The sequence below is a fragment of the Astatotilapia calliptera genome, chromosome 9, assembly GCF_964374335.1.
Source record: "Astatotilapia calliptera chromosome 9, fAstCal68.1, whole genome shotgun sequence".
Taxonomy (NCBI): Eukaryota; Metazoa; Chordata; class Actinopteri; order Cichliformes; family Cichlidae; genus Astatotilapia; species Astatotilapia calliptera.
In genome coordinates, this window is record NC_137430.1 from 10,340,884 (window position 1) to 10,479,055 (window position 138,172).

General features: G+C 41.3%; 13 protein-coding genes, 1 long non-coding RNA gene, 2 other non-coding genes and 1 pseudogene across 30 annotated transcripts; 11 read left to right on the forward strand and 6 right to left on the reverse strand.

The window, feature by feature from the left end:
* Positions 1–7,350: 7,350 nt before the first annotated feature.
* LOC145431068 (kinesin-like protein KIF1B) lies at positions 7,351–20,109 on the reverse strand. The gene is made up of 12 exons (XM_080306397.1): positions 19,578–20,109; positions 18,705–18,817; positions 17,197–17,258; positions 16,957–17,102; positions 16,597–16,778; positions 16,211–16,504; positions 15,964–16,117; positions 15,545–15,737; positions 15,269–15,387; positions 8,410–11,427; positions 8,202–8,327; positions 7,351–8,071 (listed from the first exon to the last, which is right to left on the reverse strand). The coding sequence occupies exons 2-6, from the start codon at positions 18,770–18,772 to the stop codon at positions 16,489–16,491; spliced, it is 474 nt and encodes a 157-aa protein (XP_080162523.1). The 5' UTR covers positions 18,773–18,817; positions 19,578–20,109; the 3' UTR covers positions 7,351–8,071; positions 8,202–8,327; positions 8,410–11,427; positions 15,269–15,387; positions 15,545–15,737; positions 15,964–16,117; positions 16,211–16,488.
* Positions 17,099–20,519, forward strand: LOC145431070 (protein CIP2A-like). Its single transcript, XM_080306401.1, has 4 exons — positions 17,099–18,042; positions 19,440–19,585; positions 19,661–19,736; positions 20,095–20,519. Exons 1-4 carry the CDS (start codon positions 17,950–17,952, stop codon positions 20,140–20,142), a joined length of 363 nt encoding a protein of 120 aa, XP_080162527.1. The 5' UTR covers positions 17,099–17,949; the 3' UTR covers positions 20,143–20,519.
* Positions 18,087–22,057, reverse strand: LOC145431067 (leucine-rich repeat-containing protein 31-like). Of its 5 annotated transcripts, none has more exons than XM_080306393.1 (5): positions 21,917–22,057; positions 21,429–21,531; positions 20,939–21,103; positions 20,615–20,770; positions 18,087–20,341 (listed from the first exon to the last, which is right to left on the reverse strand). In XM_080306393.1, the coding sequence occupies exons 2-5, from the start codon at positions 21,481–21,483 to the stop codon at positions 19,884–19,886; spliced, it is 834 nt and encodes a 277-aa protein (XP_080162519.1). In that variant the 5' UTR covers positions 21,484–21,531; positions 21,917–22,057; the 3' UTR covers positions 18,087–19,883. The 5 variants fall into 5 exon arrangements, with proteins under 5 accessions (XP_080162519.1, XP_080162520.1, XP_080162522.1 ...); XM_080306394.1 differs by having other exon boundaries at positions 18,087–19,725; positions 19,864–20,341; positions 21,429–21,946; XM_080306396.1 differs by having other exon boundaries at positions 20,939–21,047; positions 21,429–21,946.
* Positions 22,058–22,219: 162 nt separating this feature from the next.
* LOC145431065 (uncharacterized) lies at positions 22,220–30,603 on the forward strand. 3 transcript variants are annotated; one of them, XM_080306386.1, is made up of 18 exons: positions 22,220–22,417; positions 22,626–22,923; positions 23,145–23,297; positions 24,286–24,362; positions 24,571–24,901; positions 25,125–25,364; positions 25,762–25,867; positions 25,967–26,205; positions 26,301–26,456; positions 26,554–26,781; positions 26,990–27,320; positions 27,544–27,783; positions 27,941–28,064; positions 28,181–28,283; positions 28,383–28,621; positions 28,717–28,872; positions 28,970–29,132; positions 29,222–30,603. In XM_080306386.1, the coding sequence occupies exons 1-7, from the start codon at positions 22,343–22,345 to the stop codon at positions 25,824–25,826; spliced, it is 1,239 nt and encodes a 412-aa protein (XP_080162512.1). In that variant the 5' UTR covers positions 22,220–22,342; the 3' UTR covers positions 25,827–25,867; positions 25,967–26,205; positions 26,301–26,456; positions 26,554–26,781; positions 26,990–27,320; positions 27,544–27,783; positions 27,941–28,064; positions 28,181–28,283; positions 28,383–28,621; positions 28,717–28,872; positions 28,970–29,132; positions 29,222–30,603. The 3 variants fall into 3 exon arrangements, with proteins under 3 accessions (XP_080162512.1, XP_080162513.1, XP_080162514.1); XM_080306387.1 differs by having other exon boundaries at positions 26,990–27,308; XM_080306388.1 differs by lacking the exon at positions 27,941–28,064.
* A 3,547-nt stretch (positions 30,604–34,150) lies between these two features.
* Positions 34,151–44,921, forward strand: LOC145431064 (DIS3-like exonuclease 1). Its single transcript, XM_080306383.1, has 9 exons — positions 34,151–34,584; positions 36,604–36,696; positions 36,779–37,067; positions 39,500–39,735; positions 40,920–41,074; positions 41,250–41,428; positions 41,519–41,664; positions 42,328–42,499; positions 44,069–44,921. The coding sequence occupies exons 1-9, from the start codon at positions 34,346–34,348 to the stop codon at positions 44,384–44,386; spliced, it is 1,827 nt and encodes a 608-aa protein (XP_080162509.1). The 5' UTR covers positions 34,151–34,345; the 3' UTR covers positions 44,387–44,921.
* Positions 44,922–45,677: 756 nt separating this feature from the next.
* Positions 45,678–57,990, reverse strand: LOC145431066 (TIMELESS-interacting protein-like). Of its 3 annotated transcripts, XM_080306389.1 has the most exons (9): positions 57,922–57,990; positions 56,388–56,491; positions 53,339–53,486; positions 52,790–52,880; positions 51,529–51,604; positions 51,098–51,220; positions 50,948–51,011; positions 49,953–50,165; positions 45,678–46,133 (listed from the first exon to the last, which is right to left on the reverse strand). In XM_080306389.1, the coding sequence occupies exons 1-9, from the start codon at positions 57,968–57,970 to the stop codon at positions 45,889–45,891; spliced, it is 1,113 nt and encodes a 370-aa protein (XP_080162515.1). In that variant the 5' UTR covers positions 57,971–57,990; the 3' UTR covers positions 45,678–45,888. The 3 variants fall into 3 exon arrangements, with proteins under 3 accessions (XP_080162515.1, XP_080162516.1, XP_080162517.1); XM_080306390.1 differs by lacking the exons at positions 56,388–56,491; positions 57,922–57,990 and adding an exon at positions 54,652–54,899; XM_080306391.1 differs by lacking the exons at positions 56,388–56,491; positions 57,922–57,990 and adding an exon at positions 54,591–54,849.
* Positions 57,991–67,771: 9,781 nt separating this feature from the next.
* trnag-ucc (transfer RNA glycine (anticodon UCC)) lies at positions 67,772–67,843 on the forward strand. Its single transcript has one exon. It is a non-coding gene; the product is annotated as a tRNA-Gly (tRNA).
* A 575-nt stretch (positions 67,844–68,418) lies between these two features.
* trnas-uga (transfer RNA serine (anticodon UGA)) lies at positions 68,419–68,500 on the forward strand. The gene has a single exon. It is a non-coding gene; the product is annotated as a tRNA-Ser (tRNA).
* Positions 68,501–75,619: 7,119 nt separating this feature from the next.
* On the forward strand, positions 75,620–80,085 carry LOC113028749 (uncharacterized). Its single transcript, XM_080306384.1, has 4 exons — positions 75,620–75,728; positions 77,165–77,268; positions 78,247–78,843; positions 79,195–80,085. The coding sequence occupies exons 2-4, from the start codon at positions 77,251–77,253 to the stop codon at positions 79,870–79,872; spliced, it is 1,293 nt and encodes a 430-aa protein (XP_080162510.1). The 5' UTR covers positions 75,620–75,728; positions 77,165–77,250; the 3' UTR covers positions 79,873–80,085.
* Positions 80,086–81,878: 1,793 nt separating this feature from the next.
* LOC113028760 (glutathione synthetase-like) lies at positions 81,879–92,235 on the reverse strand. 2 transcript variants are annotated; one of them, XM_080306400.1, is made up of 12 exons: positions 91,869–92,235; positions 88,676–88,836; positions 87,955–88,078; positions 87,314–87,508; positions 87,089–87,170; positions 85,918–86,137; positions 85,313–85,409; positions 84,961–85,192; positions 84,729–84,862; positions 84,567–84,628; positions 83,581–84,472; positions 81,879–83,487 (listed from the first exon to the last, which is right to left on the reverse strand). In XM_080306400.1, the coding sequence occupies exons 3-6, from the start codon at positions 88,057–88,059 to the stop codon at positions 86,118–86,120; spliced, it is 402 nt and encodes a 133-aa protein (XP_080162526.1). In that variant the 5' UTR covers positions 88,060–88,078; positions 88,676–88,836; positions 91,869–92,235; the 3' UTR covers positions 81,879–83,487; positions 83,581–84,472; positions 84,567–84,628; positions 84,729–84,862; positions 84,961–85,192; positions 85,313–85,409; positions 85,918–86,117. The 2 variants fall into 2 exon arrangements, with proteins under 2 accessions (XP_080162526.1, XP_080162525.1); XM_080306399.1 differs by lacking the exons at positions 88,676–88,836; positions 91,869–92,235 and having other exon boundaries at positions 87,955–88,279.
* Positions 92,236–92,244: 9 nt separating this feature from the next.
* Positions 92,245–93,850, forward strand: LOC145431071 (uncharacterized). The gene is made up of 3 exons (XR_013911426.1): positions 92,245–92,566; positions 93,594–93,702; positions 93,821–93,850. It is a non-coding gene; the product is annotated as an uncharacterized LOC145431071 (long non-coding RNA).
* Positions 93,851–94,961: 1,111 nt separating this feature from the next.
* Positions 94,962–99,764, forward strand: LOC145431115 (leucine-rich repeat-containing protein 31-like). Its single transcript, XM_080306476.1, has 7 exons — positions 94,962–94,966; positions 95,061–95,244; positions 96,373–96,475; positions 96,618–96,722; positions 96,801–96,965; positions 97,082–97,237; positions 97,511–99,764. Exons 1-7 carry the CDS (start codon positions 94,962–94,964, stop codon positions 97,966–97,968), a joined length of 1,176 nt encoding a protein of 391 aa, XP_080162602.1. The 3' UTR covers positions 97,969–99,764.
* Positions 99,765–100,524: 760 nt separating this feature from the next.
* Positions 100,525–101,866, forward strand: LOC145431116 (kinesin-like protein KIF1B; annotated as a pseudogene). Its single transcript, XR_013911468.1, has 6 exons — positions 100,525–100,654; positions 100,749–100,894; positions 101,073–101,254; positions 101,347–101,418; positions 101,519–101,640; positions 101,734–101,866. The product of XR_013911468.1 is annotated as a kinesin-like protein KIF1B (transcript).
* On the forward strand, positions 101,753–107,778 carry LOC145431069 (leukocyte elastase inhibitor-like). The gene is made up of 7 exons (XM_080306398.1): positions 101,753–101,887; positions 104,227–104,344; positions 106,225–106,367; positions 106,748–106,825; positions 106,971–107,060; positions 107,132–107,312; positions 107,440–107,778. Exons 4-7 carry the CDS (start codon positions 106,769–106,771, stop codon positions 107,664–107,666), a joined length of 555 nt encoding a protein of 184 aa, XP_080162524.1. The 5' UTR covers positions 101,753–101,887; positions 104,227–104,344; positions 106,225–106,367; positions 106,748–106,768; the 3' UTR covers positions 107,667–107,778.
* Positions 107,779–108,396: 618 nt separating this feature from the next.
* Positions 108,397–111,788, reverse strand: LOC145431073 (transcription factor 7-like 1-B). Of its 4 annotated transcripts, none has more exons than XR_013911429.1 (4): positions 111,649–111,785; positions 109,082–109,725; positions 108,756–108,912; positions 108,397–108,620 (listed from the first exon to the last, which is right to left on the reverse strand). XR_013911429.1 is itself a non-coding variant. In XM_080306403.1 (4 exons), the coding sequence occupies exons 1-4, from the start codon at positions 111,671–111,673 to the stop codon at positions 108,486–108,488; spliced, it is 414 nt and encodes a 137-aa protein (XP_080162529.1). In that variant the 5' UTR covers positions 111,674–111,788; the 3' UTR covers positions 108,397–108,485. The 4 variants fall into 4 exon arrangements, 1 of the variants encoding a protein (XP_080162529.1); XM_080306403.1 differs by having other exon boundaries at positions 109,082–109,178; positions 111,649–111,788; XR_013911428.1 differs by lacking the exon at positions 109,082–109,725 and having other exon boundaries at positions 111,649–111,787.
* LOC145431072 (serine/threonine-protein kinase pim-1-like) lies at positions 110,095–113,596 on the forward strand. Its single transcript, XM_080306402.1, has 9 exons — positions 110,095–110,253; positions 110,662–110,904; positions 111,039–111,191; positions 111,313–111,407; positions 111,545–111,592; positions 111,696–111,914; positions 112,930–113,110; positions 113,197–113,367; positions 113,457–113,596. Exons 1-9 carry the CDS (start codon positions 110,193–110,195, stop codon positions 113,546–113,548), a joined length of 1,263 nt encoding a protein of 420 aa, XP_080162528.1. The 5' UTR covers positions 110,095–110,192; the 3' UTR covers positions 113,549–113,596.
* Positions 113,597–121,527: 7,931 nt separating this feature from the next.
* Positions 121,528–133,372, reverse strand: LOC113014914 (uncharacterized). 2 transcript variants are annotated; one of them, XM_080305933.1, is made up of 8 exons: positions 132,539–133,372; positions 127,338–129,297; positions 126,498–126,581; positions 125,469–125,519; positions 124,882–124,971; positions 124,753–124,785; positions 124,564–124,629; positions 121,528–122,413 (listed from the first exon to the last, which is right to left on the reverse strand). In XM_080305933.1, exons 1-8 carry the CDS (start codon positions 132,557–132,559, stop codon positions 122,181–122,183), a joined length of 2,538 nt encoding a protein of 845 aa, XP_080162059.1. In that variant the 5' UTR covers positions 132,560–133,372; the 3' UTR covers positions 121,528–122,180. The 2 variants fall into 2 exon arrangements, with proteins under 2 accessions (XP_080162059.1, XP_080162058.1); XM_080305932.1 differs by having other exon boundaries at positions 124,753–124,971; positions 132,539–133,370.
* Positions 133,373–138,172: the final 4,800 nt, after the last annotated feature.

Here is a 138,172-nt window from a genome sequence, read left to right on the forward strand (position 1 = left end):
ATAGATTGTGCTGAGAAACGGCAACGTTCGCACAGACAATCATCAGGAAATGATAAAATGTCCAAACGCGCTCTAATCACTCTCTCCCGGCGGAGAGCTCTGCGGAGAATTTGGGCTTCATGATCTACTGGCTCTTCAAGGAAGGAGCACGCCATGTCCGACACTTCCTACTGTCAGGTTTCCGACAAAGGGGCGGAGACAGTCAGGGTTAGTTGTAGTAAACCTGCTAGGGGGCAGGTTAGCTTCACGGCGTGTGTCGTCATAGTGACTCACTCAGGCTTCAGCTGAACTCGCTTTGTGAAACCGAAAACCCAGAGTTTTCGTTAACTCAGGGTATACTTACTCAGTTTTTCCACTAAACCGGCTTCCTGAAACAGGGCCCAGGAGATCATCTGCATAGAGCGAGACCTTATGTTCTGTATTGTTTCTCCAAATGCCGTGTACCTCTTTGCAACTGCGGAACGCAATGGCAAGGGGTTCTATGGCCAGATCAAAAAGCAGGGGCCTGAGAGGACATCCCTGGCGTGTGCCTCTGTGAAGTTTGAAGGGTTTTGACAATTGGAGGTTAGTTCATATTGTAGCAGATGGTTGAGAATAGAGTAATTTGATCCATGAAGTAAATTTCGCTCCAAAGCCAAATCTATCAAGGACTGCAAAGAGATAATCAAACTCAACTCGATCAAAGGCCTTTTCAGCGTCAAGCGAGACCACACATTCATCAGAGTCTGTAGAGCTGGAGTAGACTATGTTAAATAGCCTCCTTATGTTAAAATATGAATGACGACCTTTAATGAAGCCTGTCTGGTCTTTCGAAATAATTTTTGGAAGAACTATTTCTAGTCTACGGGCAAGTATCTTGGCTAATATTTTAGCGTCTGTGTTCAGTAGAGAAATGGGTCTATAGGAGGCACATTCCAACGGATCTTTTCCTTTCTTTTTAATAAGTGTAATACAGGCTTCATAGAATGATTGAGGAAGAGATCCTTGTTCCTTGCAGTCCGTGAGGGTTGCACTAAGCTGCGTGGACAGTAATGAAGAGAAGTGTTTGAAAAATTCTGACGGAAAGCCATCCGGACCTGGACACTTACCAGAATGCATCGAAGCTATAGCCAAGGAAACTTCTAACTGGGAGATGGGTTCATCCAGCCTTGTTTTAAGTTCTGTTGGAATTTCAGGAATGTTAAGTTTAGCTAAAAACTCATTAATTGCATTACAGTCAGTTTGGGACTCTGAGGTGTAAAGCTGTGAGTAAAAATCCCTGAACACTTCATTGATTTTTTCATGATCTGTGACTATGTTGCCATCTTGTGCTCAAGAACTTCTACTCCTGCACCATCGAGAGCGTCCTGACGTCAAACATCTGCACCTGGTTTGGGAACAGCACCAAGCAGGACAGACGAGATCTGCAAAGGGTGGTGCGCTCGGCAGAACGCATCATTCAATCAGAGCTCCCTGACCTGCTGTCCATCTACACCAAGCGGTGCAAGTCCAAAGCTAGGAAGATTATGATGGACCTCTCCCATCCCAACAATGGACTCTTCTCACTGTTGAGGTCTGGGAAGCGCTTCCGCTCCCTTAAGGCCAAAACAGAGAGAATGAGGAGGAGCTTCTTCCCCCAGGCTATTCGGGCCCTGAACCAGGTGTAGGACTGGACTCTCCCAAACACGTCACTATAAGACTGGACTCTCACACACGTCACCACACGCACCACCACACATTTCCTATAATCCTATAATTCCTATAATTTACAATCCTTATCTTTATAATCTCTTCTGCTATTTGCACATTTTTACTGTAAATTCCTAAGTTAATTTGTAAATTTTTGTAGTAAATTGTAAATATTGTAAAACTTTTCTTCTGTCATTTAATGGTCGGGCATTGTACAGCTACAAGCATTTCACCCCCATGTCATACTGTGTATGGTTGTGTGTGTGTGACAAATAAAATTTGAATTTGAATTTGTTGTCGAATTTTAAGAATACTTTGCCTTGCCCGAGAACCTTTTAGAAGGCTCGCCAGTAATTTATCAGGTTTGTCACCATGCATATAAAATTTGGATTTGTCATGTAAGAGTAAACGTTCAGTCGAGTACGTTGTGAGTAGGTCAAGTCTTGTTTTAAGTTCTACACGCTTTTTAAATATTTCATGACTCTGTTTGAGAGCATACTGTTCATCAGTCTCCTTAATCTGTTGCATTAACTTGTTCCTTTCATGGGTGGACTGTTTTTTAATTCTTGCCGAATAAGCAATAATCTGGCCTCTGATATACGCCTTAAAGGCATCCCATACGACAAGGCTGGAAGTCTCTGGGGAAGAGTTGGTGGCAAAGTAAAAGCGTATCTCATCCTGGATAAACTTTACAAAATTTTCATCCGACAGGAGGGTCGAGTTGAAACGCCATTGTGCAGCTTTAACAGGAGGATGTGGAAGAGACAGAGACAAAGTAAGAGGGGCGTGATCTGAAATAACTATGCTATGGTAGGCACAGGAGTGGACCTGCTGCAGACAATTAGTGTCAATGATAAAGTAATCAATTCTTGAATATGTATGGTGCACATGTGAAAAATAGGAGTAATCTCTTTTATGAGGATTTAGAGTACGCCAAACATCACACATTCCATATTCTGATAGAAAGGCATGAATGACAGATGCAGATTTGCTTAAAACATTGCTCTTAGTGGATGAGCGATCCAGGGCTGGGTCTAACCAGCAGTTAAAATCACCCCCCAGAAAAAGAGAGTAGACATTTAAGTCGGGCAAAGAGGAGAATAGTTGTTTAAAGAAATTCTCGTCATCTGTATTAGGAGCATACACATTTACTAGAGCAACAAGACTGTTATACAGTTTCCCACTGACAAGATAAGATAAGATAAGATAGAACTTTATTAATCCCTCGGGTGGGTTCCTCTGGGAAATTCGACTTCCAAAAAAAGCACAGCAACGACCGAAGTTACAGTTACAGAATTGTTATATATATATATATACACACACACACACACACACACACACACACACACACACACACACACACACACACACACACACACACATATATAAATACAGAGACAAATATAAATAAAATATACAAAGGGGATAAATAGAATAAATAGGAGTAAAAAATAAAAATACAAGTGAATTGCACATTTCAAGTATTGAGTCTATTGCACTGTTGACTATTTACAAAAAGTATTGCACAAGGTATTGTACAGTGAGGTGAAGAGGCACTACAGCTTAGTTGTTCCCCCCTCCTTTGTCCTCCTGTTTCCCCTCCCTCTCCCCTCCAGAGAGGAGTTAAACAGTCTGATGGCGTGTGGGACAAAGGAGTTTTTAAGTCTGTTAGTTCTTGTCTTGGGGAGAAGCAACCTGTCACTGAACAGACTCTTCTGATTGTTTATGGCCGTGTGCAGAGGATGCCCAGCATTGTTCATAATGTCCATCAGTTTCTTTAATGTCCTTTTCTCTGCCACTGTCACCAGAGTGTCCAGCTTCATGCCGACCACAGAGCTAGCCTTCCTGATCAGTTTCTCCAGCCTGGATGAGTCCCTCTTTGCTGTGTTGCTCCCCCAGCACACCACAGCATAGAAAAGTACTCCAGAAACCACCGACTGGTAAAACATCCTCAGGAGCTTCCTGCAGATGTTAAAAGACCTCAGCCTCCTGAGGAAGTACAGTCGGCTTTGGGCTTTTTTATACAGGTGCTCTGTGTTGCATGACCAGTCCAGTTTATTGTCCACCCACAGCCCGAGGTACTTGTACTTGTTGACCACCTCCACCTCCTCCCCCTCTATCTGAACTGGCAGTGGACCTTCTCTGGACCTCCCGAAGTCCACAACCAGTTCCTTAGTCTTTGAGGTGTTGAGTTGCAGGTGGTTTGTGTGACTCCATGCGACAAAGTTCCTCACCAGACTTCTGTACTCCTCTTCCTGATCATCCCAGATACACCCCATGATGGCTGTGTCGTCTGCAAACTTCTGAATGTGGCATAATTCAGAGTTGTAGCAGAAGTCAGAGGTGTACAGGGTGAAGAGAAGAGGGGACAGCACAGTTCCCTGTGGTGCTCCTGTGCTGCTGACCACAGTGTCAGACGTGATGTCCTTCAGCCTGACGTACTGTGGTCTGTCGGTGAGGTAGTCGGAGATCCAAGCCACCAGGCAGGGGTCCACCTCCATCCTGTTCAGTTTTTCCTGAAGCATACAGGGCCGGATGGTATTAAAGGCACTGGAAAAGTCAAGAAACAGGATCCTGACCATGCCTTTTCCCCCATCCAGGTGTGAGTGGGCTCTGTGTAGGAGGTACAGGATGGCATCCTCCACTCCGACACCCGCCTTGTATGCAAACTGTAGTGGGTCCTGGGCATGTTGTACCTGTGGTCGGAGGAGGTTGAGGAAGAGCCGCTCTAGAGTCTTCATAAGATGTGACGTCAGTGCCACCGGTCGGAAGTCATTCAGCTCATTGGGCTGGTTCTTTTTGGGGACCGGGACGATGCAGGATGTCTTCCATGAAGGCGTGACCATTTCAACAGCCACGTTGAAATGGTCACGCCTGAGGCCCGCTCTTTACTCAAACAGCACGGTAAAGAAGTGGTCCTTGACCACTTGGTTTTTAATGGGTTCCCGAAGTCCCGTGGGCGCCACTCGGGCTAACTGGACGCCGCCAGGCCTGACCACGCATCTGTGATCAGGAGTCGATGCCACACGCTGAGCAACCGCGCTCCTAGGGATTACCGTCCCCGTCCTAAATAATTTAAATAAATTTAAAAGCACCACTGTCGATTCCACAGTTAAATTATCTGGTGCCCGAGTCCAACCCTGCTAATCAATGTGGGAATAAAATCCCCTATCCAAATGTCCTAATCTAATCTCGTTTCTTGGCTGATGTAACACATTCACACACATAACACACCAACTTCAAACAGACGTCACATCAACTTTGAAATTCACCCCAGCATTAATCACAATAAGCTTTCATCAAATATTCCCCAGACTCTACTTTTATTTATCACAAATTATTACAATAGGGTTTTACCATGGGTGTTTGTGTAACTATTGTCACTGAATAAAAGCCTGCTTGGGGACGCTGGATTTTTGGAGTTGTCTGGGATCATGTGAGGAGCTTGTAGCTCCAAGATCCTGATCCGACACTTCCCTTGCAAGTTTAAAACCGATCGAGCTCTGATCGTCTTGATTCGTTCATGGTGATAAATCTCTGAACTAGTGGCGCCTGCGAGTGCAGACCTAACAGTAGCGATAGTGTCTGTCTCCTGAATCCAAACTGGAAGCTGATTCCACAGAAGAGGGGCCTGAAAACTGGATTCTACCTGGTGCGCTGTGCTGATCATGCGTGTTCATATACGTGGCAACAGCAGACGTGCGTAGATCAACAATGGGTAATATGGAGTGCAGGAGAGAGTACGACCATGCAGCGTTAAAAGCGTGGAAGTACTTATATTACTTCAAGTGTTATTCTGTAAAAAGTGGCAAAAACATTAGCGTCCGTTGTACACTCTGCGAAAAATTACACTTCAAATCTGAACAAGCACCTAGCACGCTACCATGGGAACGGAAATTCACAGAGAAACCACCAGATCCCCCACTGATATGACCACCGGCCCCACTCCTGCTAAACAGGTGAAAATAGATTTTTTCACATAGTTTTTTTTTAAAAACTGTTGTATAGAATTACATTTTTGCTTGATGCGATTTCCCTAAAATTAAGAGATTAAAAATAATAAAACAATTTTTAAAAAGAGACTTTTCCATTTGACTGAATTTTTATATGATGGATTATGCATAAAAATCGAACTGGGCTGAAAGGTCTATTGCTTTATTAAGTATTCAGGTGTGTACCAAAAAGTAACTAAGTAATAAGTAAATAATTACTTTTGAAATTAAGTAATCAGTAATGTAACGATATAACATTTTTTGAGAAGTAATCAGTAATAAGTAACTAATTACTTTTTTCCAAGTAACTTGAACAACACTGATCCACACACAAACACTAGAGAACAATCAGCCACCGCTTCTATTCTTACAAACGTCACAATTTGCAATAATAACAGTTTGAATGTTTTTATTCACATGAAAGTGTTTCTACATATGAATCATTAACAACTGTCAGATTTAATGTGATTTCTAAACAGAGAAAATCTCAGCTTTGTGTTTTGTGTTCGCATTAGACCTGATATAACAAAGAAAAGAAAGAAAGAAAGAAAAGATTTTTTTCTCATCAAAGTTTATAAATCAAGTGTACAGTTAGCTTTGATTTAGAAGCAGCGCAGTATGAAAGAGATGTTTCACAGAACATTTACCAGAGACAGACGCTGACTAATATGCTACAGTTCATCTTTATTCTTTTCTAGTTGTGTTAGTGTTGCCATAACTCTGCGTAGGTTCTCTTCATTGTGATTGATTTCTGCAGCTGTTGTCTCAAAGTACTTATTCATGTACTCCTTGCCGGCTCCCACGAAAGTCTGTAGGTCATCCATTAAATCCAGCACTGGTGTAAGCAGTGATGTAAAACGTTTCACTGACTTCAAAAGTTCGTACAAAGGATCCATGAGACGTTTAACATCATCAAGGACAGCAGGAACATAGGCTTTGTCTAAATTATTTTCAGCCTGGAGGACAAAAATAAACCAAATTAATGTAACAAAATATACAAAAGTATGTAGTGTAAAGAGTGCAAACAGACTTTTGTATGATGGGAAATTGTTTTTTGTTTTAGTTGTCATAGCAAAGCATGTTTTTCTGTTTGGAGTCTGTCAACATCCATGTCATTGACAGACTCACCTTCCTTCTTGCTGTTTCCTTTTGTAATTTTTCAACGTTTCCTTTCAGCTCCTCCTGCAAAACCAGAAAGAACGTCAACAAACATGCGTGCGAAACATGTAACTGGGACAAAATGAGCATTTTAAAAGTAAGGAGAAAAGCTTAACCAGTGATCGGACGGTCATGATTTAATGGTAAAGGTGGTTAATTAAAAGTTACATTCTTTATTAAAACAACAACAACAAAAAGAAAGTTAACAGTCAGTTTACCAGTTCGCCCTTGTTTATCAGTGAACTTGAAAGATGGAGCAGACACAGCAAAATCCTAACTAAGCCTTCGGTAGTTGTGACACCACTCATGGTCAACTGTGCCGCTGCCATCAAAGTTTCTGAAACACATGAGAAAGTATCAATAAGGATTTAAGGAAATAAAGATTTGTAAAGAAATGTACAAAGAGAACTTTCTAAGTTTAAGAGATGTTGCATGAAAATCTGCCTGCAATATGTTTTGAGTCAAAGCACCTCTTTCATTTGAATTCCAAAAAGTCACGTTCTGCTTACATGAAAATATCAGCTTCTTTTACATGAACTACTGTGACCTTGAAAGACCTTCCACAGTGAACAAAACGAAACAGAGACTATATTCAGAATATGCATGTGCGTGCATGGATTTATACTAGCTGTCTGTGTATCCTAAATGCACAGACACTGTGGGTACATCAGGGAGTGCATCTGAGATCAGATATAAGATAAGATAAGATAAGAATAACTCGTTATTGTCATTGCACATTCATATTTGGTACAATAGTACAATGGAATTGGAAACTGTCCCACATCGGCACTAAACACAACTAAACACAACACAACATGTAGTGGATTTTTAAAAAGTGAAAATAAAAAAAGGATGAATTAATAAATGACACAATGAATGTTTATTGCGCATAAAACTAAAACTAAAACCTCTGGAAAAGGCTGCTGCTGCTGCCATCGCTTGTAAAAGTGGACCAAGTGCTCAGCTTGAGAAAAAGTTGAGAAAACAGAGAAATTTGGAACAATAGATTTTTAAAAATGCTGCAAATGCTTTATATACAAAGTGACTCAACCCACAGGGAACACAGTCAGATGTGAGTCGCCCTTTCACTTTTGTTTTCAACAAAGTGTTTCTGTCCAGGGTGTACCCCGCCTCTCACCCTATGATAGCTGGGATAGGCTCCAGCGCCCCCGCGACTCTGAACAGGATAAGCTGAAGCGAATGGATGGATGGATGGTGTCATGGCTACTGAACGGACCCACGCGCAGACAGTTCTTTCAACGAAACAAAAAGGGGATTTATTTACAATAGGGATCACCTTAGTGCAAAATATATGTACAGTGAGTTGGGAGGGGGTCCAGGGCTCCAGGGAGAGAAGGGGGGGGGGGGGGGGAATCCACACACACGCTTCCTCTTCCACTCAGTCACCGCCACCGTTCCTCCGCACACACGCACTCCTCTTCAGCCGCACTCGCTCCAACACTCCACACACTGCCCCACTTGGACAGGTCCGGTAATTCGGTCCAGAATCTACAGACAGAAGGTCAAGGTTAGTTCCACAACATAAAACACGTGTAAGCGATCCTTCTTTGAATATGCCGCGAGCACGAACTCAGGTGGTTCGACGTTCCAGCGGTGAGCTGCTCTGTGCCACTGCCTTAAATAGCAGCTGGGGAAATCAGCCGGATCAGCCGCAGGTGGACACCATCCACAGGGGTGCGTGGGCCAAGAGTGAGAGCCCGTAATGAGCTCCACCCAGGCAGAGAGGAGGAGGAGAGACAAAAAAACCAAAACTAACAACAACAAAACCTGTAGCGAGCGTGGGCCAACCAGAGAGACACGGGGACCGTGACAGATGGTTTCTGTTTGTCTAGTCTGCTTTATAGGAATAGAAGCCCATCAGCTATTGTTATGACATACCATGACAAAACACGCTTTTCTTTCAGTTTGACACTTCATAAAACGTGTCATAAGTGGATTGTGAATTATGTTATATATTTTTATTAGTGTTTAAGAAGTGTCCTGATTTCGTATTTGAGGTAAGAGACAAATGACTGGAGGTCCATTGTGCGTCAAAACAATGATTTTATTAAAGCACACACGTGTGTGGGAAAGATGAGCTCTGCAAAACATCAGCCTCGATCTCCCCAGAACAGTAAACGAGCAGTCATATATATAACATAGTCGATGACAAGCATCATGCGTCAAAGCAGATAAGAAACATGCATCAGTTCCAGTAATTCCGACCTTGGACATATTCTAAAAAAGAACAGTTCCTTCCTCTGTTCCTCCGCCACCGCCAGATGCTTCCTGTTATTTCACTTACTGCACTTCACTTATTTGTGGAACTAAACTGTCACGTATGCAGGTAAAACAACTTTGCAGTTTCGAGCAAAACAAGTCTATATACTGTGTATGTGTGTTCAGGCAGACTATGTGTCTTGACCTCAGTGCATGACCTCACTCGACAAACAAAGACATCTTAGAAGTATACTTCCTGACTCCGTTCGAGTCATCTGTTACTAGGCAAACTCCAATGCAGCAGGCTGCTGAACACACACAGGCCTCTATTCTGTTTACAGGTTATATGTAGTGTATTGTATTGTAAGCATGTATGCAATTCTTTCATGGCTCCAGGTCACCTTAACTTCCTATTGATCGGCCAGACGTCGCGCTGACCGAAGCTTCAGACCATTAATTAACTTGACCGAGCTTCAACTCTTTAATTAGCACAAAATGCAATATGGATAACATGGTTACAGTTGCACCTGCAATGAAAGATTATTATGTAATTATGCTCACACCTGAAATACAAACTTTAATGTAACATCAACAGTTTCAATAAATGCTCTAATGAAATGATAATGATAAATGATACGTAATGCAACAGTAATGATAATGTTATGAATAGTAACAGTAAAATAATATTCTAATCTCTACACTCCTCCTCTTTGGCAGAAGAGGTTTGTTTTCTTTTGGTACAGTATGACTCTCAACTTGCTATACTAGTTACATACTTGTAATTCTTTCAGTTTAAGGGAAGAAAGAAAATAATATATACTAGGCTTTTATAAAGCATGTCTGCTATATTCAAATGATAGAAGATTCTTTTAAAAAGTACACACAGAGCAGTTAGTGTGATATGATTTATTTTAACTTTATTTATTTAGGGCCAGCCCTCATTGTTGTTGTTGAGAATTCAAGTTAAATAGAATGTGTCCTTATAGTATGTCCAATAAATCTCTACTGAATTAATCCTAGAATAAAATCTAGAATCAAGCACACAAACAGATGATTCTCTGAGCGTTCAAGACAATCTTTCACACATTCTTCTTCATCTAGTTGCTCTGATGTGTGACTTTGTGAAAAAAAGACTTGCTGGACTGTTTGTGTGGCTCGTTGGTCTAGGGGTATGATTCTCACTTTGGGTGTGAGAGGTCCCGGGTTCAAATCCTGGACAAGCCCACGTGTTGTCTATAGAGCCTCTCAGCTGCCACATGCTGTTTAGGCTCCATTTGAAAGAATCTCTGCAGCTGCACACATGTTCCCATAGTCCCTCATACAGGGACAGCTAACAGATCTGATATGAAGGATGTTGTTGGCCTTGTTCTTATTGTTTACCATTTAAATTCTCCAAAAAGTTTTTCTAAGGTAATTATTTGTTATTCAAGATAACACAGAGTTTTATTTTAGATTAAATAAGAGAATTCAATTCAAACTTGTACACAGAACTACTACAATACACAGTTATGTATCATATATTATAAATGTGTAACTCTCTCACACGACTTTAACAATATGCATGTGGAAGAACGCACATCAGTTTTACTGATACACAAAAGGGCCAAAAATAAACATCAGTAAACATTAGTACTTCAGTACCACGAAGGAATCTCTTTCAGTGCATTATGCACACATGTAACTTATGTACCAAGTGAAATAAAATATTACAGATGAAAATTATGTGATGATTTTAACTGCAAAATTCAGATTTTAGGGTCAAAATGTGACTTAATTTGTGGTGTAAGGTTTCTGGTTATGAAGCTTGACGCTGTCATGCTCATCTGTATGACTATATGCTCATGCCACTGTGTTGATTGCAGGTGGGTGCATGCTCCATGTTGCAGGGTTTTTCTTCAGGTACTCTTTTTTTGTCCGCCATGATCTAAACACATGCACCTCATTGGAAGCTCTAAATAACCCACCTAAATTGGTTCTTAATTTAAAATTAAAAGTGATCATCTGAAAATTAAACGAAAGCTTATTTGTGACAATCTAAGAAACATGTAATTGAAGCTGCTCCTCTTTGCTGTGGGCAGGTTTGAGAGCAGCCACCTGGGCTTCGCTGGAGGGCAGCAGGAGCAGCCTCAGCACCTCACTCCTCCTCCGCCTGCAAGCACACCTCTGCTGTGACCTGGAAAATGCCTAAGGAAGCTTTTCCCTTTTCACTTTGGGTGTAAGCGGTCCTGGGTTCAAATCCCTGATGAGCCTGTTTGGTTTTTGGGGCTTTGCTGTTGAACTGTTCATGCAAGTCCTGGGAAACTGTAATTTGCTATTTTCAGATGTCATAAAAACTCCCTCAAAAGCCTTCAGCTGATCCAAAATGCTGGAGCGAGAGTACTGGCAGGGCCTAGAAAGAGAGAGCATAACGTTCAAGACTGAAGATTTTTTATTTGTCACATGCATAGTCATTAAATTACAAAACAAACAGTGAAATGTCTCCTGAACTGCTCCTTTGACTGTACAAAAAAAGACATTACATACAATAAGTAAATAGATTTTAAAAGTCTGGAAATTTTAAATCAAAAATCTGAAAATGTACTTTGTGCAAATGGAGTGTTAAAGTGTCTTGTGCCATATTAGCACAGCAACGTATTGACAGAGCTGTGCAAGTAAACAAGTGACCAGAGTAATATAAACAGAGTAATTCAACTGAGTGACCAGAGAAGTGTAAACAGTAATGCGACCAGGGTAGTGTGAACAGATTGATATAAGGTCCTGTTTCAGTCACTTATTGATGCTATGAGGGGAGTGGGGGCGTGTTCTGGTTTAGGACTCGTACGGCCTGAGGAGAGAAGCTCCTCCTCGAGTGTCTGTTTTGGCCCCGATGGTGTGGAACCTTCTGCCTGATTGCAGAAGTCGAAACATTTTGTTACTGGGATGGGACCAGTCCTTTAATATCTGAGATGCTCTGGACCAACATCTCCTGGTGTAAATGTCCTGTAGGGAAGTTATATTTGTGGATCATACTGTATTTGCATTTGTAACGCAGCAGCGTTCTGACGCACGGATCACTCTGCTTCTCAATCCTGGACACAGTTATTCCCACACCAGGAAGTGATGTTCTGTGTGAGGATGCTCTCCACAGCGCCTGAATAGAAAGTTCTGAGGACCACTGGAAAAACCTGCTAACTTCCTGAGTTGTCGGAGACGGTACAGGCGCTTGCCTAGCCTTTTTGGACTGGACGTGAATGTGAGCAGACCATTTCAGGAATGAGGAGATGTGAACACCGAGAAAGACAATGAAGCAGAAACTGCTAAGAGTGGGATTCAAACCCACACCTCCAGGGGAGAGTGAGCACTAAACACAGCACCTTAGACCACTCAGCCATCCTGAAACAGATCGAGCTGAACTGATTTTCTGATAAATCCAGAATCCAGTTTAAAATCCTTCCCTTCACATAAAAAGTCTTGAATGAACCTTTGGTCTAACTGCTCTTCACACCTGACTGGTAACAAGATGGCGCTGCTGTGTGTGGTTGCTCGTCTGTCACTCTGAAGTTTGTTTCTATTATTTCTGACCTGTTTCATTCACCAAACAAAGTCTCTGCTGAGGTATAATCGCCAGACATGATGATCACCTTTTATTGAAAAGGTCGGCACCACCAGGCCTCTTATCACAGCTCCTGACTCTGACCCCTCTGTCTCTGTGTTACTGTCTTGATTAAGGAATACACCTGTTTACTCGGGGATGTGCCAACTTGCACCACGGTGCTAGAGCATGATATTGATGTCCAGGGAGCTAAACCTATTAAGCAGCATCCTTATCGAGCCAGCCCCCATAAGCGCTTGCTCATGAAACAGGAGGCTGACTATCTGCTGCAACATGGCTTAGCGAAGCCCAGTCAAAGCCCCTGGAGCTCGCCTTGTATAGTGGAATCTAAGCCAGATGGCTCGCCCCGTTTTATTACAGACTTCCGGAAGGTGAACTCTGTGACTGTGGCTGACTCACATCCTCTCCCAAGAGTTGAGGATTGTGTGGACAGTATTGGACTGCTCAGTATGTCACTAAATTAGATCTTCTTAATGGTTACTGGCAGGTCCCTTTAACTGAACGTGCCTCTAACATCTCTGCCTTTGTTACACCTGATGATTTTCTACAATACGCAGTCATGGCTTTCAGCATGTGTAACGCTCCTGCCACCTTCCAGAGGCTGGTAAATAAAGTCCTCCGTGGCCTGTCCAACTGCAGTGCCTACGTAGATGATCTAGTAATTTATACTGAAACATGGCAAGATCATTTGGAAACGTTACAGCAGGTATTTCACCGTTTGGCTCAAGCTACTCTGACTCTCAACTTAGCTAAGTGTGAGTTTGCCAAAGCTATAGTGATGTACTTAGGCAGGGAGGTGGGACGTGGACAGGTCCGGCCCATAGATGCCAAAGTGGCAGTGATTAAAGAGTTTCCCACACCTACCACCAGGCGTGAGTTGAGTAGGTTTCTAGGGATGGTGGGCTACTACAGAAACCTTTGTAAAAATTTCTCCTCAGTAGTCAAGCCATTGACTGACCTACTCAGCCCAAAAGTTGAGTTTATATGGTCAAGTGAGTGTCAAGATGCTTTTGAGAGTGCGAAAGCCCTCCTCTGCCACACTCCTGTGTTAGCTGCACCTGATTTGACACGACCATTCAAACTGGAGGTTGATGCCAGTGCTGTCGGGGCTGGGGCAGTGCTGTTGCAAGAAGACTTGCAGGGTTTGAACCACCCCGTTTGTTACTTTTCCCGCAAGTTCAATAAAAATCAGTTAAACTACTCCACCATTGAAAAGGAGACCCTGGCTTTGTTGTTGGCTCTTCAGCACTTTCACGTATACCTGGGGTCCAGCATGTTACCTCTTGTTGTGTACACCGACCACAACCCACTTGTGTTCCTTACTCGCATGTTTAATCATAACCAGCGCCTTATGCGCTGGGCTCTGTTGTTGCAGGAATACAACTTAAGTATTCACCATAAGAAGGGGTCTGAAAATGTTTTAGCTGATGGTCTGTCCCGCTTGTAAACATGTTTTGCTGTGTTTGTTCTTTGTTTTTGTTCACACTCTTTAATGTCTGCTTCTGCCCAACATAGGTGGTACTTTAAGGGGAGGGGTGGCCCCGCCTTCCTCTATGGAAATCAAAGTGTTCCAGGACTCACGGGGGATTGGCTGGCCCGGACCTATGCCCGCCCCACCTTCATTCAGGTCAGAGCGTGCCAGACCACTCACACCATTGGCTGCTGAGGGAGCCTTGAGTACGACAGACCAATGACACAGCTGCCTGCAATCACCTGAGAAGATAAAAGGCTGAGGATTCTTCATTCGTGGAGGGACTTGTTGATTTGAACAGACTGTGGAGACGGTCCCTCCTGCCTTTGCACTGCTGCCATTTGAGCCTTTGTTTTGAGTTGCCTCCTGTGAGATGTTTAGATGAGTAGTGTTCTACTGGTGTTATTGGTGTTACTGGAGTTGTTATGTTTGTTTAAAATCACTCTATTGCCTAGTGAGTTGTTTCACTAACGGTTTTCAGTTGTGTTAATAAACCTTATGTTTTTCTTTTTATCTAACCCCCTAGTCTCTGGGCTCGTTTATGTTACGTCCGCTGAGCCGGGTCGTAACACAGAGCATAAACTAACACGTCACTTGGAGATAACTGTAGATTTTTCCTTCATGGTTTCAAATGTAAGCTGGCTGATTTGGTTCATTTTTGTTTTTTTGTTTTAAACTGAGCAAACCTGGTCTTCTCCTGAGGACTGCTGCAGGTATCATGCGAGCATGTTAATTTATTAAAAAACCAACAGCAAAAACCCCCAAAATAGAATGAAACTCATTTCAGGAGACAAATAGCACTGATAGAGACATTTTTTTTGTACAGATGACGGGCAAACGGAAAGTTTCTAAAGAGTCGTGCACACACAAGCAGACTACTACAACATGCTACTTAGTTAGGAGAGTTTGGGAATGACAACTAAGCGGAACAAGATTAGACCCAAACATTGTCATCGAAACAAAAACACAAAAAGCTGAGGGGAGGGAATAGAGAGGAGGAAAGCTGAGCTGGCAGCGGGGTTGCTGGAGGAAGGCTGCGCCGCCTCGCCAGCTTAGATCTGCAGGGAGATTTTTACGTTGTGAGAAGAAGGGAATGTTTTTGAAGGGTGCAGAAGCTGCACGTTTGACTGTGGTGTGAGAGGAGCGTGTGTGTCTGTGTGTGTGTACCTTATCGTTCCTGCTAGCAGAGGATTAAAAGCGTACAGCCAGTCGTTCATGTCGTTCTCGTTGGTGGCCTGCAGGAGGATGCCTCCATGTTTTGTGCACACTGCAAATGTGTTGGGCGTCTGAAAAGAAAACATCACATTATATTCATGTTCATTCAAATGATAAATCCCAGTCCATTTGCCATTTCATCAATCAACGTGCACCAAAACAATTTGAATGAATTCTCATTAAAAGACAAACGTGTTACATCCAGCCTTTCTCTATCCTGCCTCAAACCTTAAGCATGGCCTGCTGGTCTTCGCTGTATTCCACCTGTGCTGTGGAGAGGTTGAGGACGCCTCGCTCCACGGGGTCCTGGTCGCTGTTGTAGATGAAGTCGTAGGGCCGGCGAACAACCACAAAATGCTTCCCCCATGAGTTAGAGCGAGGCTCCACGAAGCTTAGAAAACCCTTCTTGGACACAACAGATCTGAAAAGAAGAGATTTTATTCATTTATTTATTTTTTAAGAGAGCGCTTGTTTTTCTGAGGAAGAAGCAGAGTTGGTTTGTTTCCAGCTGAAATCATCCAGGCTCAGGAATTTGAATCGATCCACATCATTTCTGCTTGAACTAGAGAACATGAGTGTCGACTTACATTTGGTCTGTGAGACACATGTCATAGTGACAGTATTTGGGTTAATATGGCATTACTCACCCTGGTCGCATTTCTTCAATATCAGGCACCAAGTTCAGGAACTCGTTCTTTTGCAGCCCGCGCAAGGTAGGAGGTCTCCAGAGTGGGAACCATCGGGAAGTTTTCACAGTCTGAGCAGGAGGGACTGGAGGCACGTGATCTGTTCTCAGGGGTCCTTTAACACAAATCACACCAAGTTAGAATCAAATAGATAACCTGTCAATAACCGTTTGCAGATCGAGGTCAATGTTCCTAAAAATATGTTTACTTCTGGCCCATGGAGCCACAGCGGGAGTCCGACAGAGAGGGGGAGGTAGAGGAAGGGGTGAGGGTGGCACTGCTGAAGCTCGTCACGGATGGATCACGTCCGATCGGTGAGATGAGAGAAAGCTGAAGTGAAACAACAGCAGGATGAGGTAGACGTCAATATAGGAACTCCCTGATGTGACACAGAAAGGCTATTTTTTTATTTCTTTGTATTATTTCTCACCTTGCAGTCACTGATGCTGTTCACCAGCTGCTTGTATTCAGTATTGAAGGTGTGTGTCAGAAGGCGCAGGCACTACAACACAACAGGAACAAGACCGATCAGCTCCGAGCAGAGAAGGAAGAAGGCAGCAACAAGAACGCCCACTAAGCCCACGTTTTTCTCACCTTGGTGGCCAGCTCCTTCTCACGCTTTCAAAGGTGGTGCTGGAGATCTGCGAGGAGACGGAGGTGGATGTGGACAGAGTGCCGGAGCTCACGCTGGGGGACAGAGACTCACTCAGGGACTTGGTGGTGGGAGCTGTTCCCACGGGAGCCGCCTCTCCCAGAAGGTGACGGGTCTTTTCCACCTGGACGAAAGATGGGGGCGAATGTGAGGTGGGGAGAAGAGGGGAGGTTAGTCATGTAACGTCTGTACTCTAAGAAAAAACTTTTTAGAATAGCACTTTGGTCTTTGAGTTGAAAAGTCATTTTTCCCTCTACGATATTAAACAGATTTATTTCTTTATGAATCTTTTAAGGCCCCACCTCCTGCAGCTGCTCCATCTTCTCCAGCTCCCACTGGTGCTCTAGGATGAGGCTATCTCCTCTGGGCCTCCAGCCGGCCAGGTTCTCCTCTCCACGCACATAAGCCACTGATGTGTCCAGGACCTTCCTCCTCCTCCTCTGCATCCCTGCTCAGGACATGAGCCCTCATTAGGATGAAGCTCTCCACAGAATTATGATAAAACAGCTGCCGTTCTTTAAACATGTTTCATGGCCGCTCACCTGGGCTTCCAGTGTCAGACATCTTACACAAGCTCAGCTCGTAGATCCCAGTCACTCGGTTGCTATAATGAAGCAGAAGTTTTGAACAAGGAAACTTTGTAACGAAATGCCAACGACCGCCTGTCTGTTTTCAGGGCTGTATTTGAAGCCATGCTCCAATCAGGCAAAGTTTTAAGTGTTGCACATTTCGATGGGTTTCTTTCAGCTGACATAGTTTCCATTTGGGTCATGTGGTGTTAGATACCCCAGCGTGTGGTCATAGGGTGAAGAGCCCGGACGATTAGTGGGATTTTAGGTGTGGTGTAAAAATGACGCTGCAACTTTAAAAACGTTGTTGCTTTAAGGATTAACGTACAACCATACTTGGGCTGAGTTTGACACTGGTTCTCTTCAGTAATTAAAATAGCTTTAACACATGATAAGATCAAATGTCAGCTACACTGTGACAGTCGAGGGGCCACACTCAGATATATTTATTCGCTTGTTCTCTTTGTGTGATAAGAGTTTCCATCTGAATTTAACCCCTGTGTGGGGCTGATCTTTCATTTCATTTTATTTCAAGCTCAGATTCTTTGCCTTTGGCACATTTTCTGTGACGAGACTTCAAACCATTCCCACCGTCCTTATTAATCAACATGGTGAAGTGATTCTTCGCAAGGTGATGGGATAGGAAGAGTTTCAGAAAATGAGGCCTTTTGTCTTTATTGGAGAGGTCAGTGCAGACAGGACGGATGGGGGGAAGGCGAGGGGGGAATGACACACAGGAAACGGTGTTGGTCAGACCCAAAGACAGGCGTGGGCAGTGAGGACTCTCACCTTCAGACTCACTGTCTAATCAGTCTGACAGTGAGTCTGAAGACAGAGCAACCCAACACACGTTACTATGTTCATCATCATCATCATTGTTTATTTATATAGCACTTTAAAAACACACAAGGCTGACCAAACTGCTGAACAATAGAAACATAATAGATACCATAAGAATAATAAATACGATACAATAATAAACATAGCGAAAAACAATAAAATACAAGTCAGTCAACCACTGAGTCAAAAGCCAGTGAATAAAAATGCTTTTTCAATCTGGATTTAAAAACCAGCACTGATGTCGATTGCCTAATGTGAAGAGGAAGATTATTCCAAAGCTTAGGAGCCACGATAGAGAACGCTCGGTCTCCTCTCAGTTTCAGCCGTGATTTGGGGACTGAGAGCAACAGCTGCTCAGCTGACCGGAGCGAACGAGTGGGGACATAGGGCTTCAGCAGGTGCCAGACCATTTAAAGATTTAAAAACCAATAAAAGAACTTGAAAATGAATCCTAAATTCAATTGGAAGCCAGTGCAGGGAGGCCAAGAGTGATGTTATCACTAAGCAGGACATTAAATCAAATTAATGAGACACCAAAACAAGAGCTGGAGCCCAAGACAGCCATGAAGTCACAGTGTACACAAATACACAAGAAACACAGAAACCAGCTGGGTGGATGTGGCTCGGGAACCTTCTGTTACCTTGAACGTCGGTGTTTTGAACGCTGGCTGCTCCAGTCTGCTTGTATTTGTCCAAGATTTCCCCTCATATCTTGGTTATGGTTATTTTTTCTTTTATTAAACTGATCACACTCCTGTTCATGAATAGAAAAAAACCCCATCAGTGTATTTTCACTTAAACAAGCAGCTGTTTTTTTTTGCATTAAAGTTATATAAAAATGTAACAGTGCAAATTCCTCGCTGACAGTTTAACCAAAAGGCATTTCCAGTGGAAAGTAGCCGACATATTCTCAGCATAACCATGTATAATATCCACAAAACCTGAGAAGGTTGGAGAGAAGGTAGGTGAACTCTGCTGGGATCTGCGTTTAACAAAGTGTCTAAAGACGAAACAAAGAAATCTTTCTGTAAATGTTCAGATGCACAGACTGGACTGAAAAAGAGTGAAAAAGCAGCTAACGTCCAAAAATAAGAAAACTTTGAAAGAACTCCAAAAAAACCTGGAGAACTTTTGCTCAAAAAACAGTTTTGTTTTTTTTAAATTACAAGGCAATCTGACAAAATGTCATCAAATGAGACTCAAGACTTCTGCAGGTCTCTGCCATGACTCAATTTTTTTTTCTTAACGGCAGAAACAATTGTTCCTTTTTTACTTTGTTTCTATTTTCTCTTCTTGTTTTTATCTGTTGAACAACAAACAACATTCATGCTGATTCACATAATATCCTGTCTCTACTCTCTGGGATTTCCTCGTAGCTCTTTGATGCAAAGAACATCCATCAAACGCTCCAGCTTGTGCTCAACATCATCGTGAACGGTGAAGGTACTCTGACGAGAAAATACTCAGTCGACCTTTTGGTTGATTTGTTAAAGAACCCCAAAATAGCTGATTACCTAACAAGGTATGCAGATAATTCACAGCTCTTTTCCTGAATAGCTGCTTTAAAACTCTGCTGAAAGCCTTTGTCCATTTCCAGGTATCCCCACTTCTCGGCATGTGTGTCTCAAGTGTTAGGACTGCTGCATTGGAAAGACCCAGACCCTGCAGCCAAGGTGAGAGACGACAAATATGATAACCCACACCAGCTGTGCTTAACTCTGTAAGTTCCCAGTATTCCCTGAAACCATCACGTGTGACACAGTTTACATCAGACGTGATGCAGCTGACCTCAACACTGACCTTCTTGTGGTAACAGAGACTTAAAAAAATAATAATAAAGCAACAAAGTGGGTCGCTCTTTGACAGTAAATTCCAGTGCGGTCCGCTCCAATCTCCTCAGGCTGACTCTCTTCTAGGCTCTCCTGACTGTTCCCTTTACATGCTGATGATGTGTCTTGTAAATCTGGATCCCTTTCCAGCAGGACGCTCCTCTTTTTCAGACAGTACCTCAGCTGCTCTCTCTCCTGACAGTCAGCTGTCCACCTCTGCATGGCCAGTCGAGCCAGCGCCGAAATTTGAGGCAGAGCTCGGAGCAGAGCGGGCAGCCAGGCTGAGCACGGAGCAGAGGTTGAAGGTCGCAAACTGACATCCACGTCTTCCAGAGAGCCCAGACCTCCTGCTGCAAACAGACTGCACCAACCGTTGTCTCCCACCAAGCTGTTGTAGGACAGATCCAGTGCACGGAGTGAGGAGAGACAGCCCCGTCTGCACACGGCAGCTGCACAGAGGAAGAGGACCCATTGATAACTGATCACTTTATGCCTGTTCACTTTACTGTTTTGTTCACAATGTTTCTGATGGAGACAAAAATAACACCGAATAGTTTCATTGTTTTGTTTTATACGACAGCTACAGATGCTGGCAGCATGAAATAAATGAAAGAAATATCAATTTCCTTCAGGCTTTACTTGTCTTAATATACATTTATGCAGCCTAATGATCCACTACAGACCAAAAAAGAAAAAGTATAATGTCATTGTGTGTTAGTTACCCAGATGTTGCATGTCATCAGTGGTGAGCTCGCAGCTGCAAAGACGGAGCTCGCTGACGACTGATGGCTGCAGAGCATCCAGCAGGAGCGCCAAGTGACCGCCAACCACTTTACACCAGGAAATATCCACCGTGCGCAGATAGGACACCGCCAGGGCTGATGCATAAACACAAAGTTTTCACCATTTCAGGCTAGAGGGTGGAAGAGGTATTCAGGGAGAATGACTTGAAGGAAAACTTCTATAAATAAACAAGTGTGTGTGTGTGTGTGTGTGTGTGTGTGTGTGTGTGTGTGTGTGTGTGTGTGTGTGTGTGTGTGTGTTACCCAGAGCAGTGAAGGACTCGTTGCTCATGTAGCAGCTGTTGAATGGCAGCCTCCTCATTTGTGTCGCAGGGAGGGCGGAGACCAGCAGGTGGACCACACCTCCCACTTCCTTATTGGATGACACATCAAGCTCGGTCAGTGCAGTGAGAGAGGGCAGCACCTGGACTGAAAAACAACGAGTCACATGACTGCTGCAGCGAGCATGCGATTAGTGTCCGGCGTGTGAGATTGGTAGCAACTGACTCAGAGCCTCTAGATCATCTCGCGTGAGGCAACACAGGTGGAGGTCGAGTCTCTCCAGGTGTGTGACGTGAGCCAGGTGAAAGGTGAGGCGGCTCAGTCCACCAGCTAGAAGCAGCTTTACAGTATATTAATCAGAACAATGCTGCTCTCTAATGTATCTTGGTAAAGCGCAGAAAAATCTAATGTTTTATATGATACAGTGTGATTTCAGTAACATATCATAATGGAGGCTTCAGCAAGTACTTACGAAGGAAATCTTTCCTCTGCTCTTCAGTTAGTTCATCAAATACCTCCCAAAACATCTGTATGGTGGGGTGGCGGTCATGATATCTCCAACCATAACTTGTGTTCTGAAAACAGTGAAAATGACTGTTATAATCATAGAGTTTGTAAGGTCAGGCATACACTATGTTGCCAAAAGTATTCCCTAACCCATCCAAATCATTCAATTAATGTGTTCCAATCACTTCCATGGACACAGGTGTATTAAATCAAGCACCTAGGCATGCAGACTACTTCTACAAACATGTGTGAAAGGACGAGTCGCTCTCAGGAACTGAATGAATTCCAGCATGGTAATGTGATAGGATGCACCAGTGCAACAAGTCCAGTCATGAAATTTCCTCGCTATTAAATATTCCATAGTCAGCTGTTAGTGATATTATAACAAAGTGGAAGTAATTGGAAATGACAGCTAGTCAGCTGATGCTAAGGCTCATAGTGCACTTAAGTCACCAATATCTGCAGTCTGCTGTTGTTACAGATGTCCAAACTTCATTGGTTTCCATGGCTGAGCAGCTGCATCCCAGCCTTACACTGACAAACACAATGCAAAGCGTCAGATGGAGTGATTTAAGCATCTCAACACTGGACTCTAAAGCAGTGGAGATGTGTTTACTGGAGTGACGAATCACACTTCTCTGACTGGCAATCCAATAAATTTATCTCGCTGTCATGTGTTATTTTGCCGGGTTGTTTCCTCCCGTTGCCATGTAAACACAAAATAGTGTATATATATGAATATTTTCAAAAAATGCTCTGTGAGTTCCACATCATAACAGTTATTTACTGAGCAGCTCAGTTAGAACTTGCCACTCACACACTGAGCAGCACTCACTAACTTTCTATTTCTAAACAATTTGTTCACTTTTTATCTCAGGCATGTCTGAAAAGACATCAGATAACTTTTTCCATCGCTTTGAAGATTTGATTCAGAGAAAGCGCACAGGTGGAGATGTAAGTAACTAAACATACTCATTCTTGACTTCTCTGCTGATCAAATGTAAATGTTTCTGAGAGATGTGTTATATTTTGCTGCTTTGCACAGTGTGATTTTTGTGTAAGTCACTGTAGACAGAGCAACTGTCAGCGCTTCACCACAGAGTCCAGGATCCTGGACTTTCACAAAGCTCAGAGCAGTAAGACAAATGTGTTCTTTCAACAGGCAGACACATTGCATATCGCACAGAGACCCAGAGATTATGCTGTGCAACTCCCACCTTTACCTGAGCAATGCGCAGGCTCTCCACAGAGAGTCCAGAGAAGCTGGAACTGTTTGGATGACCCCTTTTGGAATCAGGAGGACCCTGAAAGAAGTCTGAGTAGCCTCAGCTCTGCAGACACACACACACCAAGTGATCTGAGGGCCATTCCTTTCATTGTTAGTCCTGTTGAGATGACACCGCTCACTCCAGTTCCTCCACCTCCTCGAGCAGCTTGTCCATCGCAATTGCGGTTCAAAGGTGATGCTTTTCTTTAGTGGTTACACCTGCTGTTAATCAGTTAGTTTAGATTTTAAAATTTGACACTGTAGATTATCTATTTTAATGCTAAATTACACATTCTTGCTGTCCATTCATTTTATATGCTTTTTTGAAGAAAAAAAAATCAGGAAGAAAAATGTTTATTGTTGTTTTTGTAAGATGTCAATTTGTAGTTATTTAGTTATTTTTTGTCTAAACAGACACGAAGGTCATTCGTGGAATAAGAGTCTTGACAGCAAAAGACAAATTTGGGCCTATTTTGACTCCAAAACCTCCAACAGTTCCCATACCGCAAAAACGAGGACCTCGGCCTGGGACGCTGCTGCCCCGTGCAAAAGTCGTCCCTATAGACAGTAAGTGGTTTTCCTCAGTAACTGTAGAAGATGCTGAATAATCAAACTTTAAATTAAGAGATTTTTTAAAAAGATTTTAATGAACAATTAATCACTGCATCATGCTTCGAATTAGAAGAAATGACAGTTTCTTTTTACTAACCTCGTTGATTATCAGACAAGAAAGCAGACAGTCAGTGCAGTCAGAATAATCCAAGAGAGAGCAGGGTCAAACTCCCGCCTGTAGCTACACCTGTAGAGAGCCTGTCCCACAGCTTTAGTCTGCTGTCTTCATTAGAACTTTAAAATGAATACTAGATCTACTTCTACTGAATGGAGAAAAGGTTCCTGAGAAGAGATTTAATTTTCAGTATCTAAGAAATTTGAGGCGTTTCTGAAGGTACTGTACCATGTTAGAGCATCTTAACATAGAGTCCTTGAATACTAGGCAGTTGTAGAGGATGAGTTACTCTACTTTAAATGACTCCCACCCCTTATTGGAGGATTTCAGCTTCTTCCTGTGGGACAGAGGTTTGCAGACCCTAAATGCAGGCGAAGCTTGAAGAAACAGCTTTGTCCAAGCTGCTATTTTGTTGTCGTTGTAACAAATGACACATGTTTTTTTTCTATATTTTTTAAAAACTGTATTTATTTATTTACTGTACTTATTTCTCTATTTATGACAGTGCTTTTATCTCCTTTTTGCTGTTTTATATGAATTTATCAGTATAGTGTTGTCTAGTTTTAGAAGCTGTGATTAGGACGTCTATTTAAATTTGTTGATTAAAGATCATAATTAGAGATCATAACCTGCCTTTGATTTAGACATGTCTGATATTTTTGTAAACACAAAATAGTGTATATATATGAATATTTTCAAAAAATGCTCTGTGAGTTCCACATCATAACAGTTATTTACTGAGCAGCTCAGTTAGAACTTGCCACTCACACACTGAGCAGCACTCACTAACTTTCTATTTCTAAACAATTTGTTCACTTTTTATCTCAGGCATGTCTGAAAAGACATCAGATAACTTTTTCCATCGCTTTGAAGATTTGATTCAGAGAAAGCGCACAGGTGGAGATGTAAGTAACTAAACATACTCATTCTTGACTTCTCTGCTGATCAAATGTAAATGTTTCTGAGAGATGTGTTATATTTTGCTGCTTTGCACAGTGTAATTTTTGTGTAAGTCACTGTAGACAGAGCAACTGTCAGCGCTTCACCACAGAGTCCAGGATCCTGGACTTTCACAAAGCTCAGAGCAGTAAGACAAATGTGTTCTTTCAACAGGCAGACACATTGCATATCGCACAGAGACCCAGAGATTATGCTGTGCAACTCCCACCTTTACCTGAGCAATGCGCAGGCTCTCCAGAGATAGTCCAGGGAAGCTGGAACTGTTTGGATGACCCCTTTTGGAATCAGGAGGACCCTGAAAGAAGTCTGAGTAGCCTCAGCTCTGCAGACACACACACACCAAGTGATCTGAGGGCCATTCCTTTCATTGTTAGTCCTGTTGAGATGACACCGCTCACTCCAGTTCCTCCACCTCCTCGAGCAGCTTGTCCATCGCAATTGCCTGTTTTCTCTGCTAAACATTCAGGAGCAGGTCGGTTCAAAGGTGATGCTTTTCTTTAGTGGTTACACCTGCTGTTAATCAGTTCGTTTAGATTTTAAAATTTGACACTGTAGATTATCTATTTTAATGCTAAATTACACATTCTTGCTGTCCATTCATTTTATATGCTTTTTTGAAGAAAAAAAAAATCAGGAAGAAAAATGTTTATTGTTGTTTTTGTAAGATGTCAATTTGTAGTTATTTAGTTATTTTTTTGTCTAAACAGACACGAAGGTCATTCGTGGAATAAGAGTCTTGACAGCAAAAGACAAATTTGGGCCTATTTTGGAAAAACTGCAGCATTTCCAGGATGGGATTGTAACCTCACCTGGACACACAGTACCAACCAAAACATTTACTGCAGTAAAGCCTTTGACTCCAAAACCTCCAACAGTTCCCATACCGCAAAAACGAGGACCTCGGCCTGGGACGCTGCTGCGCCGTGCAAAAGTCGTCCCTATAGACGGTAAGTGGTTTTCCTCAGTAACTGTAGAAGATGCTGAATAATCAAACTTTAAATTAAGAGATTTTTTAAAAAGATTTTAATGAACAATTAATCACTGCATCATGCTTCGAATTAGAAGAAATGAAAGTTTCTTTTTACTAACCTCGTTGATTATCAGACAAGAAAGCAGACAGTCAGTGCAGTCAGAATAATCCAAGAGAGAGCAGGGTCAAACTCCCGCCTGTAGCTACACCTGTAGAGAGCCTGTCCCACAGCTTTAGTCTACTGTCTTCAGACGACTGGTAAGAAACGTAGTAAGGAGACATTAAATACTGCACAGAAACAGTGCTGCATAATGTGGCTGTGTTATTTGTGGTGTTCCTGAAGTCGTGTTCAATGTTGTGTTGTGTAAATACAGGATTAAGAAAAGACACGGCTTGCAAACTATTCAGTCTCTGGCAAAGCACCACTCGGACATCCTGAAGACTAAACTACATGAAGTGTGTCTGGTCCTCATTGAGGAGGTATTGCACACTTTATGTTTCTTATATGCGTTTCATGCAGCTAGTTTCCCTTCAAGTGCATACTACAGCCTCAACTGATGATTTTCACTCACATTTTAGGTGAAAAACCAACGCTCAGCAATAGCCTTTGAGGCCATACATGCCATCAATGAGCTCTACATTCAGCTCCAGAGAACAATGGACCCAGAAGTTGAAACAACAGGCCGAGCTCTATTGCTGAAGCTTGCAATGACCAACAACAACTTTCTACATCAGGAGGTCAATCTGGCGCTTGATGCCATGGTGGAAAATTGCAGCCATGGACGGATTCTGAGCGCTCTGTTTAACACAGGACTGACGTAAGAGGAGAGAAGAAGCTGTAGTGATTTTATTAGAAGACATGAAAGAGAGATCATGTTCACTGAGTTGTGTGTCTAATATTGTCCTTGCTCAGCCATCGCTGTGTTGCAGTGAGGAATAGCACGGCTCAACACCTGCACCAGCTGGCTGACAAACTTGGAGCAGCCGTCACCCTGAAAACAGGAACCTTCACTGAAAGATTTCTAATTGCTGCCTCTAGAATGGCAGGGGATGCTGCACCTGAAGCCAGGTGGGTACTTTTAAATGGGTTTGAAGTGCATCAATGTTTTATTTTCTGTGAGTTTACACAATTAATGAAAATTAATGACAACTGTAATCTTCCACAGGTACCATGGGCGAACAATCATTGAGAAACTGACCCTTCACAAGGACTTTATGAATTTGTGGGTGAAGATTGTCCCTGAAAAAGACAGGCGTCCTGTGGAGAAGAGCCTGAAAAAGACAGGCGTCCTGTGGAGAAGAGCCTGAAAAAGACAGGCGTCCTGCGAAGAAGAAAGAGCTTAGGGAGTTCCTGTGTGTCCAGTTGACGGACAAGGGGACGCACAGGTGGAGATGTAAGTAACTAAACATACTCATTCTTGACTTCTCTGCTGATCAAATGTAAATGTTTCTGAGAGATGTGTTATATTTTGCTGCTTTGCACAGTGTAATTTTTGTGTAAGTCACTGTAGACAGAGCAACTGTCAGCGCTTCACCACAGAGTCCAGGATCCTGGACTTTCACAAAGCTCAGAGCAGTAAGACAAATGTGTTCTTTCAACAGGCAGACACATTGCATATCGCACAGAGACCCAGAGATTATGCTGTGCAACTCCCACCTTTACCTGAGCAATGTGCAGGCTCTCCAGAGATAGTCCAGGGAAGCTGGAACTGTTTGGATGACCCCTTTTGGAATCAGGAGGACCCTGAAAGAAGTCTGAGTAGCCTCAGCTCTGCAGACACACACACACCAAGTGATCTGAGGGCCATTCCTTTCATTGTTAGTCCTGTTGAGATGACACCGCTCACTCCAGTTCCTCCACCTCCTCGAGCAGCTTGTCCATCGCAATTGCCTGTTTTCTCTGCTAAACATTCAGGAGCAGGTCGGTTCAAAGGTGATGCTTTTCTTTAGTGGTTACACCTGCTGTTAATCAGTTAGTTTAGATTTTAAAATTTGACACTGTAGATTATCTATTTTAATGCTAAATTACACATTCTTGCTGTCCATTCATTTTATATGCTTTTTTGAAGAAAAAAAAAATCAGGAAGAAAAATGTTTATTGTTGTTTTTGTAAGATGTCAATTTGTAGTTATTTAGTTATTTTTTTGTCTAAACAGACACGAAGGTCATTCGTGGAATAAGAGTCTTGACAGCAAAAGACAAATTTGGGCCTATTTTGGAAAAACTGCAGCATTTCCAGGATGGGATTGTAACCTCACCTGGACACACAGTACCAACCAAAACATTTACTGCAGTAAAGCCTTTGACTCCAAAACCTCCAACAGTTCCCATACCGCAAAAACGAGGACCTCGGCCTGGGACGCTGCTGCGCCGTGCAAAAGTCGTCCCTATAGACAGTAAGTGGTTTTCCTCAGTAACTGTAGAAGATGCTGAATAATCAAACTTTAAATTAAGAGATTTTTTAAAAAGATTTTAATGAACAATTAATCACTGCATCATGCTTCGAATTAGAAGAAATGACAGTTTCTTTTTACTAACCTCGTTGATTATCAGACAAGAAAGCAGACAGTCAGTGCAGTCAGAATAATCCAAGAGAGAGCAGGGTCAAACTCCCGCCTGTAGCTACACCTGTAGAGAGCCTGTCCCACAGCTTTAGTCTGCTGTCTTCAGACGACTGGTAAGAAACGTAGTAAGGAGACATTAAATACTGCACAGAAACAGTGCTGCATAATGTGGCTGTGTTATTTGTGGTGTTCCTGAAGTCGTGTTCAATGTTGTGTTGTGTAAATACAGGATTAAGAAAAGACAGTAGAAAACTATTCAGTCTCTGGCAAAGCACCACTCGGACATCCTGAAGACTAAACTACATGAAGTGTGTCTGGTCCTCATTGAGGAGGTATTGCACACTTTATGTTTCTTATATGCGTTTCATGCAGCTAGTTTCCCTTCAAGTGCATACTACAGCCTCAACTGATGATTTTCACTCACATTTTAGGTGAAAAACCAACGCTCAGCAATAGCCTTTGAGGCCATACATGCCATCAATGAGCTCTACATTCAGCTCCAGAGAACAATGGACCCAGAAGTTGAAACAACAGGCCGAGCTCTATTGCTGAAGCTTGCAATGACCAACAACAACTTTCTACATCAGGAGGTCAATCTGGCGCTTGATGCCATGGTGGAAAATTGCAGCCATGGACGGATTCTGAGCGCTCTGTTTAACACAGGACTGACGTAAGAGGAGAGAAGAAGCTGTAGTGATTTTATTAGAAGACATGAAAGAGAGATCATGTTCACTGAGTTGTGTGTCTAATATTGTCCTTGCTCAGCCATCGCTGTGTTGCAGTGAGGAATAGCACGGCTCAACACCTGCACCAGCTGGCTGACAAACTTGGAGCAGCCGTCACCCTGAAAACAGGAACCTTCACTGAAAGATTTCTAATTGCTGCCTCTAGAATGGCAGGGGATGCTGCACCTGAAGCCAGGTGGGTACTTTTAAATGGGTTTGAAGTGCATCAATGTTTTATTTTCTGTGAGTTTACACAATTAATGAAAATTAATGACAACTGTAATCTTCCACAGGTACCATGGGCGAACAATCATTGAGAAACTGACCCTTCACAAGGACTTTATGAATTTGTGGGTGAAGATTGTCCCTGAAAAAGACAGGCGTCCTGTGGAGAAGAGCCTGAAAAAGACAGGCGTCCTGTGGAGCGCCTGAAATTCAAAAGACATCTGTCCAAAAGTAAGAAAACGTCACACTTCAAGACTGACTGATGGCTTGGACCACTGGAACTATCATCTTCATGTTTTTTCTCTTTCCTTTCTTTCCAGACTGCCGGGATTTCTTGGACGCGTGTTTAACCAAAGTCCCGGAGACGCGGCCGACGCTGGAGGACCTACAGCATCACACTTGGCTGAGATAAGCCTATCACACACACACACAAACACACACAATTCAGACGTTATCATTTATGTGTGATGTATGAATTACCTTTCTTTTTTTCAGGAAATAATTTTTTTTAATTGGCCCACTTTAAATTTCAGTGTTTTGGAATTCCTGTAACCCCCCCCCAGCCATCCCAGGAAAGGGGATCTCTCTTTGAATGGGCTTTCCCGAGGTTTCTTCCCGTCAGTCTGGCCCCCCCAGGGGAGTTTTTCCTCGTCTTCATAGAGAGCTTGGGCTGGCTCAGGAGCTCCATCAAAACTGTCTTTATTTAATTACTCTAATGTAATCATATACTTTAAAGTAATCAAATAAAAGACAGTAAAAATCTGAAGACTTGAAGTAAACTTCCATTAAAATAAAACTTGTTTAATTCATCTTTGCTGAGGATACTGTGTTATTACTATTTCAAGGATTATGTCAGAACACCGGATACTGGTACCCATCCCTACCCATCACTAGGGAACAGAACAAACCAGACATCAATTACAACAAAAATGACACTGACCCAGCCAGCATGACTCGTCTGCCTTAAGAAATGTTTAGCAATATTACAAATTGGGTGATATGCCTTAAAGTAGCTTCTCATGTGTTCAGCATTGACCTGTATGCATTTTCCCCTTCTCAACCTCATACCAGTGATACTGAGTGGGGTGAGGGAGGAGTAGCTGTCTCTCATTTTTATAGATCCCATACTGGCCCATCAGGCCATTGATGGCAGAACTAGCTTTTCTGTTCCACTACTGGCCATGACCATTGCCTTTGAACATTGACTTGGCGTGATTTTTTTCTTCCACATCCCAAATGGTCAGCACTCTGGGCGTGGCACACGAGTGGCTGATTTAAAATGAAGCAGGTCTCTCTCTGAGAGTCATTGTGAACATTCAGAATGCTAGATCACTTTCTACATGCTCATTTTATGAAGTATTTGAGAGATTCCTTATCTATACTCTGTTTAGGGATGGGTATCGTTTAGGTTTTATCCGATACCGGTACTTTTGAAACTGTGCGGGTGCTTAAATGGTGCTCTAACCGTTGCTTCCTTCTCTCACCCCAACCGGTCGCAGCAGATGGCCCCGCCCCTCCCTGAGCCTGGTTCTGCTGGAGGTTTCTTCCTGTTAAACAGGAGTTTTTCCTTCCCACTGTTGCCAAAGTGCTGCTCATAGGGGGTCATATGATTGTTGGGTTTTTCTCTGTATCTATGAAGCGCCTTGAGGCGACTTTTGTTGTGATTTGGTGCTATATAAATAAAATTGAATTGAATTGAATTGCTTAAAGAATGGAGAACACAAACTTTGTCCAAAAACCTCTTATGTTTTTATTTTTAGCAGTCTCTTTTTTCTGCAAAATGATAACCAAGTTAGCCTTTTCTTTTGATACAACATACCTACTTTGTTTGGAACCGGTGAATAATGGAAAACATGTTTAGCTGTTTGTTTTTTTTGTAAAAAGATAACGGTGTTAGCTTTTTCTGCAGCCCTATCAAACAAGAAGACTTGTTTGATAGGGCATGTAACTACGACGGTGTTTGCTAGTTCACCTTACATGCATTAATGTAATAACGTGGTTAGCCTACTCAACGTAAATTACACACGAACAACATTAAGCTCCTCACGCAGAGAAGAACGGTTGCTGCTGCATCATCATCCGTCTGCTACACTGGCAGGGCTAGGGGCCAGGACTCTCCTCTTCGGGTTTTTGGGGGATGTTGCTAACTCCAGGTCCAATAACAGGCAACCCACCCGCAGCAGATGTGCTCGGTGTGAAGTCTCGCAGCAAGCTATCAAATACGGCGCATTTCTCTGCTTTTAAAAAAACGCTATTGCGTTGCCAGGTGTTTCATTGGATTCGAGGTGTTACTTCCTTTGCACAGTATCACAGTATCACCTTAAAGCACTTGTTGCTGCTGAGTTTGCATATTTTCCTGTGAAGTACAGCCAGACTTTTGACCGCTTTGCCTTGGACATTTAATCTGTAGCTCTGCTCTCAAAGAACATACGTACCTGGACCCGCCTACTATCCTCGGAAACGTAAAATGATTGGCTAGAATCCAAAGTGTATGACATCTCAAGAAAAAAAAAAGCCACCCGTATCCGGTATACCCGCACCCAATGTTCCCTCTAATTTTTCATGTGTCTGAGCGAACACAGAAACTCCCTGAGCGATCCCTTGGACCACTGTGAGCAACAGCAGACGTGTGCACTGTGGTGACGCCAGCATTGAATCCATGCAAGTTACATGGTTTATTAAAATAATAAAATTACAGCATTTACATTTATGTTAGACTACTTTTAATTAACTATTTTAGCCCACTTACAATGAAAATTTAAAAAAACAAAACAAAAAAATCTTGTTCATGACCTGTGTAGCATGTTAACACTATTGGAAGTAAAAATAACTTGAACTCCAATTTTGAAAACACAAGTTTCTTTTGTTTTTTTTTCATAAAGCTCTGACTTGTATTATGAGTCTGTGGTCTGGGAGAGAGTCTGTAACTCTGTCTGCAAAATACAGTAAATAATGACCAATGTTGGGTAATTAATTATATAGTTACTTCTTCAAAAAAGTAACTGAGTTATGCAAACAACAAAGTTTTTTGCAGCTGTTTACCTAAAAATGCAGCCAAGGCGTTTTTTTAAATAAACATTTTAAATTATTTAGAGAACAATCATCAAATTGCATCAAATCTGATGCCACACAAATTATTTGTGCCACTCCAAAAATAATTTCTGTCAACTATGAGATGAAGGAGAACAACAGCCTGATACCTGCAGGCCTGACAGCAGCAGATGTGTCACTGCTGTAACACCTGTAACACTCAGCAGTCGCCTCATTGTTCTGACACACACTAAACGTCGCCACGCCGCTTTGCTCGCTAAAACACCGGTGTCGGCACATAAGGACGCTGTCAGAGCCTGTCAACGACATTGATTAGCTGCGTATATACGAATGTGAATCGCATTACTGGCTGGATCCCATACGGGAGCAGCCAGTCACTGACTAACACTGCAAAACAGACTTGTTAAAGTATTGATTTTAATTTCAATTCAGGTTAGATTTTTTTTTTTGTGCGCAACGCAGATTTTCTGTGCGCAGAGACCGTGCCAGCAGTGCGCAATTGTGCACACACACAGCTTCGAGGGAACATTGCCGGTACCCATTCCTAACTCTGTTCCACATGTGTTATGTTTCCTTCAGGATTAGCTAAATAAGAGAGGATTATTTTCCATTTATTAAACTGCATTTAGCTACTCTTTCGTATCACATTTACTTTGGGAATGCACCAATTGGTCCACATCCTGTTTATGCAGGGCCCACTTTTAAACGGTAAATTGCTGAAAATGTAGCCATATATAGCTCTTTTCTGTGTCTTGCACTCCTTTGCATAGATTGAAGCATCTGTGTGTTCCTGTTTTGTTGAGTGTATCTGTCTGTGTGGCTGTTGAAGGCTACTGAGAGTGTGACCTTCACAGTTCACCAGAGGACCATCTATTACATTTGTTAGGTTATGCGTTTTTGATATTATTGCATCCTCACTGGCACACTCAGTCCTTAGTGTGGGCTTACCCTGCTCCATACCTTGTTAAGGATAAAGAACTTACAACCTGGAAGTAGATTATATCTCCCATAGTGAGATACAGAGAATGGTTGCTTACCAGGGTAACTCTGGTTTTCTGAAACCCAGGTGATGTTTGGTTTTCACCTCCAAACAATCGCAGTCAGAGATCAGGTGAAAGAGGAAAGAGCAGAGAGCGTCAAAATAAAAGGGAAATTATGGGAGCAAACACCAGAGTTTAACAATTGTTCATCACTAAATACAGTACAGATATTTTAATAAGGAGAGGTTATTTGAAAGAATGAAATTGATTTACTGATGAACAGAATTTAAACAGGTGATTTGCCGTTAGACTCAGATGGCCTATCTCAGCGGAACAGAACCCCGTCTGTGAAAAGGATTAGAGCAGGAGCCCCGAGAGCCTGGAAGCTGGTGGTGGAATGGTTGAATGGAGCATGAGTGATGAGATGAGGCGTGTACAAGGAAGAATAACCGAGGACACAGCATGAATGCTGATTGGCCTGGAGAAGGTGATTGGACTAGACCACTTCAGGAACGCCTTTAGCCACACCTCACCAGGTGTAGACAATCGGCAGTTAAACCTAGGCAACACCTGAAGACAACTGCATTTCCACTGTAAGGAGTGTAAGGGTTGCAATGGGCTGTAACAAAGGACAAGCACAGATGAGTCCACTATCATAGACTGGAACATCATTCATAACTTTTTATGTTATAAAGGGGGTGGCAGTAGAGCTTCTGTGATTGGTCACATCAGAGAGTGCTTGGTTATCAGAGAGTTACCATAGTAACCAAAGGTTTTAAAGATTGCAATATAGCTATTGTTGTCCAGAGGGGCCGATGGTGCGATATGGCAGCCTCGCTTCTGTCAGTCTGCCCCAGGGCAGCTGTGGCTACAACTGTAGCTGCCTCCACCAGTGTGTGAATGTGAGAGTGAATGAATAGTGGCATTGTAAAGCGCTTTGGGTGCCTTGGAAAGCGCTATATAAATCCAATCCATTATTATTATTATTATTATTATCAAATCAACAAAATATTAAAGAATCATTAAATATGTGGAATAGTTCATTCTTTCCTTTTTTCATCAGTGGTTTACACACTGGCTTGCAGGCAAAATGTCACTGGTTCGATTGCAACCAGAGATACAAATCAGGGTTGTGCCTGGAAGGGCATCTGGTATAAAACTCTGCCGTATCAAAAGATGCTGAGCTATCAGGTGTGGTGACCCCTTGTGACAAGGGAGCAACTGAAAGTGAAACACTGTTTTGCTTTGTCTTTGTGTAAAGTGTCCTTGAGTGTTTTGAAAGGCGCTTAATAAAATGTATTATTATTATTATTATTATTAATGTTTTGTATAGAATCATAACAAAATGTGAAAAGTTCAAAAGACTATGCGGCTGTTTAGCTGTGCCTGTCCGTCTGCCATCAGCTGAGAGAGATGCCGGTCAACTCTCTGGAGAAGCCGTGGACGGTAGACCCCTCTGAGGTGGCAGAGCGGCGGGATCTTAGGGACAGTCGCCTGGTGTTCAGCATCGATCCACGCGGCTGTGAAGATGTAGACGACACGCTGTCTGTACACAAGCTCCCCAACAGAAGGCTGGAGCTGGGAGTTCACATTGCTGATGTCACTCACTTTGTCAAAGAGGGTTCGCTCACAGACTTGGAGGCACGTTCAAGGTGAGGAACTGGTTGGAGTGGTTGGGTAGAGTAGGTGGGATATAAAAGGATAAAAGAAAATTACAGCATCTTGCATAAGTGTTCAGAGGAACTTTCAGAAGTACAAAGAGGCAAGAAAGTTGTTGCCTGAATTAATGTTGCATCAGCAGCATGCCTTGTAGCGCAATTATAAATAACACAGAGGGCCACCTTAAATAAGGCTCGTGTCTGATGTGAAGCATTAAGCCTTAAATGTCTATCATTTAATCACATGTAGAAGGACTTCACAGGGTCCATGATGGCTTTGAAAGTATCACTGGCACCAGGAATTGAACCAATGGTCAGCACATTGTTGGTTCAATCCCTGATGCCTTCGGGCTTCATGTTAAAGTCACCTTGCACAAAATACTTAACCCCCAAATTTCCCTGGATGCATCCGTTAGTGTGAGTGTGCATGTGAGAGAAAATGCTTAAAGGTATAGACTAACGCGCTGTATGAATATGTGTGCGAATGGACGAATGCTGGTCGTGCTAAAAGGTGGTTGGGGTTCTCACAGTAGAGAACTGCTACACACAGAACACAGTGGTCCATGTTGTTACGAAGAACTTGTGCTCATTTTGAGTACGATGCCATTAACAGGACAGGGGAATGTTTCCGCTGTGGGAAAGCCTGAGTGATTTTCACTGTGGCCTTCATAAACATATATTACTACGGGACATGGCAGCCATACTTGTACACAACATTCAACCAGAAGGTCATGCAGCAAAAAAAGGAAAAATGAGTCCGCTTCCAACTAAATTAGTTTTATTCTACTGAGTGGTAGAAGTAAAGAACAGTGTGTCACACATCATTTGTTTTCAGATCCCCTTTGTACAGTTACGGGTGTCAGGAAAACACCGGAGGTCACATGATGGCATGTGACCTTGAGTACCTGATGTTAATGGTTTGTCTATAATTGGCTTTCAGTGCATCTTATTAATAAAGAGGATGATGATACAAGACAGTTGAACCACAGTAATAGAACAAGAAGATATTCATCTGTGTTTATGTCCAGATATATGCACATGTTCTGATTTATTTATTTATTTTGTGCTGTATTGTACAAATGAATAAAACTGAGTTTAAAATATCTGCAGTAAATGAAGTGAAGGTCGGGGCTGCAAAAGTAATGCTTGCACTTGATCTCCACAAATTTTCCTTCCTGGGAACATGCAGCGATGACACCATGTGACAGGGAAGCAGCCCAAAAAAATTTGTGTCACAGCTGAACGGCCGACAAATCTGCAGCAAATGCATTCTGCTGTCATCTCGGTGTAATCTCGCTATAATCCAAAATCTCTACGGAATTCTTTCAGCACCTTGTTGAGTCTTGGAAGTGAAGAAAGGAGTGTTCAGAAGGCAGAAGTGTCTAACCCAGTGCTAATAAAATGTATCTGATAAAGTGTAGTCTGCAGATAAATTAGTAAGAAGGTCCATGAAGTGCATGTCGTTTTTTAAAGGCAGCAGCAGCAGCAGCAGCAGCATGTACAGAAGATGATTGAGAGCCGAGTGAGGAGAGAAACTCCGTGTAGACTGTTAACAACGTGCACTTATAAAATAATACTGAAATCTTACTATATATTTTTTATGTTGTGATTTTTAATGTAGTTTTGGTCCTCTGCTTTCTCTCTGACTTACTCTAAAATTCCATTTTACATTTCATAGCTGTCCACAAAGCAGCGTGCAGATCACCCACCTGTCCAGCTCGCCTCCACACTTTAAAGAAGTAAATTAAAATCTCATGATTGTGGTTTGAAGCCTTAAATTCTATTTCAGAAAATGGGGAATATTTATTAAATCATAAGAAAAACATTTTGCTTATTTATTTCATCCTTCCTGACTTATTAATAAACAGAAGGATGAAAATGACAAAGGTGGAACAAACTCTGAATATTTAGTACTTATTTTCAAATTATGTCTCACTTTTGATTAGAAAGAAGATGATAAAGCTGCTGCTTTGATCTCATTGCCTTTTTATATTTATTATGTCACTTCTTAAGGGCTACAACCTACTACCTGGCAGACCGCAGGTACGACATGCTGCCTGCTATTCTCAGCGCAGACCTTTGCTCACTGCTGGGAGGTGCTGACAGGTTAGTAGACTTCCCATCACACGTTTCATTTTCATATGCTTAAAATGCATGCTAGTTGTGTAACTGACACTTTCAAATTCAGGTATGCAATGAGCGTGCTTTGGGAGCTTGACGCAGAATCCCTTGAAGTCCAAGAGGTCTGGTATGGTCGTACACTCATCCGCTCCTCCTATCAGCTCCACTACGAGCTGGCTCAGGCGCTCCTCAACGGAGAACAGGTTGAGGTAGCGGAACTGGCCAACCTGGGTCCTCAGGAAAAGGGTTCTAAGCTAGCTCAACTCACTGAGGCACTTGAGATGCTCACACATGTAGCCAGACATCTTCGGGCAAAGAGGGACAGAGGAGGAGCGCTGGAGCTGGAAGGAGTGGAGGTATGATTGGTTTCTTGTATCTTCATAGAGTATTTTGTGTGTTTTGGTAATGTGTGTACTTAACAGTAAGACTATATAAATAAAGACTGCAAACATTTAAGGTTCATGTTCTTAATTGAAAGCGTAAGCATGTTATAGCTGAGTGTCTAACCCTAACACATCGTCATTACTGACGTCTAACATACGACACAAAATGATTCAATGAATCTGAAGTGAATCAAACAAAGTAAACCGTGCACATAGCTTCAGTGGAGAGAAATCCATTCTGCACATTAAAAACTGGAACCACTATCTTTCTCGCACATTTCAGCTGCAGAAGATTCTCCCTTCTAAGCTTCTGTCTAAGTGAAAGTTTGACTTAACCTCTGTGTTTGGTCATTTTGTCAGATGACATCATGGTTAGAAAATTCAGTATCAGTCACCCCGAAACACTTCATACAGCCGAGGGGAGGAAATCAGGTCAAAAGACACCTGTGGAAAAGGGCCAGGGATTAATGATAACTAATGATTAAATGGAGATTGGTCTATAAACATGTAGTCAGTGATAATGATGACAAAGAGGTGATGATGATGTTCGGCGTCATCATGAGAATCCCCCAGCTGCCACGGTCTATTGCAGCATAACTAAGGGAGGATTCAGGGTCACCTGGTCCAGCCCTAACTATATGCTTTAGCAAAAAGGAAAGTTTGAAGCCTAATCTTAAAAGTAGAGATAGTGTCTGTCTCCTGAATCCAAACTGGAAGCTGGTTCCACAGAAGAGGGGCCTGAAAACTGAAGGCTCTGCCTCCCATTCTACTTTTAAATACTCTAGGAACAACAAGTAGGCCTGCAGAGCGAGAGCGAAGTGCTCTAATAGGGTGATATGGTACTACAAGGTCATTAAGATAAGATGGGGCCTGATTATTTAAGACCTTGTATGTGAGGAGCAGGATTTTGAATTCTGGATTTAACAGGAAGCCAATGAAGGGAATCTGCTCTCTCTTTCTAGTCCCTGTCAGGACTCTTGCTGCAGCATTTTGGATCAGCTGAAGGCTTTTCAGCGAGTTTTTTGGACATCCTGATAATAATGAATTACAGTCGTCCAGCCTGGAAGTAATAAATGCATGAACTAGTTTTTCAGCGTCACTCTGAGACAGGATATTTCTAACTTTAGAGATGTTGCACAAATGGAAGAACGCAGTCTTACATATTTGTTTAATATGTGCATTGAAGGACATGTCCTGGTCAAACATGACTCCAAGGTTCCTCACAGCGTTACTGGAGGCCAAGGTAATGCCATCCAGAGTAAGAATCTGCTTAGATACCATATTTCTAACATGTTCAGGACTCAGTACAATAACTGAATGAATTTAGACGCAGGAGTCTTCCAGGTCTTTATGTTTAGTTTGGTTTTTTGCTGTGTTATTTACAGAATTACAGATGGATACCATATATTTCTTTTCATCGATAATAAATTATAGTACGGTCTAATAGAGACGTTATTTTTAAAATCAGGCGTCTAAGCAGAACACGTTCCTCAGCAGAAAACATTTTATCAGAAAGTCATTTCAGTGAGAATATTGGAATAAAGAAACCAAGCACTCCACTGTGAAACCACTGACAGTTTTCACATTAGATCACAGCCATTTATCTACAGCGGCTGGTCGGCCATCTGTTAAAACCTCATATGGACAATTCCTGTTGTTCTATAAGATGCTCTCTAATAGGATGTCTTGGATTTATTTATTATTCAGTTATTGCATTCCTGTTATGGCTGTACGCACACAGAATATTGATATGAAGTAAAAATGATTCTCTCGGGTTGCTTCTGGGATAGTGGAAAAACCAATATATTTCTAAAAGTGTGTTTAATGATTGAGCTGCCACCCAAAAATCAAGTTCTTATCTTGACAAAGCTGGATTATTGACCGCTGGTGAAACATCTGTTGTCCTGAAGGATAAGGACAACAGATGTTTCATCTTGATCTATTATATAAAACGGCCAAAACTGTGTTCAAATCCAAACTTTCTGGCTTCTTTTGGTTCCTGCTGAAGTGCTTTGGGTCCCCTCAGTTCATCCTTAGTCTGAGAAAAGTTTTGTTCTCTCTTTAAGGCACATTTCCTTTGAGCTAACTTAAACTCTGATTGGCTGTCCACTATAAACAAAAAGCATGAACAGCAGATCGGTGGAGTTTCTGTGCCCATGAGCAGAGCTGTGTGCCTGTTAGGGATATGTGTTCTTACTGGTATGATAGAGAGCTGAACGTAGGAAAGACAGTAGACTGTTTTCAGGTTGAGATTCATTCACATTTGGTTCTCCGTGCAGCATTTGTTCCGGTGGAATGGTGCATGTTCAACTGAGTTAAAGTAAACTGTAGTAAAATGTGGCCCACTGATGCATTTTCATATTCTTTTTCATTGAAGTCACGTTAGAAGCATTTTCCCTTTTCAGGTGGGTGCCCAGCTGGATGAGGAGAGGAACATTACGGCCCTGGTCCCTCGTCAGCCCCTGGAGGTCCATGAGACCGTGGCAGAGTGCATGATTTACGCCAACCACTGGGTGGCCCGCAAGATCCAGGAAGCTTTCCCCAACCAGGCCCTTCTAAGGTGTCACCCACCACCACAACAGGAGCTATTCAACCAGCTGGTGGACACTGCAAAGGCCAAAGGTTTCACCATTGACACCAGGTAATGTTTTTGACTGTTCAGTATAGAAACTGAGGAAATGCATATTGTAGTCCAACGCACATCATGTTCAGACACACAAGTGTGTGAACCTGAAATGTTTGATAACACGGGGACACACTCAGGTGTCACATGAGCAGTCAGACAAGAAGAAGACATGTTCCTTCAGCTCAGGTTGAGGTTGAAGCCAAATATGCTTCCAAACCAAAGACTAGAACATATGATGAAGCATATCTTGCCTTTGGCTTCAGCTTCACAACAGCTGTCGTGGCAAGGTCGGTCTCCCCGACAGAATTAGTTTCCCCTGCGTCGGGAGCACACGCTGGGCTGTCCAAATCACGGACAAACAGGATCCCACATTCTTGATTTTCAGTTCACAAACACTTCTTATAACGACTAACTACTCCTGAAACTTTGGAGGTTTTAGCTCTTTACACAGTAAAGTTACAGGATAAATATAATTATCAGGCAAAATGTCCTTCGTTTGTTAAAATAATCCCGTCTGATACCACGAGAGGACAATAAATATTTCATTTTCTGTTGTAACCCTTAAACTGAATGGTAATGTAACGACACTCAGGTTTCACTTTTTTACAAAACTAAAACATCACTACTTCCACGTCTGACTGTTTGTAATGGAGGCGGCGTAACCTGGATCCACACTCCGTGCCCAGCGAACGCTCGCCACGCAGGGGGAACACATGCTGTCGGCGATGCCGACCTCGGCACAACGCTGATCCTGCCGCAGTTTGTTCCCCGGTTCAAATCCCGGACAAACAGGATCCCACAGCTGTTTATGCTTTTAAACCCGTTTTGCACAGAGAGCAGTGTTGAATATTCTCACACGGGAACAAAACAAACAACTCAAATAATTAAAGATGGTTTGTTTTTCTGTTTTTTAAAAGAGGCAGTGATTTATTTAATTACAACCTGTAATCTATTACAGTTAACTTTTATTTGTTTAACTGTTTACAAAAGGTCTGAGGATCTGAGGCGTGGAATGAACTGCAATGGAGTTTGAAAACAAAATATGAATGTGCGGTTGGAGGATTGTGGGGGGGGGGGGGTTAAACCAACAGCAGAACCGGTCCCAGGACAAGAGACATGGTGATGCAAGTAGCTTTGTGTCACTGACTGCTGAGATGAGAGGCCTCACTCATCCCTGGTTTCTGGCTCTGTTCCTTCAGGTCCAACAAGGCTTTAGCTGCCTCACTGGACCGAGCTGTGGACCCACAGGACCCCTTGGTGAACAGGTTGTTCAGAATGATGGCCACCACTGCTATGTCACAGGCTCTGTACTTCTCCACTGGTGCTCATCCTCAAGACCAATACTACCATTATGGTACGATACCGCTGCACAGCTTTTATTGGCTGCACTAGAGTTTCAGTGTGACTGTGGGTCAGTCCATCCATCACACGTCTGCACACACTTGTCCAACGTCTGTTGTTTGTGAAGAATTATTCGACTGAGAACTAGAAAGAAGGCTAACGTGCTGATATTTGCTTCGTTGTCGTAGGTCTGGCTCTGGATCGCTACACACACTTTACCTCACCCATCCGTCGGTACGCAGACATTGTCGTGCACCGCCTTCTTACCGCAGCCCTGCACATGCAGAGGGGCGTTGTATCTGGTAAAGCACCAGCCAGTAACAAAGAAGTGGAGGAAATGGCTCACCATGTCAACAGCAAGAACAGGGTCAGGGGTGTTTTATTGTTTGTGTTTTTCAATGATTCACCTCTTACTCTATTAACAGAAGCTGTGCTGACGTCTGTGTTTCATTTGCAGGCAGCACAGGCAGCCCAAATGCGATCCACAGCACTGTTTCAGTGTCTGTTTTTCAGAGAACGAGACCCTCAGACAGACCCGTGCTGTGTGGCTGACGCTGTTGTCTACTCCATTCGAGACAACGGTGTCTTGGTGTTTATCCCAGAGTAAGAACCTTCAGTCCTGTGTTTTGTTCTGCAGTCTTCTTCTTTTCCTTTGTTTAATGGAGCTGTACAGCAGCTCACAGACGGCCAACCACTCGTGTATTTTTAATAGACGAATTCAAAGTTTATGACAATGAATGAATTTGTTGGAAGATGTAATTGCACGCTAATCAATGTATATTTAACAGTATACACGCTAGTTTTATTTTCTCTTAAAAAACCTCAAAATGAGTTTTAAATTGTATAAATTTACTAAACTAATTCCTTAAACATTTATTGTGAGCAGGGAAAATCGGCTAAAACCCCGAATCTTTTCTCTACCAGGCTTTAAATAAGTTAATTGCATTGCTGAAGTTGAGTCTGTGGGGAGGGACGGTGCTTTGGAGCCAGCCTTGTGTTTGTGGCACTTCTACGTTAGCTTAGCTAACCTCTGGAGGTTGCTGCTTGTTTATTGCAAGGAAAGTGTAATTTAATAACATCAGTGTTCTCCATGCTTGTGGTGTTACAGGGATATGCAATATTAACAGTTTATTAAAATGTAACCTGTGGTCATTTTGAGAAGGCTGTAGAATCCATGTAATGATTAAAATCACAGGGCGCAAAGCAGGTTGAGTAATATCACTGAGTAAGTAAGGCTGCCTCTGACCACAGCCATGTTGTTCACAGGTATGGTGTGAGGGGGCCTGTGTATCTGAAGAACAAAGAGGGCCTGGTGGTGGTAGCGGGACAGGACGGCAGCTGTGATTGGCAGGGTGGCACTGTGCGAAAATACCCGGACCGCATTACCACCACCTCCAGCTGTGGCACCTCCACCTTCAAACTGTTTGACCACATCACCGTAAGTCACAGAAAACGCTAATCAATCATTTTAGAAGGTTTCCAGCAATGCAGCGCCTAAAGGCGACGATTCCAAATATATATGCATGAGTGTATATGAATCACAGGTTCATACGACTACTGGATCTTTTGTGGTCCAACATTAAGAGACGTTTTATGATCTTGTTGTGATAAAGTGTTGTGTGGTTGCTGCTTTGTTAGCTAATCTCAAGGTAACAAAACGTCAGTAAGATGAATGAGACGAAAATGATTCCTGAAAATAAATCATTTAAAGTTATTCAGTTTATTGTTTTTAAATATTATATGAAAACAAAAACATAAGTGTGGGGGGGGGGGAGGCTCTCCTCCAAGACAAGAAATGTAATGCTTCCAGTTTGTGGCGTTTCTACACAAACCTTTTTGTAAAGGGAGATAAAAAATGACAGTGGGCGGTAATTGTTTTCACATAAACGCCTTTAAACGCTGCACGGTCGCACTCTCTCTCTCGCACTCGATAAATGATCCATTGTTGCTCTGCACACGTTTGTTACCACAAACGTCGCATGCACTTATGTCATTGTCATGAGACACTCTTGCAAACAAACTCACGGTTTAGTAACACAGTAGAGCAGCGTGTTTACGGGACAGTAACAGTAATCTAATTACCTTTTTTGCAACAGTAATCCCTTACTTTACTCGTTACTTGAAAAAAGTAATCTAATTATGCGTTGCTGCCCATCACTGGCGTCAAGTTATATTAAGTTCAGGCATGTTACACACGATGATTGTGAGGAATAAGTGCATGTGATTTAAGCAAAAAGAGCAGGAAACATTACCCTAAGGTTAGCTAACAAAAAGAAACTGAAGTAACGGTGTGTTATTCTCACATCTTTGGCTTTAAGACATGAAAAAGTGACAGAGTACTGCTGCTTCCACTGTTATCAACATCTTTTCTTTCTTTCATGGACTTATCCTGGGGTCATAAATGTCAAAGGGCAAAGGCAATGCTAACAACATAGCTTACTGATGGATGATGATGGATGACACATGTGGCCAAAACAAGATAGAAAGAAACATTAGCCCAAACACAAGTTGTCCACCACAGCATTGACTGCTGTCAAGCTATGATCATATCAAACAAAGAGATGATGATGATATTCAACAAACAAATCAACAAAACAACAACCTCACTGTGACACTTGACCGAGGTCACAGTGTTAATGAATGTTTTTCTCCCCCTCTGCTCCAGTCTCCACGTCGTGTGAATGTTAGAAAGCACAGTAAAGAAAGTTCGTGTACGGATGGATGAACGTTTGTTACATTGGATACGTGTGTGTAACATACGTATCCAATTTATCCTATTTATGAACAAAATTGTGGCACAGTCGGAAACTTCTCCACTCTACACCACTGTCTACTTAGCTGTGACGCTGCGCACAGTGCTGAGAGGACTGCTGTTATATATTACGTCACAAACCTTAAGTGGGCCTGTCTTTGCATAGCATTCCATTAGACTATTTTCAGTAGGTGCCATTACTGTGTAGTGATCGAACTGAGGAATACTGTGACTTACGTTCTCTGCTCTCTTCAGGTTCGTATTTCTGTCCACTCTTCAACTTGCCACGCTGACCGTCTAAACCTCGAGGTCATCAGCAACAAGCCTCACCACAGTGCCAAGTCCCAGCAGCCCAGCCCTCAGGGCCGCAGTCAGCTGGTCAAAGAGGTGGTGCGTCAGAATGAAGAGGCGCTGGCTCAGGAGAAGACAGCCCGGCGCCCCAAACTCTCCAAAGAGGAAAGAGAGTTTCGTCAGAGCAAAACTCCCAGTCTGTACTCTATTCTGGAAGAAATCAGAGAGTTGGCTCTGATGGATCTGGAAAGGGCTTCACGCCTCCCGGCAACAACAGCATAGAAACGCTGTAGCCCAGCTTTACCTCCAAGCAGACACTTGTGAGAACTGCACGCTGTGCGCTAACAGAACGGTGATCATTGAAGATCACTCGTGCTGAGTCATCCAGGTCATTCTTGTAGCTCCAGATTGTGTGTGGACAAACCACACGAGTGTGTGAAGTCACAGGAAAGCAAACACAATATTAAGTAAAAACATGTCCCGCCATCTTTTTAGAAACCAGAGTCAAACCGAATCAGTGGATACGTTTTGTAAAAGTTAGTTTTTAAAATCACATCAAGTTAAACTTAGTTGTAAGGAGGATAGGGAACGTGTTAATGCCAGTGAAGTGTCAGCAGTTACTTTGACAAGACCTAGTACTCACTGCAAATGTGGTTCAATCCTGCAGGAAACTAGTCAACTGCAGCAGGTTAAAGAAGTCTGGTAACAAAAGGCTTTTCTCTCAGCACCAGTGATCTCAATATCTCACTGGTGGGATCAATGTCTTGTGTAAATTAAATGTCTTGTGTTATAGAACCATTTTTGGTGAGTTCACACATATTGTACTACCTGTGACCACTTCATACAAAACCCAGCACGAGTATTGTTCTGGAGATGATAAAACGTCCACTCGTCCATTTTCTTCTGCACGTCCTGGAATCTGTCCCAGCTGTCATAGGGTGAGAGGCAGGATACGCCCTGGACAGGTCACCGGACTGATAAAACTTCATGTCACTCATTAGCAGACTTTAAAATAAACCCGTAGAGTAATGAACACACCTGAGGTTGGTTGTGTTGGAAGTGATGTATAAAACTAGGATGTATTTATCTTATAGTTTGTATATCAAGAGCCTGTATAGAAGACACCAACACCAAGGACATTTTTATTGTTTGAACTGGTAAATAATCAGAAGCGTTTTTTGGTTTGTGGATTTTAAGATCGTTTTCTAGAACTACCAACAGAAATATGAACTGTACATAACTATTTCAATATGTGTGCAGTGGCCTGTAATTAAAAATGGTGTTTTCATTAGCGCAGATGGAGCCACTTCATCGTGTTGCGTTTCATGTCCCTGCAGTAGCTTAAGAAAGAACTGTTCATAATTGAACGAGCACTTAATGCTTGGAAGAGGGTGATGGTCAGTTGACAGCTCACATACTACACACACACAGAGGCCTTTTATAGAAACATGTTTGCAACCAAAATTCTGCCAATAGTGAAACTGGAGAAAGAAGATGCATCAGAGCAGGAACTGTGGATCAGTTCAAATATTTTTCTGTAACAGATACCAACACATGGTAAATACGTTTAGGATTTGGACTTTTAAAAATAAGAAAAACATTTATTTCCATTGATTATAAATGTCTTTGCTAACCCAAAGCTGACGTCACAGTAGGAACATGTGCTCAAGATATAAACCACCAGAAATGCACAACATTACTCGAATGAGCAGGCACGAACATTGGGAAACCTTTAAATCTGCTCACTGCCAAAGCTTTTCAGCAGAAACTGCTGCACGTGAACTTTAATCCCCCTCTACACAGTCGTTGCTGAGCTGTTGCTCAGGGCTGAGGCCGGTCTCAGCCTCAGCGGGCTCAGAGTCTTTGGGGGGAAGCGGGCTGGTTTGTTGCGTGGAGGTGTTGTTGGAAGGCTCGAGGTCAGGATCTTCTACAGTTTCATCTCCATCAGTAGAACCTTTGATGACATTTGGTGAGGATGCAGCTGGAGGTTTGTCTCCTAACATGTCAGCAGTCTGAGAGGCTGAAGGGCCTGAAAGGGTTGAGAATTAGAAACAGTGATGGTTTCAGTCAACACAGACACACTCAGTCTACTACGATTTATAAAAGACAGGCAAAGCTGAGATAATGAAAAATGAAACTGTAAACTGCAGGGTTCAAACTCATTGTTCAGGGTCAAATTTAAGCACTTTAAGCACTTTCAAGGTCCATTATCAAGCTTTTCCAGCACATTACCAAAAAAACAGTTTGCATGTTCCACTTTGCATCACCTCAGTAAGACCATGTAAAAATTAAAACAAATCGTCTTAGGTTGACTTAAATGTTCTTTGTTCCTCTTTTGTTAAAACAGAGAAAAATGCACCACACAAAAATACTGAAAAAGGAAATGGTTGTCTTATATGCATATAGTGCACAAACTCAAAAAACTCATTTCTCTCAAAAATGCAGATGTGCAAATGTGAACAAATCAACTTGTTAGAGATGCTCATCTCCACTTGGAAAAAACAACCACACAAAAGAAGAAATCTGCACAAATGAACAAGTCTGCTCATCAGATATTGATGCTTCTTTCCTACGTGACACAACAACAGGAGACAGATGTTTGGTACTTTAACTAGTTAAGCACCCACACCACCAAAAATGGGGGAAAAGAGAGGAGATCACATTTAATCGGTTATAACACGAGGTCAGAAATATAAGTGCAGACATGAGTGTCCACAGAAGCCTCTGAATCTCAGCTGTAAACCATTTCTACAAACACCAAACAGTTAAAAGAGCAGTTACATCACCATGAATCTGTGGACAGGTAACATCCATATTTTGATTTATGATTTTCTGGAGTTAAATGTGACCCAAAGTATATTTTATAGCATATAAGCTATAAAATACTTTTAAAAATTAGGTGAGGGAAATAATCATTTTTTTCTATGTTTGAGTCCCAGTAACTTTGACATAGTAACATCTGCAGTAATATTTACCCCTCTGATGACAGCTCACAAGCGTTAGCTTTATTTTGATACCAAGACTGTTTACACAGAGTTTGTAATTGCAGAGAAATACTCCATTTATTTTGGCCTCTTCATTTTCGAGCAGGAAGCTCAGAAAAGCCCTGGGGGCCTAACAGGTCAAAGTTCATTCCCAATAAAACTAACTGTGAGATGTTTGACTACATTGCTCTCTGGATTATTGTTACAGTCCTAAATGATCAGCTTTAAAGTGTTTGTGCTAATAACACCATGTACAGTAAGACAGGCATGGAGAACAGCACTGACGGGAGGCTTTGAACAGATGACACACTCAGTTCAATTCAACATATAAGACTTTAAAAACGCACAAACATCGACCTAAAATCTATTTATTCAGTCCATCACCTGTCATAGAATTATGTCAAATAATAATGTATTGTTCATCTCCCTTAAATAAACAGGCAGCCTTAAAGTATGAAACATTCATTCATTAAAACACTAAAATGTGTCTGTCGTCTCCGTGGCTGATAGAGCCCCACAGGCATCAATGTGAGCTTAAAGCCATTTATAATTTTTAAATGGTTTAATGTGTCGGTGCTCACGATAAACACATTTTGAATGAAAGCCAGGGAACTTCAGCAGCACAAGAAATGGCTTCTTTGTGCCCACATGCATCAGTCCCTCTTTTTACCAGTTTTTCTTTAAGGCTTAAGTTGGCTAGTTAAGTGTCGGACTAACGATTAAAGCTTTCACTTGAGTGAAGTCACTAATATTACTGCTACTGCTAAGTAATGTTAGCCAAGTTTAAAGCACACTGCATAAATCACCATGCCATAACTAACTGCTGTGCTAGCACTGCCGTACTCTATCACACTCAGTGCATTTCAATCATTTCTCCAGCAAGTTTGATAGCTAGCAAAATAATAATCATAGTTTTAAACATTAGCCTGTGTTATGTACACATACTCGAAATTATTTACTGTCATGTGACTCAAGAGTACAAATTCCTTCAGTGTCGTTTTCCATCGAACACTCATTAAAACAGCACGAACCCTGAAACTGCTTATTAAAATAATATGTATGTAAATAATAGTATGTTGCATTATAAAAAATTAAGCTTTTGACTGCCCTCCAGAGTTCACGTTAACTTCAGATCTCTGGAAGCTACACTACCCGAATGATGTCAGCTGTTTAGTTTCTATACTGGACAGAAAAAAAAAAGGGGGGGGGGGGGGTGGATTGGCTCCTCTTAAGGAGGACTAATGACTAAAATGTGAAAGTTTAAAGTCGATGAGTAAATCATGCTCGGGTAATACAATGGAAACGGTCTCATATCACCATCTAGTGTTATAAACTGTAAACACATTTTTATGGGTGAAGGCTCATAATAGAGACCGATCAACAGGTCATTTTCTTTTCTATGGGTCTCATTTAAATCACATTACATCATTTCTGCGGTAAATGAGGACCCTGAAGAACGATTTAATGTCACTGTTAAAGATTTGTAGACAATAGATCGCAGACAGCTGGCTCCGCTTTAACTAAAGAGGAAGTAAAAACAGTTTGGATCACAAGTGTAAGGCAAAAACAAAAATACTACGCCTAATTGAAGCTGACATCAGACAGGCAGTAAAGAAATCAATGTTTTCTACATGCTTTGCCTCTTATTACCAAACTCCACACTAATGTGAGGAATCTCTGGTGGTTTGGACGAACTGTGCAATACGGGAACTCGTCACTCGACCTTCAGGGTTTCTGGTGGATATATACACTAGATCCACTTCACTATATTGTAAGGAGTATTCACTCACCACCCATCATCCAAATCATTGAATTCAGGTGATCCAGTAACTTCCACAGCTGTATAGAATCAAGCACCTAGGCATGCAGACTGCTGCTACTAAGTGGAAGTGTTTGGGAACGACAGCAACTCAGCCATCAAGTGGTGGATCACGTAAAATCCCAGAGTGGGGGTCAGTGGATACTGAGGCGCACAGAGGTTGCTAATTTTCTGTGGAGTCCATCGCTCCAAACTTCACGTGGTCTCCAGATTAGCTAAAGAACAGTGCACAGAGAGCTTCGTGGAATCCATTTCCATGGCCGAGCAGCTGTAGTCCAAGCCTTACATCACAGAGTGCAACGCAAAGCAATGGGACACAGCGGTGTAAAGCACGCCGCCACTGGACTCTAGAACAGGAGAGATGCAGTCTATGGAGCGACGGATCACAGTTCTCAATCTGGAAAGCCGATAGACAAGTCAATTTAGCAGTTGCCAGGACAACAGAGCTCCAGGTTTGGTGGCAGGGGGATTTCGGTGCGGGGTTGTTTTTCAGAAGTTGGGCTCAGTCTCTTCGTTCCAGTGAAAGGAACTCTTAATGCTTCAGCATGCAAAGACATTTTGGCTCCCGACTTTAAGGGAACAGTTTGGGGATGGCTTCTTCCTGTTCCAGCATGACTGGGCACCAGTGCACAAAGCAAGGTCCACAAAGACATGAACTCTGGCATGGGAGTCCTGACCAGAACACCACTGGGATGAATGAGAGCAGAGATTTGGAGCCAGGCCTTCAACATCAGTGTCTGACCTTACAAATGGTCATAAACTCCCATAAACACTCCCAGAAGAGTTGAAGCTGATATAGCTGCACAGGCGGACGTCGTGAATGGGATGTCACTCGAGTTCATATGAGTGTGGGGGCAGATGAGCAAACACTTTTGGCAATATACTGTACATTCAATGTTTTGCTTTTTGTATTTTCATATAAAGTTAATACACCAATGAAGCTAGATGATCCTTATGAACCTTCGCTGGATGTTTTGTAGCAGAATCATTAATTATTTCTGTTATATTGTGTCCCAGCTGTATGATACATTTTTGCCATTCTTACCAATTTGCTGCTGGCGTGCGCGCCTCTTTTCCAGGGCCCGCTGTCTGTTCAGCTCAATACGTTTCTGCTGCTCTTCGGTCAGAGAGGGAGTAGGTGGGGGAGCGAGGGCTTCGGCAATCTGCCCTTGGGGAGCATTAATAAAACTCTCTCTGCTGAACAGATCAGGATCCCCAAATGTTTCCAGTTCACGTTGTACCTCTTCGTCACCAGCACCTGAACACAATTTCAAGCAGTGCTGATAATTAAGTCCTGTGGAATATGGCAAGTATTTCCTATGTGCACCTGCAGGTGTGAATCCACCGTAGGGCTGTTCGATACAACGATATATACAAAAACGTCTATTTCATTTTACGCTATCGTTTGTTTCGTGGTGTCGCAAAATAAACTGTTTACGGCAATATTTCTTCATGGTTCTGATGTCACTGTAGTAAAGTTCTCTCTTTCTCTTATATATAACCACACTACGGACGGACAAGCGCCTGTTTTTATGCGTTGTCGTTAGCAACAACGACGGTAAAACCATCGCGTGTCCGCTTGTTTATGTTCCACATAAACCTTTCAGAATAAAGCTCAAGATCCTGTTGAGGCTTTTCAAAATAAACGGAATCACGTGAAAGAGCAGAGTGTTTACGGATGAGAAGTAAAACAGAGCCGCCAGGTGCTAAAAAATAAACCTTAGACTCAAACGTTAGAACAGGCTTTCCCCCGCAGCACGCCGTGTAATAAATACTCACAAAGAAAACGGCGCCGTTACAACTTCTGTCTAAAAATGTGTCGTTTCATGCATCGGTTAAAACACTCGACTCCAGCTACATGACGCGCAGCTGGAAACACTTCACGCAAGTCGAGATTCACAGAATTGACAGAAAATGTTACATTTCTGTGATTTATATCGTTATCGGACGATAGAATTCTTATATCGGGAGATGAGACTTTGGTCATATCGCACAGCCCTAGTCCACCGTATCCCCATCAGTAATGATTTTTCTTCTTACCATCTGTACTTGTAAAATCTTCATGTGTCAGGGGCATGTCCAGTCGTATTCGTTTAAGACATGTCTATAGAAGAATGAGTAAAAAATTACAAATTCTGAACATTAGGAATCCCACACGCTTGCAGGAAATATTCTACTGCTTCCTCTCACCTGCACTTCCTTTTTGCTGCCGAGCCTTTCCACTTTGTCAATAAAATCTTCAAATTGCAATTTGGGGTACAACCTGTGGGCCCAGTTCTCCATCTTCTGCATCAGCAGCCGCAGGTCTGCAGCCTAATGGGGCAAACATCAAAAACAGCGAGTAGTGATATGAAAGAGGGCTGTGTGTGATAGGACGCTTCTTCTTCCCACTAAAAAATGACTTCCAGTCATTGGAACAAAAGACATCTTAATTTGGTAAACCAACCTCTGGTTCCCCTCACTCATTTTTGACCACGACAGAAAGGGCAACTTTTGACCTTTTAGTCTCAAACCAAATTTAGGACATCTAATTAAAAGCTGACAGGCCAAACAGATTTAGCTCAAAAACCAATGTTCATTCACATCTGGTAATTGGTGGGACAGATGTTATCATATCCTACCTCGTGTCCTTTGCCTTTGAACTGGATATTGTCAAAGAGAGTGCCCAGAGCTGGAAGCCCTCGATCTGATATCAGCCTGGGAAAAAATATTAAGACTAAGTTAAACCATTAATGGATTACAAGCAGGGTTAGCAGCACATCCAGGCGTATTTGGCTTATCCAATTCAGGATCGTGGATGGCTGAAGCCCATCCCAGCAGCCAGGTCGCCAGCCTGTCACAGGGCCAACACAGACAGACCCTCTGAATGGAAATGTCAGTGCCTTCAGATGTACCATGTTCAGAAGGCAGTAGCTTGTTGGGGGGGGGGTGTTTGGTTTTCAGGGTGCCCACAACCTTTCTTTTCCTACCTGTTTGTACATAAGGCAGTATAATGAGAAATAGTCAAATTTCTCCATCTAAAAATAAAAAATAAAAAATTGCTATATATATATATATATTTATAGCAAAGTTGCAATTAATTTGAATATTTTATCAAATGAAAATCTATGTTTTTCTTTAATACAGCTTGCAAGTTTTATCCTAAGTATAATCGACGTTCTTACTTAAAAGCTTATTTAACATCCTTTGATTTAGTATAACTTAGTTCTGTCCAGGAACATTGTGAACAGAACAGTAACAGAGGAGTGCCACTGGAACACCCACTGGGAGACTACTGGGAACGAGCCTGACTTATGGTTGGCAATACTAACCAGGTTCACACTATAGGTGTACAGAGACTGGAAACATCTTTCTCACACACATCCAGGGATGTCTCCAACGCTCTGACAATTTTCAGTCTGGGAATTTTGCCCATCCAAATGATGAAAACAACAATGGTGTTAGAGTCTTTCTTCTTTAAATGACTGGCAGAGTGAAGCTGCACCATCATCACACAGATGCAGTCATTTGTACCCGCCGCTAAAGCGTAAGAAGACGCTGCAGTACTCTGCGAAACGACAGGTGTCGCCACTCAGATAATATCACATCACTTTTTTTGTGCAAAGTTCTTTCCACAAACTTACGTTTTCAAACATTTGCAACAACTCTGTGTGTCAGTGTGTCTCTGAGCCTCTGTGCACGATTATTAGTGAAACGGTGATAAAAACCAGTGCAGTCGCAGACTCGTGTTCAACCTGGCTGCAACACTGACAGTCTGCACACGTCAATCAATGATTTTGGCCTCCTTGTGTCCCAGCTCACACAAGATGACATCAAATTCCTATTTAAATGCGCATTTTAATGCATTTCAACCCTCTGTCGTGATATAAATGTCTTTGCTACCTGTGGGAGTCCAGCTTGGGTTGGGGTCTCTTCACGCCTCTCCTTTTAGCAGTAGGGACATCAGCCAGCTGTGATACCTCACCTTCATCTCCTGCATTGAAAACACATGACAACAGGATGTGTTTCTAACTCATTCTGTTGGCAGCGTGGCAAACTTCAAGCTTATCTTTAAATCCAGACAAATTATAGACTGGAGGTTACAGAAGAAATGTGCTGGTTTGAACAGTATCTGATAGGTTTCATTTGCTCACGCAAACAAAAACATGTGTGTTGTTATTGTTAGAAACATCCAGTCTCAGAGAGATGCTGAAAAACCAGTTCATGCATTTGTTAATTCTAGGCTGAACTAACAAATTCATTATTATCAAGCTGTTCCAAAAAGCTTTGTGGAAGGACTATGAGAGGTTGTATTTCTCCCACATTAGCCTTTTTTCCTGAATCTTATTTTTCTATGATTCTTCATTAAACCATGAATTTAAAATACAAAGTTCTGAATCATCACATCTTAAAGACCTCATAGTAATCCTGTAAGAGCACAGCAGCATCTACCATCTGCAAAAGGGTCTCCTTCCTCCTGGCCTCCCCGGCCTGGGGAGTGTGGTGGTGGGAGTGGGGGGAAAGCTTCATCCTCTATGCCGTCATAGTCAGGAATGTCCTGCGGGCTATTTTCCTGTGGGTCAACCATGGTGAGTCGGTCCTGGAGACAAAGTAAAAGACGTGTGAGCCCCAGTCGTCAACAGCATCAGCATTAAGTTACATGAATTTAACTGCAAGTTGAAAAAATGACATTTATTTCTGTAAGAGTAATTCTTTACTGTGTTACAACATCAACATGAAAACCTAAAAAAACTGGCATTTACTTTTTTCTTTTTTTACATCAACAGGAGGAGCTGTACAGACACTCATCCCACCTGGAATTATACCCCAAATTCAGAAATGTACTATTATGATACATTAATGGTCCATTATGTTTGTTTCACAGTTATATACATAATACAATTTATAGATTTGTATATATTTACATTCTATCAGGGATGAACTGGTTGTGAACCTTTGGGCTGATAATGACATTTAAAAGTTACAATTTGGATGAATTATTACTGCGATACTTCTTTTGGACTCTGTAGTACCACAGAAATATCATTAAAGTAACAGGTTTGTTTTAAAGTCTTTCAGCTGTTCCGTAAGCATCATCGTCATCATCATTTATATAGCACTTTAAAAACACACCTGGCAGACCGAAGTGCTGCACAATACAAATGTAGTAATAAAATAGCAAAAAACAAACATAGCAATAAAGTAAACTCTTGAGCCAAAATGATGTGACACAACTAGGGCTGCCACAAAAGATTATTTTGATAGTCGACTAGTCACCGATTATTTATGCGATTAGTCGACTAATCAGATCATCATCCACTGGACGTAAAACTACAGCTTATTGCACCATGCAGCATATGCTCTTATATAACTATCATTAGCTTATAGCTTTAAGCTTTTAAGGTGCTAACTAAAAATAAAGACAAGATGATAGTTTATTCAATTTTAATGAAATTTGCAGATTGTTTCGGTGAAGTTTAATAAACTCCTTGCTATCTAAAATATAACAGGACAACGGAGTATATTCTCCAGCATCTCACACTTCTGATAATCAGCTGTCTGCTTGACGTTTATTCAGCTGTGTAAAAACTATAACTTTAATCTCAGACAAACCGATTTACTCAGGAACAAATAAAATACTAAAAAAAAAAAAAGCCAAACAACAACATTTTTAATTTATCTAAGTGACTCATATATATTTAACCTGAGTAGCGAAAGACGGCGGTGGGTTTGAAAACAATTTGCCTGGAGTCCGGTGTTCTCACCGTGCTAGTGACCTAGCCCCCGGCTAGCTATCGAGCTAGTGGGTAACAGACGTCTCTGAAAACGTCGGAGCGCTTTTGAAAATATGTGGTGTCCTGATAAACTGAGCCGATATTTGAGGTTTACACAGCTACATTCTCGGCTGAAAATATGTTAAACGTTTATTTTGTGACCCAGAAAGAATAATAAGAGTAATATTAAAACTAACTAGCTGCCGCCATTGTTGTAAACTGAGCTGGGCCGCGCTATGAATTCTGGGACACAGCTGCTTCTTCTTCTTCTTCTTCTTCTTCTTCTTCTTCGGGGTTTAACGGCAGCTGGCATCCTTGTACATGCAGTGCTGCCATCTTCTGTTTCAGTCCGTTATTACACTCTTAAATCCTGCTACTTATTCCTGCGTCTTTTGGGATCTTACAAAGCTTCAAACGACGCGTCGACTATTAAATCAGTCGTCGACGATTTTGATAGTCGACGTAATCGTGACTAGTCGACAAATCGTGGCAGCCCTAGACACAACACAGACACAAAAGGAAATCTTCTACATTGTTTTGCTGTTCACACAAGTTCTAATGCTACCCTTTGTTTCTGGAAGGAGACGATTTTCTGTCCAGTATTAAAGTTCAAAGAACAGGGTATCCGTCTCCAGTGGGCTGCTAAACAAGTTTACCAGAAAAATCAGACCCACGGTCATGTTGTGTCACTTTGAGTGATTAGTCAGCAGCAATAACAGGGAATGACAAACTGACAGACTTTGGATATAAAACAAACAATTTAAACATTTAGAAGTTAAACATCTTCTCGGATTCCTTTTGCTGCACATGTCTATGTATGTATTTGCTGTACAGTGTCATTTGTTTGGAACATTAATCTTGATGTATACATAAACATTTGATTTAAAAAACGTGTTTAAAAATGAACACTGACACAATTAAACACAACACTGGTGCACGGTGACTGCAAACAGAAGCAGCTGCTTGTATCCTCCTGTGCATGGATCCGTGCTCTCTGTTTATTAATAAAAGCCAAACTTCATTAATGGTAAGTGACAGAGATCTGATGAGTTCTTGCTGGTTTGTATCCACAGGAGGATACAAGTAAAATCCTCTGCAGGTTAGTGCAGGATAAGCAGGCAAGTTTACTGTAATGTGATGGATTTAAGTAAAGAACAGTGTGTGACTGGTGCACAGTGACTGTGGTGCTCATGTCAGAGTTAGATTACATCAAGTGTAGCAGAGATTAACTTAAACTTAAGCTCATGATGCTGACATTCATTCACTGAGCTCCACCCACATACCAACAGTTTAGTGTATAATATAAAGACAGTGTACTGTCAGTGTAGAGAAAGGAAATCAGCCAGGACAACTCATGAAACATCTGCAGACATCTGGATGAATTCACAGAGAGCAGCAGGTCAGCTGATCACAGCCTGTACATTAAAAAAAATCTACTGGAGCTCTCAATAGAAATGATTGTGAGCTGTGACCCTTTTCCCCACACTGAGCCACTACAGCTGATGTTAGGGTTGAATCCTGCTGAATCCCACTTTAACATCTTCCTGCTCATTTTGATGTTTAGAGGCAACGTCACCGTCTAAGATGTAGGCATTGTATACATTGTATACATTATTTCTACATTACATTAATATTGCACAAGGTTCACTTAGTTTAGCATAAAATATACATACTGTATCAGTACTTCAGCTTTTAATGGAGTATTTCTTAACACTAGTATCTGTCACCTTCTGTGTTGAGCTCATTGTTTTCTCTGCAGTGGCTGAGCTGAGTCCAAGTAGCTGAAATTTCCTCTGCTGCTCCGTCAGACTCTTCTCCTCCTCCTGATCAGCTGGGACACAAAACAGAACTTTGTTAAGCTCCACACTGCACTGAAGAGTCAAAGTGTCTCATATGTTCATCTGAGAACACACAGAACACATTTTAGCTTCCTTGGGTGGACAACTTGTTTGAAACAAACACAAAAGGTTTGAGCACCGATACCAAATTCAGCAGTATGGCACACCAGTACCAGGAGAGCAATTCCTCTTTAAAATATGCCCTGGCCAAGAAAAAACCCGACAATATACGTGTGCCGTGAGAAATGATAGATAGATAGATAGATAGATAGATAGATAGATAGATAGATAGATAGATAGATAGATAGATAGATAGATAGATAGATAAAATTTATTTCAAACATGCAAATATAATTGAAATAACAACAGAAAAAAATAAAAATAACAAAACTTAAAAATCATCAAGTTTTCATGTAAATATCTATGTCTACAGAATGTGTGTGCTCGAAAAGGAGTAGGGTGAAGTTTTCTTGTTCCTACCCCCTTATTTCAAATTTCATTGCTTACAAATCCATATCCAGGATTCAACATTATTTGATCATATATTTAACTATGTACAAGTCTAACACATTGAACATACACAAATAAAACCATTTTCAGCACATAAACCAGAACAACAACAAACTACATTTTTTACATAAACTAATCACTCTGTTTATAACAGCCGCTTAATCTCTGAGTTTATTTTCTATCTATGTGACAAAAACCTTAATGAACACTTAAGGTTGGGTTACTCCGGCCTTGATTTATAAAAAATGAGGACACAATGAGACAACTCAGTCACTGAGAGGAAGATTTCCTATATTCATGCAATTTATTATTTTTTGAACAATCCTGTGAATTTTTGTATTGATGTACTTGTCTTGATTTCATCTGTATATCCGAGTGGGTGTAGAAATCTGAGCCATCATCTGAGTAAGCCTCATCACAACTTTGCGCTGATAAAGGCAGCTGTGTTTTAGCCTGGAACACATTTATTTTTACATTTCTCATAAATGTATTTCATTATAGCACTTTTACCGCCAACATGTTGGGTCTTTTGGAGCCGGAAGTGACCTTATATGGAAGAAGGGTGGCGCTAGCTAGCTTAGTTAGCAAGCTGCATTCATAAGCTGTGCAGGTGCCACAGAGATGCTAAGTAGCCTTAATAACAGACTAATAAAACAACACAAACTCTGATTACAATGAGCTCATTTAAAAGCTTTCTTCTAATAAATTCTTTTCTTCTCTGTGTTTCACAACCTTTTGGTGATATCTTTCTGTGAATTAGTTTAAAGCAGCTTGAGTCAATTTAGTCAGATTTTTTTTTCCAACTTGTTCACAAAAACTTGAGAAGAGACACCGAGGAGAGCAACAGAAAGCCTCATTCAGGAGCTAAACTCAAGATTAACTAGACTCGGATTAATATTAGCTCGATACTTACCTTTAAGTGTTAAATCAGTCTTGACAATAATCGGAGAGAAAAACGCCATAAAGCGGGAACTCGGCTTCTTCTTCTGCTCTTGTATTTTTTGGCGGTTAAAGCTTTAAGGCGCATTACCGCCACCTGCTGGACTGGACTTTTCATGTCCCAAACATCATCGATTGGGCACAAATTTGTTGGAGTTTCTGTTAATAAAAAAGATGGAATTCAAGGATCTTGTTATTTGGTTTGTTCGTTTTCACCATTTACTCTACAATTTTCTGCCAGTGTATAGCAAACCCCACAGCTCAAATCAATGAAGAATTTAGTATTTTTAACATATTGCTTAAACTGGAACCAGCAGCTATATAGGCCTAATTTTTAATCCAAACATGTGATAGAGGTTTACCACCAGGAGAAGCAGACTGTAAATAAAAGACTGTGCTACTGAAAACTGTTAGTCTGACTTTGGATTGTAAATATGTTTCCTTTTGTCACTTCTGTATTTGTATATGGCTCAAACTATTTGTTATGAAAGCAAAACAAACAAACTGATGTTGTCTCATCAGATCCAGTTGTGACATTAGCTATAGTTTCCGCGGAGGGTACTTGGTTCTGTATGACAGCACAGCTTTTAGGTTGAATTCAAGCGCTTGAGTACAGCCTGATAATTAGAGGCCTGCAAACTGTTTGCTGATGAACTTTGGAAGTAAAAGTACAGACAGCTATAGAAGACACAGGACACGAGATGGGTTCATTATTTCTTTTGAGTTCCATGTAACAATCCGTAACTCTGTAATTAATGAATGTGCCATTTAATCTTGGCTGCAGCCAAGATTAAATGGCACATTCATTAAATGGCTAAAATGGGTTGGCTGCCGTTCAGCATTTAGTACAAGTCAGCTTTTGATCAGAAAGTTTTCTGGTTTGATCCCTGGCTGCTCCAGTCTGCAGGCGAAATATCCTTGGACAAGATTGTAATCCCAAGCTGCTTTCTGATGCATCCATTGGAGTGTGAATGCTTTATAGAGTTTGTGAAACAGTTGTACGTGTGGTCAGATTGTTTTGTATTTGTGTGTGGATTGAAGCACATGTCTGAGAGCACATCAATCACGGCACATATTTTTTAAAATCTTAGTTTAAATAAAGTTTTTGATTATTTATTATAAAAAAGAGATGATATATATATAATGCAGTGGGCACTCCACCAGCTAACATGTCAGTTAATTTGACACATTGATTTATTTATCATTTCTTTTTCTCTCTCAGCTTTTCAGCTCCATATTTTTGCCATTTCTTCCACACTCAACTCTGTTCTACAAGGTGAGCCCACAGTTAATGTAGGAGAGGGCAGGTGGCATTAAGAGATTTGATTGGGCAATCTAGGGCCCAGTTAGTTCTTCCTTTTGGTGAAAGCTGGGCTCTTCAGTTCAGCATGGCACAGCTCCAAAGATTCTGCAACATCAAACCCTCTGTCTGCTAATGTTACATCACCTGGGCTGAGGCAGTCCAGGTAATTTCAACACTTTCTTGAAATTAGTTAATTCAGATATAAACAGAGTGACAGTTTACAGATTCAAACATGTCTCAGAGAAAACAGAAAAAAACAGTAAAGCCCAACTCTCCTCTTTGTGATCAGGAAGACAAAATTCAACTTCCTGATCAAGTAGACAAATCATTCAACCAGCTTCTAGAAAAGGAAGATATTCAAAAGTTGAAAGAAATGGAACTCCTAGACAGGGAAGAAACTTTGAGCTCCAAGCAAAGCTTGATAAAGCACTAGAAAAACTAGTGCTGAAGGACAAAAAGAATCAGGAGCTGCAAGTAAAGCTTGATGAAAGACCGCACACAAATGAAGAGTTTCTTCAAGAAAAAAGGCTACAGGAGATAAAACAGAAGGAAATGGATTTCAAGCTCCAGGACCTGGAGAAACACAACAAAGGCTTGCAAATCAAGCTTAATGAAGCTCTGCAAAAAAATGAAAGAACTCCTCCAAGAAAAATAACAACAGGACATGAAGCAGTGCAAACTCCAAGGCATGGAGGAAAAATACAAAGCGCTTCAGGTAAAGCTTGATAAAACACTGAACAAAAATAAAGAGTTGCTTCAAGAACAAAAGCAACAAGAAATTAAACAGAAACAAACGGACTGCAAGCTTGAAGACGTGCAGGAAAAATACACAGCGCTGAAAATGAAACTTGATAAAGCACTGCAAAGAAATAAAGATTTCCTTCAAGAGAAAGAACAGCAAGACATGAAACAGAAACATCTGGATTGCAAACTTCAGAACATCGAGAAACACAACGAAGGCTCGCAAGTAATGCTTGATGAAGCTCTGCAAAAGAATAAAGAAATCCTTGAAGAGAAAGAAAAACTGGACCAGAGAGACACGCAGTGCCAACTCCAAGGTGTGCAGGAACAATACGGAGCGCTGCAGGTAAAGCTTGATGAAACACTGCACAAATATCAAGAGCTGCTTCAAGACCAAGAACAACAGGAAATAAAGCAGAAAGAAGACAAAGAAATTCTCCAGGACTTTGAGAGGAAAAACCAAAACCTGCAAGAACTTTATAACAAACTGAACTACAAAACAACTGAACTGGAAGAGGAAAAGGAAAAACTGCAAAACCAATGCTCAGAGATGCAGAGTAAGCTCAATGACATGCTGAGAAAAAACACAGAAGTCGAGGAACTTTCAGACAACGTGAAGTGCAAAAACACTGAGATACAGGTGCTAAAGCAACAACTAGAGAAAACAAACGAAGACCTGCAGTGTTCACTTCAAGAAATCGAGAGCAGAAGTCAGCAGTTGGAAGACACGCACAACAAATTACAACAGAGTTATACAGAGCTGCACGAGGCAAAGCTAATGCAGGAGGCAACATCTAAAGAAATGAAAGAAAGGCTCGAAGACAAACAAGCCAAATTAGAAGAAGTGGAGAAAACATGCAAGAGACTTGAGCAGGAGAATGCAGAAACAATCGATCAGTTGAGAACCCTCATCCTAGAGAAAAAAGTGCTCGTGGAAAAGCTCATGGAAAAGAAGAAAAAACGCTTCCGCTTCTTCTGGAGGAGGGACACTCCTGCTTTTTCTACTTTTTCTACTTTTTCTACTGCTAATGTCACCTCGTCTGTTCCATCTTAATTTTCACCTCTCCTCTCTCTTTCTCTCCCTTTCTCTCCTGACACCTCTCCCTCCCCTGTCTCCCTTTAACTCCTATCACCTGTCCCATCTCCTCCCCCTCCCCCCCCCTCTCTCTTTTCACCCTCACCCCCCAACCAGTCCCGACAGTTGACTGCCCCCTCTAGAGCCTGGTTCTGTCATAGGTTTCTTCCTTTAAAGGGAGTTTTTCCTATCCACTGTCGCACCTAGTGCTTGCTCAGAGGGGATTGTTGGGGTTTTCTCTCCTCTATCTCTTTCCTCCTTTCTATCCCTTTCCTTTACCTTCTTCTTTAAAACCCCTCCCCCCTTTCTATTTCCTCAATAATTTAATAATAAACACAATTGGCAAAATTTTAAAAAGTCAGATCAATGTCTTCATTCAAGAATGAATTGTCTTTGTCACGGGGTCATGTGTATTTTGTGTTTTCCTCGGGCTGGTGATCCTTGCAGTTGTTGAGCCCAAGAGTCCAGATTTTTAGTGTTTTAATCACATTTAGTGTTACATTTTAGATCACAACAAAAGGATATCCACAATTTAGGATTCAGGCATTTGTCTTTTTCAATATCATAATCATTCTATGATTGAGTCGGTTACAGAAGCAGCAGTTAGCAGCAATAACTTCAATTCATCAACATTTGCAAGCATTTCTTTATACACAGCATTTCTGTCAGGTTGAGGTCTGGACTTCCATGCAGTAGATTTGCTGCTGTGCTTGGGCTCATTATCCTGTTGCATGGCCTAATTTAGGAGAAGCTTTAGCTGTTGGACAGACGGCCTCACATTTGACTCTAGAAAACTTTGGCATACAGAGGAGTTCGTGGACTGCAAGGTGCTTATTGCTTGTGTCTGCAGAACAAGCTCAAATCACCACAATTGAACCAGCGTACTTGACAGTGGATTTGAGGTGTTTGTGCTGTGTTTGATTTTTGCTGAAGTTACTGCTGTGCATTATGACCAAACCTCCACTTTAGTCTCATCTTTTAAAAATATGTTGCTCCAGAAGCTTTCAAGGGCAAATTTGCAAACCTCAACTGAGTTGTTGTGTTCTCTTTAGAGACAAGAAGCTTTCTCCTGGCGGCCCTTCCAGACCAACCATACTTGTTTTGTCTTTTTCTAATTAAACTGTCTTGAACATTAACATGCTGTTTAAGGCCTGTAGAGGCTCAGATGCAGCTCTTGGGTATTGTGCAGTTTCTGTGAGCACTGAACAGTCTTTGTGGTGGATCTGAATGCTCCAGACTAGCAAACTTGCTCATGGTCAGTTAATCAAGTGCATAGAGCCCTGTGATGAATTTTCACATTTACTCTGTGAATCTTCATTCTTCTAGCTAGTCTTTACTCTTCTAGAAGCTTTCTTTGCTCAGACGTCTGCAGCATTGAATCTATGTCTTCTCCACTGCTATTCCAAACAAGGTGCTGATGCAGGGGTCATTAGCACAGTAAGATTTAAGTGCACAAAATGTTCACATCATAATAGTAATAATAATTAGAGGAGAGTATTATGTAGTCCAAGAAGTGTGTGGAGAAGTTTTCAGTGCAGAGGAGGGAACCATGGTGTTCAGGAGCCAAACTGCTTTGGGGGAAAATGCTATTGCACAATCTTGCCGACCTGCTCCTGATGACGCAGTCGTCTTCTGGAGGGAAGTGTGGTAAACAGTTGATGGGAAGGGTGATGCGGGTCAGCCATGATGCTAGTGGCTTTCCCAGTGAGGTGTAAATATCCTGTAGACTGGGTAGAGAGCTGCCAATAACACGCTGTGCGGTCCACACAATCCTCTGGAGGGCTCTGCGATTGGACGCATGACAGTTTTCATACCAGACTGTGATGCAGCGGGTTAGGATGCTCTGCATGGTACCTCTGTAGAAAGTATTAAAGATGGGTTTGGGGATGTGCACCTTCTTCAGTCGTCTCTTAAAATGCAGTCGCTGCTGAGCTCTTTTAGTCACTGATTTGGTGTTGCTGGTCCAGGACAGGTCCGGGGGCGGATCTAGAGAAATTTTTCCAGGCTGGCATGGAAATCAAATGGGGTGGCAAAATCAAAGCCTTGTTTTAAACACATATGCAGGTGTTACATATGATTAATATACATTAAGCATATGTTTCATATAAATATGGTCTATAACTTAATTATTTTCTATAGCCCACATAATTAAACATTTCAGTTACATAAAATGTGTGTACTGTATAGCCTGTATAATAAATAAATATGTAACCAATAAGTATAAAATCCAGAAAGCTACACAACACTGGGCGGGGGCTCATTTCCAAACACAAGTCTAACTTAAGTTTCATACTGTTTTTGTTAGAAAAAAATCAAATTGTACTGACTACTACTACTGCCAGAAAGCTGCACTGTCACAAACAATTATTGAAACCTCATTTTTCATGATTTGTTGGGTCAATATTCTGAGGTCCAAAATATAATTGGCCATTTTTGGCTGCTTTTGATTGTTGTTGTTTTTTTACCTTGTCTTTCTTGGTATCATTCTTTTCAGCACAACCTCACACGTCCAAATTTACAGTTATTAAAACAACTGGTCTGAAATCACACAAACACATAAAACCCTAGTAGTAGTTATATTTTCTCTTTACTATAAAAACCACAGACATGTTTAGTAAATTATTTTCATAACTTGAAATGCAAATATAAGTGGTAATTATTTTAAATTAAAATTAAACAAAAATTTTGTAAATAATAAAGTTAAATACAACTATTCATCTAAAAATGCAGGCAATGCATCTGGGGTTCTTATTTTTATTTTTTTGCACAGCCATTTTAAAAATACTACAACAATCAGGTGTCACAATAAGACGCCCCACAAATTATTTGTGCCAGTAAAAAAAAAAAAATGTCAACCACAAGACAGAGAAGAACATCACAGGGAGAAACCCTGCAGGCCTGACAGCAGGTGTATCGCTCATTCTGTTTTCCACCTGGAGACAGTGTTCACATGGCATTCTGCCTGTGTAACTTGTGTAACTACACAAGTTAACACAATTCAATTCAATTCAATTTTATTTATATAGCGCCAAATCACAACAAAAGTCGCCTCAAGGTGCTTCATAGATACAGAGAACAACCCAACAATCATATGACCCCCTATGAGCAAGCACTTGGGCGACAGTGGGAAGGAAAAACTCCCTTTTAACAGGAAGAAACCTCCAGCAGAACCAGGCTCAGGGAGGGGCGGGGCCATCTGCTGCAACCGGTTGGGGTAAGAGAAGGAAAACAGGATAAAAGACATGCTGTGGAAGAGAGACAGAGGTTAATAACAGATATGATTCAATGCAGTTAACTCATACTGAGTGAGAAAGGTGACTGGAAAGGAAAAACTCAATGCATCATGGGAATCCCCGGCAGCCTACATCTATTGCAGCATAACTAAGGGAGGATTCAAGGTCACCTGGTCCAGCCCTAACTATATGCTTTAGCAAAGAGGAAAGTTTTAAGCCTAATCTTGAAAGTAGAGATAGTGTCTGTCTCCCGAATCCAAACTGGAAGCTGGTTCCACAGAAGAGGGGCTGTAGTCGCAAATTTTGAAGCCATCCTGATAATCTTCTTCCACCAACGATGTGGAGATCCAACCCTTTTAGATCCAATTAAAATCAAGACACTCAAAAAGATGCTCTGTAAAAGAGTAGAAAAAATAGATACAGACATGTGCTGCATGAAAGACGTTAGGGAAGGTTAGTTAGCTGGAGAGCGAGTTAGGCAGGAGAACTCTCAGCAGCATTAACTGCCCTGTTACTGCACCACCTTAATAAACCATGGTGAAGCAAAATGTCTTGTGCTTAAGACTCTACATGAAAGTTAAAATATATATGTTCAGTGCACATAGATATATAGTGTATAGTTATACATATCACACAAAAATCCACCACATCCCCCCTTGTGGTACCTGGAGGTACCACCTAAAAAGACCCAATGACTAAAGAAGAACAAAAATCGTGAAAACGAATGCGTGCGCTGTTTTTTTGCTAACATACTTTAAAGCAAGCTCTAAATAGAATATAAGAATTTGTATAAAGATCCCACACAGTTGTTGCTCTATTGAATAAACCCCAGAAACCTCATAGTCATCAACATAACATTCTTCCAACGCTTCATTTCTCTTAGTCAATTAATTTAAGACTAATTGATTCCTCTTCATTTGCAAATCATACTACACAGTATCCTTATCAGAATACTCAAGAAACTTAAAACTAGCCTAATTACAGTAAAATGAAAGTGAGGCATGAAACACATCAGCAGAGACACATAATACATACACGGATTACACAACACCATATGTGACATTAAAAATAATACAATAAAACAATTAATTCCCAATTTTGGATTTCATCTTGGTCAGGTTCAACTTCTTTTTCTGAACAACTTCTCAGTGTGGGCTTTGAAATGTTCTTTGATCATCACTTCATCTTCTTCATCCGACATAAACCCACCAAGAGCATTCTCTTTGTGGGCCGGTACTGCTCACCCGAGTAAACACGAGCTGACATTGACATGAATTAAACATAAAACATTATATACAGTATAAGATTTTGTAAGGTAAACCTAGTTCATACAAATGAAGTAAAGAAAAGTTATTAAAACAAAACGTGCCTTGCTGTTTATTCTTTCAGTGTCCCACAGTAGCACATTTCCTGCTAGGAAAATGTCAGAAGTCACATCATTTCTGTAAATTGGGAAGTAACTGTAATACATCAAGTCACCTCTGTCTCTTGTTACCAGGACTTTTTAAAATGAATGGTGCAACATGGAAAGAGGCCCTACACAAAAGTTTAGCTTTGAGCTCAATATGCGATGATCCTATCAGCCATGACATCTCTGACATGGGAAACCAGGGAATTTGATTAGAAAATGGTGAAGGATTTTCTTTTCAGTTAGAAACTGGATTTGTGTAACATGGTGGTGAAAAGCCCCCAAAGAAAGCAGCATATGATCAGTCGCTATATTGCATTTAATACAAACGTCCTTCGTGTATCCTTTGAATACAGAACAGATCATTTCTGATATCTATGAGTAAACCCAACGAGCACGTGTCCCAAAAGACCCCACAGTGTTTTTATCTGGCTTTTCCCTGACAGTTAGTGGACACTGACAGATGTGTGCTGAATATGAAAGGAAACAAAAGAACTAAAGAAGGTTTGCAGTGTTAAAAACAAGAACTACATGAAGGTTGTTTCATCCTGCTGTAACTTATGACAGAAGCATCTATTGTTTGTTTTTTCATTTATTTACACAAAGACAGATGTTGAAATAACAGGAGTAACAGTTTAATTCAATTGAAATCGGTCCAATCGTCTATAGTGAAATTATTGTTTTTCATTAGTTGGCAAAAGATGGGGGTTGTTGACGGCAATTCAGTGAATGCAACAGGGGAGGACGCCAGTTTGGATGGAGGGGAATCAGCAGGACAGATGAGATTTTGTTTAGGAGTCGAGTAGTTGTGTGAATGAGGAGAGGAGAGCACATTAGACTGCTGAGAGACGGGGAGGTAGTCAAGCACTGACCACATGTCTTCTTGGATTTCAGCAAAACAGATGGGCTCATCTCGGTCTTGGAATAATTCAACTCGGGGTTGAACTGATGCAGTTTGAGAGGCATCTACAGGAGAGGCAGGGGTGGGTGAGGGCTGCTGAGACTGCGCAGTGATGGGGAGGGGGTCGAGCTCTTCCAGCACTGACAGCAGTTCTTCCTCACTTCCCATCTTCATCCTGAATGTGTTCACTGACAGGTGTTGCCAGCTGTGGTGGCTTGTCTCGCGCTCAAAGAGGACAAAATAGAGAACAATACAGTGTTCAGCTGCCTGGCTGTGCTTTACACACAGCCCTGCTCTGGTACACACACTATGCCGGCCTTTGTACACTCTCTCCATCTAATGATAGAGAGGAAGGATACATTCACTACTTCTAGCCTCCACTATTCAAATTGAGTATTTTCACAGTGTCCTAAAAGCTTCCTGAAAAGCCTTTACACTATTTTCCAAAACGCTGCATCCAGAGCACAGTCAGGGACTGGAAGGAGAGAGTATATTTCCCCCATATGGACTTCTCTCTTCATTGGCTCCCAATTAAATCCCAAATAAAAATCCAAATACTTGCCCTCACACACACAAGGTCTTGAATAATCACCCCCAATTTTGTCTACAAGATCTCACAGTGCCATATCATCCCAACAGAGTGCTTTGCTCTCAGACTGCTGTCTTCCGAGGGGATTTAAAAGTACAATGGAAGGCAGAGCCATCACTTTTCAGGCCCCTCTCTGTGGAACCAGCTCCCACTTTGTATTCGGGACACAGACACTTGCTCTCATTTTTTAATTAAGCGTGAAACCTTTTTGCCAAAGTCCAATAACTAGAGAGAGGAGCCAAAGACGTCCTCGTCCCAGATTCGTCCCAAGACAGATTCACACCTATTCGCACCTTGTCTGCTGTGACCTGAAGAACTCGCGTGACCATTGCGACTCTCAAGGTGCTAAAAATCACACAAGAGTTTAAATGCGTGAGAGGCCACACTTGAGTAGCAAAGAAGCTTAGCTGATGAGATTAAATGTGCAGTTGCATGAGAGCACTAGTCTTTTTAGTGATCTACCTTTTGACCAGTTTAGAACCTGACAAGCGAGTAATCACAATGCCCACCTTGTTAATTGTCCTGAAAGCTTCATAAGCCGGACAATGACTCAGTGATGTTGCAGTTTTTCACAGCGATGGTGGTATAGTGGCGAGCATAGCTGCCTTCCAAGCAGTTGACCCGGGTTCGATTCCCGGCCATCGCAGTTGCTTCTCGCAGTGCTGTTCAAGCATGTGGGCTGCGTACTGTTTTACAGTAAAAACGTTCTCCGCTCTTTCTGCAAAGGCTTACAATGTCAGGCCAGGTGCATTCTTCATCGGCCTCGCTGCTACCGTTTGCTGTGGAAAGACACTGTTCACACAGGCTTTGAGTTCTCATCACTTCATACATATACCTTCTTACATGAAACTGTGATTGGACACGCTACTTCTTCATAAAGACACCCAGTTCCACTTTAAATATTGTGCTGAATGTTTGGAATGAAGATAACATTTTACTAACCATGTACTGATCAGCTCTTTGCGGTGGCAAAATCATCAGCTGTGTGTGTTACTGTTCATGCAAACAAGCAAGCTAATGTCAGCCAGCTAGCTTCAACCGCAGCTGTGCTGCACCGATCTCACGGAACTGCAAAACCACAAGCTTTCTCACCAAAGTCATGCAGCTACCGCATTTACAATCCAGCGTGGCCGTTGTTGTGCACATCCTACTTGAAAGACGTGTGGCGTAGGACTTGGAAGACGTATGTCTTTCAAGTATGTAGCTCCAAAACCAAATGTGGTTGTTGTGGCCGAGCGGTCAAGGCGATGGACTTGAAATCCATTGGGGTCTCCCCGCACAGGTTCGAATCCTGTCGACAACGGTCAGCTGTTTTGCGGCAGTCCAGACGTTGATTTGAGAAGAAGCCACGGCATGGAGTTCACCTGAGAAGGTGCCAGGAGAAAGAGCCAGGCCTTTGCTTGTGAAAATAGAGCACGCAGAAGCAATGGACCCAGCTATGTCCTGACAAAATTAGGCACATATTCAGTAAACATGGCATCCTTCAATTGCTCTCTTAGCCACCCCAGACGTGTAGTCATCCAGGATCCTGTCTGAGTACTGCCAATGACTGATGCGTCTGACAAATGCTGATTGCTTTGCAAGAGGATCGGGATCGGAGGGACAGCGGATTTCACCGGGAATGGGACAACAGCAGAAATTGCTTCAAACATCAAACATTACTGCATGAAAAGCACAAAGAGTGGACACATTTCATTGTTTGGAACACTGCTTTTCACTTCAGCTCTTTGCATGTAAAAACTTTGCTCTTCTCCACAGCTGGCTGACGGACACGCAAAAGTGCAAGCAAGAGTGGCCACAGACCCACTATGCCGGCCTTTGTACACTCTCTCCATCTAATGATAGAGAGGAAGGATACATTCACTACTTCTAGCCTCCACTATTCAAATTCAGTATTTTCACAGCGTCCTAAAAGCTTCCTGAAAAGCCTTTACACTGTTTTCCAAAACGCTGCTGTGCTGCCCCTTTAATCCTCCCCAGTTCCCTCAGTTTGAGATCCTTCTTGGACTTGGTGTCATGGTACTCCAAGTTTTGCCAAACTTTGCAACTGTTGTAGCCCCTATGTGTGCCTGTGCTAACGACAAGAACACTTTCACATGGACTTCAGGTGCACAAGCGAGCTTTGAAGAAGTAAAAAAACTCCTGGTGAATAGTCCTGCACTGGCACTGTTTGACCCTGCCTTGCGTGTTGTGATCTCTACTGATGCAAGTGACTATGGGCTTGGTGCTGTATTTGCTCAAGTGCAACCTGATGGCACAGAAAAACCTGTGGCGTTTGCTACCTGCACACTGCCTGCAACAGATCAAAAGTACTCAACTGTTGAAAAAGAAGCTTATGCTTGTGTGTGGGCTGCAGAGAAATGGAGAACGTATTTGTGGGGCCGACGTTTCACTCTGCCGACAGACCACCAAGCTCTGACAACGCTGCTGAGCACCAAAGGGTTTAATAGGGTTGGCATGCGCATCGCCCGCTGGTCTGCCCGCCTCCTGTGTTTTGACTATGATGTTATTTGCCGCCCAGGTTCTCAGAACTATACAGCTGACTGTCTCTCTCGCCTGCCCCTGCCTGTTTCTTCCCATTCCACATCAGATTCAGATCATGAAATGGTAGCCCAAGTTTCTGCTGCCATGTCCTCACTTCCAGTTGCGGGCTTTGACTCTGCCTGTTCAACTTGCCCTGAACTGGTTGCTTTGCGTTCACAAATACAAAGTGGCTGGCCTGCCTCAATCAAAGCATTTGATGTCACGCTTGCACCTTACTACAAAATCCGTAATGAACTCTCAACCCTAAGTGATTATGTTCTCAGAGGCTCAAGGCTCATTGCACCACTTTCAGTGAGACCTAAACTGATTGCACTGGCACATGAAAGTCACCATTGTGCGCACAAAACAAAGATTAAGAGATCTCTACTGGTGGCCAAAAATGGACTCGCAAGTTCAGTCTGCCATAACCTCATGCCTCCTTTGCCAGTCCAATGACAAAACTGCACATACTAATCCTGCTCCTCTCCAACCCGTCCCACTGCCTGATGGACCGTGGAAAAAACTTGGTCTTGACATTGTTGGGCCTTTTGATACTGCAATACCTGCTTGTAGATACGTCATAACATTGACTGACTACTACTCCAAATGGCCTGAGCTTGCCTTTTCACCTTATGCTACTACTGATGATGTCATTCAGTTCCTCTCATCTGTCTTTAGTCGTCATGGCAACCCAGAGAACATCATAACTGACAATGGTGCACAGTTCACCTCTGTAATGTTCACCTCATTCCTCCAGAATAGAGGCATCTCCCACAGCAGAACATCTGTCTACTACCCAGCTGCAAACGGAGCAATCGAACGGTTTCATCGTGCCCTCCGCACCTGTATCCAGACATCAATCCAGCAGTCGAAACCATGGAAGGCGACTGTGCTGGATTGGCTTCAAGTTTACTGTGCAACACCGCATGCAACTACTTCCCTCTACTTCCCTCTCCCTAAGAACTCCTGTGTGGCAGGAAGATGCGTACTATACTGGATGTACTCCCTTTGCCTCCTGCTGTGTCTCCACTGGATACGTTGCACGTCACTCAGTTCGGAAATATCAGTTGAAAATGCAACGTTACACTGATGGTAGGCGTCACGCACGGAAACCTTCTTTTCTACCAGGAGAGAGTGTGAGGATAAGGAAACCCCACCATGTTCCCAAAGGACATCCCAGATTTACCCCTCCTGTAACAGTAACAAAAGCCAAAGGCTTGAATGCCTTCTTGCTGAGTGATGGAAAGAGTTGGAATGCCACTCATCTAGCACGCTGTCGCCCAGTGACTGAAAAGAACGCTGACACTGCTAGGCTGCACCACACTCAGACTGGCTCACCTACTGCCAGAAGACTGCCACGCGTCAAGTACAAGCCTCGCTGGCACAAAGACTATATTGTAGCATAATAGGTTGCTTCCTCTCTGTGCAGGGGGATGACTGAAGGGATCACCTTGCTAATCCTTGCTGTCCAAACTGGCCTCATTGAGCTGCAGGTCATCCACAGAGCCTTCCTCCTCTCTATCATCCTCTTTATTGTTGTTGCTTCCATCCTGCAGTCCATGCTGGAGATAGCTGAGTCCTAGCCCTGGGAGCATCTAGAGGCAATTAAGATAATATACCAAAGACTTTTTTCATGTGTTTATTTTTAAGAAAACTCTGTGTCCCACTGTTTGTTTTATTTTTTACTGATCATAAACAACCAGAGGTGTGGACTCGAGTCACATGACTTGGACTCGAGTCAGACTCGAGTCATTAATTTTATGACTTTAGACTTGACTTGAAAAAATGTTCTAAGACTTGTGACTTGACTTGGACTTTTACACCAATGACTTGGGACTTGAATTGGACTTGAACCGGTTTACTTGAAAAGACTTGATATTTCACCCCAAATATAAAATTTAACATACATATTATATAGAGATTGAAAATGTGACGTCATTCAGGGGTAAAACCGCAAAGGATTCTGGGAACTCGTGGCAAGAGGTACTAGCGCACGCAGGCTTTCAATTGAAATCACAGCGATAAAAAAGAAACACAAAAATGGCAAGAAGCTGTTGTATTATTAACTGCAATAGCCGGTCGCATGACAGCCACGGGAAGCCGACGGGTAAAGAGATCGATTGTTATCGGATTACGTTGTTGAAGAGAAATTGTTCGAGCCATGTTTCCGAAGTAACAAAGAGGCGACGGGTGGCCTGGATTGCAGCCATTCAAAGACCAAATATAACGTCCCAGAACCCTCCAGCTCACAGGTTAGTCTGCTCCAAGCATTCCCACAAAGGTCAGTCTGCTGTTGTAGTTAATGCGTCATTTTCATAACATAATTGGTGATATAGGTTACAAGCAAGTCTGGCGCTGAACAGAAATTGTCGCTCCTTTGTTTGTTGTGCATAAATAGTGAATTGTCCTGACACAATATTGCGTTTCGCTTCTGTTATTTTGGTACATTGACAAAAACATACTTTTATTCACAGGATAAAACAGTTTTTTGTATCACCAATTGCCCAGTACGATTACAGCATACAGTATTGTTGTCACTGCTACATTTCTGTAACGCGTACCAGAAATTATTTCCACTGCTAATTAATTTCCGTTGAGCTTAAAGGTCCTATTAATAAACGGTTAACGATTGTGTATTTATGAAGACGATTTGTGAGACTGGTAAACTTATGATACGTACGATGGTCTTTCGTTCTACACGGTGCATTTCAAGGTCCTGCACCCATCCGTCGGTAAACTGTACCTGGGCTTGTTGCAGTGACCTGAAGTTACTATCGTGCCAAACTAGGTATCCCCGACAGAATTTGTTTCCCCTGCGTCGGGAGCACACGCTGGACTGTCCAAATCACGGACAAACAGTATCCCACATTGTTGATTTTTAGTTTACAAACACTTCTTATAATGACTGACTACTCCTGACATTTTTGAGATCTTAGCTCTTTATACAACGAAGTTATAGTGGGATACAAATAATATCAGGCTGGTCCTGCCACAATTTGTTCCCCCTGTGTAAATCACGGACAAACAGTATCCCACATTGCTGATTTTTCGTTCACAAACACTTCTTATTATGACGCATTTCTCCTGAAACTTTGGAGGATTTAGCTCTTTATATAATAAAGTTACAGGAGAATAAAAATAGTTATTAGCCAAAATGTTTATGGTTTATTAAAATAATCCCATCTGATACCCCGTGAGCAATAAATATATAATTTTCTGTTGTAACCCTCAAACTGAATGGTAATGTAACGATACTAATTTTTCACAAAATGAAAACATCAGTACTTCCTGCATGCTCCCAGCACAGGGGAAACAAATTCTGTCGGGGATACCTACTTTGGCACGACACCGGTCCTACAACCGCATCCAAGAATAACATGCAGCTTATCTCAGAACTGTCGGTGAAAATTATCCTTGGAGCTAGGTTTAATTGAGCTGCATTTTAAAGAGGTGCAATTTCACAATTTGTGTATATTTTCTACGTTCACTATTTTGTCATGTGTTGAGAAAAACACAGATTTAAAAATTACATGGTCTAATATTTACATTTAGCATAACTGCAACATTATTTTTTCGTTTTTTTCTTTTTAAAGACTCGAAAGGACTTGAAATTCAAAATTTCAGACTTGTGACTTTACTCGGACTTTTACACCAGTGACTTGAGACTCGACTCTGACTTGCCTGACATTACTTGAGACTTGACTTGAGACTTGAGGATAAAGACTTGAGACTTACTTGAGACTTGCAAAACAATGACTTGGTCCCACCTCTGGCTTTATCAAGTTTTATTTTCAGCGCTGTGTATTTTTCCTGCACGTCTTCAAGCTTGCAGTCCGTTTGTTTCTGTTTAATTTCTTGTTGCTTTTGTTCTTGAAGCAACTCTTTATTTTTGTTCAGTGTTTTATCAAGCTTTACCTGAAGCGCTTTGTATTTTTCCTCCATGCCTTGGAGTTTGCACTGCTTCATGTCCTGTTGTTGTTTTTCTTGGAGGAGTTCTTAATTTTTTTTGCAGAGCTTCATTAAGCTTGATTTGCAAGCCTTTGTTGTGTTTCTCCAGGTCCTGGAGCTTGAAATCCATTTCCTTCTGTTTTATCTCCTGTAGCCTTTTTTCTTGAAGAAACTCTTCATTTGTGTGCGGTCTTTCATCAAGCTTTACTTGCAGCTCCTGATTCTTTTTGTCCTTCAGCACTAGTTTTTCTAGTGCTTTATCAAGCTTTGCTTGGAGCTCAAAGTTTCTTCCCTGCATGTCTAGGAGTTCCATTTCTTTCAACTTTTGAATATCTTCCTTTTCTAGAAGCTGGTTGAATGATTTGTCTACTTGATCAGGAAGTTGAATTTTGTCTTCCTGATCACAAAGAGGAGAGTTGGGCTTTACTGTTTTTTTCTGTTTTCTCTGAGACATGTTTGAATCTGTAAACTGTCACTCTGTTTATATCTGAATTAACTAATTTCAAGAAACTGTTGCAATTACCTGGACTGCCTCAGCCCAGGTGATGTAACATTAGCAGACAGAGGGTTTGATGTTGCAGAATCTTTGGAGCTGTGCCATGCTGAACTGAAGAGCCCAGCTTTCACCAAAAGGAAGAACTAACTGGGCCCTAGATTGCCCAATCAAATCTCTTAATGCCACCTGCCCTCTCCTACATTAACTGTGGGCTCACCTTGTAGAACAGAGTTGAGTGTGGAAGAAATGGCAAAAATATGGAGCTGAAAAGCTGAGAGAGAAAAAGAAATGATAAATAAATCAATGTGTCAAATTAACTGACATGTTAGCTGGTAGAGTGCCCACTGCATTATATATATATCATCTCTTTTTTATAATAAATAATCAAAAACTTTATTTAAACTAAGATTTTAAAAAATATGTGCAGTGATTGATGTGCTCTCAGACATGTGCTTCAATCCACACACAAATACAAAACAATCTGACCACACGTACAACTGTTTCACAAACTCTATAAAGCATTCACACTCCAATGGATGCATCAGAAAGCAGCTTGGGATTACGATCTTGTCCAAGGATATTTCGCCTGCAGACTGGAGCAGCCAGGGATCAAACCAGAAAACTTTCTGATCAAAAGCTGACTTGTGCTAAATGCTGAACGGCAGCCAACCCATTTTAGCCATTTAATGAATGTGCCATTTAATCTTGGCTGCAGCCAAGATTAAATGGCACATTCATTAATTACAGAGTTACGGATTGTTACATGGAACTCAAAAGAAATAATGAACCCATCTCGTGTCCTGTGTCTTCTATAGCTGTCTGTACTTTTACTTCCAAAGTTCATCAGCAAACATGTTTGCAGGCCTCTAATTATCAGGCTGTACTCAAGCGCTTGAATTCAACCTAAAAGCTGTGCTGTCATACAGAACCAAGTACCCTCCGCGGAAACTATAGCTAATGTCACAACTGGATCTGATGAGACAGCTATGATTTCTGGACTCGAAGTAAATAATCCTGAATCAATTTATACAACATCAGTTTGTTTGTTTTGCTTTCATAACAAATAGTTTGAGCCATATACAAATACAGAAGTGACAAATGGAAACATATTTACAATCCAAAGTCAGACTAACAGTTTTCAGTAGCACAGTCTTTTATTTACAGTCTGCTTCTCCTGGTGGTAAACCTCTATCACATGTTTGGATTAAAAATTAGGCCTATATAGCTGCTGGTTCCAGCTTAAGCAATATGTTAAAAATACTAAATTCTTCATTGATTTGAGCTGTGGGGTTTGCTATACACTGGCAGAAAATTGTAGAGTAAATGGTGAAAACGAACAAACCAAATAACAAGATCCTTGAATTCCATCTTTTTTATTAACAGAAACTCCAACAAATTTGTGCCCAATTGATGATGTTTGGGACATGAAAAGTCCAGTCCAGCAGGTGGCGGTAATGCGCCTTAAAGCTTTAACCGCCAAAACATACAAGAGCAGAAGAAGAAGAAGCCGAGTTCCCGCTTTATGGCGTTTTTCTCTCCGATTATTGTCAAGACTGATTTAAAGGTAAGCACCGAGCTAATATTAATCCGAGTCTAGTTAATCTTGAGTTTAGCTCCTGAATGAGGCTTTCTGTTGCTCTCCTCGGTGTCTCTTCTCAAGTTTTTGTGAACAAGTTGGAAAAAAAAAATCTGACTAAATTGACTCAAGCTGCTTTAAACTAATTTACAGAAAGATATCAGCAAAAGGTTGTGAAACACAGAGAAGAAAATAATTTTATTAGAAGAAAGCTTTTAAATGAGCTCATTGTAATCAGAGTTTGTGTTGTTTTATTAGTCTGTTATTAAGGCTACTTAGCATCTCTGTGGCACCTGCACAGCTTATGAATGCAGCTTGCTAACTAAGCTAGCTAGCGCCACCCTTCTTCCATATAAGGTCACTTCCGGCTCCAAAAGACCCAACATGTTGGCGGTAAAAGTGCTATAATGAAATACATTTATGAGAAATGTAAAAATAAATGTGTTCCAGGCTAAAACACAGCTGCCTTTATCAGCGCAAAGTTGTGATGAGGCTTACTCAGATGATGGCTCAGATTTCTACACCCACTCGGATATACAGATGAAATCAAGACAAGTACATCAATACAAAAATTCACAGGATTGTTCAAAAAATAATAAATTGCATGAATATAGGAAATCTTCCTCTCAGTGACTGAGTTGTCTCATTGTGTCCTCATTTTTTATAAATCAAGGCCTGAGTAACCCAACCTTAAGTCTTCATTAAGGTTTTTGTCACATAGATAGAAAATAAACTCAGAGATTAAGCGGCTGTTATAAACAGAGTGATTAGTTTATGTAAAAAATGTAGTTTGTTGTTGTTCTGGTTTACGTGCTGAAAATGGTTTTATTTGTGTATGTTCAATGTGTTAGACTTGTACATAGTTAAATATATGATCAAATAATGTTGAATCCTGGATATGGATTTGTAAGCAATGAAATTTGAAATAAGGGGGTAGGAACAAGAAAACTTCACCCTACTCCTTTTCGAGCACACACATTCTGTAGACATAGATATTTACATGAAAACTTGATGATTTTTAAGTTTTGTTATTTTTATTTTTTTCTGTTGTTATTTCAATTATATTTGCATGTTTGAAATAAATTTTATCTATCTATCTATCTATCTATCTATCTATCTATCTATCTATCTATCTATCTATCTATCTATCTATCTATCTATCTATCTATCATTTCTCACGGCACACGTATATTGTCGGGTTTTTTCTTGGCCAGGGCATATTTTAAAGAGGAATTGCTCTCCTGGTACTGGTGTGCCATACTGCTGAATTTGGTATCGGTGTTCAAACCTTTTGTGTTTGTTTCAAACAAGTTGTCCACCCAAGGAAGCTAAAATGTGTTCTGTGTGTTCTCAGATGAACATATAAGACACTTTGACTCTTCAGTGCAGTGTGGAGCTTAACAAAGTTCTGTTTTGTGTCCCAGCTGATCAGGAGGAGGAGAAGAGTCTGACGGAGCAGCAGAGGAAATTTCAGCTACTTGGACTCAGCTCAGCCACTGCAGAGAAAACAATGAGCTCAACACAGAAGGTGACAGATACTAGTGTTAAGAAATACTCCATTAAAAGCTGAAGTACTGATACAGTATGTATATTTTATGCTAAACTAAGTGAACCTTGTGCAATATTAATGTAATGTAGAAATAATGTATACAATGTATACAATGCCTACATCTTAGACGGTGACGTTGCCTCTAAACATCAAAATGAGCAGGAAGATGTTAAAGTGGGATTCAGCAGGATTCAACCCTAAAATCAGCTGTAGTGGCTCAGTGTGGGGAAAAGGGTCACAGCTCACAATCATTTCTATTGAGAGCTCCAGTAGATTTTTTTTAATGTACAGGCTGTGATCAGCTGACCTGCTGCTCTCTGTGAATTCATCCAGATGTCAGCAGATGTTTCACGAGTTGTCCTGGCTGATTTCCTTTCTCTACACTGACAGTACACTGTCTTTATATTAGACACTAAACTGTTGGTATGTGGGTGGAGCTCAGTGAATGAATGTCAGCATCATGAGCTTAAGTTTAAGTTAATCTCTGCTACACTTGATGTAATCTAACTCTGACATGAGCACCACAGTCACTGTGCACCAGTCACACACTGTTCTTTACTTAAATCCATCACATTACAGTAAACTTGCCTGCTTATCCTGCACTAACCTGCAGAGGATTTTACTGCAGTCTTTACATCACATTGTGAGACAAACTGCACACAAACAGTTTGTGTGTTTACTGATGTTTGTTGGGCTGATAGAATCGCTGCATTTGAAATTACCTGCCACGTAAAAAATATTACTCCATTTATTCTCGCTCGTCTTCTGTATTGCTAACTAGATGTTGAAATACCGCGACCGCAACTTATCAGCACCTGCAGTCGTTCAGGTTCTGGTGGTGTTTGGTGCCACACTCCACCTTCAGGTTTAAAACTAGTGTTAATGGAGGGAGTTTGAAGCTTCAGTTTGTTCAATGACTGCATTTCACTCACTGACTCTGTATCTCTGTCACTGCAGGACCAACGTGGACCGAGAAGTCAGCGCTCTCAGGAGGCCGACAAACCTCACAGAAGCAAGAGAGAGAAAAAATACACCTGTGACGAGTGTGGGAAGGATTTTACCTGGAAGTTTAAACTAAAACAACATCAGCTCATCCACACTGGAGAGAGACCGTTCAGCTGTGACTTGTGTGGAAAGTCGTTTTCCTGGAAGAATTCCCTGAAAAGACACCAAGTCGTCCACAGTGGAGTTAAAGCTTACAGCTGTGATCAGTGTGGCAGAGCTTTTACTCGAAGTAGCCACTTGCAGAGACATCTAGTTACCCACTCTGGAGTTAAGGCATACAGCTGTGACATCTGTGGAAAAACCTTCAGCCAGCTATGGAGCCGAAATATACACCTACGCATTCACTCCGGAGAAGATGTGTACTGGTGTGATCAGTGTGGTAAATACTTTACAACAGACGCACAGTTACAACACCACATGTTTACCCACACTGAGGAGAGACCTTATCAATGTGACCTGTGTGAGAAGACTTTTAAAACTCCACAGTACCTGAGACAACACCAACAGATCCACACCAGAAAGAGACTCTACAAGTGCAGTTACTGTGAGGTTTGTATTTTTATTTTATTCTTGTAAGTTCAGTCTGACTGTTTGGAACAAGTCTGCTCATTAAATTGTGTTAGCATGTTAGCACTTCTACTGCACCGAAGAGTAGCTCTGAGCCATTATTCAGGTTTTCATTTCATTTAAGTGTAAGTCAGATGTTACTGTAATATTAAATAAGTATTGCTGTAGTATTATGGTGGTAGTATTGTAGTTATTGTAGCCCAGTAAACTGAGTGTGTTAATTGAAACAGTAAAATGTAATTGGACGTCTGCAGAGATGCTCTTTATTTCAGGCGACTTTCAGGATAAAAGTGTTGAAGGACTGACTTACACTGTCTTTGTGTCTTTGTTTAGAAGCAGAGCGACACAGATGGATCCATTTCTCAACCCTGTCATCGCTGTGGTGGTGGGAAAGACTTTCGTTGTGACATCTGTGGAAAAACTTTCAGTCTGCAAGCCGGCCTAAAAATACATCAACGTAAACACACTGGAGACAAACTGAAATACTGCAAAGAATGTGGGAGAAGCTTCCCCACATCAGCTGAGTTAAAACAACATGAACTCTTTCACAGTGGGGTCAAAAAGCACCTCTGTGATCAGTGTGGGTCATCCTTCACCACTGCAGGTCACCTTAAAACACACAAACGAGTCCACACAGGAGCGAAACCATACAAGTGCAGACACTGTGACAAAAGCTTCTCACAGTCAGGTAATTGTAACGAGCATGAACGTACACACATGGAAGGAAACTACAGCTGTGAGCAGTGTGACAAGAGCTTCAGTAATCTCAGTTCATACTCTGCACACAAACGATCCCACGTTACTAATAAACTGTTTCACTGTTACCACTGTGCCAAAACATTCACTTCATCATCTGCTCTGTGCAAACATCAGCGCGATCACGCAGGGCTGAAATCGTTCCCATCACAGGATCAGAGTGAATCTGAAGAGAGAGAAACATCCTCTGGTTTCAGAGTCCAACTTAAAACCCTGGAGATCAGGCTCCACAGAGCTCAGGTCGGCTCTCCTTAAGTTTAAGTTAAAGTTCAAATGAGGCTGTGAATCAAACTTCCTGTAGTTCCATTTTAATCTTTATAAATTGTTCTTCTGTTTGTGTTCAGTCGTTACCTTTTTTTTTCAGTGGTTGGATTAAAAATCAGTTTTCTGTTGTTTAAGTTTTTATTGAATGTATTTTGTTAAATAAAGTTAAAATATTGTTAAATAAAGAATTGTTTGAACGACAAAGATTTTGAGCCATGATGTCATTTCCTGTATTTCAGAGTAAAGACTGAAGTGACAAATGGAAACATGTTTACAGTCATGGAATAAACACTGATGGGTCATCTGTAGGAAGTACTATTGCTGACCTGACAGACTCGACCTTGTTTACAAAGAAAGAAAGGAACTGATGACATGTGTCAGCAGAGGCTTTCAGGGTTGTTTAGAGTAGAGCTGATAGTCTTAAAGAGAACATGGCGATTATGACAATTTAACACAATGATCTGAGAAAAATATCTGTTTCTCTCATTTTTACTGTATTCTGATCAAATTTCCAACATTCTTTTAACATTTCAAAAGAAACCTGCAAATTGTCTTTCTTCCACTTTCACACTTGGCCCTAAAAACACCAACATCCGTGCATCACCCTTGTGTCAGTCTAATGAACCTAACATGTGAGTGATACATAACACACATTCACACTGGCTGCATATATCAGTCCGGGGGGGCAGAGCAGAACTCTGTATGAATCAGACGCGCTCACATATTCAGGCTTTCCAGAGGCGTTTACCATCAGAAGAAGCAGAACAATGAATCATCAGCACCCCGCAGAAGAACACAGCAAGCAACAACTCTAACAATAAAGACGTGCTGGAGCCAAAAGATGCAGATAGCGAGTTTTAAACGATAACGCACAGGATCAAAGGGGGAGAGGGTAAAAACCCACTGCCTCCTGAGATAAAGATCAGCAAGTCAAGCTGGCAGCAGACGACACAAAACGCTCTCTGGAGGAGGCGGCGACTGTGGAGCAGGCCGACGAAGAGGCGGATCGGCAGACAGGAAGCTCCCGGGGTCCCACAACAAGATGTTGCGCGTCAGACCGGAGCAGGATATCCCCATGTTGGTGACACTGCCCATCGAGGTACAGCCCAACTTGGCAAACCAACCCTTCCCTTTCTTGGACACCACACTGGCTGATCTGGGCATCCAAGACTGAGTCTCACTCCGTGTGGGGACGTTTTTTTGTTTTTGTTTGTTTTTTAAGAAGCAATCATGTGTATATATTCAGCTCAGAGCTGAAGGAGAGGGTGGTTTGGGTTGACACCAAGAAGACCCATCCTAGAGGTACGGCGGTGGGATCCAACTGCAGGGATGTGGTCAGATGGCAGTCTGTGGAAATCAGGTGACAGTGAGAGCAACTTGATTTTCCTATTTTGTCCTTCAGATACGAGTGAAAGCCCAGATGCCAGGAGACAAGCAGCTCCAGGAGGTCCTGTACAGCACCGAGGTCCACACTGACCGCTCCTTCTGCTGCACTGGAATGGATACCCATACGGAAAAGAAATAGTAAAAACTTGTAATTACTGATTACTGGGCATGAAAGTGGCCACTTTCATGAGTAAATCATATAAGGCTTACATGATTTACTCATGAAAGTGGCCACTTTCGCATTACTTTCATACATTGTTTTAGTAAGTATCCAAAACATACAAGTTTCATTATATAATTTTTCAAGGGATCTTATATCTGTTTTCTCACTTATATGCTTTTCATACAAGTTTCACACAAGACAGATACAAACTTTATAAGATTTATATATATCTTTTCCATATGGGTATCCTGCCCTGGAAACAGACGTGTGCAGGTCTAGAAGCAGTTTAAATCCCATACTTTTTTGATCTGTGAGGCTCTTAATGTCACGTCTGCAGCCATGAAAGTCAGCTCAGGGTTTCTTGATTCTGATTTTTCTTTGCTGTGTCACATTTAGCTCATATCTGCATTGCCATGCCCTGAAAACAAGCTGCCGAGCTTTAGTCAGGCTCAGGGACAACGGGAGATCTGAGGAGCAACACGATGAGAACAACTAAAACTGAACAAACTTAACATCTGATTACCTTTTTTATTTATAAGAAAAAGTTTAACGCGCCAACTGTCCACAGCAAAGCTTATTATGACAAGACTGCTTTTATTCAGTGATGTCAAAGTGTCATCACTTCATACCTCTGAACTGACATTAGATGTATTGCATACCTTGTTAGAATTACACTGTTGAAGCATTTGTAAAAAGCTTCTGTCCTTGTTAATTTATGTTTTAGGATAAGTTTTTGGGCTGTGTAAGGTCACAGGTTGCATTTCTGAGCAGAGTAGTAAAGGTAAAGTAAGTGTTTTCAAAACTAGCCACTCAGCATGTGTACAAACAGTGAGAAATCTCTGAAGAAAACCGTTTGAAGGAGCAAGAGCACACGTGTTTCTCCACAGGTTAAAGCCCGCTTTAATAATCAATATGAATCAAAGACTTCTGTCAACACAAAATAAATGTAAGGAAACACACTTTCCTGTGCAACATCCAGTTTCTATAACTGACGACAAGCTTGGACCACAGTGATCTAAACTCATCCTCTACATTGGAAATGTAAACAAATGTAAATGTGGTTTTTACTGTACCAGAGCAGGGCTGTGTGTGTAGAGCACAGCCAGGCAGCTGAACACTGTATTGTTCTCTTTTTGGTCCTCTTCGAGCGGGAGACGAGCCACCAAAGCTGGCAACACCGGTCAGTGAACACATTCAGTTTTCAGGCCCCTCTTCTGTGGAACCAGCTTCCAGTTTGGATTCAGAAGACAAGATTTCAAGATTAGGCTTAAAACTTTCCTCTTTGGTAAAGTATATATTTAGGGCTGGACCAGGTGACCCTGAATCCTCCCTTAGTTATGCTGCAATAGATGTAGCCTGCCGGGGATTCCCATGATGCATTGAGTTTTTCCTTTCCAGTCTCCTTTCTCACTCAGTATGAGTTAATAGACGTCTCTGCATTGAATCATATCTGTTATTAACCTCTGTCTCTCTTGCACAGCAGGTCTTTTATCCTGTCTTCCTTCTCTCACCCCAACCGGTCACAGAAGATGGCCCCGCCCCTCCCTGAGCCTGGTTCTGCTGGAGGTTTCTTCCTGTTAAAAGGGAGTTTTTCCTTCCCACTGTCGCCAAAGTGCTTGCTCATAGGGGGTCATATGATTGTTGGGTTTTTCTCTGTATCTATGAAGCGCCTTGAGGTGACTTTTGTTGTGATTTGGTGCTATATAAATAAAATTGAATTGAATTGAATTATCTGAGGAAGAAGCAGAGTTGGTTTGTTTCCAGCTGAAATCATCCAGGTTCAGGAATTTGAATCGATCCACATCACTTCTGCTTGAACTAGAGAACATGAGTGTCGACTTACATTTGGTCTGTGAGACACATGTCATAGTGACAGTATTTGGGTTAATATGGCATTACTCACCCTGGTCGCATTTCTTCAATATCAGGCACCAAGTTCAGGAACTCGTTCTTTTGCAGCCCGCGCAAGGTAGGAGGTCTCCAGAGTGGGAACCATCGGGAAGTTTTCACAGTCTGAGCAGGAGGGACTGGAGGCACGTGAGCTGTTCTCAGGGGTCCTTTAACACAAATCACACCAAGTTAGAATCAAATAGATAACCTGTCAATAACCATTTGCAGATCGAGGTCAATGTTCCTAAAAATATGTTTACTTCTGGCCCATGGAGCCACAGCGCGAGTCCGAGAGAGAGGGGCAGGTAGAGGAAGGGGTGAGGGTGGCACTGCTGAAGCTCGTCACGGATGGATCACGTCCGATCGGTGAGATGAGAGAAAGCTGAAGTGAAACAACAGCAGGATGAGGTAGACGTCAATATAGGAACTCCCTGATGTGACACAGAAAGGCTATTTTTTTATTTCTTTGTATTATTTCTCACCTTGCAGTCACTGATGCTGTTCACCAGCTGCTTGTATTCAGTATTGAAGGTGTGTGTCAGAAGGCGCAGGCACTACAACACAACAGGAACAAGACCGATCAGCTCCGAGCAGAGAAGGAAGAAGGCAGCAACAAGAACGCCCACTAAGCCCACGTTTTTCTCACCTTGGTGGCCAGCTCCTTCTCACGCTTTCAAAGGTGGTGCTGGAGATCTGCGAGGAGACGGAGGTGGACGTGGACAGAGTGCCGGAGCTCACGCTGGGGGACAGAGACTCACTCAGGGACTTGGTGGTGGGAGCTGTTCCCACGGGAGCCGCCACTCCCAGAAGGTGACGGGTCTTTTCCACCTGGACGAAAGATGGGGGCGAATGTGAGGTGGGGAGAAGAGGGGAGGTTAGTCATGTAAAGTCTGTACTCTAAGAAAAAACTTTTTAGAATAGCACTTTGGTCTTTGAGTTGAAAAGTCATTTTTCCCTCTACGATATTAAACAGATTTATTTCTTTATGAATCTTTTAAGGCCCCACCTCCTGCAGCTGCTCCATCTTCTCCAGCTCCCACTGGTGCTCTAGGATGAGGCTATCTCCTCTGGGCCTCCAGCCGGCCAGGTTCTCCTCTCCACGCACATAAGCCACTGATGTGTCCAGCACCTTCCTCCTCCTCCTCTGCATCCCTGCTCAGGACATGAGCCCTCATTAGGATGAAGCTCTCCACAGAATTATGATAAAACAGCTGCCGTTCTTTAAACATGTTTCATGGCCGCTCACCTGAGCTTCCAGTGTCAGACATCTTACACAAGCTCAGCTCGTAGATCCCAGTCACTCGGTTGCTATAATGAAGCAGAAGTTTTGAACAAGGAAACTTTGTAACAGGGCAGATATCTTTGATTGTGAAACAGAGATGGCCACAGTGCAGCAGCCCAGATTTACCAGTCAGGAGTTTTGGAGTATCCAGTCCCAAAGAGGTTCTTGAGAGAACGGGGTGGGGAAATCTTGGCGTCTCGGGAGTAAAAGACCGTGCAGATGTCTTTGGTGATAATGGCAGGCTGGATGCAATGGTCCAGCTGCAGAGAGGAGATAAAGGGTGTGTGTTAGACACGATGACATCAAGAGACTTAAAAACACGTACAAACAGGTACAACACGGCGGAGCAGCGGCTGACCTCCAGATACGCAGATAAGGTCATGTAGATCTTCTCTCCGTAGGGAGTGACGCGGTTGAGCAGGAGGGAACCTTTTAAGGGTGTTTTTATTTGTGCTCCCTGGCCTGGAAATAAACGGTTTCCGATCAGACCTGCTTCATCTTTGTGCCCTTGGTATCTGACTCGCTTGCTCCCCCATGCATTTTAAAAGAATCCTTCTCTTCAGCATGAAGTTCTGGCTCAGCTTTAGTGTCTGCATTACATGTACACAAAGACAGAAACATTCAATGATAAAAACACACAGTGGAATAAAATTGTAAGACGTCATCAGTTGATGCAGTTTAAGGACACTTGTTGTTCTGTGCAGTCTCACCTGGAGCTCACGCTTCTAGTTCATGCCATCATGACCAAAGATTCTTCAAATAATAGTTTAAAGATGTCCATGAATGCACTGCTAACTGCTCTTCACCCTGATAAAAATCAACATGCATTTAGAATAAGAAACACTTTTACAAAACCAAAAGCTTCACTGTACTTAGTGATTTATACGTCTACAAAACAGGTTCAGTTTGTAACTGAGAGAGCGGCTCAGTGGTGCTGAATTATATTTCCAATAGAAACACAATTTCATATGTTGTAGTAACAACACACTGCCACAAGATGGCAGCCTAGGCCTACTTTACCATGCTGTTCCAGTACAAAAGAAAAAGTGACAGAGCCTTGAAAGAGTGACAGAGACACTTTTTATGAACTCATCTGTAATGTGTCACCTTTTCTGTAGGATGAAGAAGTGCTTCCCTTCTTTTAAAGTAAATACAGGCTTACAAAGATCCTCTAAACATGTTTCTGAAATAATCCTAAACACAATCACTAAATCAAAAATGCAAGAAACTATTTATTTAATCACTCTTCTTAACTTAATTCCTTAACTTAGTAAAAAAAAAAATAAAATAGACAAGAACTTTTCTGCTGTCTCACCTCTGTCAGTTTTCATGCTGTTGCAAGAACAGGTGGAGGTGCAGGTGGAACTTTGACTTCAGTGTGGTTTGTATGTGCAGGCAGGAGTCTGACATCTCAGGACAGCAGAGGATTGTCGAGCACGGTGACTCCTGCTGCGACGCCCCCGTCTGACTGTCCTGAGCTCTTGGTCCTCAGCAGACGGCCCACACACTCATTCATCACCATGTCTTTACCCTGCCTGTAAGAAAACCAAGAAAAGGCTAACATTAGAAACAGCCACCAACCAATCCCTTTTACTCCACCACCCAAAAACCAGTGAGAAACACTAGCTAGTATTAACTTGGAATCAAAGTGCACTAATCCCCAGGCTCCCAGCATAACATACAGTCCAACACAAACTCCACAAACTGTCTTGCTTCAGCTGACTTTCCTTCACCTTCTCTCCAAACAATCTGTTGTGCTCTTTTCAGCACAAAGCCACACTCCTGCTCACTGATCCTCACCTCTTTTTAACCTAGTCTCAGCAACTTTGTCCCATAGCTCGCACATCCTTTCCACCTCCATCTTTCTTCCCAGCCAACTGATACATACCTTTTCTCCTTCCTTAAAAGCCAGCCTAAGAAATACCATTTTATAAACGCCCCATAAATGAAACTGCCATTTTCAAAAATCGTATCATCCAAATTCATGCAGCGTGGCTAAATTAAGAATGAATTACAAACCCGAGCTTCCTTGCTAACATGAGTAACAGCTAAACACTATCATAGTGGAGTGTAAAATTACTGCTAAAATAGCTCATATGAACCCTGATACTGGACTTTGTATTTATCAAAACAAATGATCTGATATTACAAAGAAAACTAATGATTGCTTTTTACAGTATTAGCCCAGAGTGATGTAAGGCAGGGTGGTTAGTCAGCCATAACCTGCTGACAACTTGTATCTGGTAGCTTTTTCACATCCTGATCAATGTTGTTGTCAAGTGTGTCTCATATACACTATTATCTCAGTCACAGTACAGCATGCATGAATCACAGTAGATACACAGTAATGCAAAACAGCAGGCAGTCATGTATGTGTGCAGATCCACACATGCACTGCTTAAACTTCCCTAGTTTAACAAATGGTGAGCAACAAACAGAAGTTTTCAACATTTTTAAAGACGCTTCTATCCCCCCGCCCGCTGTACCTCCTCCTTCTCGCTGAGACTTCAAGACAAACCGTTCTGCTGCTGACAAGGCCACTGATACTGTTTTGTCCCTCTCTGGACCCTGTAGACCAGCGCAACCACAGAGAAATAAATCAGAGGAATAAAATGCAAATGATATTGCTCACACTGAACAGCAACACCCAGGTGAGGATTATCTAATGCCAAATTTTCCAAACAATGAACAAACCGTGCCCTTTGTCTCACCATGTCTAGAGTGTAGAGGTCAGCCAATGTCGCTCGGATCTGCTGCACAGCTTGAGGCTGGTCTGGGAAGAATCTGTCCAGGACTCCAGGTCTGGGGAGCACTTGCTGAACCTTCTTGGTACCAGCCAGGTGAGCGCTGATATCTGGACACTTCACAGCTCGAGAGCGCTCCATGAGGAGACGAGCATCCCAGCTCTGCAATGGAAAACAGACAATGAATTCTCTGCTTTTTATCATTAGATGTATTTCTGTATTAAAAAATTCCGTTTATTGGGCCACTTTGTGCTGGAAGAATTTTTCCAGCATAAAATAGCCTCTATCATTTCACTAACTAACTTATTTCACTGCTGCTAATGACGTTTCACAAACTGTCACAGGTTTTTTAGCTTCGTTCGTATAAACTTTCTTGTGGTTGAGATTCCCGAGAAAACAGCCAGCACACTGAGCAGCAGAGGGTGACAACAGTTGGTTTCAACAAAAAAACGGCATCAAAAAAGTCACGGTCATCAGAGCAACATCAGAGAAACAATAAAGTCTAACCATGGAAGGCTTTTTTAAGTATGTGCATAAAAACACAAACACAAAGAACATCAACAATGAGCACCTTTCTTTTTGCTGAAAGTGATATAGCTTTCTGTTACCATCAACTGAAACCGCCAACATTTCAGGTGTGCATGCTGGGCAGCTGAAGCTGACATCACAGCACAGCTGCTCTTCCTCATCCAGAAAGCTGTGCTGCAGTGCATCGCTTTTGGCACGCCCAGTCTGTATGTACAGAAACATAACAGAGGAGTAAATATTTGCATCTGCTTATTGAAAAACAATATCAAAGAAATACTTCACTCAGCCTTCCCCCACACTTGCAGTTGCTTGCAAAAGTATTCGCCCCCTCAGATCTGTGGCAAGATCTGAAACTGCTGTTCACAAACGCTGTCCATCTAATCTGACTGAGCTGGAGCTGTTTTGAAAAGAAGAATGGGCAAAGATTTCAGTCTCTAGATGTGCAAAGCTGGTAGAGACAGACCCTAAAAGACTGGCAGCTGTAACTGCAGCAAAAGGTGCTTCTACAAAGTATTGAGTCAGGGGGCTGAATAATTACGCACACCCCACTTTGCAGTTATTTATTTGTAAAAAATGTTTGGAATCATGTATGATTTTCCTTCCACTTCTCACGTGTGTTGGTCCACTTCTTCTTTGTGTTGGTCTTTCACGTGGAAGTCCAATAAAATTGATTCATGTTTGTGGCTGTAATGTGACAAAATGTGGAAAAGTTCAAGGGGGCCGAATACTTTTGCAAGCCACTGTAGTACCACGCTCCAACAGTTTTGCAAAAGCTTCCCTGGAGAATCATGGAGAAAATACTTTTAGTTCCAGGAAGGAGCTCAAGAGGTCTAAAGTGTAAAGAGTAGACATGTTGACAGATGCTGGCCAATATCCACTCCTAACCAGGTCCTTTAAATCAGGGCTGCACTGCTGCTGCCATGTTTGACATCTGTGTATCGCCTGGTGCACATCATAACGTCCTTGGACCAAAAAGAAAAAGAAACAACATGAATAATACACCACTGCCTTCACAGATGACTTCTGTTAAAGCAATACCATGTTCTGATTGTACAGCAAGGGCAGAAAACATGCTCCATCACACTATGTTCAAATCCATCACAGAAACCTAAATAGCAGGTTGCTGTTTACTATTAATGTCGATTAAAATCACGATTTTTCCTGCTGATACTGTGAAGTTTACGCAACCCACAGGAGCAGTTTCAAAGCTTTACTGTTGGCAGAATGCGAGCTACCAAGAAAGAGAAAACCACTTAAATAGATTCTTTCTAACTGGCTGTAGACACATATGAAAACCAAAATTACATGTGGTTGGAGGAATGGCTTTAAAAACATCAATAACACTTTCTCTGCTGTGGAGTGGCTGATGTTCGTGATGTAGAACATCACAATCCCCACAGAACCATTCCTCTGGAAGACACTCTCTGCACATAGACAGGACTTTGAACAAATTCAGCAAAATTTGAATAACTGAAAGTAGTATGCATTCAGATCCAGCCACTCTTGACAAAGGTAGCAGCTTCTATTTTGATATTATAGCTCCGGGTGGCTCAGTGTGCTTCACTATGAGCTGACGGTTAAAAGGACATTTGTCAAACTCATGTGGTTTTATAATTATTAAACTTCTCACACGCTCAAAGACATAAATGTCAGCCAACAAGGCATCGCTCATCAAGCTTAGCTCCATAGAAATGTATGTTATTGACACTTAATAACAGCAGGGTGAAGACAGTGGCAACACAGAGGATGGCCAACAGCTTCTGTGTCAGTGAGACATTTCAGCTGGTGTGGCCGTGCTTCTTTCCAGCACTCAGCAGCTTTCTGCTGCCAAAAGGACCGTGACACTGCCCTACTTCTTTGAGCCTCCGGAGAACGACATCAATCCAAAACAGCAGACAGCCTTTTCAAATACTTTTCTCTAAAGAATGCAAATATCAAGTATTCTTGCTCCCCTTTCTTTCTGATAATGTCACTTTTACAAATCCTGTCCCATCAGCTCTCATGGCTGGTTTGGCTTTGAGGGTCGGGGAGGACAAAAAGCTATTAAGGACCTTTTGATCTGCAGTCCAGTTCTCCTCTAAAGTATTAAGGATGAAGCAACAGTGCTCCTCTTTGCTATTCTGAAATGTGTGTTAAACACAGTGTAGAAGGTAAGTAGAAGCTTACACAGCACCATCAGCCATCATGCTAAATTTGCATCTTCAAAAGTCAATGCAGCCAGACTCACACCTGATTAGAAATGTTCAGGAGACACTGTTGAATGTTTAGTGTTAACTTAAATCACTCATCATTTACAGTATTACAGAGTTCAGGGTTATGGGTTAGCACTATCATGTTACCCGTAACTGTATTAACTATGGTACTAACTTAACTAGCAGTGTTGGCCAAGTTACTTGAATAAAAGTAATCAGTAACTAATTACTGATTACTTCCCCTAAAAAGTAATCCCCTTACTTTACTGATTACTTATTTTCAAAAGTAATTAATTACTTAGTTACTTTTTAAAAACATGATTTATGACCTGAATAGGTAATAAAGCAATAGATCTTTCAGCCCAATTCTACTTTTTCTGCATCATCCATCATACAAAATGTAATCAAATGGAAAAGTCTGTTTTTAAAACTTGTTTTATTAGTTTGAATCTTTTTACTTTATGCATCAAGCAAAAATTAAATTATATGCAACATCCTGACTAGAAGAAATTTGTGGAAGAATCAGCGAGTCTCTCTGTGAATTTCCAATCCCGTAGTAGCGTACTCGGTGCTTGCTCTGAAGTTAAGGGTTTTTTCGCTGTAAAAAGAAGTTTCTAAAAGTTTTTGTCACTTTTTACGGAATCAAACTCAAAGTAAGCTCAGTACTTCCACGCTTTAAACGCTGCACGGTCATACTCTCTCTGCACTCCTCCATAGATTATCCATTCTTGATCTGCACACAGCTGTTATTGTCATGAGGCACTCTGGCCAAAAATTTTTCAGTAACGCAGTAACGCAGCGTGCTTACGGGAAAGTAACAGTAATCTAATTACCTTTTTTGCAATAGTAATCCCCTTACATTACTCGTTAATTGAAAAAAGTAATTGGATTACAGTAACGCTTTACCCCGCATTACTGCCCATCTCTGGCTGTGAAACACTAATGAAAAATGATTAACTCAAGTTTTTGCTGCTAAAGTTGGTTCCATCAGCTGCTGAATCACAGGATGTACTTGGTTATAGTCATTTGTGCATTTTGGGTTGCTTTAAATAAATAATGATGTGTTGTAATCATCCAGATCTAGAACCTTAAACTGCTTTTTCACGTGTCTGTAAATGAATTTCTTTCTTATCATTGGTGTCGGCTTCTGATTTGTCTGTTGTCAAGGTCTCACCTCAGTGTGATTCCTCACGTTTTGTCATGATTAAAGGATGAATGTGAACACAGCTTCAGTGTAAATGTGAATGAAAAAAAAAAAAAAAGCTGGAAAAAGGAGGAGCCCGGAGCTTCGTCTTTCGCTCGGCCTACCCCGCTATAGCAGACGGACCGTCAGAGACTCGAACTTGGCCGTTAAACTCTGGGGTCTGAATGCTGGCCTCTTAACGCTGCGCACCACACAGCCGGCCAGAAGAAAATAGAAAAAAAGGACATTTATCTTCTGTTGTTCAACAATTTTTTTCGTTTTTTTAAATCTATTTAGCTTGTTGTGCAGTATTGTTGCTGTAAACAGTGTTGCTGTAAACAGTGTGTCACGTTACTTGAAAAAAGTAATCGGATTACAGTAACGCGTGGGCTGTTAACATCTCTGTTAACTAGTCATGATAGAAGCCAATATTTCTGTCCTAACATGGTCGGAATATGTTTGACTACAAGCTAACATTTACAGCATGACTTTAAGCTAGCACCATAAAGACGGTAAAAGACACTGTAATATGTAGAAATGCATGTGAAAAGTGTTATATTAGCAGTGGTTGTGCTACTCCACACAGCCACTTTAACATTACTGACACTGTGTTTCTTACCTGTAAACAGCGGGTCTTGTGTGATAAAAGCTTGTGCAGAAAGTAGCAGGTGTAGACTGGTCCATAGCACTGTATGAAGTGATAAGATGTGAAAGGACATATATAGGGTACCTTAAAGGGCGCCTTAAAAGTGTTTCCCTGAGCTTTTACTTGCAGCTTGATATCTAAATAAATGTAAATAAATGTAAATAAATGTGAATGAAAAAAAGAGAAACGAAAAAAAGGAGGAGCCCGGAGCTTCGTCTTTCGCTCGGCCTACCCCGCTATAGCAGACCGACCGTCAGAGACTCGAACTTGGCCGTTAAACTCTGGGGTCTGAATGCTGGCCTCTTAAGGCTGCGCACCACACAGCCGGCCAGTTGGAAATAGAAAAAAAGGACATTTATCTTCTGTTGTTCAACAATTTTTTTCGTTTTTTTAAATCTATTTAGCTTGTTGTGCAGCATTGTTCCACACAAATGACACATGGAAACCTAGCTATTTTTTTATTGGCTTTCACAAAATGGGACTGCCAATGTTGGAGGTGTTACTGCAAAGTCTTCCTGCTAGCCGGAAACCTGCTGGCGGCGCCACTATGTTCTCAGCACACTCTTCAGCGTCAGCTTTGTTGCCTGTTTTCGGCACACCTACCTAGTCCCACTCATCCACTTTATCTGCTCATGGCAGATTTACCCACACTGAGCACTCCTTGGATTAAGGTAAATTGAAGCAGGTCATTATAAAAAAGACACAGTTTATCATCTTATCCTTGTGCAACAGCTAAAAGCACTCTGTTCATTTGTTTGCTAGATTAGCCGCTAGCATACACACTGTGTTAGAGGCTTGTTGCTACCTAGTTAGCGATGCTACACACCTGTTACTGTGTATTTTTCAATGATTCAGCACTCCTTGGATTTTTAGACAGTAATGAGATCATGTGCACACTCCACAGAGGTCCAGAGTCCAAATGTGACCTCTAGCACCAAACGCTTGCTGCAGTTGTTGGTGTCAGAGGTGACACACAAGGTATCAGGTTTTCTGTGTGATTACTTTTTCATATAGGACCAAGTATGTTTGGATAGCGTTTTGCCCTTGAAAACTGCCGTTGAATATTAGACATTGTTGTCTAATGTTATAAATGTATTGATGTGAAAGGTGTAAGTGTGACAAATATGGAATAAGATAGGAAATGAGAAAGGAGGCAAATACTTGTTGACAGGGCTATAGTCTGTAAATGGTCTTCTTTTGGCTATAGTAGATCTTTTACTTGTTCATTTTTTAATTGTTTGTTAAAATAGTTTTTTCCATCATATTGAGTATAGAGGAATGCAACTGTGAGCTTTAGCAATTATCCCGCTTCAACAGGACCGTGATCCCGATGTGTGAGACAGCAGGGTGCTGCCACTGGTGTTGTAATGTGTGATTTAGTTCCTCCTAACATTTCAGTTTTCTTCCAGTATCTATCCTCTGTGATTACTGGCTCTTTAGACAGATTTAATAGAAGTGTGTGAGCTATTGGCTCAGTATAAAGGGTCAGTAGTGTTTTCATGTCACCTATCCATCCTCCATTTAGTCACCCAAAGCATGTAGTAAATACTGCTCACTTTTATTCATCTTCTCTTAAATCCAGAAAAATTCCCACTTGTTAACGTTGAGTGTGTGTGTGTGTGTGTGTGTGTGTGTGTGTGTGTGTGTGTGTGTGTGTGTGTGTGTGTGTGTGCGTGTGTGTGTGTGTGTGTGTGCCAGTTGCAGCCTCCAAGTTGAACACCATCACCAAATCCAACCTGGGTCAGTGTGTCAGCAAGTACGACCTGCTGGTCTGGTTTGAGATCAGCGAGCTGGAGCCCACTGGAGAGTGAGTATCCATCTGGAGTGTTATATTCACGCACAAGCTTTAAAGGAACCATAAAAATGATCTCCAGGAAGAATATTATAAGTTGGGATGTTGTGTCACCTCCTCCCTCCATGCACAGGTACATCCCAGCCATCGTGGATCACAGTGGAGGGCTGCCCTGTCATGGTACCTACCTGCTGCACCAGGTACAGGATTGGTGCACATGTTGTTTCCTTATTACTCACACAGTGGTAACTGCTTCCTTTGTACACAGTTGAATATCTTCTTTTAAAGCGTAATGTTGCTCTAGCTGTGCTCACTGTGATCCTGAGCTCCTGTTATGTTTGCTGCAGGGGATCCAGCGGAGGATCACAGTGACCCTCATCCACGAGAAAGGCAGCGAGCTCCATTGGAAAGATGTTCGTGAGCTGGTTGTAGGTGAGCAGCCTGCCTTTAGGGTCTAGTCGTGCTATACCTCTGTGTAGAAAACAAAACCCCAAAGCACCGAAACAATGTTTTATAGTGTTTGTGTGCTTTTGATAGAGGAAGACAGGACAGAACATCATTAAAGGGATTTGACTTTGTGAGATCACCCTGAAAACGCACCACTCGGTTCACTCTGAGATATTTTCAGTCTGGAAAGATGAATCTGTCGGGCTTCAGGCTGCTTCTCACTTTAAGCAGTTCATGCTGTAGCTGATGGACCAAAAATGACATTTGATATTTTAGACATTCAGCTGCTGACTCTGAAGCCAACAGGCTCTTGAGTGTGGATGATTGTGTTGGTACTGGATGCTGTGATCAAACAGCTGTTCTGATCTGTCTTCATTCATGCCTGTTGTTATTAAGCCTCCTAAGCTCCAAACCAGTAAAAGCAATCTTTGGAGGCAACACCCTTTTTAGTACTTTGCTGTATTTGTTTGTGATTGTGTGACACTGAACCACAGTGCTATGTATATCCTCTGTAACACTCAGACGTTTCCAGATCAGTGTTTCCCCCTCAGCTGTTTCTCACTATAGAGTCTTTCCTCTGTAACAATGAGGCACCAGCAGAGCATATCTGGCTCCCAGTCTGTGGCTGATAGTGCCCCCTGCTGTTAATAACAGGAACAGTGTAACCTTGTATGGAGCTCATAGTGATGGTCTGAAGATTGCTGCTGCAAGGCAGTAATTTGTATCCATGTGTGCTGTCTATTCTGAGCATATGCAGTTATGTGAGCTCTCAGGTTTTATGTATCAGGACATAATTAAAAACAATCAGGTCCTTAGTAGGTCTTAATATGAGGTAAATATAAAACATGAAGTGTTTGTGAGGTTCATCTGCAGCACCTTTGTCTCTGTGAAATGTTTGCTAATTTAACATTTTCCCTCCTAAACAGGAAGGAGTTTGTGGAGGCCTATGTGAATCATGCCTTCAACACATCAGTGGAGAATCTGTTCCAGGAGTTCAAGCGAGGCTTCTTCCTGGTGTGTGAGCAGGATTTGGTGAGGCTGTTTCGACCAGAGGAGCTGCAGGGAGTGCTGGTCGGCCAGGACGTGCATGACTGGGAAAAGTTCAAACAGGTACAGTCAGCCAAACAGACACAGGCTGTAGTTTCACAGCTGTCCTGTAGCACAATAACTGTGTACTGCATACTGTCAAAAGCATTCAGTCGGCTGCTTTAACACAAATATGAACTTGTGTCACATCTCAGTCTTAATCCAGACTTTTGTATGATAGTATAATATAATAGTCAGCCCACCCTTCGCAGCTATAACTGCTTCCACTCTTCTGGGAAAGCTTTCCACAAGGTTTAGGTGTGTTTATGGGAATTTTTTGACTATTCTTCCAGAGGTGCATTTATGGTGTCAGACACTGACGTTGGAGGAGAAGGCCTGGCTCACAGTTGCTGCTCTAATTCATCCCAAAGATGTTCTATCAGGTTGAGGTCAGGACTCTGTGCAGGCTAGTCCAGTTCTTCTACACCAAACTCACTCATCCATGTCTTTATGGACCTTGTATTGTGCACTGGTGCCCAGCCATGTGCACACATGCCCACACTTTACACTTGGCACAGTGCAGTCAGACAAGTACTTCTGGCAACCACCAAACCCTGACACATCCATCGGATTGCCAGTCAGAGAAGTGTGATTCGTCACTCCAGTAAACACATCTCCACTGCTTTAGAGTCCAGTGTTGAGATGCTTAAATCACTCCATCTGACGCTTTGCATTGTGTTTGTCAGTGTAAGGCTGGGATGCAGCTGCTCAGCCATGGAAACCAATGAAGTTTGGACATCTGTAACAACAGCAGACTGCAGATATTGGTGACTTAAGTGCACTATGAGCCTTAGCATCAGCTGACTAGCTGTCATTTCCAATTACTTCCACTTTGTTATAATATCACTAACAGCTGACTATGGAATATTTAATAGCGAGGAAATTTCATGACTGGACTTGTTGCACTGGTGCATCCTATCACATTACCATGCTGGAATTCATTCAGTTCCTGAGAGCGACTCGTCCTTTCACACATGTTTGTAGAAGTAGTCTGCATGCCTAGGTGCTTGATTTAATACACCTGTGTCCATGGAAGTGATTGGAACACATTAATTGAATGATTTGGATGTGTTAGGGAATACTTTTGGCAACATAGTGTATGCCTGACCTTACAAACTCTATGATTATAACAGTCATTTTCACTGTTTTCAGAACACAAGTTATGGTTGGAGATATCATGACCGCCACCCCACCATACAGATGTTTTGGGAGGTATTTGATGAACTAACTGAAGAGCAGAGGAAAGATTTCCTTCGTAAGTACTTGCTGAAGCCTCCATTATGATATGTTACTGAAATCACACTGTATCATATAAAACATTAGATTTTTCTGCGCTTTACCAAGATACATTAGAGAGCAGCATTGTTCTGATTAATATACTGTAAAGCTGCTTCTAGCTGGTGGACTGAGCCGCCTCACCTTTCACCTGGCTCACGTCACACACCTGGAGAGACTCGACCTCCACCTGTGTTGCCTCACGCGAGATGATCTAGAGGCTCTGAGTCAGTTGCTACCAATCTCACACGCCGGACACTAATCGCATGCTCGCTGCAGCAGTCATGTGACTCGTTGTTTTTCAGTCCAGGTGCTGCCCTCTCTCACTGCACTGACCGAGCTTGATGTGTCATCCAATAAGGAAGTGGGAGGTGTGGTCCACCTGCTGGTCTCCGCCCTCCCTGCGACACAAATGAGGAGGCTGCCATTCAACAGCTGCTACATGAGCAACGAGTCCTTCACTGCTCTGGGTAACACACACACACACACTTGTTTATTTATAGAAGTTTTCCTTCAAGTCATTCTCCCCGAATACCTCTTCCACCCTCTAGCCTGAAATGGTGAAAACTTTGTGTTTATGCATCAGCCCTGGCGGTGTCCTATCTGCGCACGGTGGATATTTCCTGGTGTAAAGTGGTTGGCGGTCACTTGGCGCTCCTGCTGGATGCTCTGCAGCCATCAGTCGTCAGCGAGCTCCGTCTTTGCAGCTGCGAGCTCACCACTGATGACATGCAACATCTGGGTAACTAACACACAATGACATTATACTTTTTCTTTTTTGGTCTGTAGTGGATCATTAGGCTGCATAAATGTATATTAAGACAAGTAAAGCCTGAAGGAAATTGATATTTCTTTCATTTATTTCATGCTGCCAGCATCTGTAGCTGTCGTATAAAACAAAACAATGAAACTATTCGGTGTTATTTTTGTCTCCATCAGAAACATTGTGAACAAAACAGTAAAGTGAACAGGCATAAAGTGATCAGTTATCAATGGGTCCTCTTCCTCTGTGCAGCTGCCGTGTGCAGACGGGGCTGTCTCTCCTCACTCCGTGCACTGGATCTGTCCTACAACAGCTTGGTGGGAGACAACGGTTGGTGCAGTCTGTTTGCAGCAGGAGGTCTGGGCTCTCTGGAAGACGTGGATGTCAGTTTGCGACCTTCAACCTCTGCTCCGTGCTCAGCCTGGCTGCCCGCTCTGCTCCGAGCTCTGCCTCAAATGCCGGCGCTGGCTCGACTGGCCATGCAGAGGTGGACAGCTGACTGTCAGGAGAGAGAGCAGCTCAGGTACTGTCTGAAAAAGAGGAGCGTCCTGCTGGAAAGGGATCCAGATTTACAAGACACATCATCAGCATGTAAAGGGAACAGTCAGGAGAGCCTAGAAGAGAGTCAGCCTGAGGAGATTGGAGCGGACCGCACTGGAATTTACTGTCAAAGAGCGACCCACTTTGTTGCTTTATTATTATTTTTTTAAGTCTCTGTTACCACAAGAAGGTCAGTGTTGAGGTCAGCTGCATCACGTCTGATGTAAACTGTGTCACACGTGATGGTTTCAGGGAATACTGGGAACTTACAGAGTTAAGCACAGCTGGTGTGGGTTATCATATTTGTCGTCTCTCACCTTGGCTGCAGGGTCTGGGTCTTTCCAATGCAGCAGTCCTAACACTTGAGACACACATGCCGAGAAGTGGGGATACCTGGAAATGGACAAAGGCTTTCAGCAGAGTTTTAAAGCAGCTATTCAGGAAAAGAGCTGTGAATTATCTGCATACCTTGTTAGGTAATCAGCTATTTTGGGGTTCTTTAACAAATCAACCAAAAGGTCGACTGAGTATTTTCTCGTCAGAGTACCTTCACCGTTCACGATGATGTTGAGCACAAGCTGGAGCGTTTGATGGATGTTCTTTGCATCAAAGAGCTACGAGGAAATCCCAGAGATTAGAGACAGGATATTATGTGAATCAGCATGAATGTTGTTTGTTGTTCAACAGATAAAAACAAGAAGAGAAAATAGAAACAAAGTAAAAAAGGAACAATTGTTTCTGCCGTTAAGAAAAAAAAATTGAGTCATGGCAGAGACCTGCAGAAGTCTTGAGTCTCATTTGATGACATTTTGTCAGATTGCCTTGTAATTTAAAAAAAACAAAACTGTTTTTTGAGCAAAAGTTCTCCAGGTTTTTTTGGAGTTCTTTCAAAGTTTTCTTATTTTTGGACGTTAGCTGCTTTTTCACTCTTTTTCAGTCCAGTCTGTGCATCTGAACATTTACAGAAAGATTTCTTTGTTTCGTCTTTAGACACTTTGTTAAACGCAGATCCCAGCAGAGTTCGCCTACCTTCTCTCCAACCTTCTCAGGTTTTGTGGATATTATACATGGTTATGCTGAGGATATGTCGGCTACTTTCCACTGGAAATGCCTTTTGGTTAAACTGTCAGCGAGGAATTTGCACTGTTACATTTTTATATAACTTTAATGCAAAAAAAACAGCTGCTTGTTTAAGTGAAAATACACTGATGGGGTTTTTTTCTATTCATGAACAGGAGTGTGATCAGTTTAATAAAAGAAAAAATAACCATAACCAAGATATGAGGGGAAATCTTGGACAAATACAAGCAGACTGGAGCAGCCAGCGTTCAAAACACCGACGTTCAAGGTAACAGAAGGTTCCCGAGCCACATCCACCCAGCTGGTTTCTGTGTTTCTTGTGTATTTGTGTACACTGTGACTTCATGGCTGTCTTGGGCTCCAGCTCTTGTTTTGGTGTCTCATTAATTTGATTTAATGTCCTGCTTAGTGATAACATCACTCTTGGCCTCCCTGCACTGGCTTCCAATTGAATTTAGGATTCATTTTCAAGTTCTTTTATTGGTTTTTAAATCTTTAAATGGTCTGGCACCTGCTGAAGCCCTATGTCCCCACTCGTTCGCTCCGGTCAGCTGAGCAGCTGTTGCTCTCAGTCCCCAAATCACGGCTGAAACTGAGAGGAGACCGAGCGTTCTCTATCGTGGCTCCTAAGCTTTGGAATAATCTTCCTCTTCACATTAGGCAATCGACATCAGTGCTGGTTTTTAAATCCAGATTGAAAAAGCATTTTTATTCACTGGCTTTTGACTCAGTGGTTGACTGACTTGTATTTTATTGTTTTTCGCTATGTTTATTATTGTATCGTATTTATTATTCTTATGGTATCTATTATGTTTCTATTGTTCAGCAGTTTGGTCAGCCTTGTGTGTTTTTAAAGTGCTATATAAATAAACAATGATGATGATGATGAACATAGTAACGTGTGTTGGGTTGCTCTGTCTTCAGACTCACTGTCAGACTGATTAGACAGTGAGTCTGAAGGTGAGAGTCCTCACTGCCCACGCCTGTCTTTGGGTCTGACCAACACCGTTTCCTGTGTGTCATTCCCCCCTCGCCTTCCCCCCATCCGTCCTGTCTGCACTGACCTCTCCAATAAAGACAAAAGGCCTCATTTTCTGAAACTCTTCCTATCCCATCACCTTGCGAAGAATCACTTCACCATGTTGATTAATAAGGACGGTGGGAATGGTTTGAAGTCTCGTCACAGAAAATGTGCCAAAGGCAAAGAATCTGAGCTTGAAATAAAATGAAATGAAAGATCAGCCCCACACAGGGGTTAAATTCAGATGGAAACTCTTATCACACAAAGAGAACAAGCGAATAAATATATCTGAGTGTGGCCCCTCGACTGTCACAGTGTAGCTGACATTTGATCTTATCATGTGTTAAAGCTATTTTAATTACTGAAGAGAACCAGTGTCAAACTCAGCCCAAGTATGGTTGTACGTTAATCCTTAAAGCAACAACGTTTTTAAAGTTGCAGCGTCATTTTTACACCACACCTAAAATCCCACTAATCGTCCGGGCTCTTCACCCTATGACCACACGCTGGGGTATCTAACACCACATGACCCAAATGGAAACTATGTCAGCTGAAAGAAACCCATCGAAATGTGCAACACTTAAAACTTTGCCTGATTGGAGCATGGCTTCAAATACAGCCCTGAAAACAGACAGGCGGTCGTTGGCATTTCGTTACAAAGTTTCCTTGTTCAAAACTTCTGCTTCATTATAACAACCGAGTGACTGGGATCTACGAGCTGAGCTTGTGTAAGATGTCTGACACTGGAAGCTCAGGTGAGCGGCCATGAAACATGTTTAAAGAACGGCAGCTGTTTTATCATAATTCTGTGGAGAGCTTCATCCTAATGAGGGCTCATGTCCTGAGCAGGGATGCAGAGGAGGAGGAGGAAGGTCCTGGACACATCAGTGGCTTATGTGCGTGGAGAGGAGAACCTGGCCGGCTGGAGGCCCAGAGGAGATAGCCTCATCCTAGAGCACCAGTGGGAGCTGGAGAAGATGGAGCAGCTGCAGGAGGTGGGGCCTTAAAAGATTCATAAAGAAATAAATCTGTTTAATATCGTAGAGGGAAAAATGACTTTTCAGCTCAAAGACCAAAGTGCTATTCTAAAAAGTTTTTTCTTAGAGTACAGACTTTACATGACTAACCTCCCCTCTTCTCCCCACCTCACATTCGCCCCCATCTTTCGTCCAGGTGGAAAAGACCCGTCACCTTCTGGGAGAGGCGGCTCCCGTGGGAACAGCTCCCACCACCAAGTCCCTGAGTGAGTCTCTGTCCCCCAGCGTGAGCTCCGGCACTCTGTCCACATCCACCTCCGTCTCCTCGCAGATCTCCAGCACCACCTTTGAAAGCGTGAGAAGGAGCTGGCCACCAAGGTGAGAAAAACGTGGGCTTAGTGGGCGTTCTTGTTGCTGCCTTCTTCCTTCTCTGCTCGGAGCTGATCGGTCTTGTTCCTGTTGTGTTGTAGTGCCTGCACCTTCTGACACACACCTTCAATACTGAATACAAGCAGCTGGTGAACAGCATCAGTGACTGCAAGGTGAGAAATAATACAAAGAAATAAAAAAATAGCCTTTCTGTGTCACATCAGGGAGTTCCTATATTGACGTCTACCTCATCCTGCTGTTGTTTCACTTCAGCTTTCTCTCATCTCACCGATCGGACGTGATCCATCCGTGACGAGCTTCAGCAGTGCCACCCTCACCCCTTCCTCTACCTGCCCCTCTCTCTCGGACTCGCGCTGTGGCTCCATGGGCCAGAAGTAAACATATTTTTAGGAACATTGACCTCGATCTGCAAACGGTTATTGACAGGTTATCTATTTGATTCTAACTTGGTGTGATTTGTGTTAAAGGACCCCTGAGAACAGCTCACGTGCCTCCAGTCCCTCCTGCTCAGACTGTGAAAACTTCCCGATGGTTCCCACTCTGGAGACCTCCTACCTTGCGCGGGCTGCAAAAGAACGAGTTCCTGAACTTGGTGCCTGATATTGAAGAAATGCGACCAGGGTGAGTAATGCCATATTAACCCAAATACTGTCACTATGACATGTGTCTCACAGACCAAATGTAAGTCGACACTCATGTTCTCTAGTTCAAGCAGAAATGATGTGGATCGATTCAAATTCCTGAGCCTGGATGATTTCAGCTGGAAACAAACCAACTCTGCTTCTTCCTCAGATAATTCAATTCAATTCAATTTTATTTATATAGCGCCAAATCACAACAAAAGTCACCTCAAGGCGCTTCATAGATACAGAGAAAAACCCAACAATCATATGACCCCCTATGAGCAAGCACTTTGGCGACAGTGGGAAGTAAAAACTCCCCTTTAACAGGAAGAAACCTCCAGCAGAACCAGGCTCAGGGAGGGGCGGGACCATCTGCTGCGACCAGTTGGGGTGAGAGAAGGAAAACAGGATAAAGACATGCTGTGGAAGAGAGACAGAGGTTAATAACAGATATGATTCAATGCAGAGAGGTCTATTAATGCATAGTGAGTGAGAAAGGTGACTGGAAAGGAAAAACTCAATGCATCATGGGAATCCCCGGCAACTATGCAAGTTGTAAACAGTTGTAGGATTAAAGATTATTGAATGTACAGAATGATTATTTACACAGAGCTATACAGTTGTGCAGTTAAGATAAGTGAGGGTGTAGATAGTTTCTACAGAGGCTATATAAAGTGCTAGTGGTTGTGAGTGGTGGTTCACTCCATGTTATTATTGTGTGTTTGAGGGTACAGTTGTCCATTGTGGGGGTGTGTATGTTCAGTGCATGAGTTTAACGTGGGTCAGATGTCAGGAGGCAGAGTTCAGGAGTCTGACAGCTGTGGGGAAGTAGCTGTTCCGGTACCTGGTGGTCTTAGTCCGGAGGCTCCTGTGGCGCCTCCCAGAGGGCAGGAGGGTGAAGAGTCCATGTGATGGGTGACTGGGGTCTTTGATGATTTTCCCAGCCCTTTTCAGACACCGCTTCCTGTAGATGTCCTTTATGGCAGGAAGTGGTGCTCCGGCGATGCGCTGGGCAGTTTTCACGACCCTCTGCAACGCCTTCCGGTCCGAGGCAGAGCAGTTCCCGTACCAGACTGTTATACAGTTGGTCAGGATGCTCTCGATGGTGCAGCGATAGAAGTTCACCAGGATGTCTGAGGACAGGTGGTTCTTCCTCAGAGTCCTCAAGAAGAAGAGGCGCTGGTGAGCCTTCTTGACCAGCTTGGAGCAGTTGGTCGTCCAGGTGAGATCCTCGGAGATGTGGACTCCCAGGAACTTGAAGCTGCTCACACGCTCCACAGCCGTCCCCTTAATGTGGATGGGTGGATGTGGGTCAGCATTCCTCCTGTAGTCCACGATGAGCTCCTTGGTCTTCTCGGTGTTAAGCAGCAGGTTGTTTGTGTCGCACCACTCAGCCAGACGATCCACCTCCTCCCTGTAGGCGGCCTCATCGTTGTCACTGATGAGGCCAATCACCGTGGTGTCATCTGCAAACTTAATGATGGTGTTGGAACCATCAGCAGGTCTGCAGTCGTGGGTGAAGAGGGAGTAGAGGAAAGGGCTCATCACACAACCTTGTGGTACACCGGTGTTCATTGTGATGGTAGATGAGCAGCGGTTATCCAGCCGGACATGTTGGGGGCGGTTGGTCAGGAAGTCCAGTAACCATTTGCAGATGAGGGAACTGATGCCCAGGTCTGTCAGTTTTCTGATGAGTTGTGAGGGGTGGATTGTATTGAATGCTGAACTGAAGTCTATAAACAGCATTCTGGCGTAGGTGTTGTTGTTGTCCAGGTGTGAGAGGACAGAGTGCAGTGCGATGGAGACTGCATCCTCTGTGCTCCTGTTCTGGCGGTATGCAAATTGGTGGGGGTCCAGGGTGGGGGGGAGACAGGATTTGAAGTGTGCTAGGACCAGCTGCTCTAAGCACTTAGCTATTTACAGTTCATAACAAGAGACAAGGCACCATTTCTCTCCTTTGTGTTCCAGTCATCACAGCAGATTAAACTTTTAAAATATTTGCAAATAGTATAAAGAAATATATAAAGAAGTAAAACAGTAATTTATTAATACTTAGAAATACTAAAACTTACATTTGTCAGCAAAAACTGCTGCCATCTGAACCGAAACGTTACAAACCAGCTTACCCACAATCTGTGTATTTTTCTATGCTGGCTACTTAAATTGGCATCCAACAAGCTATTTGCTTTAATCTTTTATTAGACAAAGGCTGACTGGTTAGTTCAAGCTTCAACTGCATCCAAAGGACTGAAAATGTTTTAACACAGTGACTGAACTTGATTGAAGTCTCCGTAGTTTGTTGAATCTGTTTCGAGTGACTTATTTTCACAATTCCAGGAATTTTTAAAAGGCACCAAAAAGCATTACAACGCTGAGCTCGAGTCTGTGGACTTCAAAGGAAATGCAGAGGAGGCCAGGGTCCACATCAACAGCTGGGTGGAGAAGCAGACACAAGGTAAGCATAATGTAACTTTAAATGATCTCCACTGTAAATCCTTGGGGATCAGTTGTGTTGTGTTCAGTTGAGACATTATTACCGGATTGTCCACCGTCCACATTATTTTCTGTTTCCAGTTCTTCCAGTCTAATTTCTATTCAGTATTAAGCAGCATTATCTCTGGGTTTTACTGTTTGGTTTCATGCTATTAATAAAACCATCACAGCAGTATGTTGCTGTAAATAGCAGGCCAATTCTTCTATTCTTATTATATTATGTGATGGGTACTTCTACTTTGATCACTTGTGTCTTTAACATATTTTTATTTTTCAGGCCCATTTAGGATTGGCTGCTATTGATTCTATATCTTTATATTATCTTAAGTGCAGCAGGAAATTCATTCATTGTTTTTATAAAAGCGCGATACAAATACAGGCCATTTATAAATCTACCATCTATAATAATAGGATACAAGGACTTTCTATGAGGGTTATAGGACTGTGGTGCCACCTGCTGGAAATGAGACATCTTAATCCCATTATTTTTGTAGGAGCCATTTTTGGGTTGATACCTCATGTTGCCGCTAGAGGTAACCTTTTTAAGTTTTTTTTTTTTTTTTAAACTTTATTTAACAAACAATGAGTATACAACATACGAACAGATGAAGTATACAAAACAACAGAACATGAACACAAAAAGCCAAGAGTAAAAGAAAAAGGTAACAATTATAAGAATACACATACATGTATTGTTTTGAGAGCCTTTGTGTTGGTGGAGTCTGATATTGATTGTATGTACATTTCCACATCCTTAAAATAATGACAGAAATATGGTGTTTTGTTAGTAAACTTACATTTATGGATAAAAAATGTAGCTAAAAGTATGAACAAATTCATCATAAAAAACATTTCTCATACTTCTTGGGGAACTTAAACAAACAGAATAAAACATTTTCCCATCGTAAAGAAAACTCCCTTAAAATATGGACAATAACAAACCTGCTAAATTCCTTCCAGAATCTCTGTGTAAAAGAACAGTACCAAAAAAGATGCGTCACAGTTTCTGGATGATCCCCACAGAAAGTACAATTAGTATTTATGTCCCTTTTAAATTTGACCATGTAGTGACTGGCTGGATAACATTTATGTAGAATTTTAAATGAGACTTCTTTCACCTTATTTACAATCAAATATTTATGGGGGACCATCCAGACTGTCTTCCACTTGATATCTGGAACATATCGGTTCCAATAAGATGTTATATATGGGAGAGAGACGATATCTTCTTGGAATAAACTACGTATTCTCTTATTGCTGTTACCAAGTTCCTGTGAAAAGCAGATTTTTCCTATTGGTGACTCAGCTGGATCGGGGAGAGTGACTGAGGCAGATATTGAGCTGTCAGTGTTTTTATATAACATTAAAGTCCCTGAGGGTGTGGCACCAAGCACCACTGAGGATTCCACCTTTTTAAGTTCCTGTATGGTAGGTTTATGTAAGGTATTTAAGGTGGACGCACGTAATCAGCGTCAGGTGTGTTGTTAATCATAAGAAGGCAAAACGTTTGTGACCGCTGCGCTTTTATCTTAAAATGTTTGGAACAAAGACCAAAAAGGACAAGATAAGTACTGCTGGAGTTATTGGACTGTTTAATTAATTCATGCATACCAGAAGCATCGCGTCACCCCCGCTAACAACCACCTCAGTGGCTTCAAGCCTACGCTTGAATTTTTGTTTTTTGTTCCCTGTTATACTGATCATAAAGCTTTTCCCCCCTTTTTTTAAAATAAAAACCATCTTGCTGTTGCCCTGTTTTCTGATTTTATAGCTGAAGATGTTGTACAGTAACTAGTGCATCTTTGGTAATAGTTAATAGTTTTCATAAATTCTTTTTACCAGATAAAATCAAGGACTTGCTAAGCCAGGATGCAGTGGGTAGCCTGACGAAGCTGGTTCTCGTGAATGCCATTTACTTCAAGGGCAGCTGGAACACGCAGTTTAAGGAGGAGAAGACTGCTGATGTGCATTTTCGACTGAACAAGGTAACAGTGCAGAAAGGCAGCATAGGATGGTGCAGTTATACTTTGATCTGTCATACTACAAACGAGCTGTGGACTTTGCTGAATGAGAACATAAAGCCTGGAGCTCTGAGGGGATAAAATCGTGCTTTTAGGACGATCACTTTCCAACTTTATGCAGTTATGCAATGCAGTTTATTATTCATGTAATATCCAATAAGTTCTCAAATAAATCTCAAACAACAGCACAACACAAACTTCGGCTAACAAGAACAAATTGTGTTGTGACGTGTGCTCTACATCCAAATCCACTCAATGGCTGGAATAAAACCATGACAGAACTTTTTGAGATCATTTTGAGACTAAACACAAAAAACATTTCTCTTGTCTCCCCTATTTTTCAGAACGACACTAAGCCGGTGAAGATGATGCAGCAGAAAAGTAAATTTCCTTTTGCGACCATTCCTGAGGCCAACTGCAAGGTAACATCCATCACTTTCAGCTTATTACAGGATTTCACCAGCATGATCTAAAACTTGTCTTTTACAAATATCAGCCTAAATTTCTAGATTAGGAAGTCAGATCATCTTTGATGGAGTAATAAATAAAAACAATGTTTCTGGACAGATTCTTGAGATGCCGTATAAAGGAAATGACCTCAGCATGCTCATATTCCTGCCTAATGACATAGAAGATGATACCACAGGCTTGGAAAAGGTAAGATGCACTTACCAGTACTTTAATGTCCAGTTTCAATCAGACAAGCTAGTGACACTGTATCCACACAGCTGGAGAAGGAGCTGACCTATCAGAACTTTGTGGACTGGACTCGCCCAGACATGATGAGCCCCAACGAGGTTGATGTCAAGCTCCCTCGATTTAAGATGGAGGAGAAGTATGACTTGGAGAAAATCCTGACCAACATGGGAATGGAGAACGCTTTTGACATCTACAAGAGAGACTTCTCTGGTGAGAAATATTGCACCAATGAGACACACTGAATCAATTATACAGTTATATTGAGAGCACAAAAACTGCAAAACATCATCTGGTAAAGAATAAAACACAACTGATTTCTGGGCTCTTCATCTACTAGGAATGTCTCCAGCAAATGACCTGATAGTGTCCAAAGTTGTCCACAAGGCTTTCGTGGATGTAAATGAAGAAGGAACTGAGGCTGCTGCTGCCACTGGGGTTGACATGGAAGTCCGCTCTATAACGATTCCCGCTGAGTTTGTTGCCGACCATCACTTCATCTTCTTCATCCGACATAAACCCACCAAGAGCATTCTCTTTGTGGGCCGGTACTGCTCACCCGAGTAAACACGAGCTGACATTGACATGAATTAAACATAAAACATTATATACAGTATAAGATTTTGTAAGGTAAACCTAGTTCATACAAATGAAGTAAAGAAAAGTTATTAAAACAAAACGTGCCTTGCTGTTTATTCTTTCAGTGTCCCACAGTAGCACATTTCCTGCTAGGAAAATGTCAGAAGTCACATCATTTCTGTAAATTGGGAAGTAACTGTAATACATCAAGTCACCTCTGTCTCTTGTTACCAGGACTTTTTAAAATGAATGGTACAACATGGAAAGAGGCCCTACACAAGAGTTTAGCTTTGAGCTCAATATGCGATGATCCTTTCAGCCATGACATCTCTGACATGGGAAACCAGGGAATTTGATTAGAAAATGGTGAAGGATTTTCTTTTCAGTTAGAAACTGGATTTGTGTAACATGGTGGTGAAAAGCCCCCAAAGAAAGCAGCATATGATCAGTCGCTATATTGCATTTAATACAAACATCCTTCGTGTATCCTTTGAATACAGAACAGATCATTTCTGATATCTATGAGTAAACCCAACGAGCACGTGTCCCAAAAGACCCCACAGTGTTTTTATCTGGCTTTTCCCTGACAGTTAGTGGACACTGACAGATGTGTGCTGAATATGAAAGGAAACAAAAGAACTAAAGAAGGTTTGCAGTGTTAAAAACAAGAACTACATGAAGGTTGTTTCATCCTGCTGTAACTTATGACAGAAGCATCTTTTGTTTGTTTTTTCATTTATTTACACAAAGACAGATGTTGAAATAACAGGAGTAACAGTTTAATTCAATTGAAATCAGTCCAATCGTCTATAATGAAATTATTGTTGGACATACATAGTTTTCTTTGGTCGACCAGGCTGGATGCTCTTTGGCATGATTCTGTCTTTCTGTTTCAGCCTGCTTGAAATATCTGGCTTTCTGGTCGTTTGAAAGCGACTTCCACTGTGGACAGAAGATCATAAGAACACACTGTGAGCACTGCTACTACACATAACTACAGGACAGCTGGGACACATGCAAAAACATGAGCAGACAACATTAACAGATGCATAAATGTATGCAGAGTTACACACTTACTCTCTGTCCCACCACTGCATTTACGGCTGCATTTCCAGGGATGTTGAGTTCAGCAATGACCTTTGGCCTCTGCTCTTTGAGATAGAGCATGAAGGCATTTGGAGGCTTCTTGACGTATGGCCCATCTTCATCCTGCTGGGCTGGGCACTTTCTTTTTCTTCAGGAATAAAACACAGAGTAAGAGCACATGTTAGCACTGTGTACAACTGTGAGGGAAGCAGTTCAAAAACACGAGACAAGCTGTAAAACTGAATGAAATCAGGCACCATTAATGGATCATTACAATAATTCCTGCAGACATCTGCAAACAAATGACAGATACTTGCAGATCAGTGAACCAAAGCAGCAGAGCAAACTTAGTTTGGAGTGGAGGTGTTAGGTGGAGGAGCAGGAGTGACATAATCATACATCTGTACACCGTTCCTACACAGATGAAGGGAGACAGATATGAGATAACAGGAAGAAGTTATGAATATAGAGATGTTCAGCAGCTGTGTTCACTCCAGTGTTTGTGTGTTTTACGTACAGTACTCCAACAGGACGCAGGTTCTGGAGCACACAAAACACACAACAGGTGACGAGACAAGCTGCAATACTATCATCTATCCACTAGGTGGAAGAATTGATCAGTAGAAAGAGGAGATGTGCTCAAAACGACATTCATACATAGATTTATTCTTCTTAGTTAGTCTTAAGAATTAGGATTCACTGACAGTGAAGAAGTTTCAGACGTGCACTCGCGTTTCCCCTTTTGCCTTTTCCTGCTCCAGCCAAGTCCTCCGCCTGCTCGACATCTCTCCTATTACCTTTTATTACGCTTGCACTCATGCCTTTGCCTTTCACCACTTCAAAACTGCGCCTTCTTCAATATTACCTTCATATGCTCTCTTTGCTTTTCGCCTTCCTCACTACACTAAGTACCATTTTTTAACGCTGTGTACTCACTCTTGCTAAGTACATGTGAACAGATCTTGAAGAAAAAAAAACAAAACAAAACATACTTTTCTTTTCTCTTCTGATACTATTGAATGATCCTAACAGAAAAAAACAGAGTTAACACTGACTTAATAAAAAAGTGTTATATTTTATCTCAGATAAACTAGTCAGTGTTTATTAGTGTTTGCTCAACTAGAAGTCTTCATAGTAGCATCCACACATCAAGTCTTTAAACAAATAATGAAAGGATAATGAAAGAAAGTTTAATGTGAAATTACTGAATTATATGAAATGCCAGAGTGTTTTTCTTTAAACTACTTGCCTTTTAGTGATGTCACTAAAAGGCAAGGTTCTAATGTTGTGTTGCCATAGACTCCGGAGTTTACTTTTAAAGCTCACTTACAGAACTGACTTATACAGCTTAGTTAGAAAAGTCAAGCATCCAGACATTTGAAGGACTATTCACTCATTAAGGTGACATTTTCTATTTTAAAAATTAAGATGAAAAAGGAAACAAGAAAAGTTACGACTGAGGCAGATAAGAAAGATCCAGGAGATCAAAGTAAGTAAAAAATAAAATCCCCTAAATAACAGAATGTACATTTCTAACAATGTTGAGGCTCTGTGTATAAAATGATTCATTTTTAGAGGATTTAAATCCTGGTTTTGATTGAAACTAACCTGAGTGCAACATGTCTAATCAAAGAAAGGTTACTGGGGCACTTTGTCTTTTGGTAAAATAATGTGACAAGTTTATTCTTGGACTGAGCAGTGAAAACAGAGCAACAAGTGTCATCAGTATCTAGACTTAGTAGACCTAATATGGACTCGTGTTGGTGTGTTTTTTATCAAAAGGATAAACTTAGTATTGCTTACAATATAATAACAATTTAAAATTCAATGACATCAAAATCCTTCTAGTCCTGATGTCGAGCGCTCTTTTTCACTAATGTGTTGTTGTTGTTTATAGATTGTAAGAGCAGGATGGCTAAAAGAAAGGCCAGTCCTGAAAAAACGACCCCCATAAAAAGAAGGAGGGTCACTGAGCAGGCTGGTCCTTCCACCAGCTCAGATGCTCATGTGGTCGGGGGAGTCAAGCGAAAGGTCCAACAAGATGAAGCGGGGACAACCAATACAGCAAAAAAGCGTAAACTTCTTGAGCATGTGAGCGGTGACAAGGGGCAGGCATCTTCCTGGTTGGACACTGGTAAAGGTAGGCTAATTAGTTGAGTGAGGGGTAGATTAAGTGTACATCTGGTTGCTAGTTTGAAGATATTAGTGTTTGGGAGATATTTGTGTCTATTATCTAATAAGCTGATGTGCTTTTGGTGTTTTCCACATCTGCAGACTGCAGCATAGAGATTTCAGAGAGCTGCAGTAAAAACAAAAAGGCTGGCAAAAGGAAAGCTGCGGGAGACACCAGGGACCCACCTAAGAAAAAGAACGTGGACCAGGACAAAACCAAAACCGTTGCCAAAAAGTCAGTGGCTGAACAGAAACGTAAGTAGCAAGCAGCTTAGCTTTTATATTCAGGTGAAGAGCAAAATGAACATTTAGGGTACAGCAGAGAGTAATTTGTGTGACAGCTGTAGTAAAACCCAATTTGTGTTTGTCTGTTTAGGTGACTTCCAAGCAAGATACGTGGAGGAGCACCGGCTTGGAGAAGGAGGATGTGGAGCAGTGTTTGCTGGCTACCGCATAAAGGATCATTTACCAGTAAGTGTTCAGATGGTGGTAGTAAGACAGGCAGTAATGCAGATAAGGGATAATATCGTAAGCTGAGATGTATGCTGTTTTACACCTTTAATGATGTCATACTGAGGAAATGCTCATCAATGCCCTGTGTCTTTTAGGTGGCCATCAAACACATCCCAAAGGGGAAAGTGTACTGCAAAGTGAAGGTAAATGTGCAAGACTTGAATTGTTTTTACATTAGTGGATTGCATGCAGCGTTCACCTGTGGAACGTCTGTGCCTCATCATCCACTTTGTTGAAATATTTCAGGATGATAACGGGAAGAATGTGTCAGTGGAAGTTGCCATCATGCTGAAGCTTGCAGCTGAAGCAGATGGATCAGTGGAAACATCAGCCCCAGTGTCTCTGTTGGAGTGGTTTGACTTTGGCAGAGAGCTGATCCTGGTGATGGAGAGACCTGTCCCCGCTGTGGACCTGGATAAATACATAGAAGAAAATGGAGGATTTTTGCCAGAGGACAAGGCCAAGGCAAGTTGACTTGCCTTAGAAGAGTCTTAGACTGTACATCATTCAATCAAAGCACAGAGTATTAGAGAAACATTAACCCATTGATTGATTATTGTCTTTTTCATCGTTTCCAGGTAGGGCTGGGCTATATCATACCATTCACGGTAATACCGGTGTAATTTTGGGCAACGATAGGAAAATGAAATATCGCGCTAGAATAGGTAAAACGCGCATGCGCAGTGCCTATGTTTACATACGCAGATGGCGGTGACGCAGAAAGAGAAGAGCAAAAGTGGATCGTTGAATGAAACGGATGAACCAGAACTGGTTTGTAAAAATGCTGCAACTTTAGTGGTGTGGAACTGGTTTAGCTTTCGTCCGTCAGATACACAACAAAGCACGATTTTTGGTAGCGCATGCTAGCGGGCCGCCGTTATTACCGTGTTGTTTGGAAAATACGGCACACTTAAAATCAATCCTTTGATTTTTCTGAAACTCGACAGTGCCCCTTATAATCCCGTGTGCCTTATGTATGAATTCTGGTTGTGTTTACTGACCTCAAAACGATTTTATGTACACGGCGACTTTGCTAAGCTACAAAGCCGCACCGCTCGATGGATTGTCGGAGCATTACGGCTATCGTAGGCAGGCGCCTCGCGGAGTGATACGTACTGCACCTCAACGTGATATTACCGTATTGTGTGTGTATAACCTCTTTTTAAGCTTTGTGGATATTTTACATGGTTATGCTGAGGATATGTCGGCCAATTTCCACTGGAAATGCCTTTTGGTTAAACTGTCAGCGAGGAATTTGCATTTGCACTGTTACATTTTTATATAACTTTAATGCACATAAAAAAACAGCTGCTTGTTTAAGTGAAAATACATTTATGGGGTTTTTTGCACTAATAAAGTTGTGGCGTTGTAAAGTATTTTGTCTAGTGTCAGTTATATCGTCAGTTATATCGTTATCACAACTTTTCAAATGTATATCGTGATAAATATTTTTGGTCATATCGCCCTGCTCTATTTCCAGGTCATTCTGAAGCAGCTGGTTGATGCTGCGAAGCACCTGGAGGATAAACACATCTTTCACCGGGACATCAAGAGTGAGAACATTCTAATTGAGACCGGCTCAGATGTACCGCGTGTTCGTATCATCGACTTTGGACTGAGCTGCTTTGTTAAGGAGCAGTCGCAGTACCGCGTCTTCTATGGTAACATATTCTGCTCTTGCTCTTCACAGATGTCACAATTTTCGCCTTTTGTTTTAGAAGAAATTGCAATTGTGTCTGTTTATTAGGTACAGAAATTTACTCCCCTCCCGAGTGGTACGGGCGCAGTTGCTACAGGTGTGGACCCACCACGGTATGGCAAATGGGAGTGGTTCTGTACGAAGCGCTTCATGCCGGGGACTTTAACACCACGAGCTTCCTCAAAAAGCGCCTGAAATTCAAAAGACATCTGTCCAAAAGTAAGAAAACGTCACACTTCAAGACTGACTGATGGCTTGGACCACTGGAACTATCATCTTCATGTTTTTTCTCTTTCCTTTCTTTCCAGACTGCCGGGATTTCTTGGACGCGTGTTTAACCAAAGTCCCGGAGACGCGGCCGACGCTGGAGGAGCTACAGCATCACACTTGGCTGAGATAAGCCTATCACACACACACACAAACACACACAATTCAGACGTTATCATTTATGTGTGATGTATGAATTACCTTTCTTTTTTTCAGGAAATAATTTTTTTTAATTGGCCCACTTTAAATTTCAGTGTTTTGGAATTCCTGTAACCCCCCCCAGCCATCCCAGGAAAGGGGATCTCTCTTTGAATGGGCTTTCCCGAGGTTTCTTCCCGTCAGTCTGGCCCCCCCAGGGGAGTTTTTCCTCGTCTTCATAGAGAGCTTGGGCTGGCTCAGGAGCTCCATCAAAACTGTCTTTATTTAATTACTCTAATGTAATCATATACTTTAAAGTAATCAAATAAAAGACAGTAAAAATCTGAAGACTTGAAGTAAACTTCCATTAAAATAAAACTTGTTTAAACATGAAGCTCTCTCTGAGCAGCGCCGAGACAAGCTCCTGCAGGTGGTAGATGAGCTCAAAGGACGGCAGTCTGAGAGAGATACTGTGCAGAAAGAACAAGAGAAGAACTCTGCACTCCAGAGGAGCTACGACTCCATTGTCTCCCAGGAGCACGCTAAAACACAAAAACTGAATCGACTGACCTCCGAAAATCAGGACCTGTCTTCTGAAAACCAGACCCTGCGAGACGAAGTTGAGTTTCTCAAAAATGAGAGGGAGCTTATGCAAAACGATCTCGATGAAGAGAAAGCGGCTCGCAGAGAACTTGAGGAAGCTGTTAAGAAAGAGAAATCTCGGTTTTCTAAAGAATATAAAAAGTTAGAAATGAAAGTGGAGAGCACTTCTAAATTCAAAAAGGAGTAAATTGGTTTGTCTTTTTGTCTGTTTTGTAAACTGAAGTTTCTCATTTTGGGGGCAGTTAGTAGGTAGACTCTATTCCCCACAGTAGGTCCCACTTACACAGGCCTGGAGACGTATCAGCAACCATGTGACATTCAGTGCAGTTTAAGATGCCTTACAAACAAGATTGTTGTATGTAAGGGAGGGTGGGGCATGAGAACGAGAACAGCTTGTAGAAATCGGGGGTGATACATAGATAAGAACTGGAAGGGTCAAGTTTGGAGGCGTGGCCCAGCTCCTGAAATTCTGATATTTTATCTCCGAATGTTACTTGGGAGCACGAATATGTGGCTCTAAACACTCAGCATGAGGACTGAGTAAACAGGACAATGTTTGGAGTGGTAAGAAAAGCTACATGTTGGACTCAAACTTAAAATAATCAATGCGTTGACAACAATAGCACAAGTTTAAGGATTGTTTTTAAGGGGGGGCAAAACGAATAGTACTGTAGTTTTATTTATTTTTAACCTTATTTTCTAGATTTTTCTCTAGTATGTAGGATTTAACATGGAAACGAAATCCTCTACAGTATATTCTGCATGCTTACTGGGTCATTTTAATAGTGTAATACATATAAATTCATTAACTTGGTAAAAGCATGCTATCTCAGCGATGCATGGCCTTTTCAAAATAGTAAAAGTCAGCTCCACATTCAGATGATGTTCAGGACAAGGTGAGACAAGCTTCTTTTGCCATGAAAACACAGTAAACAGCTCTGCAGTCTGTCCACTGCCTGTCAAAGCACAGAAATCTCACTCAGGAAGGCAGACGGACAGAAAGCTGTAATTTCTTGTGTTATCAAGCAGATGCAGACTGACAGAGCAGCTATTGGATAAGCTGCCCCTGGCGAGGCATTTTGAGCTGCGCAGCAGGTGCCTGGAGGCACAACAGCAGAAGTTATGTCAAATATGTAAACAATTGGCAGGCAGAGTTAGAAGAGTCAGAGCGATGCTGGTCTTTGCAGCCTACAACTGAGGCCACAAAAACTCTCCTCCAGACTCAGAGAAAATCAATGTGAGACGGTCATCTCCACCCCTAGCACAACACGAATACCCTGAACTCATCTCCAACTGTTTTGTATGCAGGGAGCTTGTTTATTGCAAAATATTGGAAAACTCCCACACGGAGTCCAATAAATTAGAGTAAAAGAATAAACCTACACAAAAACAATGGCTAATAGGAGGAAGGTGAAGGAGAAAAGCAACGAGAAGGTCAAACGTTCAATCTTGTTACCAAAGATAAAAGTAGCCCAAAACTTTATACACGAATAAATTTACCTAATTTCAACAGTTGGATACTTTGAACAGAAACTTATGTTTCTGAAGTTCTTTCATAAACGGGAAAGCTTTTAAGACCCCGGCAATAATCAGAAACTGCAGGCACCACATTGTTCTTTTTAATCTACACAAGCAGATTTTTGAGCTTTTTGAAAAGGGTCAGCTTGCACAACACTGGCTCCTCCTATTCAGAAGTCTGTAGTAATCCTGAGTTCGGACTTTCTCTGCCCTGGGTCCACGTTGACTAGTTTCTGCGTTTAAAAAAAACAAACTATAAGCTAGTAAATGCTAGTAAAGCAACATGATTGGCCCATATGTTTCAGAATTTAGCTGTTGATTGGCTCTTTGGAGTCTATTAGATTTACCGCCATGGTTCTCTCTTGCAAAAGTCATCACCCAACATCACCCACTTTTCCCACTGCGTCTCAGTGTGAAGAACTCATCAATACCTGGTCCCAGAATAAAGCAGACAGACTGAAATCAGAAGAGTGCACCCGTGTGGTGTAAGGGGAAAAGTTAATAGGCTGGTCTGAGTTTATAATCATATAAATTACATCTGTGGGCAACCCCCGGCTGCCTGCACAGAGGAACAAAACCACTCCTCATCTGCCGATGCCTCTAGCCAAACACGACAACTTTAAACATTAAAATAACTCTCAAGCAAAGATATGAGTAACCAGCAGCCGGGTTTAAAGAATATAAAGCAGAAGCACACCTCAGAGCGAAGCGCTGGATGTTAGCCAATACCCAGCAGAACCACAAGAGCAAAGCTCATCATAAACTTCTTTTAAACTTTTTTTTTAGAACAGCCTAACCTTCAATTGGCAGCACAGCAGGAGACAGCAGCTCATCTTTGCTAGTGACCCTGCATCGCGCTCTTTCATCGCCATTATCAAACACAAAGCCAGGATCTTCTATGCATTATTGATGAGACACATCTTCTTAGCTACTTCTCAAACAACAGAGGATGCGCAGCAACTCCTACCGATAATACCTCGTACCGCCTATCCTCGAATACACACACACAGGTAAGAGCTTCAAACGTCAGTCACACCAACCTGCTCAAGTCTCCAGTGAATAATGCACGAGCTAAGACCCATTAAGCCATATAAACACAACAGATTCTGTGAACAGTAGGGACGGAGATTTAAAGCGGTGCTAGGCAAGAGGTAGGAGAGTACAAAAGGAGTTGGTGTACCTACCGCATGCAGCGCTCCTTCATAGATACAAGCTCCTGGGGTGACATAGAAGGAAGAGAGGGAGAGATACAGAAAAAAAACACACCATTAGTATCAGAGTTCAGTCTGAATCATACCTGTGAGAGGATCCTGCAGATGGTTAAACAGCAAACGAGCTGTATGAAGGATAATCAATCAGTTCCCCTGTTAAGATGCAGGTTTATAAAGTTCTTAGTGCGATGACAAGCTCTGAAAGAGATCAGGACATGTCTGCAACACAGAGACTCGAGCCCAGTGGGATAATAATACAAAAACAAGCTTATAAATATTAAAGTTTCATGTTTGTAATTGACTAACATACAGTTTTGACCAAACAGTTACACAGCAATGCACCACTTTGCTGTAGTTATGCTTCTAAAAAGGTTTGGAAATATGTAAACAGAGCTGGGATTTATTGAACTCCTAATAACTATGATACACTGCAGAAATGAGAGGGGGTAGTTGAGGCTGACAGGTTGGGTTCCTATTACACTGTAATCAGGTAATCAATGTTATTCACCTGCCCTGTGAGTGGTTTGATACTTATGGCTAATCAGCATGTTTAAAGACATAATCTCATGTGTGGATCGCCAAGCAGCCGTATCAGTAGAGACCACACTCGAGTTTTTATTCATCGCATTAACGTTCTAGATTTTAAAAAAATCTATTTCACTGATTATTATGAACAGAACAATGAAATGACTGTTATAATGACTGTTATTGTCATATTTTATACATCTATTATGTTATTAGACCAGCTGAGTCACTTAAAATTTCCCACCAAAAATGGAAAATTTTATAATTCCCTAAAGCAGGGGTGTAAAACTCTTTTTATTTCATGGGCCACATGCAGCTCAATTTAATCTTGAATGGGCCAGACTAGTGAAACGCTCCTTTCTGTCACTGTAAAGAAGTAAAACTACACATTTAAAATTAATGAGATGTCTTAATATAAGAAAAAGAAGTTTCAGTTTTTCTACATGTTGAAGAAATGTTGTAGTAAATAAAAAAGAGGAAATAGTTGTTGTCTTTTTCAATCTGGACCCAAGACAGGAACTTTTCTGTCATTTAATTATTTATCTGTCACTTAATTACTTTTGTGAACGGCAGCAGAAAAAGTCTTAATCAGGAGAAAAAGCTGTAAAACTTATTAAAACATAGTTAAAAATCCCAAATCTATCCCGTCCACATATTCCAAAGCTATCGAATGGGCCAGATTAGTCTTTGCCAAAGCATTTCTGGGCCCCAGGCCTTATGTTTGACAACCCTGCCTTAAAGCAACCAAAAGTGGCCTTTGGCCTTCTTCATATCTAAGACCAGAATACAGACAGACTTAAAAAATAAACCGTAAAATCTTTGCACTAATAAAATCAGGGTGAAAAGGCCATCGTCTGACTGATGAATAATGTGTCGAATGTTTTTAAATTGGCAGCAGGTATGTGTAAGTTTAATATTTCTGGTCGAGGTTGGTCTGTGAGTAAGCGAGAGAAATGTGAGAAATGCCCAGTCTATGACAGAAAACAATCCTTGAGACTAAAAAAGCCTGGAAAGACTAGAAATTGCTTGCGAGGTTGAAAACTGGAACCTGAATAGAGGAACCAGGGGAGTATTTACACTGGGGAGAGTGATTAACTGATTGGACACGGGTCCAGAACTATGACATTATGTGAAAACAGCCGAGTATCTAAAGAACCTCTATTCATCCACACTGCTTTTATCTGCAGTACCTTTACACCAGCTATAACCTTTCTCACTTCGATTGTGCTGCAAGCCAATCAGAATCCAGTAATGCATCTTCTTTGCTTTTTTCTGTCTCATTAATCTTACCTTTGAATTGGGAAGTTTGACTGTCTTGAGACAACCTGTGAAGTGCAGAGCAAAAGAAAAACAAAAAAATAACTAGAAAAATTTGCATTTCCTGCGAAAATGCAGTGTGGATGCTTTAAAGCTGAAGCTGTATGCAAAAAGTAGCTGAAAAAGCTGAAAAGTTGCAGAAATTGTAAAAACTTTGCAGAAGCAAAAGAAGTTTGCTAAAATGGAATAACTTAGCAGAACTGCAATATCTTAGAGGAAACATAATACTTGGCAGAAATACAATAGCATAGCAGAATTTAGCAGAAATATTGTAACTTACCAGAAACATGATAACTTCTCAAAAATACAAGAATTTAGGAGAAATAGTATAAGATAACAGAAAGAATATATTTAGCCAAAAATACTTAAACATTACAGAAACACTATGATTTAGAAAAATAGTACAACAGAGCAGAAATATTGTGATTTACCAGAGACACTGTGATGAACTATGAATATTGTAATTTTAAATTGAGACTATGTTTTAGCACAAATATTATAATTTGGCAGAAATACTATAATTTAGCAGAAATACTATATTAAGCACAAATCCTATAAAAAGCAGAAATGGTATGATTAAGCACAAAAACTACATTTAGTAGAAATACTTTGTTTTAGCACAAATCCCATAAAAAGCAGAAATACTGTACTATGATTTAGTAGAAAAACTATAATTAATCAGAAATCCTAAATTTAGCAGAAATACTATATTAAGCACAAATACTATGAAAAGCAGAAATAGTATGATTAAGCATAAATACTACATTTAGAAGAAATACTATATTAAGCACAAATCCTATAAAAGCAGAAATAGTATATTAAGCACAAATCTTATAAAATAGCAGAAATAGTTTGATTTAGCACAATAGTAATAAGTTAAACAGAAAAATTGGAAAAGCAAAATGGACAGCTGAAAAAATGCTGAACATGCTGAGGGTCCCTCAAATATACTTGTTAAATGACAAAAATCTGCAAAAAAATTAATTACAGCCACACAATCACAAATATGTAGACATGAGGAAACACACATGCACAGAGAGACCCACACACAAGATCCAATTCAGTCAGCCAGTCTAAATATATTGAATTTAAATCTTAGAATGAGATCATCCCATTAAAAGCCTTTCTCTCTCTCTCTCTCTCTCTCTCTCTCTCTGTCACACACACACACACACACACACACAGGGAGAGAGAAGTAAGTTTCTAGGTCAGCCTGGGAGCTGGTGAATTTGAATCCACCAATCAGAGAGGCTGTGCACTTTTCCCCACCAAAACAGGTGCATCTGTTTACACACGCAGCAGCACAGAGAGACACAGGATTTTTGCAGTCTATTTCTCATAGTGACGACTCCCCTCAAACAAATGACCGTAATTTCCTAACCGTAGGGGCTAGAACGGTCATTCTTACACCGTTTTGTTCAGAAGAGATGGGGGAATCTTCAAGTGTTGACAATTTAATATTAAAATATGAATTTTTAGAGATATATGACATGGATGACTTGTTGACTTAGAAGCCACGAATTCCCCAATATGCAAATTTGAATGCCTGAGACCACATATGTGATTGGCTGGCTGGGAAGCCGTGCAGGCCCTGATTTGTGGGTTTGAATTCCTCAGCCCTCAGATATGATTGGCTGGCTTAGAAGCCACGAAGGCCCCAATATGCAAATTTGAATGCCTCAGGACACTTATTTGATTGGCTGGGAAACTGTGCAGGCCCTGATTTGAAAATTTGAATGTCTCAGTCCTCACAGAGGATTGGCTGCCTGGGGACCTGGCAGAAATATATAGAAATACTATTATTAAGCATAAATACTACATTTAGTAGAAATACTATGTTTTAGCACAAATATTATAAAAAGAAGAAAAACTATAATTTAGCAGAAATACTATATTAAGCACAAATCCTATAAAAAGCAGAAATACTATAATTTAGAACAAATAGTATAAAAAGCAGAAATACTATAATTTAGCAGAAATACTATGTTAAGCACAAATCCTATAAAAAGCAGAAATAGTATAATTTAGCAGAAATACTATGTTAGGCACAAATCCTATAAAAAGCAGAAATACTATAATTTAGCAGAAATACTGTATTTAGCACAAGTACCGAAAAGTACCAGAAATACTATGATTTAGCAGAATAGTAATAACTTATTGAAACACAAATGCACAGAGGGACACACAAACACAGGCTCTAATCCAGTCAACCAGTCTAACTATGTTCAATTTAAATCCTACAATGATATGCTGTCAAATAAGGGCAGGGTCCTCTCTCTCCCACTAAACACACACACACACACACACACACACACACACACACACACACACACACACACACACACACACACACACACACACACACACACACACACATTCCTGTCTTGCATAACGACTGAGGACCGGGTAAGTGCACTATCAAAGTGAGGACCACCATTTCTGCTACACTTGCAGACAAACCTTTGCCACTTTTGAACACTGGGTGGCTCTCTGACACCAAAAATCACCTCAAAATCTTAAAACACTCAAGTAAAAAAAAATCTCATTCTACTATCAGAATGAGGACCTTGTCATTGAGTGCTATTCAGGTGATTTTCCACCAGGGGGTGCTTTGGTGTTCGTTTCTGTCTATATGTTTTTTTCTGTTTGCATTTACTCCTTGACATTTTCTATTTTAGTGCAACCAAATAATGTTAAAGTTAAACAGTCTCAACTTTATACATAAATAGAATAACTAAAAAGTTCTGATAATCTATCAATACAACCCTACATAACAAAAAAGGTAGTATTACATTTCAAATACTGTTGTAGATTTTATTAATAATTACCAAGGAAATTCCCACAATGCTGCAACAAGAGCAAATTCAGTTTATTTCACAATGTAACATCCTTCCAGAGGAATAATAATTGCTATTATAACAATGAAGACAACTATTAAGTCTAATGACTTACAACTAAAATAGTGATCAATAACTTTGATCAGTTTGTTTTGACTTTTGCCAAAAAGAAAAATCAGTAAAGCTTAGGATGGCTACAACTGTACCAGTATGACCTTCCTGCTTCCTACATAATTAAAACCAAAATTAAACTTTTCGCCAATGAACATCAGCACTGAGCAAAGGTGGACACTTTAGGATGTGTTCTAACCATTAAGCCATTAAGAAGGTGAACAACTTAGATGCCTAATGTACTTTAACAGATTATAAAATAAATGAACCAAAAACATCCTGGGCAAAAACCTAGAACTTAAAATCCAAAACGGGTTACCTCAAAAGACACCAGGTAAAGGTATTTTCATCGCCCTCACAGTTCACCACTCCAAAACATAAAGCCAATCAAATTACAATCAGACTCGCAGTTGCTACCAAAGCCGTCAAGTCAGTCACAAACCAAGCATGAGAAGACAAAATTAAATCTTAAATAATGTCTTAACATTATCAAGGTAAACTTATTTTAGAAGAGTTTTTTACAAGCAGACCTTCGATTCAGAGTGACAATCGTGTTGTACACAAAGTTTTTAACATCTTTCCATGAGCGATTAGCTAGGTCTTTTTCCGCTTCTAAGCATTTCATGCAGTGTTCTTTTTTTGGAACTTTACGCTCTGCGACAAATTTTCCCAGCCGTCTTTGCACTGCCGTCTTCTCTGCTTCACTCCATGGCTTCTTGACCTTCGCACGGGGGATCTCTACAAATAACACAAAAGACAACATGGACTGTTAACTTTACAACATGTATGTAACCGTAGTTTTTTTGTTTTTGTTTTGTTTTTGAAATGGGGTTCTGCTTGTGTATATTTACAGAAAATGCCAAACCAAACTGTAGGTTCAACAATTTACTCAACATTTTGTACCCAAGATATGTAGTAAGCACTTTTAAATTAAGTATTTTGAGTTCACAGAAACATGAGATCAGTTATTGAGTAATATACCTACAGAGTGAAACAGCAGCCAATTTACTTTTATACATTTTGTTTTCAAAGGTACATGTTGCATCTAGCCTTTTAAAATAAGATGATAACTAGTTATTATTCCTGTTAAAATCATTCATCATAACAATATTCTTGTAAAAAAAAAAAACTGTCAGACTTTAATAATTTGCTATTGTTTTAAATAAGGCAAATATTTCTGATGTACTAGTAATAAAAAAAACCTGTGCTGTTGGTAGTAGTCCTAATCTAGTTAAGTGACATCACATATTTTAAGTCAATTTTTTTTTTTATTATGAAATACAATTGCTAATATCCTTGACAATGTAACAAATTACCTAGATCATGATTCAGAACCAAACATAACTGATTGACATGATCTTTTCATTTTATCTGAATTTATGCGTTTTATTTGACAAACTGTCACAGTTTTGCGACTGGCGCACAGATACAATACCAAAGAGCAGAATTAAGTTTTGTCTATCATTAGTCATAAGGCCTGTACTACAAAGCACATTCAACACATCAAGGCTATCTTTCCATAATCTGGATTCACTTAACCTGAAAGTGGCGATCTGGATAAGTGGTCACAAAAAGCTTAACCTGCATGGTCGCATGAAAGGGGTGGCATTGTGAGCATCTGTTCACTAATGATTATTGAAAAGCGTACTGGAAACAGAAGCTGATTTTTCAAAAGATAAAAGTATAGTATTAGGCAAATATGAAGATATTAAAACAGACTGCAGCATAACTAAGGGAGGATTCAGGGTCACCTGGTCCAGCCTGAAATATATGCTTTAGCAAAAAGGAAAGTTTGAAGCCTAATGTAGTCTACTCGATGAGCTTTGTTGCTTGTACTTGCCGTTTCTTGCTGTCTTTTCACAAACCTCTCACTGAAAATGATGGTCCATACTGTCAATCTAGTTCACTTTACAAATTTTGATTTTAAAACACAACATCTGTGTGTGTAATTGGTGGAAACTAAAATACGCATTGTAAAAAAAAAATAACATTGAGATAAAGTAGTTGTCTTTAATTGGTAAATCATAGGACCTTAAACAGGTATTTTCTATGATAATATAACAAGACATTTTCAGCCTGCATTTTTTTTTTTAATTCCAGACTTGTGAAATGACCTGCAGAACCCTGCCATGTGTTTTGTAGTGCTGTTCTTGCAAAGTGTGAACTCATGCAACACAGCAGGTTAAACTAGTCACTCACCAGAATAGGTAGCCTAACAAATCATAAATGTAACAATAAAAGTGAAGCAATCATTCTTTCAGCTGAACTCTTTAGGGGTCATCACAGCGGATCATCTCCTCAACCTCCTCCTATACCAGCATCCTCCTCTGTCACACCAACCTTCTGCCTGTCCTCCTTCACATCCATGAACCTCCTCTGAGGTCTTCCTCTTCTCGTCCTGCCTGGCAGTTCCATCATCAACATCCCTTGGCAGCCTCCTCTGCACATGTCCAAACCATCTCAGCCTTGTCTCTCTTTGTCTCCAAACCTCTGACCTGAGCTGTCCCTATGATGTAGTCATTTCTAATCCTGTCCATCCTGGTCATTCCAATGAAAATCGTCATAGCTTTCCTCACTACCATTTTGTAAACCTTTCTTTTCCCTCTTGCTGCTTTCCTTTTATAACACATCACCCCTGACACCCATCTCCACCCCCTCTGAATTCTCCTCTTCAACTTACTGTAAAGCAATACTTAAACATTTTCAATAATTTTTCTAATTACCAACAAAATAATTCTGGATCAATATTATCAAGAGTTTTGTGTTTGTGTAGGCATATATTCTGCCACAAAGAGCAAGACTATAAGGAAATAAATTCATGTCTACAACCTGATTCATATACTGCAAACAGAAAATATCAAATACATTTAAAGCTGAAAACATCTCACCCTTTGCTTTGGCCACTTTGGTTTTTCCCCTTTTCCTCACGGCGAGTGTTACTTCTTTGGTCTCTTCTAAAACAGAAACAGATAAAAAAAAATGGTAGCTGTTATTGTACAATGCAGATTTTACTTGAATAGAATTTAATTAGAATACACAACAGTGTTACTACATTTCAGACAAATGCTTAAACTCACCATTTACATCTGCGAAATGCTGAGAACTATCGTCTTTAAAAAAATAAAAAAATAAATAAATTAATGTGCCACATCGTCCTAATTCACTGATTTTTTTCCTTTCTATTGAATAAATCTGGAAAATCTGACCTTCATCCATCTCACTGCCTCCTCCTTTCTCCTCCTCCTCATTTCCCTGAGGATCACTCTGAGTAGCTGCTATGGGACTTTCACCTGTGACTGACACCAGATGTCAAATATTAGCCATCAAGAGTATGTAAATGGTAATTACTCTTCTTTTATTTAGGATAAATTAAAAAAGCAAAAGGAAAAACCCCCCACTGCACAGCCATTACAAGGTGGCATTTGTATAAAACTACATTTGACAAATGTAACAAAAATTAGAATCTGGGTTGTGGTGATAAACTCGCAGATTTCATGTGTTTTTCAGTCTATTTCTTGCTGTAATAAAGGAGCTCACTATAGAGAGAGTGTACATGATCAAGTGTTATCTTTTGTATAGATTACTGAGCACTGAAGTTGGCCAACAGTGTGTTTATTTGGCTATAACATGCCACCCATTTCCTTTTAACCATTAGGAACTAGAGCTAACAGGCTAACATCAGTGTCTTATATTAGTCAATGTCACATACATAACTCTAGGCAGTTTATCATAAATGCAGCTTATTCATGAGACAGTATACCAACGGCTCTACTAGTGAGCAGGTAACACTTACCACCACTATCAGAACAGCCATCATCACTGCTTGCGAAGACCACATTATTGTCTGCAATGTAAGAAATATTGAAATGATGCAATTTTATGTGGAAATTTGTATAAAGACAGAAGTCTTTAAAATGAAATTACTGTAAAATGTATAACCTAAGCTAATTTCCATTGTCATGAGCTTTAAAATACACAACACTAACAATGTGCCAAAAAACAACAAGCAGTAGATCATGACTAGAAGACTAATCGTATTTTAAAACCAGTGCCCATTTAAATTTAAGATGTGCCAGTCAGGATTCAGACTGAGGTCCTCTAGTAAGGAATTCTACATGTTCTCTCCTGAACTGGAAAAGCTGTTTGTACAAACAGGGATTCAAAGTAACATCCCTTTTCACCTGGAAGCTAATCGTCTCATGAAGCCAAAAACTAAATGCAACCTTAAGGTCACAGAGCAAGTGGGAAACATGTTTAATAAGCATTTACAGATTTGTTTAGGAGTAACACATTTACTGAAATGATCAAGCCAAGATTTATTCTAAACATACCACTGCCATGATGCTGAATTTCTGTCCAAAACTGTTGCTTGATTATATAGATGGTGCTTGTGACCACAAGTTATACACTACATCAAAAATAAAAATCTCAGTGGATCAAACTATCCGTGGCACAAATAAATGCAATAAATGTAAATATATTTGTGATTTGAATATCTGCTCACCATTTCAACCTAACATAATGTTTTCATTTATGAAAAGATACATTGGAAACCAAAAATGTGTTCTGCTGTTGTACTGTAAACAGAAAGGACAAAACAGGAACACCATCAATATAATCAGTCCTATTCATTGTCAATTCATGGTCTTTATTGTCTTAACTGAGCTCATGTATTCACGGTTATAGGTAAAATAAGATGTTATGGCATGACCGTGTTATTGGACTGCAGAAGATTGCACAGGTCTACCACGTAGACACAGGCTGTAAAATAGGGCTGCAAACAAATGTTACTTGCAACAATTTTCTCTATATTAAAACCTACTTTCATCCACCTCTGTGTCTTGTTCCTTCAGTCTGCCTGGGTCTCTTTGACTAGCTGGAGGGCTGGGAGCTGGGGAAATTACACCTATAAAAGATAATGAAATATTAGTAATTGGTAGTCCAAAATTTTGATTAGAGAACAGTGCTAACCACCAACATTCTAAAGTTGGGTATATACTGTGCAATTTTTGGGCAATTTTGAGCCGATTTTTCAGTCATGTGTCCATTTTGGGGATTGGCCCAAGTTTCGCCTTAATCGTGTGTCATCGTCCACTATACATGGGGTAACGAGAAGCAATTAACACCTCACAACCAGCTCCCAATCAAGAGTCGGATGGTTGCAAGAAAATCAAACTTATTTGAATTCCTGTCGCCCCTCGTGAGGGTGTCAACACAGCCTCTCACACTGCGCACGCACAAACACAGAAACGGAAGTGATAAAGACAGAGCAGCACAGCAGTGCAGCGTGTGATCTGGACACAAGCGATGGAGGCACAACTTGCAGAACTTTAGCAAGCTCACCTCAGCCTTTTCAATGTGGCCTCACAAAATTATCACGACCACAACAACCGTGAAAAGAGTTGGATGGACGTTGCTGCTCAATTGCAGCTGCCTGGTCAATGTTTTTCATTAACATTTTAGCAAAGTTGATGGTGGTGGTGGTGGTGTGTGTGTGTCTGCGTGAGTGAAAGACAGAGGGAGGGAGAGCGAGAGACAGATTTGGTGTTATAAGCCTCATGTTATGGATTAGTCAAGTGTAAAACTATTTGACCACACAATACCATTTGCAATTCAATATAGCAGGACAGTGGAAAAAAAAGAAATACTCTATCATACATACCAGCAACAGAAACCTCCAGGGTGCTGAGGTTCTTGCCCCTTAAGGTGCCAGCGCCTCCCTCCATTGCAAACAGAAGCTTGCTTATCTTGGCAATTTGAAAGGTTTTGTCTGTCTGTCTGTAAAAGTCCTGGTGAACTCTGATGTCATGTCCCATGAATCTTGCAACTTGCTCGAGCTCTTGATCATTAAGATCGAGGAGTTGGCAAAGTGTGGCAACTTGTTTTCTTAATTTAGTTGACCTCAGAAGCTCAGGGTTTTCTGCTTTGCTTTGGTTTGCATATTTTCGTAGGCAGTCACATCCACGTATGTGTGTCATCCCACCAGGTCTAGCAAAGAGATAGGGGTTTTCAGCAGGTACACCAGCTGCTTCTCTGTTTTTCACCAACAAATCGATTGACTCCTTCATTCTGTCGCTCAAAAAAACTGGCACTTTCCTGCCTCTCTTCCCCCTGATTTCAATGCGGGTTAATAGCTTGCTTAGCTCTTTTTCTAATGGTGACAAGGTTTCGTAAATGTCTTCATTAATGGGACTTGTTTTTACGTTCTTGTAGGTCTGAAGAGTCAAGCGTGATGCTTCCCCTTCACGTCGCTTGTTAAAGACAATAACCTGTGCCAAAACAGTCTCATTCAGTGCCTTGTATGCTGCCAAATCCATGTGCTGCATTAGACTCTCTCTTGCTTCACCTTCCACGGTACGGAGATGGTCCCTCAGAGCAATCACATTTTTGGTGAGGGGAATGTCATCCGGTTTATTCCACCTCTTTTCTTGTATTGTTTGGTGAGCACTGACAGATACACTGTTCCTCCAGTTTTTGTCCAGAAGTTCCAAGAATTTTTTGGCCTTCTTCTCTGCATAGTCATCATCATTCATAAGAGTCTGTCCAATCAGTACCTCGACTGCGCCTTTAAGACAAAATCCAATTTTGACTGCTGTTGACGGTTTGCCATATTCATTTTTGCCTGGACTAAAGTTTGCAAGATGCTTGGCAACACTGACAACAAACTGGAATTTTGATGGTTTGCACAAATCTTCAAGTACATTCACTGTCCTGTCCATATTTTTTGCAGCTAATATGAGACGGCCAAGCTCCCTCATCCTTTGCGCAATATATTGGTGCTTAGACTTCACACGGCCATGTCTTGCATATAGCGATTCTCCATATTTGCAAATCAGAGAATCACTCCTGATGTGAAAGGACACTTGATCTTGTCGCATGTTGTCAATAATAGTCTGACATCCTTTAGATGAATGTTTTATTGGAAGCAGGCGTGCAGCGTAACCCTGTACTCTAGGATGTCTAGTTTTTGACGCACACAGTTTTTTACTTTTGCATGACAGCGCATGTTTCCATAATGTCTTTTTGATATACATTGCAAAGCAATAAGGGCAAGGTAAATATTCTCCTGCTATGGTTTTATTAGATGGCTGCTTCCATGTTACGACTTGTCCTCTGCCTTTTTGTATCACTTTGGTGTTGTGCTTAAAGTCACCTTTATTGCGAAGTTGTTCTAGAAGATCCTTCCTTTCTTTGGAACCAACAGGGTAGCTAAAGGCATATGCCACATCACTTATCTCTATGTGATTCCTCTCCAGGTGTCTCGATATTTTTGCTTGGGACTTCCCACAGTAAAGACAATAATGTTTTTTGTCCCATACTCGTTTGTTGTCCTCCCTTTTTGTACATGTTTTTACAGTCACTTCTGATTTCCGTTTAGTCCGTTTAGCCTTCTCTTGTGCCTTATGATCATTTCTCTTTCTTTTCCCATATGTTCTGGGTGTCTTTTTAAGAGTCATGTTTCTCAGTTCTTCATTATCACTGTCGCTAGAAACATCAGTGATCTTTAGTGTCTTACTTTGTAGACTGTGGTTGTCCTCATCACTTAAGTCTGAAATTTGACTTGGCACGTATTCAGAGCCTGAACAAATGGAGAAATCCAGCTCAGAGCAATCACTCTCCTCCTGAATAGGTAAAGAGAATAATCATCATGAGAAGAAGTCAATTATAAGGATAGAGTTATGTAATAAAGCTGTAAAACTATCTTCCAAAAGTTGAGACACTGTGTAAAATGCAAGTTAAAATAGAACGCAATGTTTTTCAAAGCCCACATCTTAGTGTATGGGGGTGCATTAGTGCCTATGGAGCTAGTAGCATACAAATGTGGAAACGCATCGTTAGTGCCGAAAGAAAATACAGGTTATAGAGCAACATATGCTCCCATCTAAACTAGAGATGGCACGATACCACTTTTTTATGTCTGATAACGATATCATAAATTTGGATATCTGCCAATACCAATATGAATCAGATAGTGTTTTTTTAATCAATAAAAGTTTTTTTTTTTTAAATATCTTGCTGCATTTTGTATAAGTTCATACTCAAGTTTAAATAAACAACAACACTAAAGCTATTCTGTTATACCTGTACGTAAAAAATACAAAATATTTCATAGTTCAGCAAAACTGATCAATCTAATAAAGTTAAACCTGCACCATCCTCCCTATTCTGGTATTTTAAAGAGTACTTAGCAGAAATATTAAGCAACCTAACTAACAGGAGCAAAAAAAAAAATAAAAAATAAAAAATAATAATAATAATATATATATATATATATATATATATATATATATATATATATATATATATATATATATATATATATTTTAGAGAACCACCCCTCACCCTCCACCTCATGATGCTTAATCGATGTAATCAACTTTAATTTGATGCAGTGTGAAATAAAATGCACAGAAATAAATTATTTTTCAAGAAATATTAAATAGATTCAACATCTTTCTTCAACAGAATTGCAGACTGCACAGATGGTTCCCAAAGGAAAAAGTACTATAGCTTACTAGGGTATATTAGACTTAATAGTTACTTAATAACTATAACTATATAACTTAATAGTTATTGTTAGTTATAAAGTAATGGACTTCTATATATTTTACATCAGATTAAAACTTTGGGTGTAAGATTCAGATATTTATTAAAAGCTCGACATTTTAAATGAGAATAAGAAAGAAAAGTATGTCTTTGTGCCCCCTTTTCCCTGTTCATGCCCTATCGGCCCCCCTGGCTAAACTTTGCTAGATTCGCCCCTGCACAGTTACCAGCGGTCAGCTACGTAGAAAAGAATCCTGGTCTAGAAAGTAATATTAAATAAATTCTAACAACAGATTATCAAGCTTAAACGTGCTTCTGTTATTCAGCCGCTGGTTTCCTCTTTCTGGTGCAAAGTGGGCCAAAAACAAACAAGAGAGACGGACTCGCCACAGAAAAGCCAATCAGCTGATCATTGATCAGTTTCATGATTGAAGTAGCAGCAGGAGAGAGAGAGAGGCAGTCGCTCCATATATCGGTTGTTAAGCTTAATGTGGGAATGCTTTACAAACATTCAGAGATGAACTTAAACACTTGCTTTACTTCTCTCTGGGATCACTTCCTCGGAGATGAAATGCCGGACACAGCCGCTCTATCACGTGACGCACACTGCTCCGACGTGCTACAGTTATGAGCTGAGTTACGCCGTGTCGCAAGTTTTGTGAGATGCTTTTTTGATATTTAATGGATCGGATTACATTTTTTATTTCTCTCCGATATCCGATCCAGTAATTTACATCAGTATCGGACCGATACCGATACGTAACATCGGATCGGTCCATCTCTAATCTAAACATCATCTTTTTCAGGGAAGGCCTTGGATATTTCAGGAAAACAATTGTAAATCGCATAGTGCATGTATTATAATGGCATTGTGTCATACTCCAATACTCTGAGTGCTGAAATAACCAGCCTGCAGTCAAAACCGTTCACCTACTCATAACATTTGGAGCATCATGAAACGAAAAATGCGACAAAGGCGGCCCAGGGCTGTTAAGCAGGTAAAATCTTACGTCAGACAAGAATGTGACAACATTGCTCTCCTTAAAGTCCAGCAACTGGTCTCCTCAGATCCCCGATGTTTACAATGTTGTAAAAACGAAAAGAGAAAATTCACAGTGGGAAACAAGGCCCTGTCTTAACTTTTCTGAGACATGGTACTACCATCACATTCAAAATGATCCCATAATTTTCTTAAAATGGAACAATTTCTCAGTTTCAATTGAAATGTTTTACATGTCTTACTGTTAATAAAATGTGGGTTTATGAGATTTGAAAAACATTGAATTCAGTTTTGATTTACATTCTACACTGCATCCCTTCTTTTATAGACATGAGGCTGTAAAAGAATAATGAACTAAAATGAGACTGATTACTACCGTATGCTGACACCCTTTATTGCATGTAAACTACTTTTTTTTTTTTAAGTCAAACTAGTGGCATATAACAAACATGACTTTTTGTTTTCATTCCACAAAGTTATTGTATAAGAAAAGCTGCTAAGAAGATACACTCAAATACTGTTTGAGATAGAAATAACATCTAGAAATGTATTTGAAAAGACATCACATTTCTGGATACATATCCAATGTTCAAGGTTAAAGCTGACCTGAAACACTACATACATTAAGGCTAGATGACACTATGGAGGCCCACTCTTAAAAAAAAAAAAATATCTCCGATTGAACACTGTCAGTGAAGCTCGTTATAAAAAAACAAGCGTTTACAGCATGTTTATTTCCATCTTGGCTGAGTTCAGACTATGAGGTCACTGGGTTGGTTGGTTGGATGGATGCTGATAACAGTTCTACCCTACATTAGTTTATGTTAGCTAACTAGGGACAGAAAGAATAACTAAAAATAAAAGGAAGTCTAAGAGGGATCACTTTGTAACCCTGGCTGCAGCAATGATTTTATGTTAAAAACCAAGTTAAGACTGTCAACTTTCACTTTTAGTCTCGAAGTGCTTTGTCATTGTTTGCTAGCTGTACTGAAACATAAGAATTCACCTGTTAACTGTAGTGCTCGAGTTTAGAAAGGTGACGCTTAAAAGGTGGCACATCTAAAACGTATTCCCACAGCAGAGAATCTATATCACACTTAAAATATGCTGTAAATAAAAGAATCAGTGAAAACGGGGGCTTCCAGTCTATTTTAAACAGAAACTCTGAATCTAACCTGCTTCCAACCAGATGATGTGTTCATCATGTTTAAAAAAAGATAAAAAAATATGCTGTTTGACTTTAACATTCCTGCATACGATTCAGTAACAATTATTAAAGACTACTTGTTCAAATATTTGATAAAAAAGGCACATACCTGTGTTTGGCTTGCTGCCATGGCTTTTTCAACCTAATACCAAAGACAAAATCCAAAGTTACTTCTCAGTTACATTTACGTAATAACGGCTTAGAGGTGATACAGCACAACTGCACCAACATTTTTCTTAGTCTTCAGCAAGCAGGAAAAGCAGTTCATTTAATGCAGCCCATTACCCATCTCTAACATATAACTGGACTACACTGTGCTTTCCACCATTTCCACCTCCTTTTTCCTTTTCATTTATTTACTGAAGCTCACCTCAATAAGGCTACATTTTGCTTAACAGTGAGCTCTCATGCAGGTGAACCTGATGTACAAACTATGACCTGCACATACCATATATTTCCAAACGTGCTCCAACATTTTCGGAGACGTCTGTGACCCGCCAGCTCCATAGCAGACAGCGAGGTCGAGGATCACTAGAGCTGGCGAGAACAGCGGACTCCCGGCACATCGTTTTCACCCCCCCCCCCCCCGCGATCTTTTCGCTACTCAGGTTAAACAAACCCCAAAACCCAGCAGCTGTCTATTGTATTGAGTGTACACTAAAATAAAAATAAAAGCGTTCTAACATCTCACCTGCTTCTTTTTATTAGGGCATACGTGTACACTATTCTTATTAATAGAGATTTCGCTACTGAGGTTAAACATGATATATAAGTCACTTAGATCACTTCTAAATGTTAATGTTTGGGGTTTTTTTCAGTGTTTTATTTGTTAGCGAGTAAATCGGTTTAGCTGAGATTAAAGTTATTAGATTAGATAAAATAAAACTTTATTAATCTCCCGGGTGGGTTCCTCCTTGGTTTTTACACAGCTGACTAAACGTCAAACAGAAAACAGATTAAACAGAAGTATGAGACAGTCGAGAATTTACGCCAGTGTCCTGTTATATTTTAGATAGCAAGAAGCAGACGGCTGAGTTTATTAAACTCCACCGAGACAGCGGCGACGCTAATCTGAAGACTAGACCGTCCAATTTCACGGCCGTTTACTTCCGGCCGACCCGACCTCCTGAGGACACGGGCAACGTAGACCGCGAAGGCCGGGTCCTCAGGAAGATGCAGCCCATGAATTTGGACACAGCTACTAATATTTTTCAACGCTGTTGTGCTTTTTTGAAATGGAAACTCCTCCTTAAATAAATGTCCGTGATTAAGGGAAAAGGACACCAGTTTTGGATTCAGCACCCCCAAAAACATCAAATTTGCCAAAAATATCCCATGCTGCTGAATTTCTTTTCTTTTAATTTGAAGTTGTGTAATTATCAGTTTTCTTGCTAGCAAGCTGCTATTAACTGAGACGAACTTCATGCATCGTTCAAGTTGAAAAAATTAAACCTGACGTAAGATACCTTTTTTTTGTTTCATTTCATTTAAAAAAATTTGCAGTTTTCATAAAGACAAAATGTGAAATCTTACCTGCCGAAACTTTGATTTAAATCTTGCAATCACCAGTTTAATTATGCAGCTTCTCCGTCCGTTGACTGAATGATTGAGATGCAAGCAATGCCCTGCAAAAGTTTGAGAGCGCAGTGCAGGTGCGCGGGGGGAGGGGCGGGTCACTGATGGGTCATGATATCTTAAAGAGGAATTGCAGAGAGCCAAAGTATTCTCTACTTCTCAGCTCTCACTCTGAAACCTGATTTACATTGTACATTATATAAAATAAAGGAAGCCTGACATTGCTTTTACTACAGTTTAAACACATAATGAAACAGCATAATAAAATTAATCTAAAGTAACATTTAGCCTTACAGTCTAAATTGACTTAATGCTTATCAGTAGTCAAAAAGAACTAAGAACCATTACCATATCTATTTTAAATATATATATATTTCTTTTGATTTTTTACACACACTCTAAACGGTCACTGCATTAGGCACACCTTGCTAGTCCTGGTTTGGACTCTCTTTTGCCTTCAGAACAGCCAAAGTGCTGAAAATACTGGCCTGCCCCTCCCCCACTGCAGCAGCTATTGGGGTATGGGGGAGGTGCAGGGCATCAGTGAAGTTGGGAGCAGAGTGTAGCACAATATTCTGCACTTCTCATCCTTGAGGCACATTTTAAATCACCATAAACTCATCCTCAGTACTCGCTATGTTATCAGGCTATTTATCAGGCTATTTATCATAACTTCACAATGAAGTAAGACAATGGACTCAGGGTGAGCCCTTCTGGAGGCCAAATGATTCAATTTAATGCAAAATATGTATTTCATCTGCTCTGACGGAAAAGCCAGATATTTCAAAGTTTCATTAATGATGATCAAATTTTGTTTTATATTTTAGATTCTTCGAAGTAGCCACTCTTTGATTTGATTACTACCAAAGTTCTCAAATTTGGACTCATCAGACCAAAGCACAGATGTCCACTGGTCAGATGTCCATTCCTTGTGATTCTGGTGATAAATGTATCCTCAGCAGCAGAGGGGACTCTTGCTCTTCCTTTCCTGGGGCGGGCCTCATGTGAGACAGTTTTGTCGTAGTGCTTGATGTTTTGTGCGACTGCACTTGGGGGACACATTCAAAGTTTTAGCATTTTTCCAGATTGACTGACCTTCAGTTTTTAAAGTAATGATGGACTGTAGTTTCTCTTTACTTAACTGATTGGTTGTTGCCATAATATGAATTTTAACAGTAGTCAAATAGGGCTGTCAGCTGTGCACCAACCTGACTTCTGGACAACACAACTTGTGGTCCCAACCCCATAAAGACAGAAAGAAATTCCACAAATGAACCCTGACAAGGCACACCTGTGAGGTGAAACCATTTCAGATGACTACATCATGAAGCTCACTGAGAGAAGGCCAAAGGTTTGCAGCGTTGTCAACAAAGCAAAGGGTGGAATCTAAAATATAAAACATTTAGCGTTATACATCAGCTATCTCTTTGATATATAATTCCATATATATTGCTTCATATATTTCATGTCTTCAGTTTGTATGTACAATGTAGAAAGTAGTAAAAAACAGACAAACATTAAGTCAAAAGGTGTCCAAATTTTTGAATGATAGTGTATGGGGGGTGGAGTTGGGAGTGTACTCCGAAGCCCAGATAAACAGAGAGGGCTGTTACAGGAATGGCATCTGGTGTATTTCCATATCGGATCAGTCGGTACCTGGGTTAACAATTACTGCCTCCTGTGCTATTGGCCAACAGAGAGCCGATGGAAACTGTGCTACTATTCGAAGACAAAGGAAGAGGAAAGGGGAGAAGCGTGTTAGGAGTCAAAGAGAAGGACAGGCAGGAGCGTGGAGGTACTATGACTGGCAAAGGGAGAGAGCTGGCTGATATGAATGGAGAGAAGGAAGGTAGATTTACTATGTGTGCAGGAGACCAGGTTGAAGGTTGGATGTCAGTTAGAAGAGAAAGAGGAATTCTGCAGTTAGTTTGATAAAGTGGTAGAGAGTGTTGATTGGAGCAGACTTCAGTAGCCATGTAGGTGAAGGAAAGAGAGATAATGAGGAGGTGTTAGATAGGTATGGTGTTAAGCAGAGAAATGCAGAAGGTCAAAATTAGGAAGATGGAAATGGCTGGGGTGAACTCATACTTCAAGAAGAAGGAGGAACATAAGGTGACGTAGAAGAGTGGAAGAAAGTGTACACAGGTGGCTTACATCCTAAACAGAAGGGTCAGTGTGAAAGAGATAGGAGACTGCAAGGTGGTGTCAGGAGAGAATGTAGCCATGCAGCATTGGACACTAGTCTGTAGGATGACTTTGGACGTCAAGAAGAGGAAGAGAGTGAAGGCAGAGACAAGAACTAAATGGTGGAAGCTGAAGAAGGAAGAATGTTGTGCAGTTGTTAGTTCAGGGAGGAGTAGACATTCTCTGGGTGGAAGGGAAGAGTTACCAGATGACTGGAAAAATACAACTGAAATGGTAAGAGAAAGGCAAAGAAGGTGTTTGGTGTATTTTTTGGAGAGAGAGAAAAGAGGACAAGGAGACTTGGTGGTGGATTGGACACTTTCCTGTAGTTCCTCAAAGGAATAGCTAAGAGAAAGTGCGATAGTCAGGGAGATGGAGAAAGTAGACAGGAATACTGGGAGGCCAGGCCTACTGCAAAGATAGAGGTGGAAAAGGAAAAAGCTTATACTGAGTTGTATGTGAGGCTGGGCACTAAGGAAGGAGAACAGTACTTGTGTCAATTAGCTAGACAGAGATTGAGCTGAAAAGGATGTGCAGCAGGTTAGAGTGATTAAGGATAAAGATGGTGAAGAGAGTGTGTTGAGAAGATGGAAGATAGAAGTATTCTCTCATTGTCTTCATTAATGAAGACATTAATGAAGACAGAAACTGAGGACAGATGGAGGAAAGTTAGTGAATCAGGAAGCGCAGGGGATAAGTAAGGAGGACGTGAAGGCAGCTATGAAGAGAGGAAAGGCAGTTGGTCCACATGACATATATGTGGTTGTATAGAGATGTTGAGGAGAAAGGACTTTTTAACCAGATTGTTTAACACAAGTTTGGAGAGTGAGGAATGAATAAGTGTACTGGTACCAGTTTTCAAGACCAAGGGTGATATGCAGAGCTGTAGTAACTACAGAGCGATAAAGCTGAGACACACCAAGAAAGAGTTGTTGAAAGTAGGTTAAGAAGAGAGGTGATGATCCATGAGCAGCAGTATGGCTTCTCACTGAAAAAGAGCAGTGCAGATGTGATGTTTGCTTTGAGTGTGTTGATGCAGAAGTATAGTGAAGGTCAGAAAGAGTTGCACTGTGTCTTTGTGGATCTGGCAAAAGAATATGATGGGATGCTAAGAGAGGAACTGTGGTACTGCATGAGGTAAGTCAGGATGTGAGGGTGGTGCAGGATGTGTTCAAGGTGAGGGTGGGATTACATCAGGGATCTGGAGTCAGGAGGAGGGACAGGAAACAGAAATGAGTATACAAGAAGGACAGCTCATGCTGAATGGTATGGAGAGAAAGTTAGAGACAAGGCTGAGATGATTCAGACATATGCAGAAGAGGGATAGAGGAAATACTGGACAAATGAGGGAGAAAACAGGATGACCTCAGAGATGACCTCAGAGGTCGACACCAGAGGCAGGCCCCTAAAGAGAGCATTTCTCTCTCTCTACAATACATTATATACATATATATACATATATATATATATATATATATATATATATATATATATATATATATATATATAAATATAAATGAATGATGGATCGGGTGATCACATAATATGTAATGTGATCACCTGATCCACCATAGAGATCAGAGGTCCTCTTTTGGATTGAGATCTGGTGACTGTAGAGGCCATTTGAGTACAGTGAACTGAACTGTTATGTTTAAGAGTGCAATTTGACATCATTTGAGCTTCTTGACACTGGTTATTATCCTCCTGGAAGCAGCCATAATGAGATGGGCACTTCTGATGGATGGGACATATTTAATTTTTACAAAGTATTAAAGAACACACAAGTCAATATTATATTGCATTACAGATTATATATTAATGGTAGATTTTCACTAATAGAAGCTTACAGTAGAGGAACCAGGTTTTAATATAAAAGGGAACACAGCAATATATGTATCCTTTGTACGGAAGCCCATGCTTTCATATAATCTATCAAAATTCACCAGTATGATTTATAATAGTTTGAAAAATACTTGAAACAAAA

Excerpts from the sequence above, each read along its gene's own strand:
- LOC113028760 (XM_080306399.1), bottom strand. The coding sequence starts at position 88,119 with ATGCAAATATTTACTCCTCTGTTATGTTTCTGTACATACAGACTGGGC. Across the intron at positions 87,509-87,954 it reads GTTGGCGGTTTCAGTTGATG|AGCTGGGATGCTCGTCTCCT; the intron begins GTAACAGAAAGC and ends TTTCCATTGCAG. Across the intron at positions 86,138-87,088 it reads GTCTCAGCGAGAAGGAGGAG|GCAGGGTAAAGACATGGTGA; the intron begins GTACAGCGGGCG and ends GTTTTCTTACAG.
- LOC113028749 (XM_080306384.1), top strand. Across the intron at positions 78,844-79,194 it reads ACAAGTGCAGTTACTGTGAG|AAGCAGAGCGACACAGATGG; the intron begins GTTTGTATTTTT and ends GTCTTTGTTTAG.
- LOC145431065 (XM_080306386.1), top strand. The coding sequence starts at position 22,343 with ATGTCTGAAAAGACATCAGATAACTTTTTCCATCGCTTTGAAGATTTG. Across the intron at positions 22,924-23,144 it reads ATCGCAATTGCGGTTCAAAG|ACACGAAGGTCATTCGTGGA; the intron begins GTGATGCTTTTC and ends TTGTCTAAACAG. Across the intron at positions 25,365-25,761 it reads AAAAGTCGTCCCTATAGACG|GATTAAGAAAAGACACGGCT; the intron begins GTAAGTGGTTTT and ends GTGTAAATACAG.
- LOC145431066 (XM_080306389.1), bottom strand. The coding sequence starts at position 57,970 with ATGGCGTTTTTCTCTCCGATTATTGTCAAGACTGATTTAACACTTAAA. Across the intron at positions 51,012-51,097 it reads GCAGCAAAAAGGAAGTGCAG|ACATGTCTTAAACGAATACG; the intron begins GTGAGAGGAAGC and ends ATTCTTCTATAG. Across the intron at positions 50,166-50,947 it reads AGATTTTACAAGTACAGATG|GTGCTGGTGACGAAGAGGTA; the intron begins GTAAGAAGAAAA and ends AATTGTGTTCAG.
- LOC145431069 (XM_080306398.1), top strand. The coding sequence starts at position 106,769 with ATGATGCAGCAGAAAAGTAAATTTCCTTTTGCGACCATTCCTGAGGCC. Across the intron at positions 106,826-106,970 it reads TTCCTGAGGCCAACTGCAAG|ATTCTTGAGATGCCGTATAA; the intron begins GTAACATCCATC and ends GTTTCTGGACAG. Across the intron at positions 107,313-107,439 it reads CTACAAGAGAGACTTCTCTG|GAATGTCTCCAGCAAATGAC; the intron begins GTGAGAAATATT and ends TTCATCTACTAG.
- LOC113014914 (XM_080305932.1), bottom strand. The coding sequence starts at position 132,559 with ATGGCAGCAAGCCAAACACAG. Across the intron at positions 126,582-127,337 it reads CCTGGAGGTTTCTGTTGCTG|GTGTAATTTCCCCAGCTCCC; the intron begins GTATGTATGATA and ends TATCTTTTATAG. Across the intron at positions 125,520-126,497 it reads AGACACAGAGGTGGATGAAA|ACAATAATGTGGTCTTCGCA; the intron begins GTAGGTTTTAAT and ends CTTACATTGCAG.
- LOC145431064 (XM_080306383.1), top strand. The coding sequence starts at position 34,346 with ATGCCGGTCAACTCTCTGGAGAAGCCGTGGACGGTAGACCCCTCTGAG. Across the intron at positions 34,585-36,603 it reads GACTTGGAGGCACGTTCAAG|GGCTACAACCTACTACCTGG; the intron begins GTGAGGAACTGG and ends TCACTTCTTAAG. Across the intron at positions 41,075-41,249 it reads AGACCAATACTACCATTATG|GTCTGGCTCTGGATCGCTAC; the intron begins GTACGATACCGC and ends TCGTTGTCGTAG.
- LOC145431072 (XM_080306402.1), top strand. The coding sequence starts at position 110,193 with ATGAAAAAGGAAACAAGAAAAGTTACGACTGAGGCAGATAAGAAAGAT. Across the intron at positions 110,254-110,661 it reads GAAAGATCCAGGAGATCAAA|ATTGTAAGAGCAGGATGGCT; the intron begins GTAAGTAAAAAA and ends TGTTGTTTATAG. Across the intron at positions 111,408-111,544 it reads GCATAAAGGATCATTTACCA|GTGGCCATCAAACACATCCC; the intron begins GTAAGTGTTCAG and ends TGTGTCTTTTAG.
- LOC145431115 (XM_080306476.1), top strand. Across the intron at positions 96,476-96,617 it reads GCAGAGGAAAGATTTCCTTC|CTGGTGGACTGAGCCGCCTC; the intron begins GTAAGTACTTGC and ends AGCTGCTTCTAG. Across the intron at positions 97,238-97,510 it reads TGATGACATGCAACATCTGG|CTGCCGTGTGCAGACGGGGC; the intron begins GTAACTAACACA and ends TCCTCTGTGCAG.
- LOC145431070 (XM_080306401.1), top strand. The coding sequence starts at position 17,950 with ATGACACACAGGAAACGGTGTTGGTCAGACCCAAAGACAGGCGTGGGC. Across the intron at positions 18,043-19,439 it reads ACTGTCTAATCAGTCTGACA|CTCTTTGATGCAAAGAACAT; the intron begins GTGAGTCTGAAG and ends ATTTCCTCGTAG. Across the intron at positions 19,586-19,660 it reads ATAGCTGATTACCTAACAAG|GTATCCCCACTTCTCGGCAT; the intron begins GTATGCAGATAA and ends GTCCATTTCCAG.
- LOC145431068 (XM_080306397.1), bottom strand. The coding sequence starts at position 18,772 with ATGAGGGGAAATCTTGGACAAATACAAGCAGACTGGAGCAGCCAGCGT. Across the intron at positions 17,259-18,704 it reads TCAAAACACCGACGTTCAAG|CAACCGAGTGACTGGGATCT; the intron begins GTAACAGAAGGT and ends GCTTCATTATAG. Across the intron at positions 16,779-16,956 it reads AGATGGAGCAGCTGCAGGAG|GTGGAAAAGACCCGTCACCT; the intron begins GTGGGGCCTTAA and ends TCTTTCGTCCAG.
- LOC145431073 (XM_080306403.1), bottom strand. The coding sequence starts at position 111,673 with ATGATGAGGCACAGACGTTCCACAG. Across the intron at positions 108,913-109,081 it reads CTGCTTTGGTTCACTGATCT|AAAAAGAAAGTGCCCAGCCC; the intron begins GCAAGTATCTGT and ends TTATTCCTGAAG. Across the intron at positions 108,621-108,755 it reads ATGCAGTGGTGGGACAGAGA|TGGAAGTCGCTTTCAAACGA; the intron begins GTAAGTGTGTAA and ends TTCTGTCCACAG.
- LOC145431067 (XM_080306393.1), bottom strand. The coding sequence starts at position 21,483 with ATGTTTTGGGAGGTATTTGATGAACTAACTGAAGAGCAGAGGAAAGAT. Across the intron at positions 21,104-21,428 it reads GCAGAGGAAAGATTTCCTTC|TCCAGGTGCTGCCCTCTCTC; the intron begins GTAAGTACTTGC and ends GTTGTTTTTCAG. Across the intron at positions 20,342-20,614 it reads TGATGACATGCAACATCTGG|CTGCCGTGTGCAGACGGGGC; the intron begins GTAACTAACACA and ends TCCTCTGTGCAG.